The sequence below is a fragment of the Zingiber officinale genome, chromosome 4A (genome assembly GCF_018446385.1).
Source record: "Zingiber officinale cultivar Zhangliang chromosome 4A, Zo_v1.1, whole genome shotgun sequence".
NCBI classification, from domain to species: Eukaryota; Viridiplantae; Streptophyta; class Magnoliopsida; order Zingiberales; family Zingiberaceae; genus Zingiber; species Zingiber officinale.
The window spans coordinates 65,825,175-65,969,353 of NC_055992.1; the positions used below are offsets into that span (position 1 = coordinate 65,825,175).

General features: G+C 38.9%; 1 protein-coding gene and 1 long non-coding RNA gene across 2 annotated transcripts; both read right to left on the reverse strand.

Moving 5' to 3' along the window:
• Positions 1–99,339: 99,339 nt before the first annotated feature.
• On the reverse strand, positions 99,340–100,320 carry LOC121972429. Its single transcript, XM_042524098.1, has 4 exons — positions 100,222–100,320; positions 100,077–100,144; positions 99,651–99,738; positions 99,340–99,567 (listed from the first exon to the last, which is right to left on the reverse strand). The coding sequence occupies exons 1-4, from the start codon at positions 100,318–100,320 to the stop codon at positions 99,484–99,486; spliced, it is 339 nt and encodes a 112-aa protein (XP_042380032.1). The 3' UTR covers positions 99,340–99,483.
• A 76-nt stretch (positions 100,321–100,396) lies between these two features.
• Positions 100,397–100,816, reverse strand: LOC121973337. Its single transcript, XR_006109519.1, has 3 exons — positions 100,708–100,816; positions 100,555–100,610; positions 100,397–100,482 (listed from the first exon to the last, which is right to left on the reverse strand). It is a non-coding gene; the product is annotated as an uncharacterized LOC121973337 (long non-coding RNA).
• Positions 100,817–144,179: the final 43,363 nt, after the last annotated feature.

Sequence of the window (144,179 nt, forward strand, 5' to 3'; positions counted from 1 at the left end):
GAGGACTAGTTGGGCAAAAGATAAACTCTCCTAAGAGGAGTAGGTGAGGCCATGCTCCCCGTAGAGGGAACAGTAAGTGTTAGTCCAACCTAGAGTTTTAGTGAAACTCAAAGTCAGGACCAGATAGTCCGGAGACTGTCGAATATTATTTTACTTTACATATTATTACTTATTGAACTAACCTATGATGCAAAATAAAGCTTGCTTGAAAAGGGTTGTCCAGGCGCCCGGACCTCCAAGCTTCGAGAGTTGCTCCAGGCGCCTAGGACAGCAGATGAGAAGAAGTACTATGGGTGGCCATCCTTCATCATTGAGGGCACCTGGATTATCCAAGCGCCTGAACTGGTCCTAGCGCCCAAATCGAACAAACTTTATCTTCAAGTTGCGGTGTCACGCTTTGGTTGGCCAACCCACGTCAGTGGTCCAGAGCCCAATCCGGAACTCAAACCGGCACCCAGATATAGATAGAGTTTATTGGATAAAGTTTCAATGAGAGCACGTCACGCCAGCCCTGTTGGTGTAGTTTGCACTAACGGTCTAACTCAGGTTTTGATTAATGACAAATAAGTTAAGTTATGTATAATTGTGATCTAACCACTTTACCAAGTGTGCAAATATCTAGATAGGTCGACAGGCCAACTGGATATCTAGCGGGAAGTCCAGATAGGTTGACGGGCCGACCGAATATCTGGAGAGAAGTCTAGATAGGTCGACGGGCTGATTGAATATCTGACAGGAAGTCTAGATAGGTCGACGGGCTAACCGGATATCTGGAAAACTGGTAAGTAAAGGTAAATCACTGGAGGATAGTGACTAAGTGCGGGCGCGTCCTGGTTAAGGGGACAGTAGGTGTCGATCCAAGTTAGGTTCATTTTGGATCCCTAATCTGAGACCTTGACTAGTTCATAATCCTGGGAGAACAGGAACTAATTACTACTACTCATTATTATTGTACTAACACTTGTCTTGCAGGTCATTACTTGATTTATTGGACTAACGTTGTTTTGTAGGACAAAGAAGCAAATTTATCTTCGGATGAACAGTGTCCGAAGGCGTCTTTGTACTGTTCGTTGAAGGTACCTTCCATGGCTATGGAATGCGCCTTCCGCAGGATAAATTTGGACGAAGTCATGGATAGAGGCTGAACTGTTCAGGATCAACTTTCTCAAGTTGGATGCACCTTCAATGGGCATGGAAGGTTCCCTCAATGCCCTATATAAGGCAGTCTCAAGGAAGCTTCAACATAGAACACATATACGAACTGCTATCCATTTGAGGTTTTGATTACTCCAGGTTCCTGTTACCACTTTGCTACTAAGCTATTGTGCCTAATGACTGCTCCGAGGACTTCTGATCATGGCCGGCAGACCGACATCGACACGTGAACAAGCTACTTAATTCCCTAAGCGTTGGTAAAGTTTTTAATGCACTTAAATTCTACAAATGGGAAGTGCAGTCTGTTGCACTTCTCCGATCATCTTTGTACTCGATTCTCTCTTTCGGAGGTACTGGAAGATATTTTTAGTGGATTACCCATCGATAGGTCCACGAGACCTGGGTCTTAGAGTAGGAGTTGTCGAAGGCACCGAACCAAGTAAAACCAATTATGTTTTCTTGTGTTGTTCCTTTTAGTTTTTCCACTACGTATACTTTGATTTCAAAACGAGAAAACGAGTTTTTAAAAACCCCGTGATTCACTCCCCCCTCTCATGTGTATATCGATCCAAGAAGTGGTATCAGAGCAGACTCTGCTCTGAATTGGTGCAACCACCAATCAAGCCAGGGGGATTTGTTTTTTTTTTTTTTGAATTTCAGCTTTTTTTCTATTGAGATAATATTTTCTCATTCGTTTTTAACTTAAAGCTGGTGCAACACCACTCAAGTTGTTCAGAATATTTTTTTTTCTTCTCAAAATCTGCTAATCCAAGATTAAGTCTTGGTACCTCTCTTTAGTTTTGTTTTACAGCTCTAAAATGGCACAAAACGAAAGATACAGCACTGTCCGTCCCCTACTTTTCAACGGGGATGACTTCCTATACTGGAAGAAGCGTATGGAGGTGTACTTGAAGATCGATTTCGACCAATGGTTCAGCGTCACCAAAGGATACAAGGCGCCCGTCGACAACTCTGGAGTTCTAATAGATACAGGAAATTAGAATCCAGAAACGAAGAAGAAGGCCTAGATCAACTTCAAGGCCCTCAACACAATCCAGTGTGGGCTAATGAAGGAGGAGCTGAACCACGTTGACCCACACAAAAATATAAAAGAATTATAGGACAAGCCCATAGAAATGCAGGAGGGAACCAACGACTCAAAGGTAACAAAGAGAGATTTGTTTTTAAATAAATTATTTAATGTTAAAATATAGGAAGGTGAGACTGGTAGTCAGCTGCATGTAAGGATAAAGGATATCCTCAATGGACTTCACACAATCGATCATCAGATGAAAAATCAAGACTTGATCAGGTATGCCTTAAATGTCTTTTCTCGAAATGTACTGTGGGCATCCATCGTGGATACCTATAAAATCTTGAGAAATTTATCTAAATTGAAATTAGATGAACTTTTCTGTGAATTAGAACTACATGAATAGACTAATGCCAAAACCAAGAAAGGTATTGCTCTTGTTGCAAAAGCGTCAAAAGGAAAATCCAGAACTAAGCCAGAACCAGAAGTCAAGTCTGACCTAGACTGAGATGATAAAGAATACCTGGTGAACTTGGTAAGAATATTGTTCATCAGGAGAAAGAAGAACTTTACCAACAAGGACCTGCAGAATATCAACTCCACCTCCAACTCTAACAACAAGAATGTGACATGCTTTGGATACAACAAGAAGGGGCACTACAAGAACGAATATCCGAGTCTGAAGAAGAAGAAAGCCCTTAATGTGACTTGGGATGAATCGTCCGTGGAGGAATCATACGGCAAAGAACCAAAGCACACCAACTACCTTGCATTGATGGCCTACGAACCAAAATCGGAGGGTGAATCAAAAGACGGGTCCAACCCCGAGTCGAGCCACAAGTCCGCACTGGTTTCCGAAGGTTCCGATGAGGTATATTTTAATTTAAGAAGAAAATTTTTTAAGATCATTGCATGCTTAAATAGAAAATTAACTAACTCTGAAAATAAAATAAATGAACTAACAAAAGAAAATAAAATACTTAATGAATAATTAAAAACAAATTCATCAACTGAGCTGATTCAACCTGAAATCCCAATTTCATATTAAAAAGCAAAATAGTTGAACTAAAACAATTACTAGAGAAATTTATATCAAGATCCAAGTATCTCGACATGATACTTGGATCACAAAAGCTGTGTATAACAAGTCCGGACTCGGATACAAGTCTAGCTCAACCAACAAAATCTTTATACCCTTAGTAAACCAAAATAAAAATCAAATTAAAGCTTGAGTTCCAAAAGTGTATCTAACCACGCAAGTAGGACTCAATCAATTTTATGTGCCCAAAAATGAAATCCACTATCTACAACCAAATCCAACTAAACTCATTAACTCAAAACTAAAGAATCAACTAAAATCAATTAAATTAAATAATAAAATAAAGTCAAACAAGTCAAACTCAAATAAATCAAATAATAAAATCAAGTTAAACTCAAATAAATCAAATAATTACCATCAAGTTTATTATAACTATAAAAATAAACGACATAAACCTAAAATATAAAAACTCAATATTCAGGGACACTCCAAATTAGTTGGCACATCCAAAATATTAATATGCTTGTATGTATTCTCTTTGTCAATTTGTGTTAATACTCAATTTATCTCATCAATACTTAGGTTATATGTATTCTCTTTGTCAATTTGTGTTAATATGCTTGTATAAAATTAGGAAAAGATGACACGTTGCCACTAGCCCTAGTAATGCCCCATCTACTGATGCTAGGTTTCCCTCTGAGCAGCTTAGATTAGATTTTCTAAAACACACAAATGTTGCGTTGAAATCTAGATATTTAAGTAGGGCTTTCTTCATCCAATACTATGCTCCTATTATAGAGATTACATATTATTATCAATTAGATATACTTGTTTACTATAGTCATTCAGTAAACCTAGACCTGTGTGCCCAGTTTTATAATAATTTAGTCAAGATTGATGATTTGACTTATTCCACCAGAGTTGGTGGAAAGGACTTTAGCTTTTCTCCCACTCAATTATTTGACAACTTAGGACTTAGGAGATCTGCATGCCATTTTTGTGCTACCCTAATAGGGATTTGTCATTTGGCGAACCCTACTCCCACATTACATTAGATACTATATATATATATATTTTTTAGAGGAGGAGAGATTACCTATGTGACAAACTTTAGGTCACTCTCTCTTAGGGTCCAGGACTATATCCTATATAGAGTCCTGACCACGTGCATTTTGCCAATCACATCTCGTGACGTTGCGATGATGCGACCTTCCCACTCTTTCGTTTTGTATGCCCTTTTCTAGCATCTAGACATTGATATTGCATTACATATATTTCATAATGTTATCCATGCATCCAGTATCATCACTTAGTTGCGAGTTCACATGTCATATTGCCACATTTTGGCATATATATGTTAATACCCGTTGGTCGACCAGAAGGGGGGTTGAATAGCCCTGCACAAAATCAAAAGAAACAAACTCTTCTCAGACTTAAAAGAGCACTTGTATAAAATAATTGAATAAACAAAAGGGTAGAGGCTCAGAGGATTTACTTGGTTACAACCGGGAAGGTTGTTAATCCAAGGAATAGAGTAGCACTAATTTCTCCTTCAGGCGGAGAAGCCTCTTTACAGCAGTGTAAGCACAGAAAATGAGAAGCTAAATGAAAACTAAGGTGTGTACAAGTGTTGATGCAAGAATGCTTGTTCTCTCTTAGCTTCTGGACCAAGGCTATATTTATAGCCTTGGTCGGGGCGCCTGGAAGGGTTTCAGGCCCCTAGAGTGGGAGAGAATTCTATCCCCAACGCAGTGGTTAAAGTCCACGTTGATCATGATAAATTTTGGATTTCGGGCGCTCGGACTCACAAAGTCAACATGGTTGACTTTTTCGGTCCGGGCCCTCTGCTTTAGCTCTGCTCGCCTCGGTCCGGGACTTCCGCTCCGACTCCAGTCACTTGGGTGATTTTGGCCATCCGGAATAAGGCTCACCCGAACCCAACTTCCGGCCTTCTCGAGCAACATTTCGCTTCAACTTCTCATCTCTCAGTAACGTCGCGCGCCTCCTTCTTGTCCGCTCGCGTACTCTTCCACAGCACCTCATCCCTTAGACACACCAAGCCCATCGGCTCTCTCCCGTGCCGTCCTTCTCGCTAGCTACATCTTTTGCTCGACTTCCTGTGCTCCTAAGCTCCTGCACACTTAGACACAGGGTTAAACACAACATGACCTAACTTAACTTGTTTGATCACATCAAAATAATCTTGGGGTACCAACTGTTAGCTAGAGCCCTAGAGCCAATCATTTGATGATTGTATTTTGGACTTGTTGTATCATATTCTATATAAATAAAGGCATTTGGTTTTTGGTTATTATACTTACTTGTATTGGTGCCAAATAAACTAAGTATAATAACGTCCTAGAGTAGAAGGTTCTTACCTATATCAATCGATTGGTTGAATGGATAGTGAGATGATATAGGAAACACTACTCTAAATCATTCCTAGTCGAGTATTAACATTCAAGGACAATGTTAATGCAATAAGACTAGCATGTAGGTCAACTCGATGACTTGATCTCACAAGTCATGGATATAGAGATATCAAGTTGACACATGGGTATGCATTAGAGAATGTATACTGAATGACCCACCATGAGAAAGTATCATGGATCGTTATATGAGTATCATATACTTTCTCATGTGGCTATTAGTATGACTACTAGTCCTTAGACCTGAAGTCACCATGGTTCCCTACATAAGGAGTTATGTACTTTAGTTTCGTCAGATGTCACCCGTAACTGGGTGGACTATAAAGGCGATTACTAGGTATATAACAAATTATGCGGAGGGATGTGAGTGATGTAGATGGGATCTATCCCTCCTATATGACGGGAGTGACATCGGTATTCTTGATAGAGTGAGACCACGAAGTGTATGGCCATGCCCAAATGAGTCAATATAGGATATTGAGCTCATTTGATTTAGTGTGTCTACTTGGAGTTCAAGATTTAGATTGATTAGAGGATGACACGGTCTATGCCTCATATTGATCAATCTAGATGTCTAGGATAGAAGGACACTTGTCATATATTGTGAGGAGTCACAATTAGTAGTCACAAGGTGATGTTGGATCTCAACATTTCTTGTAACTTGGGTAGCAATGATGTATTGCTATATGTCACTCATTGCTTATGTTTTTAAAGGAGTTTAGAAAGATTGCCAACGTTACAAGAACCTATTGGGTCACACACAAAGAACAAGTGGATGGAGATTAGGTTCATATGATGAACCAATTGGATTCGGATTGATTTAAATTAGACTTATTGAGTTAGACTCAATTAGATTCAATTGTTGAATAAGTCTAATTTAAATTTGATTCATTAAGTCAATTTATATTAATGAATTGAGATTCATTAGATTGAAATTGGCTTGAATCAAAGAATGAATTCAACTCAACATGGAAGAGATTTGGTCAATTTTGACTTGACCAAAATGGGAAGTTGAAACATCAAGTTTGACTTGATGAATTGCCACTTCATGAAGGATGACTCATCCTACATGGCAGCCACATCATCTCCACCTCATGAGGTGTGCCACCTCATGGAGGTTACACCTCCCATTCCATTTAATGTGGCCGGCCACATTAAATGGGGAGGTTACATGTGTGTGGCCGGCCACACTAATGGTGTAGGAGGTTTCATTTTGTGTCATTCAAGTGGTGTTGAATGCTTCTCCTTCCTCCTAGCTCTCTTCCTCCTTTCTCTTGCTGTTTCCGTGAGCTTTCATGGAGGGAGAAGATGTATGAGTTGTGTTCCAAGAAAAGGGTGAAGTGAAGGTCACAAAGGAGGGTACCTAGAGGATTATGTGAGATCTCTTTTCTTTCTCTCCTTTCTCTCCTTTTTAAATCCTACCCGAGAGCCCTAGAAAGTGCTAGCACACTTGGGTGCTCTCTTCTCCATCCTTGTGTGTTAGAGAACACACCTTGTTCGTGTGGATATCACTAGAGAGTTGTCTACGTTGACAACTTCGAGATCCGGCGTACCGTTGGACGAGCGGGATTTGCGAGGGCACACTTCGAAGCTAAAATATTTTTACTTTGTAGATCTACTGTAGATCATAGTTTAAAACTCGTACTCGTGTTTTCGGAAAGTTTTCTTCGCACGAGATCCAATGGCTAGGGTGATTCGGGGTTTTCGCGGCCCGAAAAACCCAACAGTGGTATCAAAGCCACGTGCGAAGCGAGTACCAGTTTAGATTCATATTTTTATGAAAAATATAGATCTGTAAACATTCTGTGAATTTCCTAATTTTTATGATTTTATGGGTATTTTTCTCGTAGAAGCGAAGCACAAGTGTTTTTACACTTGTAGGCTTCAACTACCGAGAAGAATTTTCCGAAATGGCAATGTTTCGACCCAAATTGTTTTGGGACAGCGGACTTAGGCGCTATAGGATCGCTTAGGAGCAACTCGCGATGGTTAGATCGTGGGTAGGGGTACTACCCCTAACCCCGCAAGGGGATTTGCTCCGCGATTGCGCCCGAAATCGCTAATCGGGACCGCCGGGAAAAATTTACTCATAAAAATATGTAAAATTATGAAAAATTACAAAAAATTATGAAAAATATATAATTTTGAATTATATATTAATTTTGTGATAGTCATGGCCCAAAGACCCAATTTGATTGGATAATTTGTGTTGTAATTCATAATACGGCCTGCGCGCCGTGATGTGATGTGCGTGGTGTACTTTTATTTTTTTTTCGCGACCTGCGCGTCGTGCCTTTCTTTTATTTCTATTGTAAATTAGATTTAGACTCGAATGTAACTCGAGTTTCAAAATTGTAATGTACAAAAATTGGAGCTATGGAAGGTCCACTCGAGAAGGAGTTACGAGGAAGGCGCGAGCAACACAAGGTGGTCAAAAGGAAGGCGCTTGAGAAGTTGACCTTAGGTTCCATCCGATCTTCTCATTGGCTTGAGAAGATCGTAGTAGGGCCATGACTAATCATAAAATTTAATTAATTACTTATATGTATGTGATGCATGTTTAATTAAGTAGTTAATTAGTGCCTTACGATTAGATTAGATCTAAGTCGTGCACATGATGCACCCTTCGATTAGATTAGATCTATCGAGTATATGATACGCATCATCGTTTAGATTAGATCTAAATCACGTCAACTCGTAATGCCTACCATGCCATGATACCTACCACTACCTCGATCGCATGTTGTTGTAGAATCTGTCAAAGCAGAGCAACACATACTATCTTGGTAGGGTACGGAGGGTCAATCTTGGTCCCGCCTATCAACGCATGGGTGAGTACAACTCAATTAGATTGAGTATTCCTAGTTAACTCAGTTGGATCGAGTATAACTATAGGCATTCTTCCAACGGTTGGAAAGATAGGTCAAAATCACATATATATTAACTCTCGGGCGTATTAGCCAAAGCTAACTCGAGTTTTAATATAAATGCGGATATTGAACCTATAAACAAGAGTTGTATAGAGATGTAATTGGTAATCGTTACCTACCGATCATACTAAGTCTTGGGCGTATTAGCCAAAGCTAACTCAAGGGTTAGTATGATGTGGATATTGTCCCACATGAATTATAGAATTCAGTGGGAGCATCATTTAGTTAAAGGCCTAATTAAATGATTAAGAATATGATACTTATTTATGCATTTATTTTTGTTGTAGAATTGTCATGACGTCGAACACGAACATCTTCTCTCTGCGTTCTGTCCTTAAGAAGGACAAGCTCAACGGAGCAAATTTCCTGGACTGGTACAGGAATCTGAGAATAGTTCTCACTCAGGAACGTAAACTGTACGTTCTGGAGCAGCCCATTCCGGAGGCTCCTCCTGCCACTGCCACGCGAGCAAACCGTGATGCTTACAAGAAGCATCAAGATGATGCATTAGATGTGTCCTGTCTTATGCTCGCAACCATGAACTCTGAGCTTCAGAAGCAACATGAGTTGATGGGCGCTTACGATATGGTTGAACATCTTTGTCACCTATATCAAGGACAAGCAAGGCACTGGAAGAGGAACTCCAAAGAATACCTGGAAGACCTTAAGAAGAAGAGAAATAAGATTTCTACTTCAGGTATACATGTTATAGAAGTCAACCTCTCTATTTCTTCATCGTGGGTATTAGATACCGGATGTGCTTCACACATTTGTACTAATGTACAAGCGCTGAGAAATAGCAGGGCATTGACGAAGGGTGAGGTAGACCTACGAGTAGGCAATGGAGCACAGGTTGCTGCTATTGCTGTAGGAACTTACTATCTATCTCTACCCTCTGGGCTTGTACTAGAATTAGATGATTGTTGTTATGTGCCTGCCTTGACTAAGAACATAATTTCAGTTTCTTGTTTGGACAAGAAAGGATTTTCATTTATAATAAAGAACAAATGTTGTTCCGTCTATTTAAACGATATGTTCTATTGTAGTGCACCTCTGATAAACGGACTCTATATTCTAGATCTTGAGAGCCCTATCTATAACATAAATACCAAGAGGTTCAAGTCAAATGACATGAACCAAACCTACATCTGGCACTGTCGCTTAGGTCATATAAATAACAAGCGCTTATCCCAGCTCCATAAGGATGGTTTGCTGGACTCATTTGATTTAGAATCATATGAGATATGTGAGTCATGCCTACGAGGCAAGATGACCAAGACTCCCTTTAGTGGGCATAGCGAGAGAGCAACTGATTTGTTAGGACTCATACATAGTGATGTATGTGGCCCTTTCAATGTTGCTGCTAGAGGCGGTTATAGATACTTCATCACATTTACTGATGACTTCAGTAGATATGGTTATGTGTACTTGATGACACATAAGTCTGAATCCTTTGAAAAGTTCAAAGAATTCAAGAATGAAGTACAGAACCAACTTGGCAAGAATATTAAGATACTTCGATCCGATCGAGGTGGAGAATACCTTAGCCATGAGTTTCGTGACTACCTAGCTGAGTGTGGTATTCTATCCCAACTCACTCCTCCTGGAACACCACAGTGGAATGGTGTATCCGAAAGGAGGAATCATACCCTATTAGATATGGTACGATCTATGATGAGTCACACAGATCTTCCGACATTCCTTTGGGGCTATGCTCTAGACACGGCAGCTTTTATACTCAACCGAGTTCCATCTAAGGCTGTGATAAAGACACCATATAGGATATGAACTGGGAGAGATGCCCAGGTGTCTTTCATGAGGATTTGGGATTGTGAGGCTTCCGTTCGACGTCAAGTCTCAGACAAGTTAGGACCCAAATCCGACAAGTGCTACTTTATTGGATATCCCAAGGAAACTAAGGGATATTACTTCTATATTCCCAGTCAGCACAAGGTAGTTGTGGCAAAGACTTGGGTCTTTCTAGAAAGGGACTTTGTTTCTAGAAAGACTAGTGGGAGCGCGTTCGATCTTGAAGAAGTTCAAGATGCGAACAATAGCACTGATGCCTCGATGGAAATTTAACTGGAACCACAAAGTGTTGTGGATGATGTTGTTCCACAAGGAGTTGAGGAACAACAACCAGTTCAAGTAGACATACCTCTTCGCAGGTCTGATAGGGTACGTCGTCAGCCTGAGAGATACTCATTTCTCTTGTCTGATCATGATGACGTTATGCTCATAGAGGATGAGCCTATCACCTATCAGGAAGCTGTGATGAGACCAGATTCCGAGAAATGGCTAGAAGCCATGAGATCCGAAATGGAATCCATGTACACCAACCAAGTATGGACTTTGGTTGATCCACCTGAAGGGGTAAAACCCATTGGGTGTAAGTGGGTCTTTAAGAGAAAGACTGACATGGATGGACTTATCTATAAGGGTCGCTTGGTAGCTAAAGGTTTCAAGCAGATTCATGGTATTGACTATGATGAAACCTTTTCTCCAGTAGCGATGTTTAAGTCCATTCGAATTATGCTTGCTATTGCAGCCTACCATGACTATGAGATATTGCAGATGGATGTCAAAACCGTGTTTCTGAATGGAAACCTGCTCGAGGATGTGTACATGACACAACCACAGCATACTAGCAGAGTGTGCAAGCTGCATAGGTCCATTTATGGACTAAAGCAAGCTTCTCGGAGCTGGAATCTTCGATTCGATGATGCAATCAAACAGTTTGGTTTCATCAAGAATGAAGATGAACCTTGTGTCTACAAGTAGGTTGTAGGGGACATAGTTGTCTTCCTCATATTGTATGTGGATGATATACTGCTCATTGGGAAGGACATCCCTATGCTTCAGTCTGTCAAGACCTGGCTAGGGAGTTGCTTCTCAATGAAGGACTTAGGTGAGGCATCCCGCATTCTAGGGATACAAATCTATAGAGATAGATCTAAGAGATTGCTTGGCCTAAGTCAGAGTACATATATTGACAAGGTACTCCTTCGGTTTGCCATGCAGAACTCTAAGAAGGTATTTCTGCCGATGTCACATGGCGTGAGTCTTTAGAAGACTCAAGGTCCCTCTTCTAGAGAGGAGAGAGACCGCATGGATCAGATCCCTTATGCCTCAGCCATAGGATCTATCATGTACGTCATGCTATGTACTCGACTTGATGTCTCGTATGCTTTGAGCATGACGAGCAAATACCAGTCAGATCTAGGTGAAAGTCACTGGATAGCGGTCAAGAATATTTTTAAGTACTTGAGAAGGACTAAAGAATATTTCTTGATATATGGAGGCAGTGATGAGCTAGCTATAAAGGGTTACAGTGATGCTAGCTTCCAGACCGACCAGGATGACTATAGATCGCAGTCGAGGTTCGTGTTTTGCATTAATGGTGGTGCTGTGAGCTGGAAGAGTTCGAAGCAGGACACAGTAGCTGATTCTACAACAGAAGCTGAGTACATTGTACATCAGAGGCAGCAAAGGAGGCAGTTTGGATTCGCAAGTTCATCACTGAACTTGGGGTGGTTCCTAGCATTGCTGACCCCATTGAGCTCTATTGTGACAACAATGGAGCCATAGCACAGGCGAAGGAACCTCGCTCACACCAGCGGACCAAACACATACTATGGCGCTTCCATCTCATTCGAGAGATTATCGAGAGAGGAGATGTGAAGATTTGCAGAGTACCTACAGAGGCTAACGTCGCAGATCCCTTGACCAAGACTTTGGCACAGAGGAAGCATGATGGTCACACTAGGTCATTGGGGCTTAGAGCCTATACTGATTGGCACTAGTGCTAGTGGGAGATTGTTAGCTAGAGCCTTAGAGCCAATCATTTGATGATTGTATTTTGGACTTGTTGTATCATATTCTATATAAATAAAGGCATTTGGTTTTTGGTTATTATACTTACTTGTATTGGTGCCAAATAAACTAAGTATAATAACATCCTAGAGTAGAAGGTTCTTACTTATATCAATCGATTGGTTGAATCAATAGTGAGATGATATAGGGAACACTACTCTAAATCATTCCTAGTCGAGTATTAACATTCAGGGACAATGTTAATGCAATAAGACTAGCATGTAGGTCAACTCGATGACTTGATCTCACAAGTCATGGATATAGAGATATCAAGTTGACACATAGGTATGCATTAGAGAATGTATACTGAATGACCCACCATGAGAAAGTATCATGGATCGTTATATGAGTGTCATATACTTTCTCATGTGGCTATTAGTATGACTACTAGTCCTTAGACCTGAAGTCACCATGGTTCCCTACATAAGGAGTTATGTACTTTAGTTTCGTCAGATGTCACCCGTAACTGGGTGGACTATAAAGGCGATTACTAGGTATATAACAAATTATGCGGAGGGATGTGAGTGATGTAGATGGGATCTATCCCTCCTATATGACGGGAGTGACATCGGTATTCTTGATAGAGTGAGACCACGAAGTGTATGGCCATGCCCAAATGAGTCAATATAGGATATTGAGCTCATTTGATTTAGTGTGTCTACTTGGAGTTCAAGATTTAGATTGATTAGAGGATGACACGGTCTATGCCTCATATTGATCAATCTAGATGTCTAGGATAGAAGGACACTTGTCATATATTGTGAGGAGTCACAATTAGTAGTCACAAGGTGATGTTGGATCTCAACATTTCTTGTAACTTGGGTAGCAATGATGTATTGCTAGATGCCGCTCATTGCTTATGTTTTTAAAGGAGTTTAGAAACATTGCCAACGTTACAAGAACCTATTGGGTCACACACAAAGAACAAGTGGATGGAGATTAGGTTCATATGATGAACCAATTGGATTCGGATTGATTTAAATTAGACTTATTGAGTTAGACTCAATTAGATTCAATTGTTGAATAAGTCTAATTTAAATTTGATTCATTAAGTCAATTTATATTAATGAATTGAGATTCATTAGATTGAAATTGGCTTGAATCAAAGAATGAATTCAACTCAACATGGAAGAGATTTGGTCAATTTTGACTTGACCAAAATGGGAAGTTGAAACATCAAGTTTGACTTGATGAATTGCCACTTCATGGAGGATGACTCATCCTACATGGCAGCCACATCATCTCCACCTCATGAGGTGTGCCACCTCATGGAGGTTACACCTCCCATTCCATTTAATGTGGCCGGCCACATTAAATGGGGAGGTTACATGTGTGTGGCCGGCCACACTAATGGTGTAGGAGGTTTCATTTTGTGTCATTCAAGTGGTGTTGAATGCTTCTCCTTCCTCCTAGCTCTCTTCCTCCTTTCTCTTGCTGTTGCCGTGAGCTTTCATGGAGGGAGAAGATGTATGAGTTGTGTTCCAAGAAAAGGGTGAAGTGAAGGTCACAAAGGAGGGTACCTAGAGGATTATGTGAGATCCCTTTTCTTTCTCTCCTTTCTCTCCTTTTTAAATCCTACCCGAGAGCCCTAGAAAGTGCTAGCACACTTGGGTGCTCTCTTCTCCATCCTTGTGTGTTAGAGAACACACCTTATTCGTGTGGATATCACTAGAGAGTTGTCTACGTTGACAACTTCGAGATCCGGTGTACCGTTGGACGAGTGGGATTTGCGAGGGCACGCTTCGAAGGTAAAATGTTTTTCCTTTGTAGATCTATTGTAGATCGTAGTTTAAAACTCATACTCATGTTTTCGGAAAGTTTTCTTCGCACGAGATCCAATGGCTAGGGTGATTCGGGGTTTCCGCGACGCGAAAACGCGATTTTCGCGGCCCGAAAAACCCAACGCCAACAATCTCTCCTTTTTGATGTGAGCAACCCAGGTTAGTTAGGGTAAACAAATATAAAATAAAAGCAATAAATTTACAATTCAAGTGCAAAATTTTTTAAAAATTTAATCTACCTCCCCTAGACTTAATCTTCCCTTCTCCCCCTTTGATCACATAAAAAATGGGGCACCAAAAAAAATCTAAGGGTAATTTTTAAAAAACTTTGATTTTCAAATAATTTTAAAAAATTTATCAAGATTTTGAAAATATTGAAAATAATTTTGATAGCACTAAAAATGTAATAATTTTAGAAAAAATTTCTATGTAAAAAAAATTGAGGAACAATCAATAATTTCCTCAGTTAAACAAATTTTAAAAAAAACTAATTTTATAGAAATTTTGGTAAAGTAAATTTGATACTTACAAAAAAAAAATCTAAGTAAGAAAAAATTTTCTAAGAAGAATTTTTTTTTCTAAATTAAGGATACTGTAAAATATTTAAGTAACTATTAAAGCATTATTTTATAATTAAATGCTTTATCAATTAGTCAATTAAACATTTTATTTCAATATTTGGCTTCAAGGCTGTGGCGATGCACTAGGTCTTCTTGATTATTGGAGCAACAACCACTTTCTAGACAAAGCTTCATAAGGAAATTAAAACGTTTAATTTTCTCGCTGAAAGCGCTAAGTCTAATTAAAGTTCAAGTTAAACAGGACTTTGGAACCCAATATAAGTTCCAGCTAACTGAATTAATTAAGAATTTTTTAGGAACATATTTCTTTGAAACTTTCCTAATTTGTCCTTTGTGATATTTAAAATATCAGCTCAAATTATATCTTCTAATACTTGTACTATATGTGCATGTATGATTTTTCAAATTTTTTTATTTCTTTTTGTAAATTGTCATTTTCTAGCTTTAATTTATCAAAATCTTCTAATGGACAAGATTTTGCTAAAATTACTTTTAATTCTTTAATTTCTTTTTCTAATTTGCAACAATCTTTAGATAATAATTTAATGAATTTAAACATTTTATCGGGAGGAAGAGATCGTACCTGACTTACCTTGTCGATCTCGTTGTCCGTGGCTCCCCCTGAACTGCTGCTTTCTTCCGATGTCACTCCCCCTTCATCGATGCCCTCAATGCTCATTTCGGAGGAGCTTTCTTCATGTTCATCTTGATGACTTGCCATCAATGCAAGCCCGGAGAAAGCCTCAACTTCTGATTCAGACGACGTTTCATCCCATGTTACCTTTAAAGTCTTGTACTCGTTCATTTGGACAGACTTCTTTTCTTTGTCCTTATCCTTGTTCCTTAATTTAGGGCAGGTGTCCTTAATGTGCCCTTCTTTGTTGCAGTGGTAGCATCTAATTATCCTTTTCTTTCTATCCTGCGGATGATTAGTTTTTCTTGATTTAAATAACTTTTTAAAACTCCTTACCATCATTACCATTTCATCGTCATCAAGATAGGATTCTGACTCGTGTTCGTCTCTCGTTGCCTTGAAGGTGATGTTGTTCTTTGGCTCCTTCGTACCTGCACATCTCAATTCATGCAATTCAAAAGTTAAAAATAATTCTTCTAAGGTAATAGATTCTAAGTCCTTAGAGATAAAGAAGGCATCTACTAGTGATGCTCATTTTATATTTCTAGGGAATACATTAAGAGTATACCTTAGTGAATCTCAGTTGCTTACCTTTTCTCCAAGATTCCAAAGTCCGGTGATGAGCTCCTTAATCCTCTAGTGAAGGTGTGCAATCGTTTCATCTTCTTCAAATCATAGATTGGTGAGCTGATTGCGAAGTAAGTCCCATCTCACGAGCTTGGCTTCGGATGCCCCTTCGTGTAGCTCAAGGAACTCTCCCAAAGCTCCTTTGCTGAGTTGTAGGTGTCGATCCGATTAACTTCTTGTGGCGGAAGGACGCTCAGCAGTTGGAACTCTGTTTTTCCATTTGCAACGTAGTTAGCCTACTCCTTCTTTGTCCACTAGTATTCTTCCTTACCCTCGGGTGTTACAAAATCGAACTTCATTATTAAAAGTAATTCAAAGTCAGTTTTAAAGAATACCTGCATTTGCTTTTTCTAGCTAGCGAACTCCCCTCGAACTTCGGTGGGTATATGCTCGGTCTAACCATTAATTTGATACTTCGATCGACGGTTAGTCCTCCTGAAACATCCTGGCTCTGATACCACTTGTTAATACTCGTTGGCCGGCTAGAAGGGGGTTGAATATCCCTGTACAAAATCAAAACAAACAAACCCTTCTCGGACTTAAAAGAACACTTGCATAAAATAATTGAATAAACAAAAAGACAGAGGCTCAGAGGATTTACTTTGTTACAACCGGTGAGGTTATTAATCCAAGGAATAGAGTAGCACTAATTTCTCCTTCAGGCAGAGAAGTCTCTTTACAACAGTGTAAACACAGAAAATGAGAAGCTAAATGAAAACTACGGCGTGTACAAGTGTTGATGCAAGAATGCTTGTTCTCTCTTAGCTTCTGGACCAATGCTATATTTATAACCTTAGTTGGGGTACCTGGAAGGGTTCCAGGTGCCTGGAGTGGGATAGAATTCTATCCCCAATGCGGCGATCAAAGTCCATGTCGATCATGATAAATTTTGGGTTCCGGGTGCCCGAACTCACAAAGTCAACATGGTTGATTTTTTCGGTCCAGGCCCTCTGCTCTAGTTCTGCTTGCCTAGGCCCGGGACTTCTGCTCCAGCTCCACTTGCTTGGGTAATTTCAGGCATCCGAAATATGGCTCACCCAAACCCAACTTCCGGCTTTCTCGAGCAACCTTCCACTCCGACTTCTCATCCCTCGGAAACACCGCGCGCCTCCTTCTCATCTGCCTGCATACTCTTCTGCAGCACCTCATCCCTCAGACGCATCGAGCCCGTCGACTCTCTCCCGTGCCGTCCTTCTCGCTAACTTGTCTTTTGCTCTACTTCCTGTGCTCCTAAGCTCCTACACACTTAGACACAAGGTTAAACACAATAGGGCCTAACTTAACTTGTTTGATCACATCAAAAAAACCTTGGGGTACCAACAATATATTCTCAACCATAGGGATAGACATAACTCAGGGTACGACCACTCCGCTTAGTGCATATGACAAGATTGGTCAGCGTCAGTTTGCATTAGTATATATAGACGTCACTGCTCAGGGGGGACTAGCCTGGAATGTGGGACCATAGCCAGATATACCAGGCGAGGACAAGGACGAGTTACTCGGTGAGGAGATACCAACATTCATGGTCAAGGAGCTCTTCAGATATCCTCTGACTCTGACCCAACCCTCGATCTTGACCCAACCCTCGACCTCGCCATCTGTCGAGGATCAACTGGCTCGACTCGAGGAGTCCTCTATATAGCTACTACAGTCAGTCTCGGATGGATTTAGCACTATTCGGGGAGAGATGACTACCGACTTCTCTACTCTCCGGGAGGAGATTACCACTGGTTTTCAGCAGATCTTACAGACTGTGCGAGTACCTGAGCAGCCTCCACCTCCAGCTGATGATCAGCTTTGATCTTACAGACAGTGCATGTTTCAGATTTTATAAATATTTGAACATATGATATTTGTCACTTTTTACCTCAATTGTTTGATTAACTAGGAATATGGTTGATAGAATAGGACTATTATTTTTTTCTTTAAAAATTTTAAAAATTCTAAGGAAAAATCTTTATTTTTTTATTTTTTTTAATTCCCAATTTCATAGATCTTCAAAATAAATTTTGGCCTTAGTCTAGTTCAAATCCATAGAAAGCATGTTCCTATAGATTTAGGACTTGAGCATCTCATAAACACATTAGAACTCCCTTGATTGTATATTCCAAAACTTAGAACGGCGTGAGATGCATAAGCCTTTTATTTGGACTTAAGATGCTTATATCAGTACATCAACACAAATCTGGGTGTAAAATACCCAACAGAACAGTGATCAGGTTAAGTAATCCACTTTTAGTTAAATAATCATTTAACCTGACTAACTAAGTGAACACTGCTACCTCTGATAGTTAGTTAGTAACTAACGGTTAGACACTTAAGGACAATTTCCAGTTGATCAGATTATTTTTAAATAATATCAGGTTCAGAGGGAGAATATTTAAAAACGACTTTCAAAATATTTTTTTTCATATCCTTTGAAAAGATATTTTTTTAAAAAAACTCTTTTTCAAAATGCTTACTTTGAAAATCATTCTTAACACATTTTGAAAAATCATATGTTTTGAAAAATTCTTATACTTATCAAATCATATGTTTTAAAAATTTATTTTGAAAACTGTTTCAATTTTTATAAACTGTCTTTAAACCAACTTTAAAAGATATTTTTGAATAGTTTTTGAAAAAGTTTCTTTCTTCCAGAACTTATTTTAAAATTTCCTTAAAACCTATTCATAATTTAAAGCATCTCATAAATATTTTCTAAGATCAAAATTCTTGTCCAAAGTATTTTGAAAAATTGGTAGATCTTGAAAACGATTTTGAAAGTTTCTTAACAACTATTTAGCCTTTAAAGTTAGTTGTGTAAAGGTTAGCTTTCAAAACTTAGTATAAATCTTCAAAAGCTTTCCTTTCAAAATTTTTTTTTGGTAAAAAAAATTACAAGTGTTTTGCAAACTTTGTTTTCAATTAGTTTGAACAAGTTTTCTTTAAACTCCCCCAGTAATTCTGAAATTTTTTATGTTGTCAAAATTTCACCACATTCCCTCATTACTTTACTTGGCATTATTTTATTCATATTTTTTTTATGAATGTCAAAGGGGGGAGGGTTAGGGATTAAGTTAGCAAACAAAAAAAATCAAGAAAATCATAATAACTTAACACTAAAAAATGATCAAGAGAACAAAACCAATTGTCTCAAACTTTTTGTTTCTCTTAAAAAATCATTTTTTCTTGCTTATTTTGCATATCTTTTTTTCCCTAACTTAACCCAGGTTGTCATTGCATCAAAAAGGGGGAGATTGTTGGTGCAGTTTGTACTAACGGTCTATTTCAGGTTTTGATAAATGATAAATAAGTTAAGTTAGATATAATTGTGATCTAACCACTTTACCAAGTGTGCTCATAGGTCGACGAGCCGACCGAATATCTGGTGAGAAGTTCAGATAGGTCGATGGGCCGACTGGATATCTGGCGAAAAGTCCAAATAGGTCGATGGGCCGACCGGATATCTGGTGAGAAGTCTAGATAGGTCGACGGACTGACCGGATATTTCGCAGGAAGTCCAGATAGGTCAACAGGCTGACCGGATATGTAGCAAACTGGTAAGTAAAGGTCACTGGAAGAGAGTGACTAACTTAGGATGCATTCCGGTTAAGGGGACAGTAGATGTCGGTCTAGCTTAGGTCCATTTCGGATCCCTAATTTGATACCTTAACTAGTTTCTGGTTCTGAGAGGATAGGAACTAATTACTACTGCTCATTATTATTGAACTAACACTTATCTTGCAGGTCATTACTTGGTTTATTGGACTAACGTTATTTTGCAGGATAAAGGAGAAAATTTACCTTCAGATGAACAGTGTCCAAGGCACCTTCAAGCAGCTAAGGGCGCCTTCGTACTATATATTGAAGGAGCCTTCTGTAGGATGAAATTTGGATGAAGTCATGGATAGAGGCTGGACTATTAGGGATTAACTTTCTCAAGTTGGAGACACCTTCAATGGGTATGGAAGGCACCCTCAATGCCCTAGATCAGGCAGTCTTGAGGAAACTTCAATATAGAACACATATACGAGCTACTACGCATCCATTTGAGGTTCTAATTACTCCGAGCTCCTGCTACAACTTTGTTACTAAGCTACTATGCCTGACGATTGCTCTGAGGTCTTCTGATCATGGCCGCAGACCGACATCGACACATGAACGAGCTATTTAATTCCTTAAGTGTTGGTTGTAATGGTCACCCTTCTTACTACTACTACTCTCTAAGGATGACCGTTACTTAACTACTAACTCTACTTAACCGGTGTGATTAAAAACCACATGGAAACCCTACCGAAAATTTTTGGCAGAGTCTCCCCTGTACCGGTGACCATATTCAACAATACATGCAGTATATATACTCAGCCACAAGCGGCTGGAACACATAACAATCAACCACGCAGTATAATAATTCTAACTCAGCAACAATAAAAGAAAACTAATCCATAACCACAACTGAATAGCAAACACAGTATCAAGTGTCCTTATAAACAGTTATCAAATTTCCTTAACACATAAAGACTTAATTAACTCAAAGAACAAATCATAATTTATTTTATTCGCAAGGATCCCTAGGACTTCCATAGTGCAGACATCACACACCCCTCTTGCATCTCCTTGTCGCCTTCCTTCATATTAACTTTCCTTTTTCTTTATCTGCAGTAGGGGAAAGTGCAGTCTATAAGCATAAAGCTTAGTGAGCGCTATCTAACTCACAAAAACTCGATATGCATGTATACAAATAAAAACATGCTAAAACTGAATGCTAATATGTAAAGCTACTCATGCTCATAAATAGCAAAGAAATCAACTAACAGAAAAGATAACATGTATAACTACTCATGCTCATAAACTAATAAAGAAAGCAAACTAACTGGAATGCTAACATATAAAGCAAAACATGCTCATCAACTAGCAAATAAATAACATGTAAGAAACTAAACATGTAAAAGTTGCTAGCATAAAAGAAAGCTAAACTTGCTGATCTTTAAAACAAAGTGAAACTTACTTCTTTTACTCTAAACTTATTCTTTTATTTCACTTGTTTAAAATTCATACTCTAATACTTGAAAATAATAATCAACTTCTCTTGGGCCCAGGCATAGTACCATTTTATGCGCGTTCCCTAATAGGTTGGGGTAGCGAGCCGCCAATCCTAAAAGAGCAGAGCTTGGTCTACCAGGGACAAGACCTTGGAATTGGACACCTGGATTTGTTTAACGACAACCTTGGAAGTCGGGTACTAGCCTCCTCTTAAAAAGTAAAATACTTATTATCTTAAATTACTTCTTCTTTAAATTCCTTGGCATTTTAATAGCATCTTATGTGCCAAAATCCCTAAAGTCTTGACTTTGGGATTTACTTAAGGCCTTGGCCTTTTCTTTCTTTTCTTTTTCTTTCTTTTTACTTGTTAATGCTTCTAAAAGAATTTGATAGAACTCTTATTTTCCCACTAGAATACATGGTTGTTCATGCTTATTAAAATAGCAAATAAAAACTAAAGAAACTACTCATGTGTATCTAGTAATAAAGAAAACTGATCATGCTCAACTCATAGCAATTAAAAACTACACATGCTCAATAATAGCAAATGAAAACTAGAAAATTTGCATATAAGACTAATACAAATCTGCGCTAAAATGCTTAATAAATCTATGACAAACTAAACTGAATGCTTTAAATCTAAAACTGCAATACAATTGAAAAACTGCAATGCCAAACAAAACTAAAACTGGAATACTAAACATAACTAAAACCAAAACAGTAAACTCCAAGGCTGTTCATGTCCCCTTTTGTGGCACAAACTAAATTGAAACTTGTTGGAATTTAAGCCTTTGTGAAGCTTGCTGGAACCTTAAACAAACCTATATAAAACTGGTTCAAGCTTGTACTTTTATAAAGCAACAGAAATGAAACTGCAGGTCTAATTACTCTACTAACTAATTACTCTATTAAAGGTTCTAACCGAATGCTAACAGTGAGGAGGAAAACAACTACAAGCTCAAAATTTATCCCAAGCTATCTCATGTTCATCGTCTACTGCATATACCAATAAGACTAACACACTTCTGTTCAGTACTGTGGCAAGGAACCAAAAACCTAACTATTCTGTATACCCAGTGCCACGGCAGGGAAAACTCAGACCATATGCCTACACTATGCAATTCGTTTCCCTTCTTTGAAAGTCACAGCAGCAAACACACAAGCGATTTCACAGCATGCTTTCAAAATCAAACTCACAGCAATAGCATAAAACCAAAATCCCTAAATCACGGCAGTAAGGAAAACAAATCTCGGAGCTATCCTACTGCAGGTGAGTAGCAACTCACCGTGATTTGCTTGGACTTACAACCGACGGGAAAAGAGAACTCTAAAGCTTCTAGGGTTCGGAGAAGGTGGAGATCTCGGCGATCCCTTCCTTTCCGCGTGTTCTCCTTGACGAGGAGAGCTCGGATGCGCAAGATTCGCCGGAAGAAGCCTTCGCCGGCCGCCGGAGAGAAGCTCCAAAGTTGCTGCGGTTCCGCCCGAAAAGGAGTCGCGCCGTCGCGTGAGAAGAGGAGAGGTTTAGGGCTCGGGAAGAAAATTTAGGTCTTTTTAAAACTAGGTTTCCTATTACTAACTATAGCTTATATATTTGTCGCTACATATTTGATTAACATTGAACGCTGGCGTAGTTGGTCCGTTGGGTTTTGCTCGAAGCCACGGGTCTGTGCTTCGATTCTCAGCCGCGCCCCTTTTTCTCCAATTTATTTCAAACGTTCCAGCTACTGCATATATATATTTCGCTCCATATAAGGTTAACAAAAATTGTGTAGCTCAGCTGGTTTGGCTGGTTTCGGCTGAGGTTCAGCTCGGGTCGAGGTTGTGGGTTCAAAACCTGGCTTCAACATATTTCTTCTCTTTTTTTTTTTTAAACTTCTTCCTCTTGGTAAAAATACCAAACGAACTCCAAAAATTACATAAAAATACTCTAAAAATTTCTAAAAATCTCTAGAATATTTTAAAAGTATTTCCAAATATTTTTATGGACTTTTAGAACTTGAAATAGGGAAAATTGAGTCGTTACAATTGATCTCACTTGGTTACTAGGATTCATAAACTCTACTACTTAGCCTGGAGGTTTAGAGTTCGAATCCTGGGGAAGGCAAAAATCCACTGCCAGGGGTGGAAAGTCCTAGTGAGTAACAGCACGGCCATGGGTCGTCGGTCGACGACATGAGAGGTCGCCAAATGGGCCGACGACATAAGGGCTGACGGTCGACGACCCGAGGGTCGCCAAATGGGCCAAGAGGGCCGGGTCGTTACAATAAAAAGGCGCCTTTTATTGTAACGACCTGGCCCTTTGGCGGCCCATTTGGCGACCCTCGCTCCAGGCTTAAGTATTAGAGTTTATGAATCCTGGTAACCAAGTGAGATCATCTCACTTGGTTACCAGGATTCATAAACTCTAATACTTAAGCCTGGAGGTTTAGAGTTCGAATCCCGGGGAGGCAAAAATCCACTGCCAGGGGTGGAAAGTCCTAGTGAGTAACGACACGGCCAAAGGGTCGTCGGTCGACGACATGAGAGGTCGCCAAATGGACCGACGACATAAGGGCCTCCAGTTGGGCCGCCACAAGGGTCACCCAAGAGGCCAAAGGGCCGGGTCGTTACATTGGTAAAATTTTTATTGTACTTAAATTCTATAAACGGGAAGTGCAGTCTGTTGCACTTCTCCGATCATCTTTGTACTCAATTCTCTCTTCCGGAGGTAGCAGAAGAGGTTTTTAGTAGATTACCTATTGATAGGTCCACGGGACCTGGGTCTTGGAGTAGGAGTCACCGAAGGCTCCGAACCAAGTAAAGCCAATCGTGTTTTCTTGTGTTGTTCTTTTTAGTTTTTCCGCTACGTATACTTTGATTTCAAAATGAGAAAATGAGTTTTCAAAAACCACGTGATTCCCCCCCCCCCCCCCCCCCCCTCACGTGCATATCGATCCAACAAGCCCAGCGGGGGTGCCCGGGGAGGAGTCCAAGCGCTCGAGGAGGAGTCCAGATGCTCGGATGGAGCTATAAAAGGAGAGTTTGATCAGCACCTTTTGTACATCAATTCCAAGAAGTTTCTTTCTTACTTACTGCTTGATAGATAACACTACGACGTCCTAACACTGCTCTGATGATGACTACGCTCAAAATCTTTTTCTTCTAGGTCATTAGTATCTTTTATTACTTGTACTTAAATTCAAATTGCTTTTATAACGACTCAACTAATTAGTGATTGCCCAACGAAAGCACTCTCAAGTGTAGGCCTTGGAGTAGGAGTTGTCACAGGCTCCGAACCAAGTAAAAGAAAAGTGTTAGTGATTTCTTTTCTTTACTTTGCTTTCCGCCGTGTTTACACATGATAGTTTTATGTGAAAAAGGGAAAAAACCACGAGCACTATTCATCCCCCTTCTAGCGCTTTCGATCCAACAATTAGTATTAGAACGCGACAGCTCTAAATCGGTATAACTATCGTTCGGGTAATCTTTTTCATCTATTTTTTTCATTTTAAAATTTTCATTAGAAGTCAGATTGGTGTAGTAGCCTCTTCTGATAAATTTGTCATTTCCTTGAATTTTTTTGAAATTAGTGCAAGACCACTCAAGTCAATTTTTTACCTTATTCTCTTCCTACAGTAATAATCCAAGACCAAGTCTTTGAATAAGTTTTTCTTATTATTTTTTTTGTGTGTGAGAGATTTCAAGTGTCCCATCAAGAGGGTTACAGTATCGCACACCAGCCCCTCTTCTCCGGTGAGGATTTTGGATACTGGAAAAGTCGGATGGAATTCTATCTGAAGACCCAAGTTGAGATGTGGATCATCATCCAGACGGGCTTCTCCCTATCGGTCGACGGCTTCGGAGCACTTATGTGTGAAAACTAGGATACACACATGATGAAAAAGATTGAAGATGGACCCAACCTGGGGTCAGGTCTAGGTCACATTCAAATGATGTTAGGATCAAAATGACTCATGTTTATAGTGAATTTGATGTGCTTAATTTAATCAATGATTTTGCCCCAAAGTTACTGATACTTCAATTGTCATCAATGATTTTTTACTAAAAAGTTATTAACGGACCTAAAATGTTTCAAATTTAAAAATAAAATAAAATAAAATAAAATAGAGAATCACTAGGAGTGCAATAGTACAATGTTGGAACAAATCCGAATTTATAAAGATAATTAATGATTTTTTGATCAAATGATCTTACATGACTCAATTTTTAAAAAAAAAAAATAATATGAATAAATTAAGGGAGTATAATGATTTAAATTTTTAGTCATCAATATTTCTAATAGCCCTAAAAGGGCTTCAAATTTAGAAATAAAATATATTAATAAATTCAATGGACTAAGTATAATGATATAAATTTGAAACAAATCTAAATTTTTAATATCATTAATAAATTTTTAGTTAAAAATCATTGATGAATTTAATTTCTCATAATTTTTAAACTATGAATAAAATTAGGATACGATTTTGATATATATTTTAAAATTTTAAAATCATCAATAACTTTCGAATAAAAATACTTTGACCAATTATCAAAAGTTAGTTTTGCATATTATCTAAAAAGTATATTTATTTTGAAATTGACCAAATAATGTATTCCTTCTCATTTTCTTTCATATAATACCCTCCTCTTCCTTTTTACTGTTCATCTGGAAAAAAAAAAACTCTGATCCACTTTTTTTTTCTCTAAAAAAAACCTAATCTCCTCTTTCGTCTCCATTGAAGAGTTCGCTTACAGAGCGGGCTGATGGCTTGCTCTCCCGTGTGTTGAGCTTTGTCTAAGAGTCTACGATTATTATGCAAGGTAGGGCCACCATCGCCAAGGCTGCCACTGTGACCAAGAAGCACCTTTGTAGCACTAGAAAAGACGCATGCATTGCTGGCATCATCTTTCTCATCTTTTGTAATTCCCCTTATCATCGAGATGTACTATGAGTAGTAGCTAAACGAGTTGGAGATGCAACAATTGGCCCTCCTCATCATCCCCACCACTCTGATGCCCCTCTCCACCACCACCATGTCATCCAAGTGAGAAAAAGAATGAGATGGTTATGATTTAATCATAGTGGCAAAAGGTGATTACGCTCGTGTTGGGATATGCCTAATGCGGATGCATACTAGAACATGTTTCATAAACAATAATTTCTAATTATTACATCACGCGCACCGCACAAATACAAGGATATAACATGTCAAACATGATCGCAAAATTAAAATTTTATGAAAAGTAAATTTAAGCTAGGTATACCTTACGGATGACCTGTAATGAGAAGGGTATCAACCGTAGCGACGTTGTCAAACCTCACCTCTATTTGCATCCATGCCGAGCTCCTTAAGATAACTCCTTGAGTATAAGCCTCTCCTTCAGAAGTTACTAGTCACGAGCGAAGAAGAGGGATCAAGAGGAAGAAGATGATAGCACACAAGGGAGAGTTTCTCTCCCTTGTGGTGGTTACGGCAACAAGAGGGAGCACCCTCTTAATGGTGGCGGGAGAGAGAGGAGAGGGAGAGGAGGATTGGGTTTCCAAAAGTAAATCAACCAAATAATAAAACTTGTGTATAATTCTCTCTTAATTACATCTATATATAATCCTCTTTAATGAGTTAGATTAGAAATCTCAAATCCAACTCATTATCCCTTACCCAAAAATTAGCCCATTAGCCCCTTGGTTTGGTTCATAACTAAACTAAGTTAGTTCATAACTAATTCATCATTAAACTAAATATGGTTCAACTCTACCATAAGAGATGTACCATCCGTACTTCCATCATGACAAATATTGCCATATTTTTTTTTATGTATGATTAACCAAACATTTATCTCTTGATTTAATAATCATATTCTTTAACTTGTTTTACGTCATTTAGAGACTCGTTAGTGTATATTACCCAATAGGTTGCCAATTTTTCTTAGTCATCTATAATTAACTACTTAATTATAGAATGATCATGAGTAACACCTAGTAGTACATCATAATCCCTAATTAGTCAGAAAATCATAGTTGATCTTAGAACTTAATTCTAAACCCTTCAACAGCTACAATGAGTTATGCCTTGTTCCTTTCACTCATCTTATACCCACTTGGTTAAGGACATGGTCTATGTGTCTATCCCCACTAGACTGACTATGTCACACCTAACCCAAGTAATACTTTCTCGTTCTACGGATTCAAATTACTCGTACATGTGTACAAGAGTCTCGTACTCTTAACATGTGATGCTTTGGCCAAAGACTGAGTAATAATCCTAACGAGTGACCATAGGATATACATCTCCTCACAAAGGGTTGTGAATCCTTTGTGGGCTATCTAAATATCTTCAGACATTTTGACTTATACCTAATCATCCTGGGTCCACACCTCAATGAGGTGTTTGCTTAAAATATCAAAGTACAAGTCTCCATAACCAAGATGACTTGTATATCTCAAGTCAAAAGAAACTTACATTGGAGCTACAGTAAGAGCTTCATAGACATATTCATATATATAGATAATCATATAAAGTCTTATTAAAATTATTCCAATGAACTAGTTACCATAACTAGCATCCACGTTTAACTCTTAACATCCCAATGTCTCCAACTAATGAGAAAACAGTTGTTTGGCGAATCAAGGAGTATAACCCCTATAGTCTTACAAAATTAATGATGTCCGAATGCATCAATTCGGTGACTAGAAAAATTCTAATACATTAATAATTGCACATATAGAGATAATTACTAGTTGTGATCCAATCATAACTTCTCTCATGCGATGAATTGTATTACGGGCATTCAGTAAATGAGTTTAAGACAATCAAACATATAATATGCACTCAAATAGTGAATCTATATTAGTAAAAATCATAATATGATTACCTTAGGACATCCCTCAAAATCTAACACTCCCACTTGGCTTAATGCCAATTGCCACGGTGTCCTAAACCGTAAGCATGGATGTGACTCTCAAACTTGCTTTATGGTAGAGTCTTTGTCAAAGGATCCGCTAGGTTCCTTTTTGTGAAAATTTTTTTGAGCTATATTTCTTTCCTACTAATGATCTCCCTGATCAGATGATAGTGGCGAAGCACATATTTTTATTGCTGATAAGACTTAGGTTCCTTTGCTTTCGCAATAGCTCCGGTGTTGCCATAGTAAACAAGTAATGCTTCAACAGAGGACAGAATTACTCCAAGTTCGGTAACGAACTTCTTGACCCAAATTGCTTCCTTTACTACTTCCGAAGATGCAATGTATTTTGCCTCACAGGCAGAATCTGAAACAATGTCTTTCTTGAAACTTTTTCAACTAACTACGACTCTATTAATAGGAGTATGAATCCAGACTAGGACTTGGAGTCATCCTTGTCCGTCTGAAAACTTCCATCTGTATATCCACGCATGATCATATCACCACTCGATATACTAAGAACATATTCTTAGTTCTTCTCAAGTATTTTAAGGATCATCTTCACATCCATCCAGTGATCCATTCCTAGATCAGACTGGTATCTTCTTGTAACACTCAGAGCATACGATACATCAGGCCTTATACATAACATGACATGCATAATAGATCCTATCGCGGACGCATAAGGTATCTGATCCATGCAAATTCTCTCGTCTTCTATGCGTGGGCACATAGACTTTGAAAGGTGAATTTCATGCCTCATAGGTATGAAACTTTTCTTGAATTCATACATGCTAAACTGTTTTAGCACTCTGTCTATATATGTCGACTGTGAAAGACCAAGCAACCTTTAAGATCTATCTCTATAGATTTTCATCCCAAGGATGTAAGTTACTTCTCCCATGTCTTTCATGGAGAATGTTTTGGACAACTAAACTTTAACTGACTGTAGAACTGGCACATCATTTCCTATAAGCAATATGTCATCAACATATAATATCAGCAATATAACCATACTCCCACTAATCTTTTGATACACACAAGGATCGTCTGGATTTTGTGAGAAATTAAATTCTTTAATTGCCTCATCAAAATGGATATTCCAACTCCTGGATGCTTGCTTTAGTCCATAAATGGACCGTTGAAGCTTGTGGACCGTTGAAGCTTGCATACTTTATTTTTGTCAAAAGATGTGAAACATTCAGGCTGTATTATATACACATCCTCGAGCAGATTTCCATTAAGGAAAGCTATTTTCACATCTATTTGTCATATCTCGTAATCATGATGAGCTGATATGGCTAGAAGTATCCAAATAGATTTAAGCATGACTATAGGTAAGAAAGTTTTGTCATAGTCAATGCCTTGCCTTTGACGATAGTCTTTCACTACCAACCTTGCCTTGTAGGTAATCATATTACCATCCATGTCGGGTTTTTTCTTGAAAACCCACTTACACCCTATAGGTGTAATGCCCTCAGGTGGTTCCATCAAATTCCAAACTTGGTTTTCATACACAGAATCCATTTTCAACTTCATGTTTGTAAGCCACTTGTCCTTTTCTGAACTATTCAGAGTCTCTTTGTAATCAGTAGGTTCCTTATCCTTAATGAGTAACATGTTATTTGATTCTCTTACAAGAGATCCATATCTCTCAGGAATATTATGTGTCCTACCTGATCTACGAGAAGATTGTATCATAATTGGTTGTGGTTGTTGACTAGGCATCTCGTTAGTATTTATTGGAGTCTCTTAAACTTCATCAAGCTCAACCATACTCTCACTTGCTTCCTGTAAGAGAAATTCTTTCTCTAGGAAGGTAGCATGCCTTGAAACAAACACCTTTTATTCCAAGGGGTGATAGAATTGGTAACCTTTAGTTTCCTTAAGGTATCCAATAAATAAACATTTTTTAGACTTTGCATCCAACTTATCAGATATAGTTCTCTTCACATAAATAGGGAATCCCTATATGTTCAAATAAGATATGAGAGGTTTCTTACTAGTCCATACCTCATATAGAGTAGTTGAGATTGCCTTGGTCGGGACTCTGTTTTGCAAGTAAACAACTATCATGAGTACATAATCTCAAAAGGTTTTGGGAAGATTTGTACTATCCATCATTGACCTTACCATGTCTAACAAGGTTTGGTTATAGCTTTTCGATACACTATTATGTTGTGGCGTATATAGCGGAGTCCATTGAGACAATATACCATTGCCCCTTAGATAATCTTGAAACTCTTGGCTTCATACTCGCCACCTTGATCGGATCAAAGTATCTTGATATTTTTACCAAGTTTTTTCTCTACTTTATTTCTAAATTCTTTAAACTTTTCAAAGGCTTCAAACTTGTGTTTCATTATATACACATACCCATAATGAGAGTGATCATCAATGAATGAAGTAGCTATAATCTCCTAGTGCATGATTTGACATTGGTCCATATACATCGGTATGTATGAGCCCAAGTAACTCATCAACTCATTCACCATTTCCAGAAAAAGGTAACTTTGACATCTTACCTTTTAAACATGAATCGCATATATAAAATGTATCTAATTCTAATGATTCGAGAACTGTAATCTTTGCAATTCGGACATGCATTTCTTGCTTATATGGCCAAGGCGACTGCCATGAGTAAGAGGTTAATTGATTATCTAATCGGGAGTATTTATTGCTCGTATTGATATTAAATGCGTCACTAGATATATTTAACGCATAGATATCATTGCATAAAGTTATAGTACCATAAAGAACACCATTCAACATCATATAACAATAATTGTTACTAAAAGTCAAATGGAAACCTTTTCTATTTAAGCAAGAAATAGAAACAATGTTCTTTATTAATGCAGGAATAAAATAACAATTATCTAGTTCTAAGACAAGCCCACTAGGAAGGTGTAACAAGTATGTTCCGATAGTGACTGCAGCAACCTTTGCTCCATTCCCAACTTGCAGACTTGTTTCTCCCTTGACGAGTCTTCTGCTATTCCTTAGCCCCTGTATGTCATTACATATATGTGAGTCACACCCAGTATCCAATATCTAAATATCTGAGGAAATAGCATGACAATCAATAACAAAAATACTTGAAAATGATGGGGCATCGAATGTCTTATTCTTTTTCATGGACTCAAGATAGATCTTGTAGTTTCTTTGCTAGTGTCCCATCTTGCCACAATGATGGCATGAGCCCTTTTGTGTCTGTTCTACTGTCTTGGCTTTTTTGCTCTTCCCCTTAGCCTTATGTTTTGATTTCCTCTTAGAACCTTTCTTGGAGGAGTCTACTAACTTCACATTTTTCTGTTCAACTTTAACATAAGGCTCTACAGTCTTGACAATATTAATCATCTCAGGAATGGTCGATTTCAAATTGTTCATCCGATAGTTCATCACAAATTGTGAATGACTTTTTAGTAAACTATATAGAATTAATTTAATACTTAACTCATGATTCATTGTAAAATCGAGTGATGCTAAACGCTCTATGTAGCCGTTCATTTTTTACTACGGAAGAACCCTCCTACATTTTTTAGCAAAAGAAAAGCTTAGAGACCTCAAACCTTTTGGATCTAGTTTGCTCATCAAATAACTCATGAAGATAATAGACAATATCATAAGTATCCAAATGCTCATGTTATTTTTGTAGTTCAGGAGTCATATCAGCTAGCATGATACAACTTGAAAGTATAGAATCATCCTTATATTTCTAAAGGGTCAACAATTGGTTCGTAGTTGCATCAGCATCAAGACTTGTGGGATGAGGCTGATCAAGTTCATAAGCTAGTTTCTCAGCTTTGAGAATAATTCTCAAATTTCGAAATCAGTCCAAGAAGTTCAACCCAGTCAATTTATTCGAGTCCAAAATTAAACGCAGATTAACAGAAGTTATAATTAAATGATTAACCTAGAAATACAAAAATGAGAATATATGAGAGACATGATATTATTTATGTAAATAATTTACATAAAACCTCGCTTATTTATCAAATTCAAATACCCTTATTTTTGAATTCGAGAGATGGTAGATTTTCTCCAAGTGGGTTGATATCCACTACAGATAAGAATAACCTTGACTTTGGCCAACAAGTCATTCTTAGCTATAGCGGTAGGTAACAAATTTATTGATTGCATATCACTTATATGCAACTATCACATTATGCTAGCAACTAATTGATTTTCACATAAATATCGGGTTGTTAACACATTAACAAGTATACATCAAATGCATATCACCCAACTTCACCTCTATCCACATTGATCATGGTTTTGGCATAACAAATTAACGCTTTAAGTTTAAAACCGACCTGTTAATCATGAGATTGCATCTCTATGGTTTGAGCATATTTAATTTTAAGTTTGAGACTTTGGCCAACAACTCAAATAAGAACATAAACTCTGGTTCTTACCATATTAACTGAAGGTATAGGTTTTAATATTATGTAAGGGATTTGGTCTCATCTACAACATGCAAATATTCTATCTACATAACATTACATGCATGGCATAAATGATGATATGACATACCGCACGCATAACATAAATGATGACATGACACATCGCATGCATGACATAACATGACACATCACACATATGGTAAGATCTAATCACATCACATGCATGATAAAATCTAATCATGTCATAAATAATGCATCTACATGGCATACAATATGGTATGAATATGACATAAATTTACATATGTCATAATTATATTTTGGAAATAAAAATACGTTATAAATCTAATTTTAATAAATCAAGATTTATCTAAATAAATTAGGAAACTAATTTCAAATTTAATTAACATATTAGAATCTTTCTATCAATTAAGAATCTTTAATAATTTTATAAACTAATTTTCAAATTAATTTTCTAACAATTCAGATAATTAATTAATATTTCTTAATTTATTACAAAATAATTCAAATATGGATTTTTATGATTTTCCAAGTCTTTCCAAATATAGTATTTCCTAACAATTTAGGAAACTTTCCAAAACTATAATATTTTAATAAATCCAAAATTTTCAGAAAAGTTTAATTCTATAATTTAATTTAGATTATCTCAAATCTAGATTTTTAATGATTTCTCAAAACTTTCCAAATTTAGTCTTTCCTAACAATTTAGGAAACTTTCCAAAAATAAAATATTTTAATAAATCTAAAAAAAATTAGAAAAGATTAATTCTATAATTTAATTTAAAATATCTCAGATCTAGATTTTTTAAAATTTCAAAATCTTTTCATATTTGGTATTACCTAACAAATTAAATTTTTTTAAAAAAATAGAATATTTCTTAAAATTTTAAAAATTCTAGAAATGATAATTTCTAAATTAATATAATATTTCTAAATTTAATTTTCTAAAATTATATCAGAAACTTTCCAAAAATAGAATTTTCTAACAATTTAGGAAACTTCCAAAAATAGAAAAAGTTTTAATAATTCTAGAAAAAATTTAAAATTAATTACAACACTAATTATGAATCATAAAATAATTTTACGATCATGTTGAAGCATGATCAGGCTTTGATATCATTATTGGGATATGTCCGATGTGAGTGCATGCTAGAAGAAGTTTCGTAAAAATGCACAGTGGAAAATAAAATAATAATTTCTAATTATTATATCACACACACCACGCGCATACAAGGATACAACATGCCAAACATGATCGCATAATTAAAATTTTATGAAAAGTAAATTTAAGCTAGGGCATCAACTGTAGTGACATTGTCAAACCTTGCCTCTATTCACATCCACGCTAAGCTCCTCAAGACAACTCCTTGAGTATAAGCCTCTCCTTCAGAAGTTACTAGCCACGAGCAAAGAAGAGGGATCAAGAAGAAGAAGAAGAGAAACACATAAGGGAGAGTTTCTCTCCCTTGTGGTGATCACGGCAACAATAGGGAGCACCCTCTTGTTGGTGGCGAGAGAGAGAGGAGAGGGAGAGGAGGATTGAGTTTCCAAAAGTCAATCAACCAAATAATAAAACTTGTGTCTAATTCTCTCTTAATTTCATCTATATATAATCCTCTTTAATGAGTTAGATTAGAAAGCTCAAATCCAACCCATTATTCCTTAATCAAAAATTAGTCCATTAACCCCTTGGTTTGGTTCACAACTAAACCAAGTTGGTTCATGACTAATTTATGATTAAACCAAATATGGTTCAACTCTACCATAAGAGATGTTGCTCATCCATGCTTCCATCATGATAAATATTTTCATATCTGTGTTATGTATGGTCCAACCAAACATTTATCTCTTGATCTAAGAATCCTATTCTTTAACATATTTTACGTTTTTTAGAGACTCGTTAGTGTGTGCGATCCAATAGGTTCTCAATTTATCTTGGTCATCCATAATTAACTACTTAATTATAGAACAATCATGAGTGGCACCTAGTAGTATATCATGATCCCCAATTAGATGGAAAATCATAGTTGATCTTAGAACTTAATTCTAAACCCTTCAATATCTATAATTAGTCGTGCCTTGTTCCTTTCACTTATCTTATATCCACTTGGTTCAGGACATGGTCTATGGTTTGTCCCCACTAGACTGACTACATTACACCTAGCCCAAGTAATACTTCATCGTTCTACAGATTTAAATTACTCGTACATGTGTACAAGAGTCTCGTACTCTTAACATGTGATGTTTTGGCCAAAGACTTTGAGTAATAATTTTAACGAGTGGTCATAGGGTATTGTAACACCCCAAATTTCATTGTTTGGAGTTTAAGTGCTTATAAATATTTAGAAATGCTTTAGGAATATTTGTAAAGCCCGATAAATTCCCGAATTTATTTTAGAAATATCCTATGATTTCTCTAGATTTTTAGGATATTTTTACATAATTTTTGGAGTACCGGAAGTAGCAAAAACAAATAAGTCGCAAAATAGCTTAGGCGGGAATCGAACCCGAGACCTATGGTTTAAGGGATAATGCTAGTAACCAGTTGAACCCAGCAGGGCCGTGCTGAAAGGAAAGGGAAACAATTATATTTATAATTGGTTTGGCCGAATTAATTATTTAGTATAAATAGGAAAACATAAGTTGGTTTGGTTTATTTTGTGTTGGTTCGGCAACTCATCCTCACCTTAGCCCTCACGCCGACTCCTCCTTCTCCTCTTCCTCACGCACGGCACACCAAGCCCCAAGGGCCAAGGGAACTTCTTCCGACGATGATTCCAACACGAAAAAGGTTCTTCTCCGCGAGAGGAACGCGAAGACGCGAGCGGATCGTCGAGAAGATCATCTCCACCGGAATCCTAGCGAATAGAATCGTAAGAAATTACGAACAGGAGGTAAGAAACCCCTCACCTGCAGTATAATTGCTCTCGCTTGTTAGTTTTGGCATTAGTTTAGTAGTTTTACAGTTTTCAGTTATAGGGTGTGCTCTCAGTGCACACCAAGCATTCGGTAGAATGCCTAGTTCAGAAGGATGCACCAGTAGGCATCCTAACAGCATGTAAAACGTATTAGAAACATTTTTCTCAGTTTATTATCAGTTATTACGGCTATATGGATCAGATATCCATTGGGTGGGCTCCCACAGTAGCCTCTAGGTTCAGATAACCTAGCTCTAGGTTCAGATAACCTAGAACAGCAAAGTAAAATAAAACAGTATTCAGTATTTTACTTTTAGTCAGTTGGCACTGTATTTGGATCAGATATCCATGGGCTGGACTCCCACAGTCGTCCCTAGGTTCAGATAACCTAGTAACCCTGCTAGATTCGGAACTTGCAACCCCGGGTCTCGTAGGGATGCGCGCACAGTAAGTACAGTTGCCAGGGCCCCAGCAGCATGTTTAGTTATTTCATCTATTATATGTATAGTTTTCAAATTTGAAACCAGTGATGAGAACACTAATTTAGCTTTCAGTTCAGTTCAGGTTCCGTTTATATGATTTGAGTTCATGTACAGATTTAGATATATGCATGACTAGTTCAGTTTCATGCATAGTTTATAAGTATGCCATGTTTAGTTTAAAGCATGTTCAATCTATATGCTATGCCATGTTTCAGTTCCAGTTTATGCTTTTGTATGTCATGTCATGTTGCCATGCTCAGTTCAGTTTTCAAATAGCATGTTTTAAAAGTCATGAAATGCATCGTTGCATGTTTTTGTGAGGTAGATGGTTTCTTACTAAGCTCTTTAGCTTACAGGTACTACTTTTCTTATACTGCAGATACAGGTAAAAGAAAAGTGGACTAGCGGAGGCTGGAGAACAATGCTATGGAGGTGTGTGTGTGCAAGGGGTTTGGAATAAAGATCCTAGGGGTTTAAACAGCTTAATTCCAGCATTTACGTTGTTAGTTTACTTATGGTTTAGTCCTTAGCTTGTTAAATGTTTTAATCCAGTAGAACTATGCACTATTCAGTTTGTCCAGTTTGGGACGCATGTAGGTTAATGTTAGAATGTTTTTCATGTATCTAGAACCTATGTCTGTGAGTTGTGGCACGTTCCAGTGCCTGAAAGTTCTGAAATCAGGAACTCTGATTTCATATCAGAGTTGGATCGGTCTACCGACCGATCCGTTGGATCGGTCAGCCGACCGATCCAGAGGCATACAGTATGCTACTGTATGCTATTTGATCGGTCGTCCGACCGATCCAACATCGAACAGAGGCCATCCCAGCGTCTCCAGGTGCCTGGATCGGTCTGCAGACCGATCCAGACACACCTGGATCGGTCTTCCGACCGATCCAGCCTCTGTTGGATCGGTCCGCAGACCGATCCAGCAGGGCACAGAATCGCGGCAGACACACCTGGATCGGTCTTCCGACCGATCCAGCAGGGCACAGAATCGCGGCAAGTTTGATCGATCCGTGGATCGAACAGTAGCTAGCTGGGAAGTCAGCTTTGAGTTCTAGCCCAGATGGGAGGTCAAGTATCCTCCTTAGTACATATACCCCAACCGGAAAGGTCTTGAACCCTTCTTATAACAGCATGGGTGTACCAGTTGTCAGTTTAATAGAGTCAGTTAGTGAAATTTTATTTTACCCAGTTTCCACACAGTACAGCACAGTAGTTTCAGTAGTGGAGGTAGCGATCCGGCTCACAGCTTAGTACCCAGGAGTCGGGTCGTTACAGAGTGGTATCAGAGAAAATTCCTTACTTCCTACACACACATCAGCATTGTGCCTACAGCTTCCAAGTAAGAACATCTCTCACTCAGTTTTGTTTTCAGCTTTCATATCAGTTATATGTGCTTTCATGTTTGCTCTCATGTTGGTAGTTAATTAATTCATGTTTACAGTAATAGTATTTAACATGTTACCAGTAGTTAACTATAACATGATAGCCTAGTTATATATATATGTGTTCTCTGCTATTCAGAAAATGGCACGAGGACGTCCAGCTAAGAAAGCATCAGCGGCTGAGCCCCAGCAAGAGGCAGGCAGTTCAGTGCCTCCGCCAGACCTTACAGCACTAGTGGCTCAGCTACAGCAGGAGATAGCCTCCTTAAAGGCTAACCAGCAGACTACTCCCCCAGTCACTCCAGTACCGAACCTCACGACTCCAGTAATCACAGAGGTTGTACCAACTCAGCCTGCAGTACCAGTCCCAGTAGCCCCAGTAGCAGGGGCTAAGAGAGAAGCTTACCTTATCCAGTGGCAGAGAATTAAGCCCGAGAACTTCTCAGGCACCAGCGAACCATGGGATGCTCAGGCATGGTTTAAAACACTGGAAAGCACGATGGAGCTTCTAGACTGGCCAGAGCACGAAAAGGTGAAGTGTGCCTCCTATTTAACAGGAGACGCACGCATGTGGTGGGAGCGGATTAAAGCGAAGTGGCCAGTAAACCAGATGACATGGGCCAACTTTGAGAAAGAATTCTTCGAGGAATTCTTTCACATGCAAGTCACGAACCGACACTATGACGAGTTTACAGAATTTCGTCAGGGCAACCTATCAGTTCAGGAAGCCGTGAAGAAATTCAACAGGTTGGCCCGTCTGTGTCCAGAACTAGTCAGCACAGAGAAGGAACGAGTACGGTTGATGCTGAAGATGCTCAGACCAGAGATCGCAATGAATGTGGCTGGTGGCGTTCATAGGCCACAAACCACAGAGGAGCTAGTGAGTAGTGCTCTGATCACCGAGCACTATCAGCACAGCATCACCCAACAGAAGCAGGTTTTCACAGAGCCCAAGGGACAAGCTGGCTCAGGTACTCAGCAGAAACAACAGGGGCATAGCTCCAACTGGAAGGGGAAATGTAAGGCAAGCAGTGACCCAAAAGGAGGACCAGCTGGAAAACATTCCAGACATCCCAAGTGTGCTACTTGTGGGAAACACCATCCAGGAGTTTGCCGCAAGGGTACGCGAGGTTGTTTTGAATGTGGACAGGAAGGGCACATGGCTAAGCAGTGCCCGAACAAGAACAGTCTTCCTCAACCTCAGCCGATACAGTATGGAGCTCAGCCAGCGCAGCTACACCGGATGTATGCTGCCTTAGATGGTCCACAGATCAGTCAGGGCAGATTAGAAGCCCCCACAGCTAACATGAATGCCAGGATTTTCTCACTGACCAGAGAGGACGTAGCAAATGCCTCGACAGTTGTCACAGGTCAGATCAGTATTTTACAGCATAATGCAACTGTCTTATTCGATACTGGGGCAACCCACTCTTATGTATCCAGGGCATTTGCCGAGAAATTAGCAACACCTCCAGAGGTACTCAATAGCCAGTTTCTGACAACACTACCCTCAGGACACATTATGGCATCTACGCACTGGCTCAGAGCAGTGCCAGTCATTATAGCAGACAGAGAACTTTTTGGTGATCTGATAGTGCTAGAAATGACTGACTACGATGTCATCTTTGGAATGGATTTTCTGATCAAATACGGCGCTTCTATAGAGTGCCGTAAACAAAAGGTCATATTCCAACCTGAAGAAGGAGTACAGTTTGAGTACATAGGAAAATCAAAGAGAAAAGCCAGGAAGTTTCTCTCAGCACTGAAAGCACAGCAGCTATTGGATTCAGGATGCATGGGATTTTTAGCAAATGTAGTCAACACCAGCCAGGACAAGAACCAACAGCTATCAGAGGTTCGAGTCGTTTATGACTACCCAGCAGTCTTCCCTGAAGAGCTACCAGGCTTAGCACCAGAGAGGGAGATTGAATTTGAGATAGAGCTCATTCCCGGCACAAATCCAATTTCCAAGGCACCGTACCGCATGGCTCCAGCTGAACTAAAGGAACTTCAGGAGCAATTGCAGGAGCTTCTTGACAAGGGTTTCATACGCCCTAGTCACTCACCATGGGGAGCACCTGTGTTGTTCGTGAAGAAGAAGGATGGAAGCATGCGCCTATGCATAGACTACCGTGCCTTGAACCAGGTCACAATTAAAAACAGGTACCCTCTTCCCAGGATAGATGACATGTTTGATCAGCTAAAGGGAGCCACAGTGTTCTCTAAAATTGACCTTAGATCAGGATATCACCAGGTTAGAGTCAAGAAAGGTGATATACCTAAAACAGCTTTCAGGACCAGATACGGACATTATGAGTTCGTAGTCATGCCTTTCGGCGTGACAAATGCTCCAGCTACTTTCATGGACCTCATGAACAGAGTATTCAGAGAATACTTAGACAAGTTTGTCATCGTGTTCATCGATGACATTCTTATCTATTCAGGCACTCAGGAGGACCATGCAGAGCATCTGAAGACAGTTTTGCAGATTCTTCAGCAGAACCAGCTGTACGCCAAATTCACGAAATGTGAATTTTGGCTAGACCAGGTAGCCTTTCTCGGTCACATCATCTCCAAGGATGGTGTTATGGTAGATCCCAGCAAGATAGAAGCAGTAAGTAACTAGAAGAGACCTAGGAACGCCAGTGAAATCAGAAGCTTTCTGGGATTAGCGGGCTACTACAGGAAATTTGTAGAGGACTTCTCCAGGATAGCCTCCCCATTGATAGCTCTCACCAGAAAGAACAAGAAATTTCAGTGGACAGAGGACTGCGAGAACAGCTTCAGCGAACTAAAATGGAGATTGACCAGTGCTCCTATTTTAGCTATACCAGAAACCACAGACAGTTTCGACATCTACAGTGACGCCTCTAAATTGGGATTAGGAGCAGTACTGATGCAGCAGGGCAAGGTGATCGCCTATGCCTCCAGACAACTCAAGGATTATGAGAGGAACTATCCTACTCACGACCTTGAGCTTGCAGCGGTGGTGTTCGCTCTCAAGATTTGGAGACATTATTTGTACGGAGCTCAGTGTAGAGTGTATACAGATCATCAAAATCTGAAGTATTTCTTTACTCAGAAGGATCTGAATATGCGACAGCGCAGATGGTTAGAGCTGGTCAAGGATTATGACATAGATATCCTCTACCATCCAGGGAAAGCTAATAAGGTAGCAGACGCACTCAGCAGGAAGTCCAGTGCTACCTTATTATCTTTAGCAGCTATGTCACCACCCCTAAGGAAGGAGATTACAGCTTTTAGACTCGAGCTTATAGTCGGGCAGCTTTCCACTATGTCCTTAGCATCTACCTTGCTTGATGATATCCAGACAGCTCAGGAGCAGGATCCTGAAATCCAGAAAATCAAGCAAGGGTTAGCAGAATCAGAAAGTGGAGAGTTCAGAGTGTCCGCCAGTGGGGTAGTGTACTGTGGTGACAGACTTTGTGTTCCAGATCAAGAGGAACTACGAAAATAGATTCTAGACGAGGCTCACAGGACTCCCTATGCGATGCATCCTGGTTCCACCAAAATGTATCAGGATCTAAAGAAACGATTTTGGTGGCCTGGGATGAAGCGAGATATCGCCAGATACGTCAGCATCTGTCTAACCTGTCAGAGGGTTAAGGCAGAACATCAGCGACCAGGAGGAGTTCTGCAGCCGATTCAGATTCCAGAATGGAAGTGGGAGGATATCTCTATGGACTTCATAGTGGGATTACCCAGAACCACGAATGGTTTTGATGCCATCTGGGTAATAGTCGACAGGTTGACTAAATCAGCCCACTTCTTAGCTATCAGAATATCCTATTCCATGGAGCAACTAGCTCAGTTGTATCTCAAGGAGATTGTCAGGCTGCATGGAGTCCCACGAACCATTATATCAGACAGATACAGCAGATTTACATCACACTTCTGGAAGTGTGTCCAGTTAAAATTCAGCACAGCCTTCCATCCCCAGACAGATGGTCAGACGGAGCGAGTAAATCAGGTACTTGAAGATATGCTCCGGGCTTGTGCCCTAGATTTCAAGGGAAGTTGGTGCAAATATCTGAGTCTAGCAGAATTTGCATACAACAACAGTTATCAGGCCACTATCGGCATGGCACCTTATGAGGCACTCTATGGGCGGAGGTGCAGATCACCAATCTGCTGGTATGAGAGTGGTGAACAGAAGGAACTAGAGCTTCAGACAGATCTAGTAGCAGATACCACAGCAGCTATACAGCAGATTCGCCAGAGGATAGAGACAGCACAGAGCCGTCAGAAGAGCTATGCTGATACACGACGCAGACCCCTAGAGTTTTCAGTTGGGGATACAGTTTTCCTCAGAGTAGCTCCTATGAAGGGAGTCATGCGTTTTGGGAAGAAGGGCAAGCTAGCTCCCAGATATGTGGGACCATACCTTATCACGAAGAGAGTGGGCAAGGTAGCATATGAGCTAGAGCTACCTCAGGAGATGTCAGCTATCCACAACGTATTTCATGTCTCCATGCTGAAGAAGCATATTCCAGACGCCACCCAGGTGATTGAGCCGTGATGATCTCAGCTATGACAGTCGGCCTATTCAGATAATAGACCGAGCAGTAAAGAAATTACGGAACAAGGAAGTACCATTAGTCAAAGTCAGCTGGCAAAATCACACAGCAGCAGAGGCGACTTGGGAGACAGAGGCCAGCATGAGACAGAAGTACCCAGAATTGTTTTAAGTTCGGGGGTGAACTTTTTATAAGGTATGGGGGATTGTAAAGCCCGAAAAATTCCCGAATTTATTTTAGAAATATCCTATGATTTCTCTAGATTTTTAGGATATTTTTACATAATTTTTGGAGTACCGGAAGTAGCAAAAACAAATAAGTCGCAAAATAGCTTAGGCGGGAATCGAACCCGAGACCTATGGTTTAAGGGATAATGCTAGTAACCAGTTGAACCCAGCAGGGCCGTGCTGAAAGGAAAGGGAAATAATTATATTTATAATTGGTTTGGCCGAATTAATTATTTAGTATAAATAGGAAAACATAAGTTGGTTTGGTTTATTTTGTGTTGGTTCGGCAACTCATCCTCACCCTAGCCCTCACGCCGACTCCTCCTTCTCCTCTTCCTCACGCACGGCACACCAAGCCCCAAGGGCCAAGGGAACTTCTTCCGGCGATGATTCCAACACGAAAAAGGTTCTTCTCCGCGAGAGGAACGCGAAGACGCGAGCGGATCGTCGAGAAGATCATCTCCACCGAAATCCTAGCAAATAGAATCGTAAGAAATTACGAACAGGAGGTAAGAAACCCCTCACCTGCAGTATAATTGCTCTCGCTTGTTAGTTTTGGCGTTAGTTTAGTAGTTTTACAGTTTTCAGTTATAGGGTGTGCTCTCAGTGCACACCAAGCATTCGGTAGAATGCCTAGTTCAGAAGGATGCACCAGTAGGCGTCCTAACAGCATGTAAAACGTATTAGAAACATTTTTCTCAGTTTATTATCAGTTATTACGGCTATATGGATCAGATATCCATTGGGTGGGCTCCCACAGTAGCCTCTAGGTTCAGATAACCTAGCTCTAGGTTCAGATAACCTAGAACAACAAAGTAAAATAAAACAGTATTCAGTATTTTACTTTTAGTCAGTTGGCACTGTATTTGGATCAGATATCCATGGGCTGGACTCCCACAGTCGTCCCTAGGTTCAGATAACCTAGTAACCCTGCTAGATTCGGAACTTGCAACCCCGGGTCTCGTAGGGATGCGCGCACAGTAAGTACAGTTGCCAGGGCCCCAGCAGCATGTTTAGTATTTTCATCTATTATATGTATAGTTTTCAAATTTGAAACCAGTGATGAGAACACTAATTTAGCTTTCAGTTCAGGTTCCGTTTATATGATTTGAGTTCATGTACAGATTTAGATATATGCATGACTAGTTCAGTTTCATGCTTAGTTTATAAGTATGCCATGTTCAGTTTAAAGCATGTTCAATCTATATGCTATGCCATGTTTCAGTTCCAATTTATGCTTTTGTATGTCATGCCATGTTGCCATGCTCAGTTCAGTTTTCAAATAGCATGTTTTAAAAGTCATGAAATGCATCGTTGCATGTTTTTGTGAGGTGGATGGTTTCTTACTAAGCTCTTTAGCTTACAGGTACTACTTTTCTTATACTGCAGATACAGGTAAAAGAAAAGTGGACTAGCGGAGGCTGGAGGACAATGCTATGGAGGTGTGTGTGTGCAAGGGGTTTGGAATAAAGATCCTAGGGGTCTAAACAGCTTAATTCCAGCATTTACGTTGTTAGTTTACTTATGGTTTAGTCCTTAGCTTGTTAAATGTTTTAATCCAGTAGAACTATGCACTATTCAGTTTGTCCAGTTTGGGACGCATATAGGTTAATGTTAGAATGTTTTTCATGTATCTAGAACCTATGTCTGTGAGTTGTGGTACGTTCCAGTGCCTGAAAGTTTTGAAATCAGGAACTCGATTCAGCAGAGTTGGATCGATCTGCCGACCGATCCGTTGCAGTATCGAGGTCTGGATCGGTCGGTACCGATCCGATCTGATATGCTCTTGTATGCTATCGATCGATCGTCCGACCAATCCGACATCGAAGCGAGGCCATCCCGGCGTCTCGGTGCTCGGATCGGTCGCAGACCGATCGAACACCGATCGGTCCGCACCGATCCAGGCATGTAATCGCGGCAGACACACGGATCGGTCTTCCGATCCGACCTCTGGATCGGTCCGAACCGATCCAGGCCTGAATCACGGCAAGTTTGATCGATCCGTGGATCGAACAGTAGCTAGCTGGGAAGTCAGCTTTGAGTTCTAGCCCAGATGGGAGGTCAAGTATCCTCCTTAGTACATATACCCCAACCGGAAAGGTCTTGAACCCTTCTTATAACAGCATGGGTGTACCAGTTGTCAGCTTAATAGAGTCAGTTAGTGAAATTTTATTTTACCCAGTTTCCGCACAGTACAGCACAGTAGTTTCAGTAGTGGAGGTAGCGATCCGGCTCACAGCTTAGTACCCAGGAGTCGGGTCGTTATAATATTCTAGAGATTTTTATAAATTTTTAGAGTATTTTTATGAAATTTTCAGAGTTCGTTTGGTATTTTTACCAAAAGAAAGAAGTTGTAAAAAATAAAGAGGTTCGAACCCGCGACCTCCGACCCGATCCAAGACTTAAGCGAAGCGCGATAGCCAAGCGCTCAAGCAGGTGTTTCATGATCAAAGTGATGGCGAAATAAATTTAAGTAATAATCGAAACCGAGAATACCCATTGGTATAAAAAGGAATCGGGTTATTTCCTCATGACCAAAACCCTCTCATCCTCTCCTCTCTCGCGTGCGACGGCGCTGCTCGGGCGAAAACGAAGCCGAAGCTAGGGCTTCGTCTCCGGCGGCCGGCCAAGGGGTAATTCCGTGAGCTCTTCACAGATTCGAGACTCTCTCGTCAAGGAGAACCCGTAGGCACGAAGAAGAGGCAGAGATTTCAAGCCTCTGAAACCCTAGAAGCTTCTCTTCTCGGCTGTAAGTTCAAGAACACATAGGTAAGTGCTCTCGCCTACAGTAGGAGTAGTTTTCGAATCTTTGTTTCCTTCTTTAGTTTGAGTTTTTCAATAGACAATGAATAGAAGTCTAATTCCAGTAAGTTTAGATTTTCTTTTGCAATTTATGGGGTACGAACAACCCCTTACCCTTAGCACGTTAGTTGAGTTCCTTGCTTCTTGATTGTGCATGTTAGTATTTCAATTTTTAGTTTTGTTACTGATTTAGGGAGCATGAACGGCCTGTGTTTTAAGTATACTATGTTGGTTTGCTTTGTTACTGCAATGAATAAGAACAGCTTTATTTGAACCATGCTGTTTAGACCTTTTCTGCTTTCCAATTAGCACGGACAGCCTCACCTACGCTCCAGCATGCAGTTTTAGATGTTCCTTTAGCATCCTAGTTTTCTTGTTTTTAGTTCGTGTTGAGTGATTGAGCATGAACAGATCACATATTTGAGTAGTTATAAGTAAGAAAAGACCAAGGATTCAATTTAATCCCAAATTCCAGAATTTTAGATCAAACATACACCAAGTGTTTGAAGAAATGCCGAGGCACTTCATTTTAGGAGTATTTAAAGATAATATGTATTTTATTTGAAAAGGCTAGTACCCGACTTTTGAGGTTGTCGTTAAATAAATCCAGGTGACCAATTCCGAGGTCTTGGCCCTGGTAAGACCAAGGTCTTTACCCTCGTAGGACTGGTGGCTCGCTACCTCAGTTCCTATTAGGGAGCGCGCAATGGTACTAAGCCTTGGCCCAAGAAATTATTATTTTGAAGTATAAGAGTATAAGTTTGGGAATAAATGAAATAAGCTTCATATAGGTTTAAAAACCAGCAAGTTTAGCTCTTTTATTCTAGCATGCGGTTTAGACTTTCTTACTGCTATTTGCAAGCATGAGCAGCCTTACATGTTTAGCATTTCAGTCTGTTTTGATTCCTATGTTAGCTTGACAGGTATGACCAGCCGGTCCTTTAGCTTTGCAGTATTGATTTCTTTGATTTTGGTTCCTTTGCTATTAGATGAGCATGAGTAGCTTTTCTTTTAAAGCATTCAGTTTCTAGATTCCCTTTTGTACACATGCATATCCGAGTTTTGCGAGTTAGATAGCGCTTACTAAGCATCCGCTTATAGTTGCATTTCCTCTTACTGCAGATAAAGGAAAAGGAAAGCTACAGTGAAGGAAGGTGACAAGGAGGTGTGGGATGGATGTGTGATGTCTGGACTATGGAAGCCTTGGGACCTTGCTAAAGAATTTATTAAGATTAATTCCTTATTTAAGTTGCTAAGAAAATTTTGGAATCGGATTTTCTATTTTGTGCTGCTAGGGGATTCATTGATTGGTTAACTATTTTCCTTATTGTTAGCTAAGGTTGCCTGGAAATTTTGATATGATACAGTCATTACACTTGAATTGCATGCATTAGTTGTTGTAAGTTACATGTTCTATTCTTATTTTCCAAAGCAGTTAAAGGGGGTTAAGTATTACTATCTTTAGAGTAAGCAATATCAGTTAAGTAGAATGAGTAGTTAAGTAGTGTCCACCCTTAAAGAGTAGTAGTAAGGAGGGTGGTCGTTACAGATATACATCTCCTCACAAAAAGTGGTGAATCCTCTGTAGGCTATCCAAACATCTTCGAATATTTTGACTTATACCCAATCATCCCGGGTCCACACCTCAATGAGGTGCTTGCTTAAGATGTCAAAGTATAAGTCTCCATGACCAAGATGACTTGTATACCTCAAGTCGAAAGAAACTTGCACTCGAGCTACAGTAAGAGCTTCACATACATATCCATATATATAGATAATCATATGAAGTCTTACAATGAGCCATTCTAATGAACTAATTACCATAACTTGTATCCACGTTTAACTCTCGACATCCCAATGTCTCCAGCTAGTGAGAAAACAGCTGCTTGATAAACCAAGGAGTATAACATCTGCTAGTTTTACAGAATTGATGATGTCCAAATGTATTAATTCAACGACTACAAAATTCTAATACGTTCATAATTACACATGTAGAGATAATCACTGGTTGTGATCCAATCGCAATTTCTCTCGTGCTATGAATTATATTACGGGCATTCAGTAAATGAGTTTAAGATAATCAAACATATAATATGCACTCAAATAGTGAATCTATATTTAGTAAAAAATGTAAGGAAATTATGTTAGAACATCTCTCAAAATCTAGCGACTATGCTCACCCCCAGCGCCCCTGCCAACCCATCCTAGGGCCAACACGGAGGAGGTAAATCGTGGGTGGCTATTAGACTTTGGAATAGTGATTAGCACATGAGGGAGGCATTACCTCGGCTATGTCAAGATTTGAACCCCAAAGCTCATGGCGGCAACACCTCATGCGCTAACCACTAGACCGCCCCGAGGGGACGGTTATGATCTAATCACATACTTAGATAGATGGCAATAGTAAGTCATGTTTAAGGTAGTGCATTAAATTTGATGAGTTAAAAAAATAATTTGGTGTTCTTGTCTAATTAAATCTTGGATTTCATTGCAGATAACTTTCATTATTTATTTTATGATTTTCTTAAGGTTGACTAGAAATTATAGTTGGTCTTGTAGTCTCCAAAATCACTTGTTTAATTAAGGAGATTTATTGGATTAATTATAATTTAATTAGAATTCAGATTTGTTTAATTAAAGAGATTTATTGGATTAATTATATTTTAATTAGAATTTAGATTTATTTAATTAAGAAGATTTATTGGATTAATTACAATTTAATTAGAATTTGGATTTATTAAGTAAATTGTTGAAAATAAAAGTTATATGATTTAGTAGGTATAAAAATTTATAAGACTCATAGATATAAATTTATATGATTTAGTATGTATAAAATTTATAAAACCCATGGATATAAATTTTTATTGATAGATGAAACACGTGAAGGAGTAAATGCTAAACTAGATGATGGAGGGATTGAGAGAGATATTTTACATAGAATACAAGAAGGATGATTGAAATAGAGGAGAGCATCGAGTGTTTTGTGTGACCGTAAAGTACCTCTTAAATTTAAAGGTAAGTTCTATAGAACCACAATTAGACCTGTTATATTATATGAAGCTGAATGTTGGGCTATGACTCGAGCACATGAGCGAAAGATGAGAGTTGCAGAGATGAGAATGTTAAGGTGGATGTGTGGATATACGAGGATGGACAAAATAAGAAATGAGGGCATTAGAGAGAAAGATGGAATTGCATCTATTGAGCAAAAGCTATGAGAGACACATTTAAGATGGTATAGACATGTGCTTAGATGACCAATAAATGCTCCAGTAAGGCGATATGAAACTATGATAAACATGCATATCAAATGAGGTAGAGGAAGACCAAAAAACACTTAGTTAGCAACAATAAAATAAGATAAAATTTATTTAAATATAGTTGATAATATCGTAGGAGATAGAGCACAATGGCGTAAAAGGATTCATACAGCCGACCCCACCTAGTGGAATCAAGCTTGGCTATTGTTGTTTATAAAATTTTATATAAATTAGTATATATAAAAATTTATACGACTTAGCATGTATAAAATTTATATAATTCTTGGATATAAATTTTTATTTTGTGTATAAAAATTTATATGACTTAGTATATAAGTCTATATAAAATATTTATAAGACTAGGTATGTATAAAATTTATATAACCCATAGATATAAATTTTATTATATATAAAAAAATTATAAGACTAGGTATGTATACAATTTATAAAACCCATGGATATAAATATTATTCAATATGTATAAAAGTTATCTATAAAATTTTTTAGATAACTTTCCTTAAATTCTTTATGTAGTAATTTTGGTATAAGGACTAGATCCATTATTTATTCTTAAAAATTTTAAGATGAATTCCTTAAAAAGAAATATCCAAAAGCCTCATCAAATAGGCATAATTGGTTAAAAAATTTCTTTTTGTAATTGAATGATTCCCATAGGGATTGGATACATAACCCCTATAAAAACCCATAGGAAAGGGTTTGTTGAGGAGTTTTCCACTGACCCTAAGCTCCATCTTCCCCCATTATTTTCTTCCACAGGTTCTAGAGCTCCAAGCAAAGGCAAAGAAAAGAGAGTGGGTAGCTAAAAATTGAAGGCATGTTCTCTACTTTGCTTAATGCTTTAGTTAGTTTCTATAACTTATGGAAATTCGGATTTTATAGCTTCTCCTTATGTTCTTTTTGTATTTTAAAAAGATGGCACCATGGTTTAGGCTCATTTCTCATCTCTACTTGAAAGTTACCAAGTTTTGATTATCTAACTAGGTGGTTGTATGGTTTATGAATTTCGGATCATGTAGAGGATATGCACATCACTATTTTAGAGTTGTTCATGTTAATGTTACCTTACAAATTGCTTCATGTTTTTAGTTGTTTTCCCTTAGAAGATAGGAAACCTTTTTTATGCTAAAATTGAATTGTAGAATTTGTAAGTTTCAGATATTATATGGTTTAGTTTTAACCACTATTTTAGGGGTTTAATCATCATGGTATTTGCACTACAATTGCTTCATGTTTTCTATTTGGTTTCCATTAGAAATTAGAGAACTTTGTATCCTCAAATTATAGTGTAGAATTTCCAAGTTTCGGATTCTATAGGGTTTAGTTTTAATCACTATTTTTAAGGATTTAATCATCATGGTTTTTGCACTACAATTGCTTCATGTTTTCTATTTGGTTTCCATTAAAAATTAGAGAACTTTGTATGTCAAATTATAGTGTGAACTTCCAAGTTTTGGATTCTATAGGAGTGGTTTAAAACACTATTTTTAGGGGTCATTTATTCGGATGTTAAACTACATTTGGTTCCATGCTTCTAGTTGTTTCCCCTTAGAATATAGAAGGCCTTTTTGTGCTCAATTTGATTTGTAGAACTCGTAAGTTTCAAATTTTATAGAGGAGGATTTAATCACTGTTATTAAGGGGGCTATTCATCATGATGTTGCACTATTATTTGCTTCATGTGTTTACCATTTGTTTACCCTTAGAAGTTAGAAAACTTTTCATGCTCACATGGATTTGTAGAACTTGTAAGTTTCAGATTTTTGAGGGGATAGTTCCTCACTGATTTTAAGGGGTTTATAATCATGTTTTTCTCTACAATTATGGTTAGGTTCTTCTACTTGTTTCCAATTAAGAGTTAGCTATTTTCTTGTTGTTGCAAATGGTTGAAAAAGTTGTATAATGGGAATAGGAGGAAGTTAGTTATTCACCACATTAGGGAGTATAATTATGTTATCTCTTTTCCATCATACTAGCCTCTTAGACATGTAGACAACTAGAGGTTAGTTAATTTCATGTTGCTCTTAGTTGTGTGCATGAATTTTATATTTTAGCTATTATAGGAACATGTATGTTTGTGTTCATATGGTTATGTTTATGTTATTCATGCTCATGCTATGTTGATACACAAGACTATGTTTATGCTTATATTGTGAATTTGTCTGCTTATGTTTAGATTTACAATTATGCACATGCTTAAGTAGTGATCAAGCTATGATCCGGGCAAACCCGAGAAGCTTACTGAGTGTGACCAATGACCCTAGTTTGGGAGCTCACCAAGTCCTACGTGGTGGTGTGTGGCCGATGACCCCAGTCTGGGAGCTCACCAAATCCTATGTAATGAAGTGTGGTCGGTGACCATAGCCCAAGAGCTCACCATATCCTATATGGTTGAGTGCGACTGGTGACCCTAGCCCAGGAGCTCACTAACCCTACATGGCTTATGACATGCGGGTCTGCTTATGTGGCCCTACGTTTATGATTATGCTTATGTTCAAGTTATGTTCATGATAGGTTCATATATGATTATGTTTATGCTCGTCCCTAGTATGTATGTTTATGCCATGCAAGTATACTTATACCTATGCTTATATACATGCTTATGTTTATGTTTATTCTCATGCTTAAGCTTAATTACCTACTTATGCTTACGTTATGCTCCCATGCTTATGTTGGCACCTATGTTTATATTCATGCCTATGATATGCAATAGTCATGTCCTAAGTTACCTAACATGTGTTTTCCTTAGTACACCAAATTATAGGTGCTAACTATTGCATAACATGATTTTGAATATGCTGAGTCTCTAGACTCATATTTTAACTATTTTAGGTAATGAGATGAATGAGGCAGGAGGTAATGACCAGTGAGCCAGCTCGGGACAATAGCAGTACAACTCGAAGACCTTTCTAGTTTATATTTCTATATAATTTAGTAGTTTATTTGTTTGCAAATAAATTCAGGAACTTATGATAAGAATTCAGTATTTCCTTTCATATCGACTGTGTGGATTTAAGTTTATATGTGTGAATTATTATAAAAGGAAATGTAAATAAAAAAATTAGGGACGTTACAGGTCTCCTAACTGATATGTTCCAAGACTATAGTTTAAGTTGGCATAACATTTTTCATATAATGATTGGTTTGCTGGACTTTTTGTTGTCACTTTGATTAGATATTTTAGTGTCAGAACTCTGTCTTTCTAACTAATTACTTGGACTGAACTGATTTTCTTAACATATACAAAAGTTTCATTAATAATATGTTGATTGTTCAACTCTAATTTTTTTATCCTTATATTTTATTGTTGTTATTTAAATGTTCTACCTTTTGGAAATAATGTGGAGAAAAAATTACATAGTCATGGAATAAATTATGTTATGAAACATCATAATCTTATACTAGATTTAAACAATAACACGAAGAGATTATTTATTCTTATAATTATAATAACATTAATCCTACTCTACTCCCTTTTCTTTTGAATTAAGAAGAACCTCTTTAATTGATATTTATAGAATCTTTATCTCTTCTTGCAAAAGACTAAGGATAATAAAAGGATTTGAAGCAAGAGCCATATCAAGGAGGATCACTTGAGCTATTTTACTACAAAAAATTATCTAAGATACTTGAAAAATCTAGATAACTTGATTTTTTATGAATGATATGGAGAACTATGCTCTTTATAGCCAATAAAATAGCAAACATGATTGATTTGTTGTGGATCTTGAAGAGAAATATTCATAATATTTTTTTTTTATTATTGTCTACATAATTGTTATTAATGTATATAGTTATCATTATTTTTTTAAAATTATTGTACTCTTCTGGTGTGTTGTTATAATGTGTGCTGTTGTAAAACTCAATAAAACTGCTGTTGCTATTTTATGGTATAACAATTGTAAATTGATACTAGTATGATAATTAATTTTTATTAGATTATTGTTGTTGTTGAAATATTATAGTTACTAGTTTGTTTGTTGTAAATTATTATTTGGTATATTATAAAATGATCTTGTACTTGTATTTAAAAATATTATTATTTTAATATATATTGATAATGAAATTATTGATGAGATTTTATCAACGACTTTTTCTATAAAATGATATTGAGTATGATATATTAAGGAATGAATTTGTGTTATTAGTTTTGAAAATAGTGGCTCTCAATTTGGTGTATTGCATTTATGGTTAAGGATATGACTATAGTCAAGAGAACTAGATGAACACATAGATCCTGGTTTCATATCATTCCGAGTTCTCTAGGTCCATTAGTTAGGGCATCCACAGTGGTCAGAACCCATTGAGAGCTCCTTTGTTACCACGTCTGCGCCACATCAAAAATTAAAAACCTCATATCTCTTTCCACTATCAAAAAAATCTCTCAACAACTTCTTCATGGGTCCCACACTTTTCACTATATATAATTTTTATTTCTCTTCCATATTTTACATTATACACCATTAAATTTTTATAAAAATTTAAATTTATAAATTGTTAACATGAAACTTCATGATCCCATATTTTTTAAATCTCTAAATCATATATATTTTTTTCCTAATTTAAAACTAATTTCTAATTAAAAAAATAAAAAAATGATGAAGAAGCGGTTCCATACAGATGGAACCGCTTCTAGATGGAACCGCTTCTTGGCAATGGGAAAAAAGCTCCCTCCCACTATGGGAGGGAGCTTCTTCCATTTTGCCACGTCTGCAGTGGGAGCTCCTTCGGAGCTCCCACTGTGGATGCTCTTACTTTTGGGACAAAATCAATTGATGAACCTATGACATTTAAAATAAAAAATTTATCAAATTAAAGCTCATTCAGAGATCTTCGATTTGATATATTATGTGTCTCATAGTTTAACTCAAATCAAAAGTTATTGCCTCTCAATGTTATAACTTGTAGTTATAATAGCTACAATTTCTTAGCTACTACAATATATTGTTGATCTTCATAACACTAGCAGCAACGTGTTGCTGATCTTCAGAGGACCAGCAACAATGTATTATTATTCTTTAGAATATCAGCAACAACATGTTGTTGGCATTTAGAAGATTAGCAACAAAGACTAGCAATAACGTGTTGAACCGTAAACTTTGAGATGTCATAATTTTTTATTTAGTTTGAATCATGAAACACACAATATATCAAATTGAAATTCATTAAGAGACCTTGGATTGATATATTATGTGTCATATTTAACCTGAATCAAAAGTTATGACCTCTCAAAATTTATAATGTGTTGCTGATAAATATACAATATCTCAATTCAAAATTCGTTCAAATATCTTTGATTTGATATATTGTGCTTTTTGTAAATTAACTTGAGTCAAAAGTTATAGTCTCTCAAATTTTACCAAGCATACACGTTGTAGCAGTTATGAAATTGTAGTTGCTACAACTATAAGTTCAACTTTAAGAGATCATAACTTTTGACTCGGGTTGATCCACAAGATGCACAATATATCAAATTGAAGATATTTGAACGAGTTTCAATTTGATATATTATGCATTTCATGATTCAAACTGTATCAAAAGTTATGACCTTTTAAAATTTACAACGTGCAATGTGTTGCAGATCCTACCTAATATGATTCCATATCATGCCTATGTTGGGCTAATCTTAGAGTATCACGTTTAAACTTTGAAACGTCATAATTTTTAATTTGGGTTGAACTATAGGACATATAATATATCAAATCTAAGATCTCCTAATGAACTTTGATTTGATATATTGTATATTTTATGATTTAACCCGAATAAAAAATTATAACATTTAAAAGTTTATGGTTCAACACTTTATTATTGGTCTTTGTTGCTGATCTTCTAAAGACCAACAACACGTTGTTGCTGATCTTCTAAAGAACAACATGTTTTTGCTGGTCCTCTAAAGTTCCGCAACACATTGTAGTAGCTAATAAATTATATATGCTATAACCACAAGTTATAACTTTAAAAGGTCATAACTTTTGATTTAGGTTGAATTATAGGACACACAATATATCAAATCAAAAATCTCTTAATGAACTTTGATTTGATAAAAACTTTATTTCCTAGATTTATCAGCCGATTTCATTCCAAAAGTAATTTATAGACCTAGAAAACTCAGAATGATATAAAATCAAAATCTATATACTCATTTAGTTCTCTCAACTATATTTGTATCCTTAACCATAGATGCAATATACCATATTAAGAACAATTTTTTTTTAAACACCAACAATATAAATTCATTAGTTAATATGTTATACTCAATATCATGTTATAGAAAAAGTCATCTGATAAAATCTTATTAATCATTTCATTACCAATATATATTAAAATACTAAAGTTTTTAAATGCAAGTACAAAATCATTTTATAATATACCAAATAATAATTTACAACAAACAAACTAATAACTAAAATATTTCAACAATAATAATAATCTAATAAAAAAATAATTATCACACTTACATCAATTTACAATTGTTATACCATAAAATAACAACAATTGTTTTATTGAATTTTATAACAACAACAAGCATTACAATAACACACAAGAAGAGCACAATAATTTAGAAAAAAAATAACAATTAGCTATATACATCAATAATAATTATGTAGACAATAATAATAATAATAAAATATTATGAATATTTCTCTTCAAGCCATAACAAATCAGTTATGTTTGTGATTTTATTAGTTAAGAAGAGCCAAGTTCTCGATATCATCCAACAAAAAAAAAAATCAAATTCTCTAGTGTTAGAGTGGTGGGGACGACGAGGAGAGCTGACTGTTGCATCTCCAACTCGTTCAACTACTAATCACAGTCCATCTCAATGATAAGGGAAACTACGAGGGTGAGAAAAATGATGTCAGCAATCCACGTGCCTTTTTTGGTGTTACGAAGGTGCTTCTTGTTCACGGTGGTAGCCTTGGCGGCGGCGGCCCTACCTCGTGTGACAATTGTAGACTCCTAGACAAAGCTCAACATGCGGGAGAACAAGCCATCAGCCCACTCTATAAGCGAACTCTTCGACGGAGATAAAAGAGGAGATTAGGTTGTTTTTGGAGTGATTTGGAGTTTTCTTATAAATAATAAAAGAATGGAGATGATTATTTGGTCTGTAATTCTGGGTTCCTTTAGCAATTTATACGTCAGATTACGGCTAGAATCCAGTCAAAATTTATTATGATCTTCCTTGGATTCACCTTTCTAATTGGGTTATAATTTGGGTCAAGCCACACAACCGAAGGCCATTGGCACCACACAATCCGTCCAACCACTAAATTCCTGTCATCTGATTCGACTCAAATTATAACATAATTAGAAAAATAAACTTAAAAAAAATCGTAACTAATTAAAAATTAGATTCCAGCCGCTACCTATATGGAAAAGATTGCGAATCAGAAGATGGGTATGTTTTTTAAGGTAATATGTAAAATTAGCTATGTTATTCGGTAAATCGACAAAAATATTTAATAAAATAATTACAATTTTATTTTTAAAGTTGAATTTGACGGCCATTAAATCCGTGTGGGACGGTGAGCCAATAACTAATTTGTATTTGACCAGACGGAGGGATCGCGGTGGCCCGGTCGGTGCGGCTATCAACCACGTTTTTTTTGGTCCTTTCTTTCTCTGTTTTGACGAAACGGTGTTATTACTTTGGGAAAAGCGAGTTTGGCGTTTGACCACAAAAAAAAAAAAAAAAAATCACGGCTAGGATTGTGTTATTGCATCTGAACATAAGAAAATTTTCTCTTAGAGAAGGAATTACCAGAAAAAGATAATGCGACATTGTAATATATAAAAGTTATGTTAATATTTAAAACTAGCGTAATTTTATTTAAAATTTGTGTAATCTTCTTGATAAAAATTTAACATTTATTGGAATATTATCTATGTCCGTCATGAAGTCTGGGTTCGAATCCCGATAAAATTAAAATAAATACCTCCCTTATATACTAGTCATTATTCCAAAGGTGAATAGTCGTCCGTGATTTATTTTTTCCGTGTTGATTCTGAGACGGATTGACAGAGATACTGATGAACATATTCATCTTTTATCACCATTAGTTAAAAAATTAATACAGCATTATGTAATATTGGCCTCAGTAAAAAAACAAAGCATTTTTTTTAAATCTTTATCGTCTGATGAATATATCATTGTTCACAACAATATTTACAAACTCGAGACATTTAGACCAAAGAAAATTTAAATATATGTGTTTGCTGAGTTGATTTAATGTCACATGACTATTACATCAGGCCAACTTTTAAGCGTGAATTGTGTGCTCTGGAATTACTCGATAGGTGAAAAAAGGGAAAGATCATCTATATCTAGGATTAGTTGACCAAAGATCGGGCACCTACGTTATCAAGAAAAAATTCTGATAACTTTTATGTATGACATTGTTGGAAGGCGTTAAACTTAGTTGCTCTTATTCTAAATAGGTAATTGCATAATGTGGGAATACCTCGTATTCAACGACTAAAAAGAAAAACTTACATGGTAACTTGAGTGCATCTTAAACTCGTTCTCCAAAAGTTAGATTTCTCAGAGAATGGAAGTGCATATAAATTATATAACTATTGGTTGGTCCCTAATAAGATTGGCCAATTTTAGATATCTACTTATTTTAATGGTGATATACGTAGGATTACACCCTCCCATCCGACATAGACATTGTCTCAACCAACTCAATAGAAATGTGATCGTCATGTTAGCTCACTCTCTTTGAGAACATCCTCGCCCGAGAATATTTACTCTCTATGTACTCTCTTTAAGAACGGTTAAAAATTATAAATGAAAAAATAATTTAAAAAATTTAAATGCCTTTTGAATGATTAAAAAGGTGCATCTAATGAAGAGGTAGTATGCCTCTTAAAAAAGGATGCGATCTACATCATTCATTTTGAAATGGATGGATGAGATCTAATTGAACCAAGGTTCTTATACCCTTTCATATGTATAAATAAAGTCCCTCACATATTCATTCATTCACTCACTTCCTTCTAAGTAAAGCAAGCATTGCATTCTTGCATTGGAGAGTTCAAGAAGCTTCCTCGGTTCAGAGGTCTTACGATTTGTAGTGCTGCTATCACAAGATAAAAATCGTTGTATCTTGGGAGACGATTGTCGTATTCTGTGAGCACCGTGTGCGGGCAAATTCATTTTAAAGAGATAGAGTCTAACTCTAGCATCAACTTAATCGAAAACGGTGGTATACCATCAGTCTACCTGCACTCAGTTTGCATCAGCAATAAATGACCCAATATTTTTAAGACGAACTTTCTTCGTGCAAACTGATGGCTGGAATCAACAACGTTTCAACCGCCGTTCCAACCACAGAGAAGTCGGAAAAGTTCAACGGAGCCGCCTTCAAAAGATGGCAGTAGAAGATGTTGTTCTACCTGACAACATTAAACCTCGTATGGTTTTTGCATGAAGACCCGCCAGCCACTATGGAAGGTAATTCCGAAAGTAAGGCTGCATGCGATGTGTGATCGCATGGAGATTTCCTGTGCCATAACTACGTTCTCAATGCATTGGACAATGCATTGTATAACGTGTATTGTTCAATAGAGACGGCAAAATCTCTATGGGAGTCACTTGAAAAGAAATACAAAATCGAAAGCGCCGGGTTGAAGAAATTCATCGTCGGCAGGTTTCTGGATTTCAAAATGCTGGATTCCAAGAGCGTAACATCTCAAGCCCAAGGCATGCAACTGATAATGCATGATCTGGGTGTCGAAGGCATGAAGCTGAACGAGTCGTTCAAAGTAGCCGCGGTAATCGAGAAACTCTCTTCATCGTGGAAGGATTTCAAAATTTACCTAAAGCACAAGCAAAAGGAGATGGGCTTGAAGACCTAATCTTGAGGCTATAAATAGAGGAAGATAATCGAAAGATGTCCGACTCTAGATGAACGAAGCGGGCATTCAATGAGATGTCCAACCTGGCTAAGCCAAAAGCCAAAAGCCGAAGCAATCTAAAAAGAATGCTCAAGGCAAGAAATTCAAGGGCACATGCTACAACTACGGAAAGTCAGGACATATTCCCAAGGATTACAGACATCCGAAGAAACCAACCAAGAGTCAGAAGGATGCTGCGAACCAAGTCATAACTTCTGACGATATGGAATTGGATCTCACTGCGGTCGTGTTTGAAGCTAACATGGTGGTGGATAACCCGAAGCAGTGGTGGATCGATATTGGAGCAACCCGTCATATTTATTCTGATAAGGTGATGTTCTCCAAGTAAACTCCGATAAATGGAAGAAAGCTCTATATGGGTAATTCCATGACATCCTCGATTGTCGGACTCGAGAAAGTTTTTTGAAAATGACGTCTGGGAAAGGGCTAACGCTCATTGATGTGCTCCATGTTCCCGACATCAGGAAAAACCTAGTTTCTGGATCAGCACTTGTTAAGGCTGATTTCAGACTAGTATTTCAGTCAAACAACTTTGTACTTATGAAAAATGGTATATTCATAAGTAAAGGGTACTTAGAACAGAGTCTGCTCAAAATGGTTGTAATGAATGTACACCGTGAATTTGATGGTAATAAAATAAAAACTTCCAGCTATGTTGTTGAGTGTTTTAATTTGTGGCATGATCGACTTGGGCATGTCAATAATAATATTCTGAAACGTCTCATCAAGTTAAATTTATTACCAAACGTCAATGTTGATGAAACACACAAATGTGAAGTGTGTGTGGAAGCAAAAATGACAAAACTACCTTTTCATTCGATGGAAAGGTCAACAACTCCTCTAGAGTTAATACATAGTGATCTATGTGACTTAAAATTCGTGCATACTAGAGGAGGTAAAAAGTATTTTATTACTTTTATCGATGACTGCACGAGATTCTGTTATGTCTTTCTTTTAAGAAGTAAAGATGAAGCTTTAGAAGCTTTCAGAACCTATAAAACAAAAGTTGAAAATCAACTTGATAAACGAATTAAAATAATTCGTAGCGATAGAGAAGGAGAATATGATGCACCGTTTGATAAGTTTTGTTCAGAATTTGGCATTATCCATCAACAACGGCGCCTTACTCGCCTCAATAAAATGGTGTTGTTGAACGTAAAAATCGGACACTAAAAGAAATGATGAATGCCTTGTTGATAAATTTAGGCTTACCCTAGAACTTGTGGGGGGAAGCTATACTATCAGCAAACCACATTCTCAACAAAATTCCTCACAAGAAAAATGATAAAATACCATATGAACTATGGAAAGGCCGCGAGCCATCGTACAAATACCTAAAGGTATGGGGATGCTTAGCAAAGGTCGAAGTACCTAAGTCAAAGAAATTAAAGATCGGACCTAAAACGTTCGATGTGATATTTGTCGGATATGTCCATAACAGTAGTGCATATTGATTCATAGTTCACAAGTCAGATATTCCTGATATTCATGTGGGAATAACCATAGAATCTCGGAATGCGATATTCTTTGAAAACATATTCCCAAATAAGAAAGGAAATGTTCCAAGTGATAACAACGGAAGTTCTAACGAAAATGACGTTTCTGAACTTAGTTATCGTAAAAGGACTATTGACAATCAAAGCGAAAAGTCACGTCGGAGCAAACAAGCTAGAGTTAAGAAATCGTTCGGGCCAGACTTCATGACTTTTATGTCGGAAATGAATCCAAGAACATTAAGCAAAGCTCTCTCTAGTCCCGACACCCCAATATGGAAAGAAGCCGTCAATAGTGAAATCAAGTCCATCATGAATAACCATACTTGGGAACTAGTAGACCTTCCTTCTGATACCAAACTATTAGGTTGTAAGTGTATACTAAAACGCAAGTATAAAGTTGATGGATCAATTGACAAGTATAAGGCCAGACTTGTAGCCAAAGGGTACAAGCAAAAGGAATGTCTTGACTACTTTGATACCTACTCATCGGTGACAAGGATTACATCCATACGAGTGTTGATAGCCATCGCAGCACTGTATGACCTTGAAATACACCGAATGGATGTTAAGACTGCGTTCTTAAATGGTGAGTTAGAAGAAGAAATCTATATGGAGAAACCCGAGGGGTTCGTAGCTCCAGGAAAAAAGGAAAAGGTGTGTCAACTTCTTAAGTCGTTGTACAAACTTAAACAAGCGCCTAAACAATGACACAAAAATTTTTACAAAATAACGTTGTCAAACGAATTCAAAAATAAATGAATATGACAAATGCATTTATGTCAAAAACACACCTGAATGTCATATAATGATCTATCTATATGTAGACGACATGCTTATAATGGGCAGTAATCATGAGGTAATCATGAGTACAAAGAAAATGTTGACCAAGAATTTCGATATGAAAGACATGAGTCTAGGAGATGTTATATTGGGAATTAAAATTCTTAGGACATCTGATGGGATAGTTTTGACACAATCCCATTATGTAGAGTTAATATTGAAAAGGTTTAATGTGAACGATCTCTCTACAGTAAAAACACCTATAGATCTAAGTCAACACTTAGCAAAAAATCATGGTGAGCCCATATCGCAATTGGAATATTCTCGGATAATAGGCAGCTTGATGTATCTCACAAACTACACACATCCGGATATTGCCTGTACGGTCAACAAGCTGAGTCATTTTACGAGTAATCCAAAAGACACCCATTGGAAAGCATTGATGCGAGTTCTTAGATATTTGGAATATACTATGAACTATGAATTATATTACGGAAAGTATCCCGCTGTCTTAGAGGGATATTGTGATGCTAATTGGATATCAAATACAAAAGATTTCAAATCCACTAGTGGGTATGTATTCACAATCGGTGGAGGAGCGGTATCTTGGAAATCCACAAAGCAGACATGCATAGCTCGGTCAACTATGGAATCCGAGTTTATAGCATTAGACAAAGAAGCTGAAGAAGTTGAATGGCTGCGAAATTTCTTAGAAGATATTCCGAGCTGGACGAAACCTGTGCCTGACGTACTTATACACTGCGATAGTCAATCGGTGATTGTAAAGGCACAGAGTAGTATGTATAATGGTAAGTCTCGACATATACGTCGTAGACACAAGATCATTAGACAATTGATCTCGAACGGAGTGATTGCAATCAACTATGTCAAGTCCAAAGATAATTTGGCAGATTCTCTTACGAAGGGGCTAAGTCGAGATCAATGTTGGGTTCTTCGGGCCGCGAAAACCGCTTTTCGCGTCGCGGAAACCCCGAATCGCCCAAGCCACGGATCTCGTGCAAGGAAAACCAAACGAAAAATACGAGTACGAGTTTCATAATTTTAGATCTACTCCTAGATCTATATGTTAAGAGTTTACCCTTGAAGCGTGCCCTTCGTTTAGTCCCGCTCGTCCAAGGAAGCGTTGGATCTCGAGAGTGTCAATGTAGACACTCCTCTAGTGATATCCACACGAACAAGGAGTGGTCTTCTACCACTCAAAGATGGAGAAGAGAGCCCCAAGTGTGCTAGCACTTTTCTAGAGCTCTCGGATGGGAACAAAAAGGAGAAAAGAGAGAAATAGAAGAGAGAATCACATACACTCCTTTAGTACCCTCCTTTATGACCTTCACTTTCCCTTGTGCTCTTGGAAACAACTCAACATCTTCTCCTCACCATGATAGCCACGACCACAGCAACTCAAGAGGAGAGGAGAACCCAAGGAAGAAGAAGGAATAATGACACCACATCAATACCCAAAACAAAAACCTCCACACCATCTAATGTGTGGCCGGCCACACCATAAAGCCCCTCATTAATGTGGTCGGCCACATTAAAACCAATTGGATGTGTAACCTCCAATGAGGTGGCATACCATTATGAGGTGGTGATGTGGCTAATGATGTGGCTAGGTTGGTCATGCCAAGTAGGATGAGTCAACCTTCATGATGATGTGGCAAGACATCAAGTCAAACTTGATGTTTCAACTTCCATTTGGTCAAGTCAAACTTGACCAATTCTCTTCCTTGTTGAGTTAAATCCAACCTTTGATTCAAGTCAATTTTAATTTAATGAATCTAATTCATTAATATAAATTGACCCAATGAATCAAATTTAAATTAGACTCATTCAACATTTGAATCTAATTGAGTCTAACTCAATAAGTCTAATTTTGAATCCAATCTTTGGTGCATCATATGAACCTAATCCAATTGGTTCATCATATGAACCTAATCTCCATCCACATGTTCTTTGTGTGTGACCCAATAGGTTCTTGTAACGTTGGCAAAGTTTCTAAACTCTTTTAGAAACATAAGAAATGAGCGGCATCTAGCAATACATCATTGCTACCCAAGTTACAAGAAATGTTAAGATCCAACATCACCTTGTGACTACTAATTGTGACTCCTCACAATATGTGACATTGTCCTTTTATCCTAGACATCTAGATTGATCAATATGAGGCATAGACCGTGTCATCCTCTAATCAATCTAAATCTTGAACTCCAAGTAGACTCACTCGATCAAATGAGCTCAACATCTAATGTTGACTCATTTGGGCATGGTCATGCACTTAGTGGTCTCACTCTATCAAGAATATTGATGTCGCTCCCGTCATATGAGAGGGATAGATCCCATCTACATCACTCACATCCCTCTGCATAATTTGTTACATACCCGGTAATCGCCTTTATAGTCCACCCAGTTACGGGTGACGTTTGACGAAACCAAAGTACATAACTCCTTATGTAGGGATCCATGGTGACTTCAGGTCAAATGACTAATAGTCATACTAATAGCCACATGAGAAAGTATATGACACTCATATAACGATCCATGATACTTTCTCATGGCGGGTCATTCAGTATACATTCTCTAATGCATACCCATGTGTCAGCTTGATATCTCTATATCCATGACTTGTGAGATCAAGTCATCGAGCTGACCTACATGCTAGTCTTATTGCATTAACATTGTCCCTGAATGTTAATACTCGACTAGGAATGATTTAGAGTAGTGTTCCCTATATCATCTCACTGTCGATTCAACTAATCGATTGATATAGGTATGAACGTTCTACTCAAGGACGTTACTATACTTATTTTATCTGACACTAATACAAATAAGCATAATAACCAAAAACCAATGCCTTTATTAAGAATATGATATACATGAGTCCATACAATCATCAAATGATTGGCTCTAGGGCTCTAACTAACAATCTCCCACTAGCACTAGTGCCAATCAGTATAGGCTCTAAGGCCTAAAGACCTAGTGTGACCATCATGCTTCCTCTGTGCCAAAGCCTTGGTCAAGGGATCTGCGATGTTAGCCTCTATAGGTACTCTGCAAATCTTCACATCTCCTCTATCGATAATCTCTCGAATGAGATGGAAGCGCCGTAGTATATGCTTGGTCCGCTGGTGTTCCTTCGCCCGTGCTATAGCTCCATTGTTGTCACAATAGAGCTCAATGGGGTCAACAATGCGAGAACCACCCCAAGTTCGGTGATGAACTTGCGGATCCAAACGCCTACTTTGCTGCCTCGATGCAACAATGTACTCGTCTTCTGTTGTAGAATCGAACTCTTCCAGCTGACAACGCCACCATTAATGCAAAATACGAACCCGACTGCGATCTATAGTCATCCTGGTCGGTCTGGAAGCTAGCATCACTGTAACCCTTTATAGTTAGCTCATCATTGTCTCCATATATCAAGAAATATTCTTTAGTCCTTCTTAAGTACTTAAGAATATTCTTGACCGCTATCCAGTGACTTTCACCGACTGGTATCCGCTCGTCATGCTCAAAGCATACGAGACATCGGGTCAAGTACATAGCATGGCGTATATGATCGATCCTATGGGTGAGGCATAAGGGATCTGATCCATGCGATCTCTCTCCTCTCTAGAAGAGGGACTTTGAGTCTTCGAAGACTCACGCCATGTGACATCGGCAGAAATCCCTTCTTGTGCATGGGAAACCGAAGGAGTACCTTGTCAATATATGTACTCGACTTAGGCCAAGCAATCTCTTAGATCTATCTCTATAGATCATATCCCTAGAATGCGGGATGCCTCACCTAAATCCTTCATTGAGAAGCAACTCCCTAGCCAGGTCTTGACAGACTGAAGCATAGGGATGTCCTTCCCAATGAGTAGTATGTCATCCACATACAATATGAGGAAGACAACTATATCCCCTACAACCTTCTTGTAGACACAAGGTTCATCTTCGTTCTTGATGAAACCAAACTGTTTGATCGCATCATCAAATCGAAGATTCCAGCTCCGAGAAGCTTGCTTTAGTCCATAAATGGACATATGCAGCTTGCATACTCTACTAGTATGTTGTGGATCTACAAAACCCTCAGGTTGTGTCATGTACACATCCTCGAGTAGGTTTCCATTCAGAAACGCAGTTTTGACATCCATCTGCCATATCTCATAGTCATGGTAGGCTGCAATAGCAAGCATGATCCGAATAGACTTAAACATCGCTACTGGAGAAAAGGTTTCATCATAGTCAATACCATGAATCTGCTTAAAACCTTTAGCTACTAAGCAACCCTTATAAATAAGTCCATCCATGTCAGTCTTTCTCTTAAAGACCCACTTACACCCAATGGGTTTTACCCCTTCAGGTGGATCAACCAAAGTCCATACTTGGTTGGTGTACATGGACTCCATTTCGGATCTAATGGCCTCTAGCCATTTATCAGAATCTGGTCTCATCACAGCTTCCTGATAGGTGGTAGGCTCATCCTCTATGAGCATAACGTCATCATGGTCAGACAAGAGAAATGAATATCTCTCAGGCTGACGACGTACCCTATCAGACCTGCGAAGAGGTATGTCTACTTGAACTGGTTGTTGTTCCTCAACTCTTTGTGGAACAACATCATCCACAACACTTTGTGGTTCCAGTTCAACTTCCATCGAGGCATCAGTGCTATTGTTCGCATCTTGAACTTCTTCAAGATCGAACGCGCTCCCACTAGTCTTTCTAGAAACAAAGTCCCTTTCTAGAAAGAACCCAGTCTTTGCCACAACTACCTTGTGCTGACTAGGAATATAGAAGTAATATCCCTTAGTTTCCTTGGGATATCCGATGAAATAGCACTTGTCGGATTTGGGTCCTAATTTGTCTGAGACTTGACGTCGTACGTAAGCCTCACAACCCCAAATCCTCATGAAAGACACCTGGGCATCTCTCCCAGTCCATATCCTATATGGTGTCTTTATCACGGCCTTGGATGGAACTCGGTTGAGAATGAAAGCTGCCGTGTCTAGAGCATATCCCCATAGATATGTCGGAAGATCTGTGTGACTCATCATAGATCGTACCATATCTAATAAGGTACGATTCCTCCTTTCGGATACACCATTCCACTGTGGTGTTCCAGGAGGAGTGAGTTGAGATAAAATCTCACACTCAGCTAAGTAGTCACGAAACTCATGGCTTAAGTATTCACCACCTCGATCTGATCGAAGTATCTTAATACTCTTGCCAAGCTGGTTATGTACTTCATTCTTGAATTCTTTGAACTTTTCAAAAGATTCAGATTTATGTGTCATCAAATACACATAACCATATCTACTGAAGTCATCAGTAAATGTGATGAAGTACCTATAACCGCCTCTAGCAGCGACATTGAAAGGGCCACATACATCACTATGTATGAGTCCTAACAAATCAGTCGCTCTTTCACTGTGCCCACTAAAAGGAGTCTTGGTCATCTTGCCTCGTAGGCAAGACTCGCATATCTCATATGATTTAAAATCAAATGAGTCCAGCAAACCATCCTTATGGAGCTGGGATAAGCGCTTGTCATTTATATGACCTAAGCGACAGTGCCAGAGATAGGTGTAGTTTATATCGTTCGATTTGAACCTCTTGGTACTAACGTTATAGATAGGGCTCTCTAGATCTAGAATATAGAGTCCGTTTATCAGAGGTGCACTACAATAGAACATATCGTTTAAATAGATAGAACAATATTTGTTCTTTATTATAAACGAAAATCCTTTCTTGTCCAAACAAGAAACTGATATAATGTTCTTAGTCAATGCAGGCACATAACAAAATCGTCTAACTCTAGTATAAGCCCAGAGGGCAGAGATAGAAAATAAGTCCCTACAGCAACAGCAGCAACCCGTGCTCCATTGCCTACTCGTAGGTCTATCTCGCCCTTTGTCAATGCTCTGCTATTTCTCAGTGCTTGTACACTAGTACAAATGTGCGAAGCACATCCGGTATCGAATACCCACGACGAAGAAATAGAGAGGTTGACTTCTATAACATTTATACCTGAAGTAGAAATCTTATTTCTCTTCTTGTTAAGATCTTCCAGGTATCCTGTGAAGTTCCTCTTCCAGTGCCCTGCTTGTCCTTGATATAGTTGACAAAGATGTGCAACCATATCGTAAGCACCCATTAACTCATGTTGCTTCTGAAGCTCAGAGTTCATGGTCGCGAGTATTAGACATGACACATCTAATGCGTCATCTTGATGCTTCTTGTAAGCATCTTTGTCAGCTCGCGGGGCATTGGCAGGAGGAGCCTCCGGAATGGGCGTACAGTTTACGTTCCTGAGTGAGAACTATTCTCAGGTTCCTGTACCAGTCCAGGAAATTTGCTCCGTTGAGCTTGTCCTTCTTAAGGACAGATCGCAGGGAGAAAATGTTCGTATTCGACGTCATGACAATTCTACAACAGAAATAAATACAGAAATAAGTATCATATTCTTTAAAATCATTTAATTAGGCCTTTAATTAAATGATGCTCCCACTGAATTCTATAATTCTTGTGGGACAAGATCCACATCATACTAACCCTTGAGTTAGCTTTGGCTAATACGCCCAAGGCTTAGTATGATCGGTAGGTAACGATTACCAATTACATCTCTATGCAACTCTTGTTTATAGAATCAATATCCGCATTTATATTAGAACTCGAGTTAGCTTTGGCTAATACGCCCGAGAGTTAATATAGATGTGATATTGACCTATCTTTCCAACTATTGGAAGAATGCCTATAGTTGACTCGATCCAACCGAGTAACTATGAATACTCAATCTAATTGAGTTTGTATTCACCCATGCGTTGATAGGCGGGACCAAGATTGTCCCTCCGTACCCTACCAAGATAATATGTATTGCTCTGCTTTGGCAGATTCAACAATACATGTGATCGAGGTAGTGATAGGTATCACGACACGGTTAGGCATTAGAGTTGAGTCGATTGAGATCTAATCTAATCGAGAAGGGATGCATCTTGTGCACGACTTAGATCTAATCTAATCGCAAGGGTGCATCATGTGCACGACTTAGATCTAATCTAATCGTTAGGCACTAATTAATTAACTACTTATTAAATATGCATCACATACACAAACAATTAATTAATCTATTTGTGATTTAGTCATGGCCCTACTACGATCTTCTCAAGCCAATGAGAAGATCGATTGGTCAACCTAGGGTCAACAGCTTCTTCAAGCTACTCCCTTTGACCACCTTGTGTTGCTCGTGCCCGCCTCGGAACTCCCTCTCGTGTGGACCCTCCACCGCTCCAATTTGTACATTACAATTTGAAACTCGAGTTACATTCGAGTATAAATCTAATTTACAACAAGAAAATAAGAGAAGGCACGACGCGCAGGTCGCGAATATAATACAATACTCGCAAACACATAACGGCACACAGGCCGTATTAAGAATTACAACACAACCAATCATATTGGGCTTTGGGCCATGACTATCACAAATTAATATATAATTCAAAATTATATATTTTTCATAATTTTCTATAATTTTAAAATTAATTTTTACAATTTTTACGAATAAAATTTCCCGGCGGTCCCGTTTAGCGGTTTCGGGCGCAATCGCGGAACGGATCCCCTTGCGGGGCCCAGGGGCATCGCCCCTACCCGCGATCTAACCATCGCGAGGGTTCCTTTGCGATCCAACAGCGCCTAAACCCGCTGTCCCAAAACGATTTGGGTCAAGACATTGCCGTTTCGGAAAAATCTTCCCGGCGGGTTCGTTTTTAGCGATTTCGGGTGCGATCACGGAGCAAATCCCCTTGCGGGGTTAGGGGCAGTACCCCTACCCACGATCTAACCATCGTGAGTTGCTCCTTTGCGATCTAATGGCACCCAAGCCCGCTGTCCCAAATGGATTTGGGGCAAAACGAAGCCGGTTTTGAAAGATCTTTCCGGTAGCCGAAGCCTACAAGTGCCGAGACACTTGTGCTTCGCTTCTACGGAAAAATTACCCATAAAATCATAAAAAACTAATTTTTAAAGAAAATCACAGAAGGTTTTATTTTTTATAAAAAAATAAAAACAAACTCGTACAAGCCTTGCACGTGGCTCTGATACCACTGTTGGGTTCTTCGGGCCGCGAAAACCGCTTTTCGCGTCGCGGAAACCCCGAATCGCCCAAGCCACGGATCTCGTGCAAGGAAAACCAAACGAAAAATACGAGTACGAGTTTCATAATTTTAGATCTACTCCTAGATCTATATGTTAAGAGTTTACCCTTGAAGCGTGCCCTTCGTTTAGTCCCGCTCGTCCAAGGAAGCGTTGGATCTCGAGAGTGTCAATGTAGACACTCCTCTAGTGATATCCACACGAACAAGGAGTGGTCTTCTACCACTCAAAGATGGAGAAGAGAGCCCCAAGTGTGCTAGCACTTTTCTAGAGCTCTCGGATGGGAACAAAAAGGAGAAAAGAGAGAAATAGAAGAGAGAATCACATACACTCCTTTAGTACCCTCCTTTATGACCTTCACTTTCCCTTGTGCTCTTGGAAACAACTCAACATCTTCTCCTCACCATGATAGCCACGACCACAGCAACTCAAGAGGAGAGGAGAACCCAAGGAAGAAGAAGGAATAATGACACCACATCAATACCCAAAACAAAAACCTCCACACCATCTAATGTGTGGCCGGCCACACCATAAAGCCCCTCATTAATGTGGCCACATTAAAACCAATTGGATGTGTAACCTCCAATGAGGTGGCATACCATTATGAGGTGGTGATGTGGCTAATGATGTGGCTAGGTTGGTCATGCCAAGTAGGATGAGTCAACCTTCATGATGATGTGGCAAGACATCAAGTCAAACTTGATGTTTCAACTTCCATTTGGTCAAGTCAAACTTGACCAATTCTCTTCCTTGTTGAGTTAAATCCAACCTTTGATTCAAGTCAATTTTAATTTAATGAATCTAATTCATTAATATAAATTGACCCAATGAATCAAATTTAAATTAGACTCATTCAACATTTGAATCTAATTGAGTCTAACTCAATAAGTCTAATTTTGAATCCAATCTTTGGTGCATCATATGAACCTAATCCAATTGGTTCATCATATGAACCTAATCTCCATCCACATGTTCTTTGTGTGTGACCCAATAGGTTCTTGTAACGTTGGCAATGTTTCTAAACTCTTTTAGAAACATAAGCAATGAGCGGCATCTAGTAATACATCATTGCTACCCAAGTTACAAGAAATGTTAAGATCCAACATCATCTTGTGACTACTAATTGTGACTCCTCACAATATGTGACATTGTCCTTCTATCCTAGACATCTAGATTGATCAATATGAGGCATAGACCGTGTCATCCTCTAATCAATCTAAATCTTGAACTCCAAGTAGACTCACTCGATCAAATGAGCTCAACATCTAATGTTGACTCATTTGGGCATGGCCATGCACTTAGTGGTCTCACTCTATCAAGAATATTGATGTCGCTCCCGTCATATGGGAGGGATAGATCTCATCTACATCACTCACATCCCTCTGCATAATTTGTTACATACCCGGTAATCGCCTTTATAGTCCACCCAGTTACGGGTGACGTTTGACGAAACCAAAGTATATAACTCCTTATGTAGGGATCCATGGTGACTTCAGGTCAAAGGACTAATAGTCATACTAATAGCCACATGAGAAAGTATATGACACTCATATAACGATCCATGATACTTTCTCATGGCGGGTCATTCAGTATACATTCTCTAATGCATACCCATGTGTCAGCTTGATATCTCTATATCCATGACTTGTGAGATCAAGTCATCGAGCTGACCTACATGCTAGTCTTATTGCATTAACATTGTCCCTGAATGTTAATACTCGACTAGGAATGATTTAGAGTAGTGTTCCCTATATCATCTCACTATTGATTCAACTAATCGATTGATATAGGTATGAACGTTCTACTCAAGGACGTTACTATACTTATTTTATCTGACACTAATACAAATAAGCATAATAACCAAAAACCAATGCCTTTATTAAGAATATGATATACATGAGTCCATACAATCATCAAATGATTGGCTCTAGGGCTCTAACTAACAATCAAGTATACTGCTCATCGAGAGGAATGAGATTAAAAATCTACAACTAAAAATGACTGTAGCAGTAACCCAACCTTGTTGACGGAGATCCCAAGATCTTGGTTCAATCGGACAACGAAGTTACAGAAATTGTGTTACAGCACACAAGATATATTATCATTATCTCTATCCTAATCCTAAGATGAACTTGTGCTGTCCTACCACATTTAGTGAGGTTAAGCTTATGCTTTTAATAACTTCTATTCCTTTATAAGGTGGAGTATGGTAGGATACTCTTGATAGAAGTGTCACCTATGTGAGTGTGAAAACTGATCGTTTCAATGAAACACTCATGAATCTAAGATGGTATCCATGGTCAAAACGGAACCAACCATGAGAATCCAAAGTAAGTGAGATAAATCTTTGTGTGGGTGATATTGTCTTAGTATACACAAACAACTGAGAAGTTTAAGACATCACGTTCACTGCGTAACCTAGTATGCTTGATAGCATTCCACTACGGAAGGTTCAAAGCCGCAAGCTACCTCTCCCGATGCATTGACTTATCGATTAAACTCTCCTTAGGTGATAACATGCATGCATTATTTTTCATTTATGTGGGAGATTGTTAGAAATTGTAAATGGAAAAATAATCAAAAATGTTTAAATGCATTTTGGATGATTAAAGGGTGCATTTAATGAAGAGGTAGTATGCCTCTTAGGAAAGGATGCGATTTACATCACCCATTTTGAAATGGATGGATAAGATCTAATTGAACCAAGAGGTTCTTATACCCTTTCATATGTATAAATAAAGTCTCTCACATACTCATTCATTCATTCACTTACTTCCTTCCAAACAAAGCAAGCATTGCATTCTTGCATTGGAGAGCTCAAGAAGCTTCCTCGGTTCGGAGGTCTTGTGTTTGCAGTGTTGCTATCGCAAGATAAAAGTCGTTATATCTTGGGAGATGATTGTCGTATTCTGTGAGCACCGTGTGAGGGGCAAATTCGTCTTAAAGAGATAGAGTCTAACTCTAGCCTCAACTTAGCCGAAAATGATGGTATATCATCATTCTACCTGCACTCAGTTTACATCAGCAATAAAGGATCCAACAAGAACATCATTGTCTTAGAAAATCTCTAACGAACACTCTTTTTGGGAATATCTCTATCGAGGAAAATCACTGTTGCACACATTTTATTTGGAAACATACCGTTTGGGAACAACAGCATTACGTACACATCTTTTGGGAACATCTTCATCACACGCATTCACTTTAACATTTGCTCCGTACACTCTCTTTGGGGCTCTCTTTGGGAATATTCCCACTCCGTGTACTCCCTTTGGGAACATCCCATCAGAAAACATTCCCATTGTGCTCACTCTATTTGAGAACATCCTAATCCGAGAACAACCTACCTCAAGTACTCTCTTTAGGAATATTCTTGTCCGGGAACATCTTGTAGCACACACTCTCTTTAAAAATATTTTCATCTAGGAACATCCCGCTACAAGCACTCACTCTGGGAATATCCCTAATATGCACACCCTCTTTGGAAAGATCCCACTGTGCACATACTCTTTGGGAACATCCCTATTTAGAAACATCCCCATTTCACACACTTTCTTTGGGAACATCCCCCTCCCCGTGTGCGCATTAGAAAACATCATCTCTACTCACATTCTTTTTGGAACAACCCGCTACACGCCCACCTTTTGGGAAATTTCTCATCCGGGAGCATCCCCGCTATATGCACTCATTTGGGAACATCCCTAATAAGCTCACTCTTTAAAATCATCTATAGAATCATGTCTATATTAAAGGGAGATGAATAACACATATAAATTAATTGAATTGATAATTTAACAATCTAAACTAACAAACAATCAAAGTATGTAGTGAAAATGAAATTACCAAATATAACATAACCAAGCAGAATAAGCATGCAAGGCCAGATTAAAATAATGTAACACTTAAGATCTAATACGATGATACTTAGATTAAATAAATAGATCCTTACTAAATATCTCTTTTCTAGAAAGTTTATGGAGGTGGAGAAATCTTTTAATAAGAATTTTAAAATTATGCACAATAATTAAAAATAAATAGATTCTTACTAAATATCTCTATCCTGGAAAGTTTATGGAGATGGAGAATCTTTCAATAAGAATCTTAAAGTTATGCACAATAATTAAAAACTCTACAACAACTTAAAAAGAATAAGAAATTATGAGCCCTAGGTCATCGTTGATCTTTGTAGAGCATGAACACAGTGCATCAAGGAGAACATGAGCACTTAGAAGAGCATTTGAAGAATGAATTGATGAAAAACTAATTCCTCAAGCCATCTTTTATAGAGCCCAGTCGAACATTGACATTGTTGGTGCAGTCAGCATCGATAATCGAACGTATATTTTGATGTATGACAAATGATTTAAAGTTAGACATTATATGTTTAATGAGTAAACTAAGTGTGTAGGTCTTTAAACATAGAAAACCCTAATGAGTCAGAAAGACCATACATTAGGCATCAGGATTACCTAGTGGGTTAGGACGACCAAACACTAAGCAAATAGTCTTAGTGGATTAGAAGGACTAGACACCAGACAGAAGACTAGATGAGTTGATCTGGCAGTACACTTGATGGGTCAAATGGACCAGATATCAAGTAAGGAAAGTCTTGGTGAGTTGATCAAACATTGAGCAAAAGATGAAGTTCAAACAAGTATGGAGGACTATATGTTTGGCGAGTAAGTTAAGGTAAGCTCCTAAAGTAGAGTGCAGTGAGGTCATGTCCCGAGTGAGACAAACCTTAGGCGTTGATTCAACTGAAGAAACTAATAGAGGTTTCTAAATCAAGATCAAACAGTCCTAACTATCATATTAATACATGCATATTTATCTGATTCTAACTCCTTATTGCAAGATCATTATTATCATACTATGCTAACTTTGTTTTGTAGAAAAATGAAGCTCGACATAATTAAAAGGTTTCAAATTGATCCGAAGAAGGAAATGTTGTCTCGATCAACCGTTAGATGATAAGCACACGTATATCGTATTACGAGTGTATCAAAATCAATTAAGTACATAACTCTCTCTAACATAGCATAAGGAGCAGTCCGGGGCATCTTCCAACGAATGTAGTCAATACGTGATAAAGCATAGGATTGAGTTATTATTGGTGTGAGGGTTAGATGCTAAACCTGAGAAATGAAAGACAATGCGAATAATAAAACATAATATTGCAAGGAAATTGAAAATAACATGCAATTAATGAAACTAAAGCAATTGATGAAATCTAACACTTACTTGCATTGGATAGAAAATCAAGGAAACTAAACTATGAATGCAATCAACTTACGAAATTATATCAATATCATCAAACCTAATCTATTGCAACAAAGAATTCAAATGTGATTAGTAACATTAAGATCAAACATAGATATAAATCAACAAACTACCACTCAAACTACAATGATCAAATGGGAGGGATTAACCCAAACACTCATCACATGGAAGGAGATCTACAGCTATTTGGGGATGCTTACAACCCGAGTTAGGGCATCCCAAGCTCGTATCGGATAGTATCTGGAATGGAGAAATGCTACCCGGAAGAGATGAAGAGCTACGAATGATGATCGGAGATGGATGGAGCTGTCCTGATTGGATGAGTTGCGGTAGAATCTGGATTAGATGAGATCTGGAGAGGCCGCAGATGGAATATGGTGTCGGGTTGCTCTCTGCTCTCGTGATCGTGAGAAGAAGATCAGCCTGCACTGATGATGAAGAAGGATCGGACACCGGATACAAATATGCCCGATGATTTAGAGGGGGTGGAGAGCGACCAGCGGTGATAAAGATGACGGCGGCGTCCGGCTTCAAGCTTTCTTGGTTGCCTTCTTCCATGAGATGGGGGTGACGGCGTCCAAATCTGATCGGGAATGAAGTTCGAAAAAGATGAGGTGAGATGGAGATGGTGTCGCCGGTCGTTGGTGGTGAGGGAAAGGAGTTGCTACGTTCGATGAGAAGTTCTGTTCGCCATCCCGAAGTTGCGATTCTTCTATTCCAAATTGACGATCCCTTGATACTGTAGTCTCGATTTCAAACTCATCTCATATTTAAACGGACGGCTGACAGTATTCCAGATATGATCCAACGGTGAGATTTGATCTAAATCTAATCAAAAGGCTCAGATCTAGATCAACGGTGATGATCTATTTTCTCTTTAACTTAGATGGACCAGATCAGGATGAATGTCTCAGATCTCTTCAAATTTTGAATGGACAGCCTAGATTGTTTCAAAGCATAATCTCGTCCATTAATCTCAAAATTATACTAAGTCCAAGAATTAGTATTAAATATCAGAGAATTTGTAATTAAGTCCAAAAATACATATAACTCATGAAATATAATATAATCATGAATTTAACACACGAAAAGTTCAAAAAATATATATATAAGAGTTGAACAATGTAACAAAATGATGGTTATCAATTCTTCCACACTTATTCTTACACGTCCTAAACAAACAAACAAAAAAACAAGAACAAATTAAAAATTATATCTCTAACAACTTCCCTAGCAATACCTCAAAGATAGTAAAAGTAGATTACCTAGGATCATCAAATTTAAAAAGATCAAAACATTTATGAATCCAAACTTACACTAGTCAAACAAGCATGGTGATATCAAACTACTTGAGTAGACTAAGCATGAAAGGAGCCTCATAAAGTAATATTTCATCTCTAGCTCTCAAAAACATGTGTAAAGATGGAATTCCACTCAAAGGCTACTCATATTACTTCACTATCATAAGTTTACTATTTTCTATTCTCTACCACTGTAAGTACATAGCATACTTGAATCAAAAGGACTTATTGAAAATTGAAATGGTGTCAAAAGAAACTAAGGGAAGCGACAAAATGAGTGAAGGAAAAGATATCAATGAGTAAATGAGAGAGTATTAGAAGAATAAACTTGATGAATTACTAAATTTAAAATGTACCAAAGAATTTATTAGGGAGAATGAAGAACACCATTTATCGGTGCCAAAACAAGAGATTAAGCCAAACTCTCCTTCAATTTGATAACCTCCCAAGAATCTTAGCATGCTATCCTCTCTACTTGATACCTTTATTATGCCACTGTTTTAACCACACAACTTGCAAAAGGGCTATTGTGTTGTCCTGGTTCTAAATTTTTAGGAGATCTTCAAGCTGGAATCAATCTTTGTCTTTAGACAATAAATGCCAAAAAGAATTTAGGGGGTGTTTGGTTTAGGGTAATAGGAGTGGGGAATGGGAATGGGAATGGAAATCATTGATTGTCATTGTTAATGTTTGGATTATAGGAATAGGAATACAAATAAGGGAATGAATCCTTGAAATTGGGTAATAACTCATTCCCATGTACCTCCCCTTCAATGAGCCATTACCCTATTTTCATCAATCAAAATATTCCCTTATTCCAAAAATACCCTTGACTTAAAACTAAAATTTTCTCCATTAATATCAAATATTAAAATATATTTATTTATTTTTTCTTTCATATTACTTATCTCTCCTTGTTCTCTCTCATTATAGTTTCTCTCTCATCATTTTATCACACACTTTCTCTCTCCTTAATCTCCCCTATCACACTCTCTTTCCTCTTTTTTCTCATTACACTTTCTCTCTCATCATATTTTCTCTCTCCTCAATCTCTTCCATCGCACTCTCTTCCTTCTTTTTTTCCCTCATCATACTTTCTCTCTCCTCAATTTCTCCCATCACACTCTCTTTTCTCTTTTTTCTCATCACACTTTCTCTCTGTTGGTGCAATATCCCTCAGGTCAAGGTTGACCTGGGTAACCAAGCTGAGTCTTGGTTTGGGTTTAGATGTTTGACAATAAGATATTGATTGAAGAAGAGTCAAGTAGGTCAAGGTTGACTGGATACTTGACTGGGAAGTCCTAACTGGAATGTTAGGCAAAATGAAAGTCCTGGTGAGTGAAGCCAGGCAGAAGAAAAGTCCTGGTGAGTGAAGCCAGGCAGAAGGAAGTCCTAGTGAGTGAAGCTAGGCAGATGGAAGTCCTAGTGAGTGAAGCTAGGCAGATGGAAATCCTGGTGAGTGAAGCCAGGTGAAAGTCCTAGTGAGTGAAGCTAGGCAGATGGAAATCCTGGTGAGTGAAGCCAGGTGAAAGTCCTAGTGAGTGAAGCTAGGCAGATGGAAAACCCGGGGGGGGAAGGCAGGGGAAAGTCCTAGGGAGGGAAGCCAGGCAGAGGGAAAACCCTGGTGAGTGAAGCCAGGTGAGAGTCCCGTGAGTGAAGCCGTGCAAGGGAAAATCCAGATGGATCAAGGATGATCGGACATCCGGTGTGGGAAGTCAAGTAGGTCAAAGGATTGATGGATACTTGGCATGAAAGAAAAGTCCAAGTAGGTCAAGATTGACCGGATACTTGGCAGAGAAAAGTCCAAGTGGGTCAAAGGTTGACCGGACACTTGGTAAGGGAGTCTAGCAGGTCAAGGGAGTGACTAGATGCTAGGCATGACATACCAACAGTCAAGGTTGACCGAATGTTGGTTAGATGTTTGGGACTTGGTTTTGGACAAAACAACCTCTTGGATCGATCCGTGGATCGATCAGCAGCTAGCTGGGAAGATCGATCCGAGTTCCCAGCTCAGATGGGAGGTCAAGGATCATCCTTATCAGATGTCCCAATCGGAATGGGGCTTGAATCCTTCCTGATAACAGCATGGATCGATGCTGCTTCGAGCGATAAGCTCTGGATCGATCCGTGGATCGATCCAAAGCCTCCCCGATCGATTGGGAACATTCGAATCGATCGGGATCCGACCGTTGGCGTCGTTTATAGCTGCAGGCGTTCGATGGCTGCGGAAGAACTTCACCGATTCACTCCAGAGCTCTCGCCTACTCCTCCACAGCGCTCTCAATGTGAGATCTCGGAAAATTTAAATAAATAAGGTTATTTGGGAAATAGCCTTATAGAATTTTTCCGGAATTTTTAGAAATTTTCTGGGGATTTTTCGGAGCTCGTACGACGAGTTTTGAGGAGATCAATTCCGGGTACGGATAAGGCCTATTTGGGATACCCATTTAAGTGAGGAAATGTTTTTAATTATAAATCATTTTCTTTTCTTTAAATTCCCTTCCCAAGTGCCGTTTCCCCCAAACCCGACGCCGATCACCCGAGTCTTCCTCCTCTCCTTACTTCCCCGATCTTCCTTCCGTCTCTGTGCTCTCCCTCTCTCGCGGATCACTCGGCGCCGAGGCCGAAGGAGACTCATCATCGGAGCTCGACGGTGCCGAGGAGCTGGATCCGATCGGGGGTCCTGATCCGGTGAGTTCTGCGGCTGAGCGTCAACGGCGAGGTGGCTAGGGCACGGTGAGGAGCAAGATTCGCCGACACCCAACCGATCGACCTCCGTTCTTCTCTCCTCGCGCTGCTCATAGTGCGATCCACCTCTTCAATGGCCGGATCTGGATCGAGCCGTGCCACCCGACCGCCGGCGTGAAAGGGGCGATTAGGGCTTCAAAGGTAAGCAATCGAACCTTCTGTTGCGTTCTTGTTTCAATCCATGCCTTAGATCCATCGCCGGAGCTTTGCCCTTTGGATCTTTTGGTGCTAGATGATTTTGATCCTCTTCTTTGTGGCTGATTTAGATCACGGGATTGATTTCCAGGTGAGGTTTGGTGATCAGTGAAGTGAGGGTCTGTTGCTGTGAGGCTGGAATTGTGATCATTGCGGTGAAATTGAGGGCTGTGGATCAATAGGTGTGGCTAGGTTTCTTGTTCTTGATTCCAGAAATTGCTTGGTCTCGGCAGCAACAATCCTCTTATCCCAATAGCCACAGTAGCTGTGGAATTGAGGTATGGTTTTTGATCTTGCTGTAGGTTAGTTAATTTAGGTTTATGATATGAATTAGGAGTATTTGGATTACTAGTTGTTGATTATGATTAGATTTATTTACGTAGATTTAATCTAATGGAATAATTAGGGTTAAGCAATTAACCCTAATTAACTATTGGATCTAATCTAAGTTTGGATTTCTAATCAAATTGGTGGTTAGGGAATAGGTAACTAACCCTAATCGACCATTAGGTTTAGTTAGGTAAGTTGTGGTTATGTGATTAGGGTTTTGCCCTAATTTGATTTTAGGGATTTTATTTGGCTATTCTTTGGATCTAGTTAAATAATATATATATATGTTGTTTGACGTAGGACTCTGATTCGAGACGGGCGTCTTGACTTCGGATTTGGATTGACTGTACCTTCTATTTGAGGCGGGTACCCTTTGACTTATCTTTTGATAATGTCTTATGATATGTGTAGCTTATATATATTTACTAGTGGTAGATAGTAGATCATTTCTTCCCTGGTTTTAGCTAGTTGATACCTATCACATGCTTCATCTGCTAGTTGCTTTACTTCAGGATTGGATATTATATCTCTTGCCATGTGTATATATGATCATAGAGATGCATATCTATAGTGCTCTACTCTACTGGATTAGTTGCTTTACATGTGTGATACATGCTCTTGGATTCATGATACTTACATCATTGTTATATGTGATGTCTTTGGATTTATGCTGTTTATTATCATCGTTATATATGTGTTTGTCTGTTTGGCATCTACACATATGGAGGATATGTTCAGGTATGATATATTGTAGCCGCATGCACCATATCGCATGATTGCATGCTGGGCGATTGACGACTCCATTATTGTTGAGCTCGTCGGCCGGCTACATTGACCTGCGCACCACGTGACCACTGCATGGGTAGTGGCACAGCACACAGGGTGTGTAGGTTGCTCGGTGGTGCTCCGCTGGAGGCTCCACTCATGGGTAGTGTGATAGGCAGCGTGGTAGCACACTGGGGTCCCTCCCCGTCATTGTGTACCGGGAGATGAGAGCATGGCGCTCCCTCCTATAGTGAGGTTGGAGGATAGGTGTACTCCGGTGCATCCCGTCCACTCGGTCACTCTTCAGGGGTAGTGACGACAGAGTGCACAGTGTCACAGCCCTACCCACGCGGTCTCACCATTGTGTGTGAGATTCTGACTGGCGTCAGGGGTGACCATGTCATTTGCATCATATGCACAGATTGCATTAATTATGATTGATGCATTTTGGTGATTGCATATGATTGACATGCATACAGGTTATATGCTTTTGCTCTGACTATCTTTATCTGTGTATGTTTACAGTCAGTTGCACAAGCCTCGCAGGTGAGTACAGTTTATTTCAGTTATGCATTTTCTTATTATTCTTGCTATAGACTGTACCTTATGCCTATTGCTGGTTACTACAGTTTATTTCGGCTATGCATATCTGTTATTCTGTTAGGAGACTATACCGTAGGTTGTATGGTTAGAGAACTGTACTCTTGATCCCATGGTTTAGGAGACTGTACCTTAGGCTATTACTAGTGGATATATATTGTTGTACATGTCTATTGGTTTACCTGCTGAGTTCTTTGAACTCACCCCGTTGTTACTATTTTTCAGGTTGAGGCCGTCGGGAGATATTCCAGTCGCTAGCCCCATTAGCGCGAGGATTTTCTTTGTCGGATTTATTCTGCTTTTGCGTCTTATATACTGGTATTGTGGGTTTGTATTGTGGACTTTATGTCGAACCTTTGGGTTTGCTGCTTTTGTTTTCCGCTGCAGATTTTCACACTACTTCGTGGATTTGTTTTCTTCGTTGTAGTGGAGTATGATGTGTACGTATATCTTTGTTGGTTTTATATCGTTCTTCCTTATTAAACTGCGTGGATTGAGTATATGTTGAGCTGTGTGGAATATTGATATAAACTGCGTGGTTTGTTTCTTATTTGTACTGTATTGTTCCGGCCGAGTGTGGCCGAGGTATAGATATATGTATACTGAGATTCATATTGTCCGCCGTACAGGGGAGATGCTGCCGAAATTTCTTCGGACAGGGACTACCTGGGGCGTGACAATTTATTTGGTATCAGAGCAAAGTTTTGCGATACCTACTTGTCGGGTTTCGGATTTACGATGCTTACTTTCGTGAGCCTTCTTGGATTTTCGTCGATTTTATCGTTTCGGAATTCCGAGGTATTTTGACGAAGTTTTATTGGATCTATTTGGGGCTAAGCAGCGACAGGATATCTCCAGACGGCAATTTGGTAAATTAGGTAAAAATTTTCAGTTCTTATACCTGTAGTGATATTTGGGTAACATTTCTTTACAGATATGCCACCTACACGTGTACCGGCACCGAGACGTGGGCGGCCACGTAAGAGGCCGTTAGATTCTCCTGAGACAGAGTCTTCAGAGAGGTCTGTCAGGGTTGAGCCTGTCCGTCAGGGGCAGACTCCTCAGGTCATTGTGGGTACGGGTGCTTATCAGACCCCGATAGCTCCGACTTCCGAGGTACCTACCTCGACTGTACCACCAGTGGTACCACCGTCGGCATATTCAGCACCTCCCCCAGCAGTAGTACCCGCAGTATACCCAGCAGCCCCTCTAGCCGCGCCTGCTACTACGTACTTGGCACCCCAGATACCTGCGCCGGTTACTGCACACCCGGCACCCGCACCAGCAGTACCGGTTACTCCTTATCCGGTACCGCCCACCGTACCTCCAGTCGCCCCTACTTATGCCTACTCAGCAGTTCCACCAGCAGTACCCATCCCAGGTTATATGACAGCACCAGTGGTACCTCTTCCGGCCTATCCCTCAGCACCACCCATAGGATCAGCTCCAGTGATTTTGCCCAGTACCGCAGCGATATCTACGGATATGGTTGTGGCACGAGCATGGATCACAGCCTTGGCGGAGTTGGTGAAAAGCCAATTCACGCTATTTCGCGGGGAGACTGAACCGAGCGTGGCTCAATCTTGAATAGAGTCTATGGAGCGGACATTCTGTTACATGGCCTACTCCGAGTGGGAGAAGACTGAGCTGGCTGCTTACCACTTACGAGACGGGGCAGAGATCTGATGGGACACACAGCGCTCGATTATAGGTGAGTAGCATATTACTTGGACGAGATTTAGGGAGGCATTCAAGAGTCAGTGTTTTCCCCGGGCGTATCAGATGACACGTCGGCGGGATTTCCTGAGTCTTCGACAGAATAACCGCTCAGTGATGGAGTATAATGCCGAATTTAACCGGTTGGCCGGATTCTGTCCTGAGTTGGTTGGCGATGACAGATCTCGTATGCTTTAGTTTGTCCAGGGACTGGACGAGCATCTTCAGGTGTATATTGCCGATTTTGGTCAGTCATCATATACAGAGGCTCTGGATAGAGCTCTTATGATTTAGGCAGCTCAGTAGAGAGCAAATACAGATAAGAAAAGAAAGTAGACTGATCGGACTTCCGGACGGATCCAGCAGCCACAGACTACTGGGCAGCAGCAGAGAAATCACCCTCAGATGGGTCAGAGTACTTCTAGGTCATCTGGTCGACCCCAGAGTCAGGATGCTGTTCATCAGGATGTTCCCGGTCTTCTCAGCAGAACCGGAAACAGTCTACTGGTGACTCTTAATGCACTTGATATGGATCCCTAGATCACATCACCTCTGCATGCACCCTGGGACAGTCAATGTGCTATTATTGCAAACTGCCTGGATACTTGAGCCGAAACGATTCGTTGAGGGTTTCTCAGCATTGCTATGCCGTTGACACGTCGACTAGGAAAGGCGTGAAGTTCACGTGGTCAGAGGCTTGCGAGACCAGCTTCCAGGAGCTGAAGCGGAGATTAGTATCAGCACCAGTTTTGGTTGTACCTTCTGGTGATGACAGATTCATACTTTACACAGACGCATCTCTTCAGGGCTTGGGCGCTGTTTTGATGCAACACGGTAGGGTAGTCTCCTATGCTTCTCGTCAGTTGATGGAGCATGAGAAGAACTACCCAGTACATGATTTAGAGCTAGCCGCTATTATCTTTGCTTTGAAGATTTGGCGACATCATCTTTATGGTATTACTTTTGAGATTCTTACTGATCATAAGAGTCTCAAATATATTTTCACACAGAAGGAACTCAATCTCCGACAGAGGAGATGGATGGAGTCCCTGAAGGATTATGAATGTACTATTAGCTACCATCCGGGTAAAGCTAATGTGGTTGCTGATGCACTTAGCAGGAAGTCCAGAGGGACTTTAGCTTGTCACCGAGTTTTAGTCACGGACTTGATTCAGGGATTCTCTGAGTTGGGCCTTGAGGAGCAGGGACGGACAGAGCAGGGTATTCTTGTTACCATGGTGGCTCAGTCGTCGATTAGGATGAGGATTCGAGGGGCCCAGGCCGGAGATCAGCATTTACAGTTCATTAGCAGCCAGATAGCTTTCGGACAGCAGACTGAGTTTACACGAGACGATGAGGGGATTGTTTATTTCCGAGGCAGATTATGTGTACCTCAGTCTCACCCGGTCATGGAGGAGTTACTTCAGGAGGCTCATCGATCTAGATTTGCTATCCACCCAGGTGGGACCCGTATGTATCGTGATTTGAGGCGTTCCTATTGGTGGAACGGTATGAAGAAAGACATCGCAGATTTTGTAGCTAGATGTCTTGTCTGTCAGCAGGTGAAGGCCGAGCACCAGAGACCTGCTGGATTACTTCAGAGGATCCCTATTCCCGAGTGGAAGTGGGAGCACATTACTATGGACTTCGTGGTTGGTTTTCCTAGGACTCGTCGAGGCCATGATGCGATTTGGGTAATCGTTGATCGATTAACCAAATCTGCGCGCTTCTTAGCGATTCGGAAGACCGATTCTCTGGATCGATTGGCAGAGTTCTATTGTCGAGAGATTATTAGATTACATGGTGTCCCTTTGAACATTATATCGGATAGAGACCCACAGTTCACGTCTCAGTTCTGGCAGAGTCTGCAGCAGGCCTTAGGCACACAGTTCCGTTTCAGCACAGCATTCCATCCGCAGACAGATGGACAGTGAGAGTGGGCCATCCAGACATTAGAGGACTTGCTGAGATCTTGTGTTATAGATTTTGGAGGCAGTTGGGAGGACCACCTGCCATTAGTGGAGTTCGCCTACAACAACAGCTATCATTCGGCTATCCAGATGGCACCGTTTGAGGCGTTGTATGGTAGGCCTTGTCGGACACCCATCCTCTGGGAAGAGGTTGGGGAGGCCCAGCTGATAGGACCTCAGAGAGCTCAGCAGGATGCAGAGTTAGTTCGCACTATCAGACGGAGGATGTCAGAGGCCCAGGACCGTCAGAAGAGTTATGCTGATCAGAGACGGAGACCCCTGGAGTTCTCCATTGGTGATCACGTATTTCTTAGAGTTTCACCCACGAAAGGGGTGAAGAGATTTGGTCTCCGAGGTAAGCTAGCTCCCCGATATATTGGACCATTCCCGATCTTGGAGAGGATCGGAGCAGTAGCTTACCGTCTGGCGCTACCACCATCTCTAGCTGGCATTCATGATGTATTCCATGTATCTATGCTGAGGAGATACGTATCCGATCCGGCACATGTTCTGTCAGATATATCTGTTCCTATTCAGCCTGATGTTACTTACGAGGAGGTTCCGGTACGGATTCTGGACCGTAGAGAGCGTCAGCTGCGGAACAAGACTGTCCGACTGGTTAAAGTCAGATGGCAGCATCATTCTGACGAGGAGGCTACGTGGGAGCTGGAGGATACGATCCGAGCTCGATACCCCCATCTTTTTACTTGAGGTATGTGGGTTAGAGTTTCTTCAGCATTTATACTACATGGTTATATTTCAGTGTTTGCTGTTGGTTATAGCGAAATTTGGGGACCAAATTTTTATTAGTAGGGGAGAATGTGAGATCTCGGAAAATTTAAATAAATAAGGTTATTTGGGAAATAGCCTTATAGAATTTTTCCGGAATTTTTAGAAATTTTCTGGGGATTTTTCGGAGCTCGTACGACGAGTTTTGAGGAGATCAATTCCGGGTACGGATAAGGCCTATTTGGGATACCCATTTAAGTGAGGAAATGTTTTTAATTATAAATCATTTTCTTTTCTTTAAATTCCCTTCCCAAGTGCCGTTTCCCCCAAACCCGACGCCGATCACCCGAGTCTTCCTCCTCTCCTTACTTCCCCGATCTTCCTTCCGTCTCTGTGCTCTCCCTCTCTCGCGGATCACTCGGCGCCGAGGCCGAAGGAGACTCATCATCGGAGCTCGACGGTGCCGAGGAGCTGGATCCGATCGGGGGTCCTGATCCGGTGAGTTCTGCGGCTGAGCGTCAACGGCGAGGTGGCTAGGGCACGGTGAGGAGCAAGATTCGCCGACACCCAACCGATCGACCTCCGTTCTTCTCTCCTCGCGCTGCTCATAGTGCGATCCACCTCTTCAATGGCCGGATCTGGATCGAGCCGTGCCACCCGACCGCCGGCGTGAAAGGGGCGATTAGGGCTTCAAAGGTAAGCAATCGAACCTTCTGTTGCGTTCTTGTTTCAATCCATGCCTTAGATCCATCGCCGGAGCTTTGCCCTTTGGATCTTTTGGTGCTAGATGATTTTGATCCTCTTCTTTGTGGCTGATTTAGATCACGGGATTGATTTCCAGGTGAGGTTTGGTGATCAGTGAAGTGAGGGTCTGTTGCTGTGAGGCTGGAATTGTGATCATTGCGGTGAAATTGAGGGCTGTGGATCAATAGGTGTGGCTAGGTTTCTTGTTCTTGATTCCAGAAATTGCTTGGTCTCGGCAGCAACAATCCTCTTATCCCAATAGCCACAGTAGCTGTGGAATTGAGGTATGGTTTTTGATCTTGCTGTAGGTTAGTTAATTTAGGTTTATGATATGAATTAGGAGTATTTGGATTACTAGTTGTTGATTATGATTAGATTTATTTACGTAGATTTAATCTAATGGAATAATTAGGGTTAAGCAATTAACCCTAATTAACTATTGGATCTAATCTAAGTTTGGATTTCTAATCAAATTGGTGGTTAGGGAATAGGTAACTAACCCTAATCGACCATTAGGTTTAGTTAGGTAAGTTGTGGTTATGTGATTAGGGTTTTGCCCTAATTTGATTTTAGGGATTTTATTTGGCTATTCTTTGGATCTAGTTAAATAATATATATATATGTTGTTTGACGTAGGACTCTGATTCGAGACGGGCGTCTTGACTTCGGATTTGGATTGACTGTACCTTCTATTTGAGGCGGGTACCCTTTGACTTATCTTTTGATAATGTCTTATGATATGTGTAGCTTATATATATTTACTAGTGGTAGATAGTAGATCATTTCTTCCCTGGTTTTAGCTAGTTGATACCTATCACATGCTTCATCTACTAGTTGCTTTACTTCAGGATTGGATATTATATCTCTTGCCATGTGTATATATGATCATAGAGATGCATATCTGTAGTGCTCTACTCTACTGGATTAGTTGCTTTACATGTGTGATACATGCTCTTGGATTCATGATACTTACATCATTGTTATATGTGATGTCTTTGGATTTATGCTGTTTATTATCATCGTTATATATGTGTTTGTCTGGTTGGCATCTACACATATGGAGGATATGTTCAGGTATGATATATTGTAGCCGCATGCACCATATCGCATGATTGCATGCTGGGCGATTGACGACTCCATTATTGTTGAGTTCGTCGGCCGGCTACATTGACCTGCGCACCACGTGACCACTGCATGGGTAGTGGCACAACACACAGGGTGTGTAGGTTGCTCGGTGGTGCTCCGTTGGAGGCTCCACTCATGGGTAGTGTGATAGGCAGCGTGGTAGCACACTGGGGTCCCTCCCCGTCATTGTGTACCGGGAGATGAGAGCATGGCGCTCCCTCCTATAGTGAGGTTGGAGGATAGGTGTACTCCGGTGCATCCCATCCACTCGGTCACTCTTCAGGGGTAGTGACGGCAGAGTGCACGGTGTCACAGCCCTACCCACGCGGTCTCACCATCGTGTGAGATTCGACTGGCGTCGGGGTGACCATGTCATTTGCATCATATGCACAGATTGCATTAATTATGATTGATGCATTTTGGTGATTGCATATGATTGACATGCATACAGGTTATATGCTTTTGCTCTGACTATCTTTATCTGTGTATGTTTACAGTCAGTTGCACAAGCCTCGCAGGTGAGTACAGTTTATTTCAGTTATGCATTTTCTTATTATTCTTGCTATAGACTGTACCTTATGCCTATTGCTGGTTACTACAGTTTATTTCGGCTATGCATATCTGTTATTCCGTTAGGAGACTATACCGTAGGTTGTATGGTTAGAGAACTGTACTCTTGATCCCATGGTTTAGGAGACTGTACCTTAGGCTATTACTAGTGGATATATATTGTTGTACATGTCTATTGGTTTACCTGCTGAGTTCTTTGAACTCACCCCGTTGTTACTATTTTTTCAGGTTGAGGCCGTCGGGAGATATTCCAGTCGCTAGCCCCATTAGCGCGAGGATTTTCTTTGTCGGATTTATTCTGCTTTTGCGTCTTATATACTGGTATTGTGGGTTTGTATTGTGGACTTTATGTCGAACCTTTGGGTTTGCTGCTTTTGTTTTCCGCTGCAGATTTTCACACTACTTCGTGGATTTGTTTTCTTCGTTGTAGTGGAGTATGATGTGTACGTATATCTTTGTTGGTTTTATATCGTTCTTCCTTATTAAACTGCGTGGATTGAGTATATGTTGAGCTGTGTGGAATATTGATATAAACTGCGTGGTTTGTTTCTTATTTGTACTGTATTGTTCCGGCCGAGTGTGGCCGAGGTATAGATATATGTATACTGAGATTCATATTGTCCGCCGTACAGGGGAGATGCTGCCGAAATTTCTTCGGACAGGGACTACCTGGGGCGTGACACTCAAAGATCAGGTCGCCAGTTCTTGAAGGATCTTGGAAGCTTTCCAAGTCAAGAGGCGGATCAAAGGCAAGAAGAGAAGCTAGGGTTAGGGTTTTCTGTACTCATTGTAAGCTTTGCGCTTGTATTTTGTTTCCCTTTCCTTTCTTCTTGTACTGAGAGTCTTGTAGGGCTTCTCCGCCCTCGGTAGTTACCGAAAAGGAGTGTTTTCATAGTGGAGGGTGCGTGCGTGGTGTGGATCCTTGGACTAGTCACCTCTTGTGAGGTGGATACCAAGTAAACCAACCGTGTTAGCGTTGTTGCATTTGTTTCTGTATTTTCCGCTGCATATTCTTGAAGAAACAAGTAACGCCAAGCAACGCCGAGCACCGAGAGAACGCGACGAGCTATGCACCCCCCCTCTAGCTACTTTTGGTCCTAACAAGTGGTATCAGAGCGAGGCCGCTCTTCACCGGAATCATCGCCGGAAGGGTCAAGCATATCAAGAAAAGCTAGAGGATGAAGAAGTTGGAGCAAATTCTTCAAGTTCAAGACTGTATCAAGCTCAACTTCAAGATGCAATTCCAAGATGGACTTGGATTTGACACAAGGGTGGCTCCACCATACACATCGGCAAGCTTCGATTCTTGGAGATCAAGAATTGAAAATTTTCTTATGATGGAGATAGAGCAATGGTTTGCTCTCATGGAAGGTTTTGAAGCTCCCACAAATTCCAAGGGCAAAGTACTCAAAAGGAGCAAGTGGAGCAAAGATCAAATTCAAAGATGTGAGGCCAATGACAAAGTGACCAAGCTTTTGGTCAATTTATTGCCAAGCAACATCTTGGAACAAATTGGAGAGTTTGAAGATGCCAAGGAGCTTTGGAGCAAATTGGCAAGAATTCATGAGATCCCCTCCACTGTATCAAATCAAGAAGAATCCAAAGAGGGCGACTCATTGGATCAAGACCAAGAGGAGGACTCCGAGGTTGAGAGATACTCAACCTCCGAAGAAGAGGAAATCCAAGAAGCTTCATCCTCAAGGGAATGCACCGAAGGGAACAAGGAGGGAGCATACTCCTTGTTTCACATTCAAGATGATGAAGCCTCCACCTCTAGGATTGAGGGGGAGCAATCCTTGGTGACACCGGATCAAGAAGAAGAAGAAGCTTCTACATCCGGGTCAAGAGAAGAAGAGGAGGAAGAAGCGTCTACCTCCACAAGTCAAGAAAAACCAAATGGAGGAGCAAGTGCCATCCCTATACAAGAAGGTATAAATGTTTCAATTAAAAATAAAAATCATATAATATGTTTTGAGTGTAGGGAACATGGGCACTATAAGAGCAAGTGTCCCAACTTGGCCAAGAAGAAGGGCCAAGTGGCACAAAAGGGCAAGGAGAAGCCCAAGGAGACCACCCCCGGGACAAAGAAGAGCAAGGAGCACATTGTGTGCTTCTTGTGTCAACAAAAAGGGCATTACCGAAGTCAATGCCCCAAGGGGAAGAAGATGGTCAAGGCTCATGGAGGAAGCTCTAGTCAAGGGGGAGCCTCTAAGGTAAAGAAGAAGGTAACATTTATTGAGCCTACTCCTCTACATTATGGTAAAAAGCATGATAGTTCAAATTTATATCATTTTAATGCTATTTACCATGAAAATAGAAAGCATGATAGTGTTAAAGAAAAACATATAGCTTTTCATGCTAAAACTACTACACCTAAGGCTAGGATTGTAGGTAAAAATCTAGGCGTAAACTCTAAGGATTTTAGATACAAGCCTAGAAACAAAAATGCTCATGGGTCAAATACTAAGGACTTAGTGAGAGAAAATCAAGTCTTGAGGTCAAGACTTGATAAAATGGAAAAGACCCTAAAAGGATGGAAAATATCCTATTAGGGCAAAATGAGCATAACCTAGGTCTAGGAGCACAAAGGTCATCTAATGGCCATAGAGGTTTGGGATACAAACCAAAGGCTAAGAAGGATGTGCCCTCTTACCATAGAGTTCCATATAGTTATGGAACAAACCCTAGGTCTAGTGGTCAAGCCAAAAATACTAGGGAAGTCATCCCTAAGAGTATTTTTGCAATAAATGTGACTAAGACTTCTAAGAAGTCTAAGAAAGTCACAGACAAGGTCACAAGGGAGGTTATCCCTAGAGTTGACCTAGAAAATGTGACCAAGGCTTCTAAGAAGCCCAACAAGGTCACTAGGAAGGTATCTAGGGAAGTTATCCCTAGTGAGTACCTAGAGCATCCAAGGAGCACCAATAGGTGTTGGGTTCCTAGGAGCATCTTCTCTACCCCATAGATGGGTTAGAGAGTGTCAACTCCGATTAGAAGGGTAGTTAACCCAACTTTGAGGAAATTGACACTCAAGGAGCATTTTCAAGGTTTTTGTTAACCTTTGAAAATGAAATGGAATTATTGATTACTCCTTGAAAGAGTAAAATGTGCCAAATTGGAGAAGTATTGATTTTATTTTAAAGTGGCACAAATTTGAGAAAACACAAGAACTACCAAGTTGGGATTTTGGTATGTTCTTAGGAAATTTAAGGCAATCCGGGCCTTAATTCAAAAGTGCTACTCTTGAAGAAAAATGGAATATGCCAACATTTGAGGACATGTTTATTTTCAATTGGCATACATTAAATCAAGAATAAGAAATGCAAACTTAGGCTTTGGCATTTTCTTGAAGCACTTTAGGGCAATCTAGGTTTAAGGTGTAAGATTAGCTAAGATTAATGATACTTAGATAGGTAATCTAGGTATATTTTATTTATCCTAAACCATGCCATGATTGTTTGCTCATAATATGCCATGACATCATATTTTATCTTATTTGGATTTTGCATTCATGACTTATCATGAAAAATACAAAAATACCATGTCATGCCATACATACATCATGTAGTTATAGAAATCTTTCTTTTGAAAGCTATTTTATTTTGATGTATGCCATAACATAATCATGCATTAAGTTTAATTCCTTGTAATTAAGGACGAATGGCATTTAACGACACTTATTGACAAGTGACATCCTAGGTGGATGTCTAACATTTCTAAAATGCCTAGATAGATATGCATGATCCCTAGAATAGGGCAAAATCAAATTTTACATCTCACAAAGACCTCTAAGGTGACTTGTATGTGTTTTAGTGCATATTATATACAAGTGAGATGTTAGGATGATGAACAAAGCTCAAGATGTTGATTTAGTGCATTCCTTTGAGTTTTAAATTCATCAAAACACATAGTTATGTGTTTTCCCATCATTGGGAAAGCTAATGTACAAGTCATGTGCATTATGCCCAAGGAACATGATGGGATATTGGTTTTGAAAATTTTTTTAAAATGTTTTTGGAAAACCTTGGTGAAGGCTATCTTTTGATAGTAATCACCATTGAATAGTTAGACACAAACTTGAAGAAAAACACTAAAGTTTTAGCAAATTTTCAAGTTTGTGTCAATCTTTGAAAATATGATGTATTTTCATAGAAAACTATTTTTCCATGATTAAGTATGCCCTAAATAATGTCTACACGAAATTTCATAATTTTTGGATTTTTGTAGAATTTCCTAGGGGTTTCTGAAGTTGACTGAAATGGAATTTCAGCAACTATCAGAGCTCAGATCGATCCATGGATCGATTGGAGTTCCTGAATCGATCCATGGATCGATTCAAACGGCAATTCCCGCGAGCAAAAGCTCGCTGGATCGATCAGCCGATCGATCCAGGGAGTCTGAATCGATCCGTGGATCGATTCAGAAAGGTTCAATCGATTGGAACCCAACTCCAATCGATCCAAGTTGCTGATTTTGGCTGGGAAGGCCTGATTTCAGCATCTTTGAACCTCTTTGAGTCTAGGTAACCATTTCAAACCCCTTAAATACATTTGTATACATACAAAGGGTGTTTTCATGTTGAAAACAAGGATGGATTGGTTAACGAAGACTAAGTAGAAGTTTAGGTTGAGGTTGTTTCAAATTTTGAATATTTGAACCTCAAAACTTCCAAATTTGGGTTTCCTAATGTTTTAGGGATTCCAAGTCATTGTTGGTGCAATGACAGAAGTTACCACCATGTCTTTAGGGGGAGGGACTCTTTAAAGACATGAAAGTTATTTTTCATGAACCTTGGAAGGTGGTTAACCTTCTGTTGTGAACTTGCTCAAGGTTGAGCATTTAAACTTGAAATGGGGAGAAATGGGGAGTGGATATCCTCATTATTTCAAGTGGACACTCATGTGGTAGATAATGCTCAAGGCTGGGTAGTTGTCTACATTGAGGGAGAAGTTAAGGATAAATGAAGGGTATGGGACCTTCATTATCGTGTTGATCACAACGAGTGATGTTGTGAACAACGATGAGCAACTCTTCAGGGGGAGAGTCTTCAACAAATGGATTTGTTGAAGTGTGCCCAGAATTGGAGCATGGGTTGATGTGTGTCCAACGATGGGTTGATGTGTGCCAATAGGGGGAGAATGTATGGTTAAGCTTAGTCCTTCATTACCTATGGGAAGGTCATAGGGGGAGAATGAAAGGACTCATGAAAGGGAGTAAGTTAGGCTTTCATTACCTAGAGGGAGTTTGCCCTCTTAGGGGGAGAATGAAGAGCTTAATTTATGCTTTCATTACCTAGTGGCATGAAGAAGGAGGCTATGGGATTAGCCTAACTTACATATGGGATTGTAAGTGTTATTGTGGTATTGTCAAACATCAAAAAGGGGGAGATTATTGGTGCAATATCCCTCAGGTCAAGGTTGACCTGGGTAACCAAGCTGAGTCTTGGTTTGGGTTTAGATGTTTGACAATAAGATATTGATTGAAGAAGAGTCAAGTAGGTCAAGGTTGACTGGATACTTGACTGGGAAGTCCTAACTGGAATGTTAGGCAAAATGAAAGTCCTGGTGAGTGAAGCCAGGCAGAAGAAAAGTCCTGGTGAGTGAAGCCAGGCAGAAGGAAGTCCTAGTGAGTGAAGCTAGGCAGATGGAAGTCCTAGTGAGTGAAGCTAGGCAGATGGAAATCCTGGTGAGTGAAGCCAGGTGAAAGTCCTAGTGAGTGAAGCTAGGCAGATGGAAATCCTGGTGAGTGAAGCCAGGTGAAAGTCCTAGTGAGTGAAGCTAGGCAGATGGAAAACCCTGGTGAGTGAAGCCAGGTGAAAGTCCTAGTGAGTGAAGCTAGGCAGATGAAAGTCCTAGTGAGTGAAGCTAGGTGAAAGTCCTGGTGAGTGAAGCCAGGCAAGGGAAAATCCAGATGGATCAAGGATGATCGGACATCTGGTGCTGGGAAGTCCAAGTAGGTCAAAGGATTGACTGGATACTTGGCATGAAAGAAAAGTCCAAGTAGGTCAAAGGGATTGACCGGATACTTGGCACAGAGAAAAGTCCAAGTGGGTCAAAGGGATTGACCGGACACTTGGTAAGGGAGTCCTAGCAGGTCAAGGGAGTGACTAGATGCTAGGCATGACATACCAACAGGTCAAGGTTGACCGAATGTTGGTTAGGGATGTTTGGGACTTGGTTTTGGACAAAAACCAAGTGCTGGATCGATCCGTGGATCGATCCAGGCTCTGGATCGATCAGTGGATCGATCCAGACCTGTCCCAGCGAACAGAGAGCTTCTGGATCGATCCGTGGATCGATCCAGAGGTCCCAATCGATCAGTGGATCGATTGGGACGCGGCTGCTTCGCGCGATAAGCGCTGGATCGATCCAGGCGCGTTTCCAGAGCACAGAGGCGCTCTGGATCGATCCGTGGATCGATCCAAAGCCTCCCCGATCGATTGGGAACATTCGAATCGATCGGGATCCGACCGTTGGCGTCGTTTATAGCTGCAGGCGTTCGATGGCTGCGGAACAACTTCACCGATTCACTCCAGAGCTCTCGCCAACTCCTCCACAGCGCTCACAAAGCTCAGATCGCCAGTTCTTGAAGGATCTTGGAAGCTCTCCAAGTCAAGAGGCGGATCAAAGGCAAGAAGAGAAGCTAGGGTTAGGGTTTTCTGTACTCATTGTAAGCTTTGCGCTTGTATTTTGTTTCCCTTTCCTTTCTTCTTGTACTGAGAGTCTTGTAGGGCTTCTCCGCCCTCGGTAGTTACCGAAAAGGAGTGTTTTCATAGTGGAGGGTGCGTGCGTGGTGTGGATCCTTGGACTAGTCACCTCTTGTGAGGTGGATACCAAGTAAACCAACCGTGTTAGCGTTGTTGCATTTGTTTCTGTATTTTCTGCTGCATATTCTTGAAGAAACAAGCAACGCCAAGCAACGCCGAGCACCGAGAGAACGCGACGAGCTATTCACCCCCCCCTCTAGCTACTTTTGGTCCTAACACTCTCTCCTCAATCTCTCTTATAACACTTCCTCCTTTTTTCCTCAACATACTTTCTCTCTCATCATACTTTCTCTCTCCTTAATCTTTTCCATCATATTCACTGTTCTCTTTTTCTCTCATCATACTTTCTCTCTCCTCAATCTCTCTCATCACACTCTCTCTGCTCATTTTTTCTCATTATATTTTCTCTCTCTTCATCCTCTCCCATCATACTTTCTCTCACATCATATTTTCTCTCATCATGCTCTCTCCAATCACACTCTCTTTTTTTATTTTCTCTCATCGCACTTTCTCTCTCTTCATTCTTTCTTATCACACTTTCTCTCTCATAATACTTTCTCTCTCATCATTCTCTTTCATCATATTTTTCTGTCACATTCATCTTTCTCTCACATCTAATTTTTTCTCTTATTTTCCTTTAAGGGTAAAAAAGGAAACTTTGATTTATTCCGATAGAAGATATATAACTAACCAAACATTACTTTTAAGAGTGATATCCATGCTCATACCTATTCCCATTCCACAATACAATGATTCTCATTCCGATTCCTATTCCTAGGAAAGAACCAAACGCCCCCTTACACTACAAAAAAACATAACTTTGGGGACAAAAGTTTGGAACGAAAATAATTCGTCCCAAAATTGGGACAAATTTAGGGTCGAAAATAAATTTCGACCCAAATAACCAACAAAATTTGCAACAAATAAATTTCGTTTCAAGTTTGCAACATAAAAAAAATTCGTTGCTAAATTCGTCCCCAAATCTGGAACGAATTAAAAATTTGTCGCAAATTTAGGGACAAATCCTGGATTTGTCCCAGATTTGGGAACGAATCGAGAATTCGTCCCAGATTTGGGAACGAATCGAGAATTCGTCCCAGATTTGGGAAGGAATCGAGAATTCGTCCCAAATTTTGGGACGAATTCAGGATTTGTCCCAAATTCTGGGACGAATCCAGGTTTCGTCCCAAAACTGAAAATATTTTTAAATAAATAAAATCAAACACCTAAGGCTTAAATATGGACCTAGAGACATCGGATTTTGATGAAACAAGTTTCTATGCGTCTATATCGTTGAGCTGATCGTAAATACGTCATCATCCATAATTTTTAATTAATATTTTCAGTGATTTGAATTTTTAACACCAAATTAGGTCAAATTAGGATTAAAAAATTCCAAAAATATATATATTTGGTAAAAAATATTTTTATTGATAGATTTACGATCAGGATAAAGATACGAGCACATAGAAACTTGTTTCATCAAATTCCGATGTCTCTAGGTCCGTATTTAAGGCGTCCAATTTTGTTTATTTTTTTTTTAATAAATAAATTTTTGGGACGAATCTCTGGATTCGTCCCAAAATTTGGGATGAATCCAGAGATTCATCCCAAACTTTGGAACGAATTCCTGGATTCGTCCCAAAATTTGGGACAAATCCAGGATTCGTCCCAAAACTGAAAATATTTTTAAAAAATAACATCAAACACCTAAGGCCTAAATATGGACCTAGAGATATCGGAATTTGATGAAACAAGTTTCTATGTATCCGTATCATTGAGCTGATCATAAATACATTTTCATCCGTAATTTTTAATTAATATTTTCAGTGATTTGAATTTTTAACACCAAATTAGGTTAAATTGGGGTTTAAAAATTCCAAAAATATATATATTTGGTAAAAAATATTTTTATTGATAGATTTACAATCAGAATAAAGATACGAGCACATAGAAACTTGTTTCATCAAATTCCGATGTCTCTAGGTATATATTTTTTAAAACATATATAGGTTGATAATAACTAAAAATGTGTTGTGTAGTGAACGGTTGTAAATTAGTGTCCAAAAGCTTAAATATGGACCTAGAGACATCAGAATTTGATGAAATAAGTTTCTATACGTCCGTATCATTGAGCTGATCGTAAATACGTCATCATCCATAATTTTTAATTAATATTTTCAGTGATTTGAATTTTTAACACCAAATTAGGTCAAATTGGGATTAAAAAATTCAAAAAATATATATATTTGGTAAAAAATATTTTTATTGATATATTTACGATCAGGATAAAGATACGAGCATATAGAAACTTGTTTCATCAAATTCGGATATCTCTAGGTCCGTATTTAAGGCGTCCAATTTTGTTTTTTTTTTTTTAATAAATAAATTTTTGGGACGAATCTCTGGATTCGTACCAAAATTTGGGATGAATCCAGCGATTCGTCCCAAACTTTGGGACGAAATCCTGGATTCATCCTAAAATTTGGGACGAATCCAGGATTCGTCCCAAAACTGAAAATATTTTTAAAAAATAAAATCAAACCCCTAAGGCCTAAATATGGACCTAGAGACATCGGAATTTGATGAAACAAGTTTCTATGCATCCGTATCATTGAGCTAATCGTAAATACATCATCTTCCATAATTTTTAATTAATATTTTCAATGATTTGAATTTTTAACACCAAATTAGGTCAAATTGGGGTTTAAAATTCCAAAAATATATATATTTGGTAAAAAATATTTTTATTGATAGATTTACGATCAGGATAAAGATACAAGCACATAGAAACTTGTTTCATCAAATTCCGATGTCTCTAGGTCCGTATTTAAGGCGTCCAATTTTGTTTGTTTTTTTTTTTAATAAATAAATTTTTGGGACGAATCTCTGGATTCGTCCCAAAATTTGGGACGAATCCAGAGATTCGTCCCAAACTTTGGGACAAATTCCTGGATTCATCCCAAAATTTGGGACGAATCCAGGATTCGTCCCAAAACTGAAAATATTTTTAAAAAATAAAATCAAACACCTAAGGCCTAAATATGGACCTAGAGACATCGGAATTTGATGAAACAAGTTTTTATGCGTCCGTATCATTGAGCTGATTGTAAATACGTTTTCATCCATAATTTTTAATTAATATTTTCAGTGATTTGAATTTTTAACACCAAATTAGGTCAAATTGGGGTTTAAAAATTCCAAAAATATATATATATGGTAAAAAATATTTTTATTGATAGATTTACGAATAGGATAAAGATACGAGCACATAGAAACTTGTTTCATCAAATTCCGATATCTCTAGGTCCGTATTTAAGGCGTCCAATTTTGTTTGTTTTTTTTTTAATAAATAAATTTTTGGGACGAATCCAGGATTCGTCCCAAAACTGAAAATATTTTTAAAAAATAAAATCAAACACCTAAGGCCTAAATATGGACCTAGAGACATCGGAATTTGATGAAACAAATTTCTATGCGTCCGTATCGTTGAGCTGATCCTAAATACGTTTTCATCCATAATTTTTAATTAATATTTTCAGTGATGTGAATTTTTAACACCAAATTAGGTCAAATTGGGGTTTAAAAATTCCAAAAATATATATATTTGGTAAAAAATATTTTTCTTGATAGATTTACGATCAGGATAAAGATACGAGCACATAGAAACTTATTTCATCAAATTTCGTTGTCTCTAGGTATATATTTTTTAAAACATATATAGGTTGATAATAACTAAAAATGTGTTGTGTAGTGAACGGTTGTAAATTAGTGTCCGAAAGCTTAAATATGGACCTAGAGACATCAGAATTTGATGAAACAAGTTTCTATGTGTCCGTATCATTAAGATGATCTTAAATACATCATCATCCATAATTTTTAATTAATATTTTCAGTGATTTGAATTTTTAACACCAAATTAGGTCAAATTGGGGTTTAAAAATCCCAAAAATATATATATTTGGTAAAAAATATTTTTATTGATAGATTTATGATCAAGATAAAGATACGAGCACATAGAAACTTGTTTCATCAAATTCCGATGTCTCTAGGTCAATATTTAAGTCGTCCAATTTTATTTAATTTTTAATAAATAAATTTTTAAAACTGAAAATATTTTTAAAAAATAAAATCAAACACCTAAGGCCTAAATATGGACCTAGAGACATCGGAATTTGATGAAACAAGTTTCTATACGTCCGTATCATTGAGCTGATCGTAAATACGTCATCATCCATAATTTTTAATTAATATTTTCAGTGATTTGAATTTTTAACACCAAATTAGGTCAAATTGGGATTAAAAAATTCCAAAAATATATATATTTGGTAAAAAATATTTTTATTGATAGATTTACGATCAGGATAAAGATACGAGCACATAGAAACTTGTTTCATCAAATTCTGATGTCTCTAGGTCCGTATTTATTCCTTTTGATTTTGTTCCTCTTTTATTTAAAAAAAAAATAAATTCTGGGACAAATTTCTGAATTCGTCCCAGATTTTGGGACGAATCCAGGATTTGTCCCAAAATTTGGGACGAATCCATGGATTCGTCCCAAATTTAGGGACGAAATTGGGAACAAAATATATTTGTTCCTAAAAACCCTAGATCTAAAAATCAACCCGATTCTTTTTCCCTTCCCTCATTTCTTTCCTCTCTCCCCCGTTCCCCTTCCCAGCTGCGATTTCCAGGATTTCGGCCGCATCTCCAACCGACGACGGCGTGATCTGCGACGATCGGCGGTGGAAGGTTTCCGTTTGGTAAGCCCTCTGCTCTCGGATCTCTCTCAGTCGGCGTTGCGGGGGCTGCTTGCTGGTTTGGGTTGGTCGCGTGCAGGCGTTGTCTGGCAGCCGCCAGGCGCTGCCTGGCCGCCGCCAGGCGCTGCCTGGCCGCCGCCAGGCGCTGCCTGGCCGCCGCCAGGCGCGCGCATGGCCGCCGCCAGGCGCGCGCATGGCCGCCGGCGCCAGGCGCGTGCTGGCCGCCGCCGCCAGCCGCGTGCATGGCCGGCGGCGGCAGGCGCTGCCTGGCCGCCGCCCGGCAGTCCTTGTCTGGCCGCCGGCAGGCCGCTGCTTGGCCGGCGTGTGGCTGCCCGCTGCCTTGCGATGGCTGGACAACGTATGGCCGCCGCCGTGCACGCACCTTCTGAAATTTAAGTTAATTTTCGAAATTTACTGTCTTAATTGATCATAATGTTGTTTGTGCAGGTCTTATTTTGGCGTGATCTCAGTGTAGTTGAAGGCAGCTGTATTTGTTGACCTATTTTCGGTATTCTTAAGTTCATTATTATGCATTTACTAATTTGTATATAAAGTTAGCTTTAAATAATTAATTATATTCACTACAAGAAAAAAGCCTTACAACAACGGTTTTTCACCGTTGTCGTAGCCCCTTTCTGACTGTTGTTAAAGGCTGTGTTGTTAAAGGGGGTACTCAAAGACAACGGTTTTTAACCGTTGTCTTTGAAGACAAAGACAACATTTTTTACAACGGTGAAAAACTGTTGTCTTTTCCTTCAAAGACAACAGTTTTTCACCGTTGTCTTTGAGCGTCTACCTTTAATAACAGGGTCTTCAACAACAGTTTTAACCTATTTACGACAACAGTGAAAAACCGTTGTCTTTTTTTGATAAAAAATAAAAAAATATTAAAATTTATTATACAATTTTCTAGTATTATAAATCATTCAAAATACTAAATTTGTAAATAAAATTTAACATATAATTTTCTAACATTCGAAAATAATATTTACAACATTCCGAAGAAATTTCAAAAGCAGCCAACAAAATGACAACGACACTATTAAAACAAAGGTAGAACAACACAACATCCTAATCCTAGAAGAGTAACACAACATCCTAATCTTGATATCCAGTTTTGAAGAGTTGGATCATTTGAACTACTTTTACCATGTACAACACTAGAAGAGTAACAAAACACTGCTTCTTAATTCTCCTAATCCTTCATCTTCTTCATCCTTGCCATGTTTGCATCGTACTTGGATCGAAGTGGACCAAATAGATAAAGAAAGAAGATAAACTAGATGCCTTCATCTTCTTCATCCTTGCTTCTTAATTCTCCTAATCCTTCATCTTCTTCATCCTTGCTTCTTAATTCTCCTAATCCTTCAAACTCCACCTGTAAGAAGAAGATAAAGAAATGTCACTTGATCTAAACTAAATGCCTATGAATAATAAAAAAATCTGAAATCTCATAAAGTAGACTTAATTCATTAATAATGCATCATATTGAATGCCTCTCCATGACTAGCTTAATAGCCTGTGCTATAGACATGTCTTCATTTGTTTCATACCTGAGTTTGTTAGCCTGTAAACGTTGAACAGTCATTTCACAAGAGAAATATTTCCAAGTTATCAGCACTGCAGATATAAGGTTAATAAAGAACTTACCTCTTCCAGAATGGTTTCAAACACCTTACCAACTTTTTCCACTAGATCTTGAGGCACTTGATGTCCATCACCATCAAAGAGTGCGTAGCTGAAAAATAGAAGTAAATTTGTCTCCATAAGATTATAGTCTCCATGATCAGTGATATCTGTTAGTTATTCAGTTAACCATTACCTCTGCAAGTCATGATCATACAAGACAGAATTGTCACCAGAAGTCAGATTGATGTTAGGTTTTCTATCCCAACTGTGTAAGAAGTTACTTCCTTAGAATTGCAATCCCCTATCATTTTCATTTCATAGCTTAAGTGCAACGGTAAAATTATTGTCGCATGACCTGGTAATCACTGGTTCAAATTTAAGGAAACAAGAGGAATTTTGTGCACTGGGTTGTTTCTCTAATGAACACAGAGTGCAAATTCTACTTACACATCAGGACAAGCGACCTTGTTATTGCTGCATTTCTCCCATTTCACAACTTGATCAGACCACTCTCCCTGTTGTTCAACTAAAAGCTTTAATCAAAACTAACACAAAGACGTCAAAAAAAAAAACTCACGGAAAATTATCTCACAGTGATGTTTTGTTTGAGTGCGTCGAGAAATTCCTCCACAACATTGTCGTAAAATCGATCTCCTGCTGTCTCAATAATATCTTTATCCCAGACCTGCATTGCAGCATATATCCGCACATGAAAATTAGTGTGAAAAATGGTGAAAGAGATTTTCAAAAAAATAAACCAAATTCCTACTTTATGGAGCTCTGATTTCCTTCTAAACCAACGCACTGGGATCGTATTTCCTCCTCTATCAGAAGTAAATCCTACATGAAGAGGCTAAACAATTCCGAATCGACATCAGTTGGTGCAAATAACTGAAGAAAGCAATTAAGAAATAGTCTCTTCTACCTGATGGATGTCACCCATTAAGTGAGAAAGGAATAGAAGTGCTTCAGTGAGATTATCTAGATTACAGGTAAAAAAAAACAGAGGAAATGAATTAAGTAGAAATGATATCAATATAACATAGGACATAGAAACTATCTTTGATATATTAATTACATTGTGATTCATCGGCAGAGCTTCCATAGGTGAGAAGCTGATTAGTATAATTAGTGATGGCACCTGAGACACACCTCCCTTTCACACCATCTTCATCTTTGCAATCCCCTGATCATAACCAACAACATATCATTGCTAATACTAGAACGATATTGTATGGACTAGAATAAACACAATCAAAGCATGCATGAACACTAACTGTTGTAATTATAAGTGCAAAGATCATCAGGGGTATCAATGTAGTGAAGTTCCGACGACCAATGGTATCGAAACTTGATTGTATCTGCCCAAGAGCAAAGGGTGCTTAGGTCGTTCTCTGCGTAGGCAGGGAGTAGTTCTTTAACCGCTGCAGCTGCTGACTCACTTAAACGATCCTGGGTAATCTGGCAAATAATCTGGTGGCCGACAATTCCCCATCCATAAGTGAAGGCTGGGAATGCTAAGAGCAGGAAGAAAGAGGCCAGCGTGTGAGAATTGAAGTAGAAGCCCATTTCTGTGATCTGGTGGTTGTGGCCTCAAATGAGATGAATCCGAGAGATTATATTGCAACACTTTTGAGTTCAGTCTTTGTCATATACACTGAAAGGGAAGGTGGAAGTAGACGAGCAAGAAAGTTAATGCAAAGCTGTAATTGTATTTTGAGGAAAGTTAATGCAAAGCTGTAATTGTATTTTGAGTCAAGAAACGCTTTGGCATGTAATGGAAACAAAAACACAAAAAACACAAAAAAAAAAAAAAAAAAAGCATACCAGGCTGCTCCCAGGTTTTGGAGTAGGAGGGTCTCCTCCAACGGAAGTGAACGCTCCGCTAACGAGCTCGGAACCCCCTCAGACCAGATACACCCACCGCCATCCCCATGGAGGACCGACGTCGGCAACTCATCGGCGATGCGGAAGCCGACACCGTCGGGTCTATCGAGGACACCACGATGACGAAGATGGGGAATCTCATCCAATAGATTATCGATATCGAGCTCCTCCGCTCTCTTTCCCATTATCACGTCTCGCTCCTCCAAGAGTCTGGCAGAATCAGGAAAGAAACGGGATAAGAGGAGGATTAGGGTTCGACGACCAGGATTTGTGGCACGGGGAGCCTTCGCGGAGGCGAAGAAGAAGAGTGTGGAGCAAGAAGACGATAGAAGGGGCTTTATACAGAGGAATGCGAAGAGGGCGAGCCCAGAGTACCGCAGACGGCGAGAAGATGCAGGAGTATCTAGGGTTTTCGATGAGAAGATGCAGGAGGAAGAAGTAGAGGACACTTACTGTTAGTGGATTTCATGTAGGAGGTCTTGCCGGTGAGGGCGTCCTTAATGGACTCGTGGACTGTTGCTGCTCCTACGCGGCTCCGGTGAGCGAGAGATTGTGAGAAAAGAGAAAAGAGGGACGGATTGAGAAGATAAAAGGGTGGAATGCGGCGGCAAAAAACTTTCGGGGAGAGGGAAAGAAAAAAAGCGGGGCAAAAATTGGCGAAGGGGAAAAAACGGCGAAGGAAAAAAAACACCAGTATTCAACATCACTTAAGACAACGGCTTTTAAAAATTGTTGTCGTAATCCCAAAAAAAAGCGCACATAGACAACAGTTTTCAAAAACTGTTGTTGTAGCATTTAAAAACCATTGTCGTAGTCTTAAAAAAACATAAATAGACAACGGTTTTTAAAAACCGTTGTCGTAGGCCAAAAAAATTGCTAAAAGACAACGGTTTTGGTTAAAACCGTTGTTAAAAGGCAAAAAGACAACGGTTTGGTATAAAACCGTTGTCGTTTGAGTGTTGTTGAATGACATTTTTCTTGTAGTGATTATAGTTGATTAATTGCGTTCCTTCTTTTTGATTAGCTGTTGTTTTTGTTTTGTCTTCAATGATAAGATTTATCTATATTAACTTTTAATAATGTTTAACTTAATAGTTGAATTCAGGTAAAATGCAGAATGAGCGAAGTTGGATGTATAACAAAAATTTGCCTAATCATCAGGGGTTAACTCCTGAGTTTATCACTGGACTGAGGCAATTTTTAAATTTTGCATCTACTCAAATTATGTATATGGATGGCAAGAAGATAAGGTGCGCGTGTAGAAAATGTCACAATGGAAAATTTTTACCCACCGATAAGGTTGAAGAACATCTTTGTAGATTTGGTTTTACTCCGAATTATTATAATTGGACAAGTCATGGCGAACCGTTCATATCTGATGAGGATTATGGACGGAATTTTCAAGCCTCTACTAGTGGGGATCAGAGTTATTATGAACAATTCAATCCATATCAGAGGATGGTAATTGATGCAAGTTGTCAGAATTATATCCCCGAGACGCTTGGTGCAAGTTCTAGTTTTCCTCCAACAAGTGAACAAATGTTTGCCACTAATACATTGCCGTTGGAGGAGCCTGATGTACCAGGTTTGGATGAAATATATTACAAATTTCAAGAAGTATTGAGTGCTGCAAATGAACCATTATATTCCGGTTGTGACAGTCAGACTAAATTATCTCTCACATCCAGATTATTAAATATAAAGGCAGATCATAATATGTCGCAAGATTGTTTTAATGATATTGTTCAAGCGTTTGACGATACATTGCCACGTGATCACATTTTGCCTCCTGATTTTTACAGTATGAAAAAAATGGTGAAAGATTTAGGTCTTCCGGTTGAAAGAATTGATGTTTGCAGAGATGGTTGTATGTTATATTGGGGAGATGATGCATATGCAGATGTTTGTAAATTCTGTAATCAAGATAGGTATAAGACAACCAGAAGGAGTCAACAACGACGTAAATCATACAGCCAGTTGTTTTATTTACCTTTAACTCCTAGATTACAAAGACTGTATGCATCAAAGGCAACAGCAGAACACATGACTTGGCATGCAACTCATAAAACAGAAGAGGGGCTAATGTGTCATCCATCAGATGCAGATGCGTGGAAAAATTTTGATAGAACATATCCAGATTTTGCAAAGGAGACTCGAAACATTAGATTATGTCTATGTGCTGATGGATTTGCTCCATTTAGTAAATCAGGAAGAAATTATTCTTGTTGGCCAGTTATCTTAACGCCATATAATCTTTTACCTGGGATGTGCATGAAAACACCTTATATGTTTTTAACATTAGTTGTACCTGGGCCGCAAAATCCAAAGAAGTTAATAGATATTTATATGCAACCTCTGATAGCAGAACTTAAACAACTATGGGATGAAGGTGTTCCTACATACGATGTTCATTCTAACCAGATGTTTATACTGAAGGCTGCTCTTCTTTGGACCATAAATGACTTTCCAGCTTATGGTATGCTATCAGGTTGGAGTACTGCTGGGATCTTGGGATGCCCAATATGTATGGAGAGATCAAAGTCATTCAGATTGAAACACGGAAAGAAACCAAATTATTTTGATTGTCACAGGCAATTCTTACCCACAAATCATAAGTTCAGAAAGAATAAAGATGAATTCACTAAAAATAGGATCGAAAGAACACTTCCGCCATTGAGATTGACAGGTCAAGATATTTGGTACAGAGTGCATCACTTTCCCTCTGTTATTAATTAAAAATGGTAAGTTTTTAATTATCCTTTGTTATGTATCAGATCTGTAATTAACTTTATTAAATTATTGAAATTTCCATCATATATTTCGACATGGTGGACGTAGACGGCGACCACAGGACCAGACACATCCATCACCTGCCAGTGAACCTATGCCACCCCCAACTCAGGTAGGCTCATCCCATGTGTCTTCTCCACCGGCATCATATTCCCCTGCCAGTGTACCTATGCCACCCCTTCATCAGTCGGGCCCATCTCATGTACCTTCTGCACCGGTTTCATATTCGCCGCCACAAGAACCTTACCCAGAGCAGTTACCTGTCCACTCAGATCCTCCTGACTCAGCAAGAAACTCATTTGCTGAGTTTAGGAATGATAGAGCTCCTTTAGTCCCCATCGGTGATTCGTAAGTCTATAAAATATTTTATTTTTAGACCTATCTTAATTATTTAACATCATTATTTTGTAATTTAATGCAGCTTTGAAAATCCGGTACAAGTTGTTCGAGAAATAAATAGAATCGTGAACAACCATTGGGGAGGGGATTCTTTGACATATTCAAGCACTCCACCAGCCACAAAACAACTTTGGTGGAGCGAGTTCAAAGTATATTTTCTTGAGTTTACTTCAATTTTACAGTGATTATATAATAAAATAAATTTCTATTTTAGCGCTTAAATAATTGGGACCCGAATGACGAAATGGAGATACGAAGAATATTTAAAAAGAAATGTGGCGATCACATTAGACATGTATTAAGTCACGCAAAGAGTCGGGGGAAAAAGCCAAATTTCATCACTGAAGAAAATTGGGAGAGGATCACTATATTTTGGGCAACGGAGGAAAGTAAACAAAGGAGTGACCTGAATAGAATGAATCAATCTCACAATTCTGGTGACTCAAGTGCTATATATGCGGGAGACTCCATTAACATAGATGAGCATAGACGGAGAATGGTAATTGTTTCACTCTTTCACAACTTTTTAATATATATCAAATTATTTCATTATTTGAAATAATATTTTTTTAGACCAAGGAGACTGGGAAGGAGCCTTCTTTCATTGATACTTTCACTCGCACTTTTAAAAAAAAAGATAACACATGGAGTGGGGCGAGAGCAAAAGCAGTCAAGGTAATATTTATTTTACCTTAATATATGGTTTAAATTTAATTAGTTAGCTACCATTATTGTCTTAATATTATATGTGTTTCTATTATATCTAATCAATATCGTATGTGTTTTACAAAACAGGAAAAATATAATCAACTCGAGCTAGCTCAAACATGCTCACAAGCTGGTGTCGATGGTCAGGGGTCTGAGGAGTCTGTTGGCAATAATTTGAGTTTATGGTTAAAGGCCAGTGGAGGACCAAAAGGGGGAAGAATATTGGGGATGGGTTCCTTGAGTAGAACCCAAAGATTAGTTGGAACTTCTTCCTCCACATCAGCACTTACGACCCAAATAAATACCTTGACTGATGAGGTTAGCCATCTGAAGGAAATAATATCGCAAAGAGACCAAGAAAGGGTGCAAAGAGACCTAGAACGGGCTAATTTGGAGAAAGATATTAGAGATATGCGCCGACAACAAGAATTAATCATGAAACACCTTCAGTTGAGCTCCGCTCAAAGTCAAAATCCTCCCAATGACGACGATGATGATGCCTACGATGATAACGATGATGGCGGTGATGATTTTTTGATGATTTTAATAATGTATGATGAATTTTTTTTCTCATGTTTACTGCTTTACACATTAATCAATGGTTTTTTAACTTTTCAACTCTGCCATTTGTAGGTTAAGTCTGTTGTCTTCTTGCACTATTTCATTGTCAATGTATGAGATGACTTATCTTTGACGTAGACTAATCTATATGATTCTTAGTTGTGTACCAGTAACAAAATTAAAGCATAACTAGGCAATATGAATGGAGTCTCTAATACTCTAACTTTATTTTTGTCCTGATTTGATAATGTTGTTTGTGCAGGTCTCAATTTGGTGTGATCTCACTGTAGTTGAAGACAACTGTATTTGTTCACCTCTTTTCGGTATTCCTAAGTTCATTAATATGCATTTACTGATCTATATATACAGTTAGCTTTAAATAATTATGTTATAGTTGTTTAATTATATAAAGTTAACTTTAAATAATTATGTTAAAGTTAGCTTTAAATAGTTGTTTAATTGTGTTCCTTCTTTTTGATAAGCAGCTCTTTCTTGTTTTGTCTTCAATGATAATGATGCATAAAAGTTCTGAATTTGATCTATGTACAGTCTCAAAACTATGTGGATACATAAAAGTTCTATATTTCATCTAGAATTACATCACACTATTCTAAAATTCTTTACTAGATAACGATGCATCCTCCTACCTTAATATTTTGCAAAGAGTTGTTAAAAATGTGCTAAAGTTATTCATATGAAATTGTCAACTAGTTAACACAATGAAAGGAACAATTATTTTAAACATCCTTTAGTTTACATTAAATACCAACCAAAGACAAAACTATAAATTCAGCAAATTAAAATGAAAAATAAAGTTAACTAAGTGAGAAAATTTGAACCCTAATACCATACTTCACAAGATCTCTCTCTCTTTCTCTCTATATGATGTGCCAATTATATTAGGTTGTATCATAGTTACGATACATGTACTTAGCTTCAAAATAATGCTTATAATTTTATTTACCGTTGCTATGACATGGATGATTCATATCGTTGGTAAATATGACTTTTATTAGAATTAGGGCTTTTATTAGAATGTTTAAGGAATTTCATATTTATGTTTTGTTTCCAATTATTCTTTTTACATGGCCATATCGTATAATATTTACAATCTTTCTTGTTACACATAATCTAGTTTATTTGTTTGTTGTTATGTAGGCAAAGGAGATTTGATGGGGATCAAAGATTTTGTGGCACACGAAGATGACTATATGTATTCTTAGTGTTGTTGGATGGATGATGGACTTATAAAACATTGGGTTGTTGAACTTGTAAACTTTGTTGAACAAGATGGATCTTGTAAACTTTGTTGAAATCTTTATATTTCTTGAATTATGAGTTGATGTGTTGAATGTTAAATTAGGATGTGTTGAATGCATATTATTTGTTATTTGCGGTTTTTATGTATTTGGATTGTATTGCAGAAATAAATTGAAGCTGGGAAAAAATATTTGATATAGGGACGAATTTGGCAATGAAAATGATTTGTCCCAATTCTATCGTAATTTGGGACAAAATTATTTTCGTCCCAGAATTCGTCCCAGAATCTGGGACGAATCTACAAAATTCGTCCCAAAATTCGTCCCAGAATCTGCGACAAATTCTGGGACGAATTTTGTGGATTCGTCCCAAAATTCGTCCCAGATTCTGGGACGAATTCTGGGACGAATCAACAAAATTCGTCCCAAAATTCGTCCCAGAATTTGGGGCGAATTCTGGGACGAAAATTTATCTTATGGTTATCAAAGAATTTGGCAAGTTTTTGTTGCCAAATTCGTTGCCAGTTTTGCAACAAATTTATTATTCGTTGCAAACTTAGGAACAAAAATGGCAACAAAAAAAATTTTGTCACCGAATTTGTCCCCAAATTCGTTGCAATATTAGGGACAAACTTGGCAACAAAATATAATTTGTCACCGAATTCGTCCCCAAATTTGTTGCAAAAATAGAGACAAATGTGGCGGAAAATTTATGTGAATTCGTCCCCAAATTCGTTCCTAAGTTTGCAACAAAAATAATTTTCGTTGCAAATTTGTATACTTTTTTGCAACGAATTTGGGGACGAAAATTTTATTCGTCACCAAATTCGTCCCCAAATTCGTTTCCAAATTTGCAACAATGAATAATTCGTTCCAAAAGTTGGCATCAACCATTTTGGGACGAAAAAATTTTCGTCCCAAATTTTGTCCCTAAATTTTTTGTAACGAATTTTTTATTAAAATTCGTCCCCAATTTTGTCCCAAAATACCTTATTTTTTGTAGTGTTAGAAATTTAACTGATTTCTGATTCTGTTTTTTTTCCATTTCTTTCATACTTCAATTTCAAAATTCATGTGCAGCTAATGTTTTTCTGATTTGCAATTCAGCCTCGAAACCTCACTGCTATACTTCCATTTCCATGTCATTCTGCTGATTATATTCTCTAAGAACAAGCATTGCACTAACCATGAACTGAGTTTCACGGATTTAAATTGAAACATTGAAAGGTGCAACAATGATTTCTGCATTTCAACAATTGAGAATCAATTCAGCAAGGATTCAATGGATTGCAGCTGCCAAAAGTTTCATAGTTTCAGATTTCGGAAAATTCCTGCACTCCAGACTTCAGGAAATCAGATTCTGCTTCACTGGCAATCCAGCAGCTGATTATAATTCAGCAACTCCACCAATAGCAACTACGAAGACTCCAAGATGACATCAATCCCTGCACTTTGTAAATTCAAAATCAGCTTCAAAAAGTATAGAGTTCAATTTCAAACTCTAGTTGTGTCATTCAAATTCTCGCTATGCTCCTCATTCAAATTCTGTCACTTCCGTTCACAGCCCTTTTGCTTTCTTCTCTTCTTGAATTTAAGCAGTAAAGTAATTTGATTTGTGATTCAGCATCAGAGCATTACTGCTGTTGATAGCATAGTGCTGACTGAACAAGTATCCAAGCATCAGAGATAGTCCCTTGCATTTTTTCCAGATTCAGAAATCAGGTTCCAGGGGTTAGTTTCATAATCCTGATTTCTCAAAGTTCCAGATTTGTTAATCACTAGAACTCAATAAGAACAAAACACCAAATAACATTGAGGCATCAAGAACTCTGATTGAGTTTCTTCACCGATCAAAGAGCTCTGTTTCTTCTCAGTTATAGCAGGAATTTTCCTCTTTTGACTTGATTTCAGAAGTCGGCTGCTGCAAATTTTTCAGGCTGTGAATCACAAGGGTTTTGATTAAAGAACATAATAAAAGACACTGGAAGACTGAATGTTTCTTTTAGAATCTTTACTGACCAGATGTAACGCTCCAAGTTTTTTTTTTTTTGGAGAACAAATCATATATATATATCCATAAACTTAAATCAACACCATCATCAAGAAAATACTGAATTCTTAACATGAGTTCCTGAATTTATTTGCAACAAATGACTACTAGACTATGCGGTAAGGTAAACTAAAGTAGGTCTTCAGGTTGTACTGCTATGGTCCCGAGCTGGCTCACTGGTCATTGCCTCCTGTCTCATTCATCTCATTTCCTGGAAACAATTATAATCTGTGAGTAAAGAGACTCAGCATATTCCAAACCGTGTTATGCAATAGGTAGCATCCATAATCTAGTGTACTACGGGGTACCTAAGCTAGGCAACTTGGAACTTACTTACTGACATGTTATAGAAATAAACACAAGCATTGACATAGACGTACAGACATGCGCATAAGCAAGTAAATAACTAAGTATGAAATAGACAATATCATGAGCATGAATAAAAACATAGACATGAACATACTTACATGGTATAAACGTTCATACTATAGAGGAACAAAAACATATAAGCATGTAAATAAATTAAGCATGGATTATAGTCAGGAGCATGTATATAAACATAGGAATAAACATACTAGCTGGCATAAATGTACATACTAGGGATGAACAGAAGCATAAGTATAAGTATGTAATTAAACTAAACATGGAAAAGGTCATAATCTCATAGAGTTAGTGAGCTCCCGGGCTAAGGTCACCAGTCACACTCAACTACATAGTTTGGTGAGCTCCCGGGCTAAGGACACCGATCACACTCGACCACGTAGATTTGGTGAGCTCCCGGGTTAAAGACACCGGTCACACTCGACTACATAAAATTGGTGAGCTCCCGGGTTGTGGGCATCGGTCACACTTGATTACATAGATTTGGTGAGCTTCCGGGCTATAGACACCGGTCACACTCAACAACGTAGATTTGGTGAGTTCCCGGGCTAAGGACACCGGTCACACTCAATCACGTAAAATTGGTGAGTTCCCGGGCTAAGGACACCGGTCACACTCAACCACGTAAAATTGGCGAGCTCCCGGGCTAAGGACACGGTCACACTCGACCATGTAGATTTGGTGAGCTCCCGGGCTAAGGACACCGGTCACACTCAACCGCATAATTACATAAATATGGATATAAGTTTAATCATGCATTTAACATAAACTTGAACACTACTTAAATATGAGCATGATCATAAATCTTAACATGAGCATGGAAATTTATAACATCAGCTTAAGCGTAGATTTGTTCATAAACATAACATGAGCATGCATAAATATAAACAGGAAATTGATTAGAGCATCAATAATCGGTCACATTTCATATACTTTAAATTTGTCCACAGTTTACTAAACATGAAGAAATGGATAACTTTTGTGGCTAGCAAGAAAAACTAACCAAGACTTTTAATTCCTTAACGAATTAATTATTTATTAGTTGCTTGATTTATGACAAGTGACTTTGCAACCCATTTATATGCAGGCATTTTAAAAGGTCTCTTGTAAACGATTATGGAAAAGGACCCATTCTAAGTATAATATTTAATTAGACAAGACTAACTCCATACCCTAAAACTAATTCTGGATAAAGAAATTTATTTAGTAAAATATCTCATTCTAAAGACAATTAATCACAGTGGAGGATTTTTATGTTAACTTATCACTTTAGAATTAATCACTAACAGACCTATTCCATCCTAGTCCCAGATCAATTTGTCGATCAAAACGGAAAATATTTTGATAGTAATGTGGTCGCTCAGCCCTATACTTTACCTCAACCTTGCCGAAGCTAAGGTTATCTTCCAACATCACAAAAATTGAAACCAGATATGTACAACGCAAATTGAAAATAAAACCTAGTAGCTTGCCCCACGTTCGATCGTTGTTGTTAATACCTTTGACATGTTTACTAATGCAAATGGAAGATCCACTACCATTGTATTGGTAACTCTATTCTATGGCATGCAATGGGTCAAGAAACAATTTGAACTAAGCACCCCATTTAAAAGAATCCACCATATAAAGTTCAATGCCTAATTGGAAACCCACAGTACTACTCTATATCTGACACGATGATGCATTTAAAACATAACGCCGAGGGATAATAACAAGAAATCTCATATAATCCTCCAATCTAATTAAAACATAACATAGTATAAAACATGCACGGAATTACAGAGCAAGAACATGATGGACCACTCTTAAATTTTTCTTAGACAAACTGTTGGATCATGCTCCCAAAGACAACCAAGAACATCCAACTATATTACCCGAAATTCATAAACTATGGGAACTAACTAGAGCATTAACAAGTAGGGAACATGCCTTTGATTTCTCTTTTCTTTTTCTTCCCGTAGAGTTCTAGGGCCGGTGGAGAATGATGAGGGTGGAGCTTCTTAGGGCCGGCTACCAAAAATAATTCCCTAGAGCTTTTGGAGGTAGGGTTTTAAAGAGGTGGAAGCTTAAAACTTTGTCTAAATTCTATCAATTTTATTATATAAATTTTATTTTACTAGATGTTTATAAAAATTCATATCCATATATATCTTACTATCTTACTATTTTATTAAAAATCTCCCCCCTTTACTAACTAACTTTGGTGAAACCTAAAATGAATTTACGTTACTGTCCTTTTTTCTATTCGCACTAAAAATAATTCTAAGGTTTATTAGTAATTCCATAAGCGAAACAATCAGTGATCTAGAGTTCGAGACTCAGCTACGACGTATTATTATGAATTTTTCTCATTATTAATTTTCTCTGGTTGTTTTATATAAAAAAAATATAGTTCTCTTTAATCCCACATCTTAGAATTGACAACACTATGATCAAAGAAGCTTCTATAAATATTTTAGCCCGACCATATTAAAAAATATACTTTTCTTAGTTTCTTTTACTAAGATAAGATAAGTATAATATTAAATTAAAATAATTTTTTGCATAGGAAAGCCCACTACAGTAATTTATTACTGGGATTCTCTAACGTCCTTGCATTATTGTACTGTTGCATGGGTCTGACGAATCTTACCCAAATGATTAATTCTTGGTTCTGAAGGTGACACTAGAAAATCCAAATAATTCGGATTTTTAAAGATCCAAATAATTTATATATTATTATATTACACACGCAGCGCGTGTGCACGATCACACTAGTATTTATAGAGATTAAATTTATATTATATTTTATATTATATAATATATCAATTATCTATACGTTAGTGATCATATTTGCTTTTATGTTATATATAATATATTATTTATAAAGATTAAATCTATATAATAATATCTAATTTATTTATACGTTTCTTATCTAATCTATATTTTATATTTTATATCACAATATATAATATGTAAATTATCTTTTTGATGAATAATCTATATAAAAATTTCATATATTTATATCTTATTATTTGATTAATCTAAATTCCTTAATTGTAGGCTAACTTAATTAAATAAATTTTTAATTAAATTAAGTGAATCATTTTAATTAAACCATTGGGTTTCCGGGCACTACACCAGAACTTGCATCAAGGCTTGGCATGGTCTTGTTATGGTTGATACATCAATCACTTAGTCCATTCCTGTTGGTTTCTGATTTCCTTTGCTGTAAACGATTCATATCTCTTAATAGCACAAGGCAGTACCTATTGTTGAACCAGAATTCATCCTCTTGTGTAAACTGATACCCTGATTCAAAGATGACTTCAGGACTAGAACTGATTTCTGACTTCCTGACTTCAGAAATTCCAATCTCAATTCTGTTGGTGACACTTGAGGAATGATCAACTATAGTTTCAAGATTTGGAGTTAAAGGCTAATCTAGTTTAAATCATCCAGGATCCAGCTTAAAAGAAGGTACCATATGGCACTACATTACCAGAAGTTAAAATTCAGATTGCATGAACCCTTGGCTCTAACTTCTCATTTCCTAGCACTAAATGTTACACATCTCGATGTCCTAACTTATCTTGATGCCACCAGAAATGGTAGGAACCTTTAAGATTGAATTCACCCTATCAAGTTATGAATTTAAGAACCAAATCAAAAATCATATCAGAGATCTACAGAATTTAAACTCCTTTCTGAAATGCTCAAGTTACAGATTCAGTTTCAAAATTCTAATTCCCAAAGTGAATTTAGCTTATGCTCTAAAGAAATCAACTTATCAATGGGTAGTCGTTGTCACTAAGTTAACTGAGCTCCAATTGAGGTTGTAGCAACTTTAACTCTGGATTCTGGAAATCAGTAATTCAGAATTCAATACTAGCAATCAGCTCCCTGGGTTCTAATCCTACAAATTGGATTTATGGATTTTCACAAGTTCTAAATCAATCAATGAGACTTTCCCAAATCTTTTATGGTTTCAGAACAGGTTTTGGTTCAATATCAATCAGCTATTACACTTCAAAAATTCATCATCCAATTTCAGCATTTTCAGAATTAATCTGGATTCTCAAATCTGTAAATTGAATTCTCAGTTTCAGATATTGGTTCCCAGGGCAACTTCCTGAGGAATTCAGCTCGTAAGAGAATATTAATTGACACTCTAATGATGAGAGCTTGGATTCCAATTACATCCTGCCGAATTAACTTGAACGTTTAGCACAAAGTTGTTTGACAATTCTGTAAATGCACAGTTCTTATCTGATCTACGATCAAATTGTTTCAGTTCACATCAGCTTTACAGTTCTACTTGAACTACTTGAAAATTATGCATTGCTATGATTCAAATGCAGTATTCCTGACTCTAAAAACAGCATTACTATGATTGCTGGTATGAAATGGAAAGGGTTTCCGAAATTGAAAATGTAGGTTCTGTTGTCTTGAATCATGGAGATTTCACTTAACAAAGGATCCCAATTATTACTGAAATGTTTGGAGCTTGAATTCTTACTGATCCAGTTCAGAAACGGCATGTAGAGTTAGCATTCCATTCTCTTCTCAGCCTCATTCACTTTTATCTGGAAACATTGTTCTGAACAGATCTTAATGATCAGAAATTTGTAATGGAAGCATAGCACGCAACTCATGATAACTGATACATCAATTTCAGATTTTTTTCAAACATCTTCCACTGATCTCTGGAAACAATTTAAAGACTCCATAACATACCACTTCCTCAACCACTAGAAACCATCTCATTGAAACAATCCGACAGATATTCATTCCAACTTCTCAACAATCTCTGAAAATTCCAGTTTTGTTCTCCTTTCATCCATAATCTTTCATCTTTATTTTTTTTTCAAATAACAATCACTTATTGAATAACCTGACAAATGTAAACACATTACCCAGCATAAAACAAACACAGAGTCTCTGAAACCTCCACAGCCTTGCACATATTAGAAAAACTTAGTTTCAGAATTTAGCTTTTGAAAATTCCTGAACCTTGAGTTGCTGAAGCTCCTCCATTTACACTAAACTGATATAGCCCTCAACAAACCAACCTCAAATTCTGCTCCACACCCTCCAAACTTTTGAATTTCTTACACTTTCAACTTCTGAATACAGATGTTAATCACAACTAATAGAGAATGCAATGAATGACCAAAAGCACAGCAATTCCATAGACTTGTCAAATAAACATTCCTCCCCCCACACTTAAACTTTTGCCCAACCTAACTCACCAAGCAATCAATCCAAAACTCTCAAGGAGGAAGAGCAAACATAGATAATCAAAAATTAAAATACTAGATGACAATGTTTTAAGAAAATTGTGGGGAAAGAAATTGAAAATTATGAGGAAACAAGAATGAAAAATATCCTTCATCATTTTCATGCACGCATATGTTGCTATGGTTTCAAAAACAAGCAAAGCAAGTTGAAATGTCCCTAAATCTACTATTGAATAGGTAATTTTTTTTACACCTTAAAATATTCAAACGTCTCGAAAGGAAAGCTCTCAAAACTCATGCATCATTTCCAAAATTTATTAAAGTGATCCATTAAGTTCTCAAAACAATGTGCCACTAGCAAATGCCAAATACTTATCATAGAGGTTTAGAATTTATTCTCCTAAAAGAGAACAAACCAACTAACTAATGCGGAAGCATGAACTAGAAGGTCTTTGAGTTGTACTGCCATCGTCCGGAGCCTGCTCACTAGTCAAGGTCGCCTATCCCCTTTTTGTCCTGACACCCGCAACAATCAATACTATGAGTTTAAAGACTCGTCATGTTCAAACCATGATATGCAATAATTAATCCATGTAACCATGTATTCTAAAGGTAAACATATGTTAAACAGTTCTAAACTTAACCTCTCACATAGCATAGACATAAACATGGTTTTATCATTGTGTCTAGTTTAGTAACAACTTGTATGACATAAACATAAACACTTTGTTAAACTGCATATATCCTATCATATATACTAAAATAAATCATGCTAACCCCAAACCTGAACTCAAACATTCGTATAACATAAACATGAACATAGATTTTCATATTAGAACATATGTTAAATAGTTTTGACCTTAACTACTTGCATAAACATAAACATGATTTTTTTCCATAAAAGAAACATATCTTAAATTATTTAAACATAAACATGGTTTTATCATGTTAAATATCAACAAAGAATATAACCTCTAACTTCAGTTTCATGAACCTCTAAACTACCTTAAATTAACATTCAATTTTTAACCTTCATTATCTTTTATTTTTACTTGTAAGTTTCATAAATTACATGAATTTAGATCATCAAGTGTAGCTACTTTATACCTTAACCTCATATCGTTTGGCCAAACATTTATCCTAGTACTAGGTTGGTAAGGTTCACCGGACCCTTCGTAAGAAAGATTCCCAAACCCCTCTGCTTTGGTAAGATTCACCGAACCCTTCTTAAGCTGGATTTCCAAACCTTTTTTGTTTTGGTAAGGTTCACCGGACCCTTCTTGATCTGGATTTCCAGACCTCTTTTGTTTTGGTAAGGTTCATTGGACTCTTCTTAAGCCGAATTCCTTACTTGTTCCCTTTCTTTTGGTAAGAATTCCGGTAACTTCTAAGCTAGACTCCTTACCCGTTTCCTAATCTTACTTTTATTCTTAACGACTTATTTAGTCAATCTAATCCATTAGTTCATCACCTTATTAATCCATTAATTAAATCAATCCATTAAGTGGTAACTCATATTACTAAATAATAAATCTTAATATTAATTAATTATATACCATTAATTGTTTTATTGTCTATCTTATCGACAAGGTTTAAAATTTCGACCAGTGCCGAGGTTTCGATCCTGCACCGGAATGATACGGTTTCAGTACCGTATTATGCCGTGCCGATATAGTTTCGGTATTTTTTAAATATAAAATATATTAATTTAAAATTAAAATATTTCACATAAATATTTAAAAAATAAACATTATAAAAAATAATCTTTTAAAAAAGGAAAAGTTATGAAAATAGATAAATAAATAAATTAAAATTTTATTATAATTTTTAAATTAAAATAAATGAAATATAAAATTAATTAGATAATTTTATTAGGGTTTAATAAAGCCTCTTTAGACTATCTCCATCATAGCTAGGAGTTGATTAAAATAATTAACCTAAGTTTAATTAAAAAAATTCTGAAATCCGACACCACTCGCGAGATCGCACGACTCGGCGCTGCCGCGGGGTTGCGCGACCCCTCAGACATGGCCACGGGAATTGCGTGACTCCTTCGACCCAACCACGTTAGTCGTGCAATCCCTCTGCAGCGACCTTAGAGTCGCACGATGCCTCCGCGGCGATAGTGGAAGGGTTATGCGACCCCTCCACTGCTGTTGCGAGGTCGAGTGACCCCTCCGCTGCGATCACGGGGCCGCGGAACACGTCGCAGCTGTTGCAGGTCTGGTGCCGGGGTCGTGTCGGTGCCGGTCGCCGAGCGGAACAAGATGTTTCGCCTGTTTCGACCGTCTCGGCACGACACTTTAAACTATGCTTATTGGTAGTAATTAACCATCCAGATCAAACAATTAATCCGTAAACTTATCTTATTACTTAATCAATTACGAATTCAATAAACTAATTAACAATAATCAGGTGGTTAACAATTAACGAAATCAATAAACTAATTATAAATAATCAGGTGGTTAGTATAGTAGTTAAATCGATGATAATTAAAAGGCGAGAACCTAACCCTTTTCCCATTCCATTAATTGCTCTTAGTCCATAATTAAATTGATTACTAACCTAGTTAGCTCAACAATTATTCAATTAGGTGATTATCTAATTACATCAAATAAATCAGTCAGCTAGTTATTCAAACGTATCAAGTAACAATTAATTAATTTCATTTCTCCTAATTACTTCCACTGTTCATGGATTTAAATCACACTTTAATGAATCCTAATCACTTATTTATCAATCTATGTTTAAATCGAATGCAACTTGCCTTATAGTTAATCTTAATATCTTAATTACCTATAATCAATCAAGCATCATTAAATTAATCCACCATACTTGGATTAATTAACTAAAATCAACAGATTAAATCCTATTTAACTTATAGATTGCAGAACACTAGACAATTAATAAATCCTTGAATTAATTAATCTACCGATTGATTAATTCATTTATACTTTAATCAATCTACTTAAATCAATTAATCAGTCAAATTATTAATGGATTAATTAGCATATTAATTAATCTATCAATTAACTCGTTATTCAATCTATTGATTAATTAGTTTAATCTGTTAACAAACTAATCAGATAATTAATCAACCAATAACATTCTTAATTAGCTCTTAATTAATTTCATCGAATATTCTACCAATCATTCAATTTTTTCATGAATTAATCTCATGAATTAATCGTTAATTAAATCAATTTCCCTAACTTAATGAACAATTGCTTGATTATTCAAATATCAATTAAAAATCCTAATTAAACCAATTACCAATAAAACACGCGTCGACCATCAAACATAAGTAATATGATCCATATAGTGCAGTATACAAATGTTAGAAAACATGCGACATATACCAAAATATTATACTATGATCTCTATGATGCAATAAATATCAAAAATCATAAAAACCCTGCGTACATATTAATTATTTACTTAACCAGATCCATACACATGGCATTTTATCATAAGACCCATAACATGCACAAACATAAATTTCGAACCCTATAGTAATTGTTTACAAGTTTATAAACACACATGGTATATTATCATAAAATCCATCACATGCATATTCATAAATTCCAAACTAATCTAACATACTAAGTTACCAAGAACATGATTGAATTCATAGCATACTAACCCATACAAACTGAAATTTACTAACATGCTAAGTTATCAAAGAAAACATGGTTGATTTCATAGCATACTAAAACATATAACTAAAACTAACATACACACTAAATTACCATAACATAGTTGAGTTTATAGCATCCAAAAACATAGAATCAAAACTAACATAACATACTAAATTATCTTAAACATGGTTGAGTTTATAGCATACAAAAAAATATAGAACTGAACTAACATAACATACTAAATTATCTTAAACATGGTTGAGTTTAACCTAAACATCATTATATGAACTGAATATTGCATAAAATAGTTTAAAACATGTTTTTGATTCATTGCTACCGAATTTCCTCCTCTTCTCCTCCCCTTAGGGCTTGGACCGGCGGGACTCAAGGCTAGGGTGGTAGAAATTCTAGCTTTCTCCTCCCAAATCCTCCCTCTCTTCTAATATATATATATATATATATATATATTGTACCAAGTCTAGACCCAATAATTGAATGGTTCAACGACAAATATTAAATCATATAAATTTACCTATTCGGATTTTATGTAATATTTGAATGGTTCAACAACAAACATTAGAACATATAAATTTATATAGCTATTTGGATTTTATGTAATATTTGAATGGTTCTACAACAAATATTAGATCATATAAATTTTTATATACATATTCAGATTTCATGTACCTTAAACAAATTTTATTCATAATTCGGATATGTATAAAATTTATACATATTTAGAATTAAATGCTTAATCACCAAATCTTTATATAAATTTTATACACCTTCAAATTTAGGGAGTTATATAAATTTTATACACCTATCACCAATTATTAAATTATATAAATTTTATACACATTCGGAATTTATTCTAAAATTTCCTAAACGTAGGTGTCTTGAGATTTAAATTACATAATCCATAATTATCGTTAATAAACCTACATTATTTAAATTAGACGTTGTAACTTCCTCTAATCATGCATGGAGTTAGCGGGGATTGGTTTCGGACACTACACAAGTTCTATAGTATCAATTGTCATGAGTGTCATCACACAAAAGAAAAGATCAATAAGAGGCATGAAGGTGGTCCTCACTAGGCAATTTTGTCTATCAGACTCAAACAATAAAGATAGGATCCATCACCACACACATAACCAAACACAAGTAAGAAACTCACTCATGCAAAAATATCCAAAAATTTGATTGTCAAATATAATTAGTTTTTATGATTCTCAAGGCATTATGAAGAAGTGCATAGGGAATTATTTTAAAACAAAACCAAACAAAGTGCCTAACAAGACCAACGCAAAGAGTATAAATGGAAAACAAAGAAAAGTACAAAGCAAGCAAATAAGGTATGAAGGCAAACAACTACACAAGTATAAAAAAAAATAAAGAAAAGCAAGGAAAAGAAAAGAAAAGATGCAAAATCCACTATGGGAATGGTATGTTATGCATTGAGGTAATGACCGCTCCCCCTGTTGGGTTCTTCGGGCTGCGAAAACCGCTTTTCGCGTCGCGGAAACCCCGAATCGCCCAAGCCACGGATCTCGTGCAAGGAAAACCAAATGAAAAATACGAGTACGAGTTTCATAATTTTAGATCTACTCCTAGATCTATATGTTAAGAGTTTACCCTTGAAGTGTGCCCTTCGTTTAGTCCCGCTCGTCCAAGGAAGCGTTGGATCTCGAGAGTGTCAATGTAGACACTCCTCTAGTGATATCCACACGAACAAGGAGTGGTCTTCTACCACTCAAAGATGGAGAAGAGAGCCCCAAGTGTGCTAGCACTTTTCTAGAGCTCTCGGATGGGAACAAAAAGGAGAAAAGAGAGAAATAGAAGAGAGAATCACATACACTCCTTTAGTACCCTCCTTTATGACCTTCACTTTCCCTTGTGCTCTTGGAAACAACTCAACATCTTCTCCTCACTATGATAGCCACGACCACAGCAAATCAAGAGGAGAGGAGAACCCAAGGAAGAAGAAGGAATAATGACACCACATCAATACCCAAAACAAAAACCTCCACACCATCTAATGTGTGGCCGGCCACACCATAAAGCCCCTCATTAATGTGGCCGGCCACATTAAAACCAATTGGATGTGTAACCTCCAATGAGGTGGCATACCATTATGAGGTGGTGATGTGGCTAATGATGTGGCTAGGTTGGTCATGCCAAGTAGGATGAGTCAACCTTCATGATGATGTGGCAAGACATCAAGTCAAACTTGATGTTTCAACTTCCATTTGGTCAAGTCAAACTTGACCAATTCTCTTCCTTGTTGAGTTAAATCCAACCTTTGATTCAAGTCAATTTTAATTTAATGAATCTAATTCATTAATATAAATTGACCCAATGAATCAAATTTAAATTAGACTCATTCAACATTTGAATCTAATTGAGTCTAACTCAATAAGTCTAATTTTGAATCCAATCTTTGGTGCATCATATGAACCTAATCCAATTGGTTCATCATATGAACCTAATCTCCATCCACATGTTCTTTGTGTGTGACCCAATAGGTTCTTGTAACGTTGGCAATGTTTCTAAACTCTTTTAGAAACATAAGCAATGAGCAGCATCTAGCAATACATCATTGCTACCCAAGTTACAAGAAATGTTAAGATCCAACATCACCTTGTGACTACTAATTGTGACTCCTCACAATATGTGACATTGTCCTTCTATCCTAGACATCTAGATTGATCAATATGAGGCATAGACCGTGTCATCCTCTAATCAATCTAAATCTTGAACTCCAAGTAGACTCACTCGATCAAATGAGCTCAACATCTAATGTTGACTCATTTGGGCATGGCCATGCACTTAGTGGTCTCACTCTATCAAGAATATTGATGTCGCTCCCGTCATATGGGAGGGATAGATCTCATCTACATCACTCACATCCCTCTGCATAATTTGTTACATACCCGGTAATCGCCTTTATAGTCCACCCAGTTACGGGTGACGTTTGACGAAACCAAAGTACATAACTCCTTATGTAGGGATCCATGGTGACTTCAGGTCAAAGGACTAATAGTCATACTAATAGCCACATGAGAAAGTATATGACACTCATATAACGATCCATGATATTTTCTCATGGCGGGTCATTCAGTATACATTCTCTAATGCATACCCATGTGTCAGCTTGATATCTCTATATCTATGACTTGTGAGATCAAGTCATCGAGCTGACCTACATGCTAGTATTATTGCATTAACATTGTCCCTGAATGTTAATACTCGACTAGGAATGATTTAGAGTAGTGTTCCCTATATCATCTCACTATCGATTCAACTAATCGATTGATATAGGTATGAACGTTCTACTCAAGGACGTTACTATACTTATTTTATCTGACACTAATACAAATAAGCATAATAACCAAAAACCAATGCCTTTATTAAGAATATGATATACATGAGTCCATACAATCATCAAATGATTGACTCTAGGGCTCTAACTAACAATCTCCCACTAGCACTAGTGCCAATCAGTATAGGCTCTAAGGCCTAAAGACCTAGTGTGACCATCATGCTTCCTCTGTGTCAAAGCCTTGGTCAAGGGATCTGCGATGTTAGCCTCTGTAAGTACTCTGCAAATCTTCACATCTCCTCTATCGATAATCTCTCGAATGAGATGGAAGCGCCGTAGTATATGCTTGGTCCGCTGGTGTGAGCGAGGTTCCTTCGCCTGTGCTATAGCTCCATTGTTGTCACAATAGAGCTCAATGGGGTCAACAATGCTGAGAACCACCCCAAGTTCAGTGATGAACTTGCGGATCCAAACTGCCTACTTTGCTGCCTCCGATGCAGCGAGCTTTTGTTGTAGAATCAGCTACTGTATCCTGCTTCGAACTCTTCCAGCTGACAGCACCACCATTTATGCAAAATACGAACCCCGACTGCGATCTATAGTCATCCTGGTCGGTCTGGAAGCTAGCATCACTGTAACCCTTTACAGCTAGCTCATCATTGCCTCCATATATCAAGAAATATTCTTTAGTCCTTCTTAAGTACTTAAGAATATTCTTGACCGCTATCCAGTGACTTTCACCTGGATCTGACTGGTATCTGCTCGTCATGCTCAAAGCATACGAGACATCAGGTCGAGTGCATAGCATGGCGTATATGATCGATCCTATGGCTGAGGCATAAGGGATCTGATCCATGCGGTCTCTCTCCTCTCTAGAAGAGGGACGTTGAGTCTTCGAAAGACTCACGCCATGTGACATCGGTAGAAATCCCTTCTTGGAGTTCTGCATGGCAAACCGAATGAGTACCTTGTCAATATATGTACTCTGACTTAGGCCAAGCAATCTCTTAGATCTATCTCTATAGATCTGTATCCCTAGAATGCGGGATGCCTCACCTAAGTCCTTCATTGAGAAGCAACTCCCTAGCCAGGTCTTGACAGACTGAAGCATAGGGATGTCCTTCCCAATGAGTAGTATGTCATCCACATACAATATGAGGAAGACAACTATATCCCCTACAACCTTCTTGTAGACACAAGGTTCATCTTCGTTCTTGATGAAACCAAACTGTTTGATCGCATCATCAAATCGAAGATTCCAGCTCCGAGAAGCTTGCTTTAGTCCATAAATGGACCTATGCAGCTTGTATACTCTACTAGTATGCTGTGGATCTACAAAACCCTCAGGTTGTATCATGTACACATCCTCGAGTAGGTTTCCATTCAGAAACGCAGTTTTGACATCCATCTGCCATATCTCATAGTCATGGTAGGCTGCAATAGCAAGCATGATCCGAATAGACTTAAACATCGCTACTGAAGAAAAGGTTTCATCATAGTCAATACCATGAATCTGCTTAAAACCTTTAGCTACTAAGCGACCCTTATAAATAAGTCCATCCATGTCAGTCTTTCTCTTAAAGACCCACTTACACCCAATGGGTTTTACCCCTTCAGGTGGATCAACCAAAGTCCATACTTGGTTGTGTTGGAACCCCGAGGTGTTTTGATGTGATCAAACAAGTTAAGTTAGGTCCTGCGTTGTTTAACCCTTGTGTCTAAGTGTGCAGGAACTTAGGAACACAGGAAGTCGAGCGGAAGACGCGGCGTTCGAGGGACGAGAAACCGGGAAGGAAGGCTGCTCGAGGAGAAGGTTAGAACATGGGTTCGGGTGAGCCCTATTCCGGATGGCCGAGATCACCCAAGCTAGTGGAGCCGGAACAGAAGACCCGGACCGAGACGAGCTGAACCGAAGCGGAGCGACCAGACGAAAAAAGTCAACCAGAGTTGACTTTTGGGGTCCGGGGCGCCCGGACCCCTCCGGGGCGCCCGGAACCATCCGGGGCGCCCGGAATGATGTTTTTGACCAGATCGAGTCAAACTCGATCTAAACGTTGGGGGATAAAGTTTTATCCCCCCAGGGCGCCCGGAACCCTTCCAGGCGCCCCGACCAAGGCTATAAATATAGCCTTGGTCCAGAAGCAAATTTTTTCAATGAGAACGACAAACTTGTAATCAACTTCTGTGTGCTTTTCTTCTTGTACGTTCAACGCTGTAAGAGGCTACTCCGCCCAGAGGAGAATCAGATAGTGCGCTTACATTCCTTGGATTAGCAATCCCCTGATTGCAAACCAAGTAAAACTCTGGTGTCTGTTTTTCTTTACTTAGTCTCTTTTATTTATTTATTACAAGTGTTCATTATATAGTTGAAATCCGAGAAAGGTTCGTGTTTTAATTTGTAGGGCAATTCACCCCTCCCCTCTTGCCGGCCTCCAAAGGGACCTACAAGTGGTATCAGAGCAAGGACGCTTCAGGAGGACTAACCGCCGATCGAAGCAAGAAAGATGGCCGGACCAAGCATCGTTCCACCAAAATTCGAGGGGAACTTCACAGACTGGAAGCGTCGTATGGAGGTATTTCTAAAAACCGAGATTGAAATTTATTTTATTATGAAATACGGTTTTGTAGCTCCAACAAATCAGAACGGTGAAGAAAAAGAAGAAAGCAATTGGACAAAAAAAGAGCAGAATGAGTTCGTAGCAAACAGCCGTGCGGAACATCACCTGCTAAGCGTATTACCGCCTCAGGAAGTAAACCGCATCGGAAGCTACTCATCAGCTAAAGAACTTTGGAATAAGTTTCTAGAACTCCACGAAGGCACATCCGAAGCGAAGCTCGCTAGAAGGGACATCCTCCGAAACAAACTAATGAACATCCGCTTGGAGAAAGGTGAGAAAGTAGCCGGTCTACATGCAAAGGTAAAAGAACTAGTTACTGGTCTCGAGAACCTCGGTGAAAAGGTAACAAATCGGGACGCCTTACGCTACGCACTCAACGCCTTTCCCAGAACTCCAGAGTGGACGTCAATCATCGACGCCTACTACATCTCAAAGGACCTGGAGGTAAGTACATTAGAGGAATGTTTTTCTACTCTTGAATTACACGAAACTAGATGTGCAGGAACGACAAAGGATACTGTTGGTGCAACCTTAGGTCAAGGTTGACCTGGTTGACCTGACTCGAGTTGACCTGACTCGAGTTGACCTGACTCGAGTTGTATTTTGATGTTTGACTTAGGAAGATTGTCGGTGCAACCTTAGGTCAAGGTTGACCTAGTTGAGTTGCATGTTGATGTTTGATACTCGTGGAAGAGTTGTATTCTTGATATGGGACAAGAATAGATGTTTGGGAGATTGTTGGTGCAACCTTAGGTCAAGGTTGACCTGGTTGACCTGATTCGGGAAAAAGTCTAAGTATGGAGACTTGGCACTGGAAAAGTTCAAACAGGAGCTTGGCACGCGAAAAGTCCAAGTATGGAGACTTGGCACGGGAAAAGTCCAAGTATGGAGACTTGGCACTGGAAAAGTCCAAGTATGGAGACTTGGCACGGAAAAGTCCTAACTGGGATGTTAGGCAGTGTGGAAAGTCCTGGTGAGTGAAGCCAGGCAGTGGGAAAGTCCTAACTGGGATGTTAGGCAGTTGAAAAGTCCTGGTGAGTGAAGCCAGGCAGTCGGGAAATCCTGGTGAGTGAATCCAGGAGAAAATCCTAGTGAGTGAAGCTAGGTGAAGGTGAAAGTCCTGGTGAGTGAAGCCAGGCATTCGGGAAAATCCTGGTGAGTGAAGCCAGGTGAAAATCCTAGTGAGTGAAGCTAGGTGAATGAGAAAGTCCTAACTGGGATGTTAGGCAGTTGGAAAGTCCTGGTGAGTGAAGCCAGGCAGTTGTGGAAATCCTGGTGAGTGAAGCTAGGTGAAAACCCTAGTGAGTGAAGCCGGGCAAGGGAAAATCCAGATGGATCAAGGGTGATCGGACATCTGGTGATAGGAAGTCCAAGTAGGTCATAGGAGTGATCGGATACTTGGTACGGAGAGAAAAGTCTAAGTGGGTAAAAGGGATTGACCGGACACTTAGCGGGGAGTCCTAGCAGGTCAAGGGAGTGACCGGATGCTAGGCGCAATGTACCAACAGGTCAAGATTGACCAGATGTTGGTTTGGACTTGGTTTGGGCGAAAACCATGAGCTGGATCGATCTGGTGATCGATCCAGTGATACCGAGAATATTCTGATCGGTCTGGTGACCGATCAGTAACACATCAGTAGCATACTGTGTGTTAACTGATCGGTCTGGTGACCGATCAGGAGTCGATCAGAAGCCGAACAGGAGCGAGGCGCAAGAGGGGCTGATCGGTCTGGGGACCGATCAGCACAAAGCCTGATCGGTCCCCGGACCGATCAGGAGGTTCCCTGATCGGTCCATGGACCGATCAGGGACGGAACAGAAGCGAAGGAGGAGGGAATGGATCGGTCTGTGGACCGATCCACATGGAGCCTGATCGGTCCACAGACCGATCCAGGCACTAGCCGTTGCGACGCAACGGCTAGATTTCTTCTGTGTTTCTTCGTTTTCTTCGCAGGTTATAAAAGGAGGGCTGCTGCTGCGAGCCTCTCTCTCCCTTCTTCTTCCTTCTTCCTGTTCTTGGTGCTGCTAAGCTTGCTGTTGAGCTTTGTTGAGCTGCTTTGAAGCTTCGCGTGAGCTTCCGGCTGGGTCACCTGCTGTTGTAGGCGCTTGGGAGCGGCTGCTTCTTCCAGTCGAAGAGAAGGCAAGAAAGTTTACATTTGTATTGTACTTTATTTCTTGTTTTCCTTGTACTCTTTTCTTGCTGTTGCAAGAAGTTTCTGTGGCGAGGTTTCTCCACCCAGAAGGAGAGTTTTTATTAGCCGGTTTTCCGGGGACTCATCCACCGACGGATTGATTGGGTTCGTCCACCTTACGGACACGCCGAGGAGTAGGAGCATCATCTCCGAACCTCGTACATCGCTGTGTTAAGGTTTGATATTCTTCCTTTCATTTCTAGTTTATTTTTCCGCTGCGCTAACGAATTGTAGGAAGAAACGAGTGATTTGGGGCGGCTATTCACACCCCCCTCTCTAGCCGAGTACGTAAGATCCCAACAAGTGGTATCAGAGCGAGGTCGCTCTTCGCCGGATTAACACCCGAGGGAGCACAAGCTAGAGATGGATCAACTCGGAGAGGACATCATGATTCCACCCTTCTACGATTGCGACGACTTCGCGTTTTGGAAGGTAAGAATGAAATATTTTCTTATGACTAATCTTGAGAATTGGAGGTGTGTGCAAGTAGGTTTCACTCCTCCGGAGGATGAAGAAGGAAAACCTCTCAAGAAGAAGAGGTGGACGAAGGAGCAAATCCACAAATCAACCATCAACGATGAGGTAACAAAAATCATTGAATTTTCTTTACCTAATGATGTTTTGTGTAGGATAGGTGGGTATAACGATGCCAAGGAGTTGTGGAATAACTTGGCAAAGCTCCATGAGGAGAACTCCACTTCAAGTCATGAAGAGGAGTCAAGTGAGCCAAGGAGCTCACTTCATGAAGGAATGAATTTAGAAGTTGAGGGCCACTCAACATCTAAAGAAGAAGAGGAGGAGAGTTCTTCTTCAAGTTCGGAGCAAGAAGAAGAAGAAGCGTCTACCTCCGGAAGGGATGAAGAAGAGAGCTTTCATCCACCCTCAAACCTAGGTAACTCAAGCATTTTAATTTCTAGCAAATTACACATAATGTGCTTTGAGTGTAGGGAGTATGGACATTACAAGAGTAAATGTCCAAAGAGAGTTAGAAAGACTCCACCGGCGCCAAAGGTCAAGGAAGCCGGAGTCCCAACACGCAAGGGCAAGGAGCACGTGGTGTGCTTCCAATGCAAGCGAAGGGGACATTATCGGAGCCAATGTCCGAGAGGGAGGCAATCTCACAAGGACAAGAGATCGAGCACATGTATAGGGGGAGCTAGGGCAAACCCTAAGGTAATCTCTAAGGCACATTCTTGCAATTCTAGTAGGATGCATGCTAGTAGCCTTATTGCTATTGTCAAGAATGATAAGCATGTTAATTATAGAAATCGATACACATGCTTAGGTGCCAAACATGTGAGCCTAGATAAGGATAACACTAGGAAAGCCAACCCTAGAATTAGCCCATCTAAGGCTAAGGAAAACCTAGGTAGGAATCCAAAATCATCTAGACATATGCCTAGGAATACCTCAAAGAAAAATGATAAATTAAAGCTTGAGGTATTAGAGAAAGAAAATCAAGTCTTGAGGTCAAGACTTGACTCTCTAGAAAAGGCTCTTGAGGATTTGACTCTAGGGTCTAGGGGTCAAAAACCCAAGTCCAAGGACAAGAAAGGTTTGGGTCACAAACCTAAGTCCCAAATGGTCAAGCCCACTTACCACAATGTTCCATTCGATTATGGAACAAAACCTAGGGCTAGGAAGACCATTACCAAGGTTACAAGGGGAGTCACCCCTATAGTTGACCTTGACGAGACCCAAACGACCAAGGCTACAAAGCCTAAGAGGGTCATTAGGAGGGTTGCTAGGGAAGTCATCCCTAGTGAATATTTAGTGAACCCAATGAGCTCAAATAGGTATTGGGTTCCTAGGAGCATCTTCTCTACCCCATAAATGGGTTAGAGAGTGTCAACTCCAATAAGAAGGGTAGTTAACCCAACTTTGAGGAAATTGACACTCAAGGAGCATTTTCAAGGTTTTGTGAACCTTTGAAAATGAAAAGGAATTATCGTTTACTCCTTGAAGAGTAAATTGTGCCATATTTGAAAAATATCGATTTTAATCTTATTTGGCACAATTTAAGAAAACCTAGAGAAATACCATAATTGGGATTTTGGTTTTCTCTTAGGGATATATGGGCAATCTAGGGTTAGATTTTAAGTTAGCCAAGGCTAAGGATACTTAGATAGGGAATTTAGGTATTTTATTTGTGCTAACTTGCCATGATTGGTTGCCATATGCCATGCCATGACATCATATTTATTTTATTATCATTTGAAATGTCATGATAATGCTTAGGTTATCTATATGTCATGTTTATTTAAGTTTTCAAACTTTATGCCATGACATCATGACATTGGCACATGTTTTTACTTATGATATCATTTTATGTCATGTCATCATCTCTTGCATTAATAATCAATGAAATTGATTTAAGGATGAAAAACACATTTTGATATTGAGATCAAATTTGTGTTTAGAAAATGCATGAGACCTTAGTCTAAGATACCTAAACCCATATCTCACATCAACATTGACTTGGATGTATTTGATACACTTTAGATGTATGTGAGATATTAGGATCATGAGTTAGGATCAAGGTGCATAGTTTTTGTACCTAGATGAGCCTAATTCAAGAAATGGAGGATCATAGGGAAAGCTTGTGTACAAGTCATGTACATTTAGCCCTAAGATTATGGTCCTAAATTAAAAGGTTTAAAATCATTTTAAAATTGATTTGAAAAACCTTGATGAAGCTTTCCTAGTGATAGCATTCATCATTGAACATTGTGATACAAAGTTGAGTTAAACTTGAACTATTTCAAAGTTTTAGAACTTTGTATCAAGATTGAAAAATGGAAGTTATTTTCATAGAAAACTATTTTTCCATGATAGTATATGTTATGAGGAATGTATCCTCAAAATTTCACAATTTTTCGAATTTTCTGGAATTTTCTAGGAGTTTCTGAATTTCGGGAAGGAAATTTCAGAAATCTGCCTATCAGAGTCTGGATCGGTCTGGGGACCGATCCAGGTAAGTCCTGATCGGTCTGTGGACCGATCCAGTGAAGCATGGATCGGTCTGCAGATCGATCCAGTAGTGCGATCTGGTGAAGGCCTGATCGGTCTGGGGACCGATCCATGGGGTTTCTGATCGGTCTGGGGACCGATCAGGGCGTGCCGAATTTCTGATTTTTCAGCTGTTGTCTGAAATTTCAGTTATGGAAATGGTGTTTTTGGATTTCTAAAGGTTTGGAACTCACAAAGACATTGTTGGTGCAATGGTCAAGGGGAGTTGACCTTTAGGGGGAGTTTTACCTAATTGTCAAGGGGGAGTTGACTTTTAGGGGGAGTTTTTACTCCTTAAGACTTTTGAGGATTAGTGATATGGGATTATCACTAAGTTGATTGTTGAGTTTAGTATCAAGGGGGAAATTAAGAGTTTCAATGAAAGGTATGGGACTTTCATTAGGAAGAAACTCTTGACCTTGATACCCTCCTTTTTCGTTTTGATGTATGTCAAAAAGGGGAGAGTGTTCATTGGAGAATTATTGGAGAACCCAAGTTAGGTTATCGGGTTAACCCAAGCTAGGGGAAGAATGTCAAGGAATGTTCGAGGAAGAACATTGGAATTCTTTTTGATGTATGTCAAAAAGGGGGAGAATTATTGGAGAACCCAAGTTAGGTTATCGGGTTAACCTAAGGGGAGAATGTCCAGAGAATGTTCAAGGAAAGAACATTGGACATTGGAAGATGATTGGAAAACCTAAGTTAGGTTATCGGGTTAACCTAACTTGATTATGGGTTTTGTCAAACATCAAAAAGGGGGAGATTGTTGGTGCAACCTTAGGTCAAGGTTGACCTGGTTGACCTGACTCGAGTTGACCTGACTCGAGTTGTATTTTGATGTTTGACTTAGGAAGATTGTCGGTGCAACCTTAGGTCAAGGTTGACCTAGTTGAGTTGCATGTTGATGTTTGATACTCGTGGAAGAGTTGTATTCTTGATATGGGACAAGAATAGATGTTTGGGAGATTGTTGGTGCAACCTTAGGTCAAGGTTGACCTGGTTGACCTGATTCGGGAAAAAGTCCAAGTATGGAGACTTGGCACGGGAAAAGTCCAAGTATGGAGACTTGGCACTGGAAAAGTCCAAGTATGGAGACTTGGCACGGAAAAGTCCTAACTGGGATGTTAGGCAGTGTGGAAAGTCCTGGTGAGTGAAGCCAGGCAGTGGGAAAGTCCTAACTGGGATGTTAGGCAGTTGAAAAGTCCTGGTGAGTGAAGCCAGGCAGTCGGGAAATCCTGGTGAGTGAATCCAGGAGAAAATCCTAGTGAGTGAAGCTAGGTGAAGGTGAAAGTCCTGGTGAGTGAAGCCAGGCATTATGGAAAATCCTGGTGAGTGAAGCCAGGTGAAAATCCTAGTGAGTGAAGCTAGGTGAATGAGAAAGTCCTAACTGGGATGTTAGGCAGTTGGAAAGTCCTGGTGAGTGAAGCCAAGCAGTTGTGGAAATCCTGGTGAGTGAAGCCAGGTGAAAACCCTAGTGAGTGAAGCTAGGTGAAAGTCCTGGTGAGTGAAGCCGGGCAAGGGAAAATCCAGATGGATCAAGGGTGATCGGACATCTGGTGATGGGAAGTCCAAGTAGGTCATAGGAGTGATCGGATACTTGGTACGGAGAGAAAAGTCTAAGTGGGTAAAAGGGATTGACCGGACACTTAGCGGAGAGTCCTAGCAGGTCAAGGGAGTGACCGGATGCTAGGCGCAATGTACCAACAGGTCAAGATTGACCAGATGTTGGTTTGGACTTGGTTTGGGCGAAAACCATGAGCTGGATCGATCTGGTGATCGATCCAGTGATACCGAGAATATTCTGATCGGTCTGGTGACCGATCGTAACACACGAGCATATCTGTGTGTTAACTGATCGTCCGGTGACCGATCGTGAGTCGATCGGCCGAACAAGAGCGGGCGCAGAGGGGCGATCGGTCCGGGACCGATCAAGATAAAGCCCGATCGGTCCCGGACCGATCGGAGGTTCTGATCGGTCCATGGACCGATCAGAACCAAGGAAGGAGGAATGGATCGGTCGTGGACCGATCCATAGCTGATCGGTCCACGCATCGATCAGTACTAGCCGCGACGCAACCGCCAGATTTCTTCTGTTTCTTCGTTTTCGCAGTTATAAAGGAGGGTGCAGCCTCTCCCTTCTTCTTCCTTCTTCCTGTTCTTGGTGCTGCTAAGCTTGCTGTTGAGCTTTGTTGAGCTGCTTTGAAGCTTCGCGTGAGCTTCCGGCTGGGTCACCTGCTGTTGTAGGCGCTTGGGAGCGGCTGCTTCTTCCAGTCGAAGAGAAGGCAAGAAAGTTTACATTTGTATTGTACTTTATTTCTTGTTTTCCTTGTACTCTTTTCTTGCTGTTGCAAGAAGTTTCTGTGCCGAGGTTTCTCCACCCAGAAGGAGAGTTTTTATTAGCCGGTTTTCCGGGGACTCATCCACCGACGGATTGATTGGGTTCGTCCACCTTACGAACACACCGAGTAGTAGGAGCATCATCTCCGAACCTCGTACATCGCTGTGTTAAGGTTTGATATTCTTCCTTTCGTTTCTAGTTTATTTTTCCGCTGCGCTAACGAATTGTAGGAAGAAACGAGTGATTTGGGGCGGCTATTCACACCCCCCTCTCTAGCCGAGTACGTAAGATCCCAACAGATACAACCCAGACTATAGCGCTGAACACAACTCAGAAGGATGAACTCGAGTCAGACTCCGAAGACGATCAAGAAGCGCACATGGTAAGAAATTTTAAAAAATTCTTTAGGTCTAATAAATTTAAAATGCAGAATAAAAAGAATCAAAAAGGAGGAAGAAAGGTGCGATGCTACCAGTGTCAGAAGGAGGGACACATAAGAGAAGACTGCCCAGAACTCAAAAAGGACAAAAGGAAGTCTCCCAAGAAACACAACCTAAAAGCAACTTGGGATGACACTTCTTCATCTGAATCAGAAGCTCAAGAATACGCCGGGATAGCACTGATGGCAAGCTACGATGGACAAAGTATATCAGAATCGAGCAACGATGAAGAGGGAGCGACCTCGGATGAAGGCAGCGAAGCAGGGGGAGATTCAGGCTTTAAGTCTGACATGGTAAGTGAGGTATGCCTCTTACCCCCTGATCAACTTTACTCTGGCATTAAGGCAATGACTAAATCCATGTATAAATTAGAAAAAGAAAATGCCAAATTAAAAAATGAAATTTTGGAAATAAAAGGAATTTTAGCAAAATCATGTCTAATAGAGGATTTTGATAAATTGAAAATTCACAATGAAAAACTAAAAGAAGAAATAGAAAGATTGAAAAAATATAAAAGTTCAAATATTTCTACTTTTAGAAATTATAGAGGTTTAAATTGGTATTATAGATTTCATCAAAGTCAAATTAGAAATATATCAAAAATCTATGTACCTAGGAAATACTTGGTTAACCCTGTAGGTAGGAACCTCTACTGGGTTCCAAAAACCTGTTTAATTTAACTTAGCATTTTCAGCAAGGAAATTAAACGACTAATTTCATTATGAGGCTTTGTCTAAGGAAGTGGTTGTTGCTCCAATAACCAAGAAGGCCTAGTGCCTTGCCACGACCTGGAAGCCAAGTATCGAAATGAAAAGTGTAATTGACTAACTGAAAAAGCATTAATTTAATTTACCTAATGCTTTAAAAGAGTTATTCAATTTATATAATTTATAATAATTTTTTTTTTTTGAAATTAATTTTTTTTTAATTGACTTAGAAAATTTCTGAAAATTATTGACTTAGAAATTCTTTTTGGAAATTGACTTAAATCTTTTTAAATTAACTTAGATATTTTTTTTAACTTAGGAATTTTTCTATGAATACTGTCTTAGACATTTTTCTTTGAAAATTGCCTTAGAAATCTTTTATAAAAATTCACGTTAAAATTTTCTGAATATTGACTTAGAATTTTTTTTACTAAATATTCTCTTTTGAAACATTGCCTTAGAAATTAATATTAATTGCCTTAAAAAGTTTTATGAAAATTCACTTAAATTTTTATTACCTTAGACTTGTTTAAAGAACCCCTATTTTTAATGTGATCAAAGGGGGAGAAGAATGTTAAGTCTAGGGGGAGGTATATAAACTTTTTTATGAAATATCTTTGGACTTAATTACAAATAAATTGTTTTTATTGCATCTGTTTTTCCCTAGCTTAACTTGGGTTGCTCACATCAAAAAGGGGGAGATTGTTGGAACCCCGAGGTGTTTTGATGTGATCAAACAAGTTAAGTTAGGTCCTGCGTTGTTTAACCCTTGTGTCTAAGTGTGCAGGAACTTAGGAACACAGGAAGTCGAGCGGAAGACGCGGCGTTCGAGGGACGAGAAACCGGGAAGGAAGGCTGCTCGAGGAGAAGGTCGGAACATGGGTTCGGGTGAGCCCTATTCCGGATGGCCGAGATCACCCAAGCTAGTGGAGCCGGAACAGAAGACCCGGACCGAGACGAGCTGAACCGAAGCGGAGCGACCAGACGGAAAAAGTCAACCAGAGTTGACTTTTGGGGTCCGGGGCGCCCGGACCCCTCCGGGGCGCCCGGAATGAGGTTTTTGACCAGATCGAGTCAAACTCGATCTGAACGTTGGGGGATAAAGTTTTATCCCCCCAGGGCGCCCGGAACCCTTCCAGGCGCCCCGACCAAGGCTATAAATATAGCCTTGGTCCAGAAGCAAATCAATTCAATCAGAACGACGAACTTGTAATCAACTTCTGTGTGCTTTACTTTTCTTCTTGTACGTTCAACGCTGTAAGAGGCTACTCCGCCCAGAGGAGAATCAGATAGTGCGCTTACATTCCTTGGATTAGCAATCCCCTGATTGCAAACCAAGTAAAACTCTGGTGTCTGTTTTTCTTTACTTAGTCTCTTTTATTTATTTATTACAAGTGTTCATTATATAGTTGAAATCCGAGAAAGGTTCGTGTTTTAATTTGTAGGGCAATTCACCCCTCCCCTCTTGCCGGCCTCCAAAGGGACCTACAGGTTGGTGTACATGGACTCCATTTCGGATCTCATGGCCTCTAGCCATTTATCGGAATCTGGTCTCATCACAGCTTCCTGATAGGTGGTAGGCTCATCCTCTATGAGCATAACGTCATCATGGTCAGACAAGAGAAATGAATATCTCTCAGGCTGACGACGTACCCTATCAGACCTGCGAAGAGGTATGTCTACTTGAACTGGTTGTTGTTCCTCAACTCTTTGTGGAACAACATCATCCACAACACTTTGTGGTTCCAGTTCAACTTCCATCGAGGCATCAGTGCTATTGTTCGCATCTTGAACTTCTTCAAGATCGAACGCGCTCCCACTAGTCTTTCTAGAAACAAAGTCCCTTTCTAGAAAGACCACAGTCTTTGCCACAACTACCTTGTGCTGACTGGGAATGTAGAAGTAATATCCCTTAGTTTCCTTGGGATATCCGATGAAATAGCACTTGTCGGATTTGGGTCCTAATTTGTCTGAGACTTGACGTCGTACGTAAGCCTCACAACCCCAAATCCTCATGAAAGACACCTGGGCATCTCTCCCAGTCCATATCCTATATGGTGTCTTTATCACGGCCTTGGATGGAACTCGGTTGAGAATGAAAGCTGCCGTGTCTAGAGCATATCCCCATAGATATGTCGGAAGATCTGTGTGACTCATCATAGATCGTACCATATCTAATAAGGTACGATTCCTCCTTTCGGATACACCATTCCACTGTGGTGTTCCAGGAGGAGTGAGTTGAGATAAAATCCCACACTCAGCTAAGTAGTCACGAAACTCATGGCTTAAGTATTCACCACCTTGATCTGATCGAAGTATCTTAATACTCTTGCCAAGCTGGTTCTGTACTTCATTCTTGAATTCTTTGAACTTTTCAAAGGATTCAGATTTATGTGTCATCAAATACACATAACCATATCTACTGAAGTCATCAGTAAATGTGATGAAGTACCTATAACCGCCTCTAGCAGCGACATTGAAAGGGCCACATACATCACTATGTATGAGTCCTAACAAATCAGTCGCTCTTTCACTGTGCCCACTAAAAGGAGTCTTGGTCATCTTGCCTCGTAGGCATGACTCGCATATCTCATATGATTCAAAATCAAATGAGTCCAGCAAACCATCCTTATGGAGCTGGGATAAGCGCTTGTCATTTATATGACCTAAGCGACAGTGCTAGAGATAGGTGTAGTTCATATCGTTCGATTTGAACCTCTTGGTACTAACGTTATAGATAGGGCTCTCTAGATCTAGAATATAGAGTCCGTTTATCAGAGGTGCACTACAATAGAACATATCGTTTAAATAGATAGAACAACATTTGTTCTTTATTATAAACGAAAATCCTTTCTTGTCCAAACAAGAAACTGATATAATGTTCTTAGTCAATGCAGGCACATAACAACAATCGTCTAACTCTAGTATAAGCCCAGAGGGCAGAGATAGAAAATAAGTCCCTACAGCAACAGCAGCAACCCGTGCTCCATTGCCTACTCGTAGGTCTATCTCGCCCTTTGTCAATGCTCTGCTATTTCTCAGTGCTTGTACACTAGTACAAACGTGCGAAGCACATCCGGTATCTAATACCCATGACGAAGAAATAGAGAGGTTGACTTCTATAACATTTATACCTGAAGTAGAAATCTTATTTCTCTTCTTGTTAAGATCTTCCAGGTATCTTGTGAAGTTCCTCTTCCAGTGCCCTGCTTGTCCTTGATATAGTTGACAAAAATGTGCAACCATATCGTAAGCACCCATTAACTCATGTTGCTTCTGAAGCTCAGAGTTCATGGTCGCGAGCATTAGACATGACACATCTAATGCGTCATCTTGATGCTTCTTGTAAGCATCTTTGTCAGCTCGCGGGGCATTGGCAGGAGGAGCCTCCGGAATGGGCTGCTTCACGTTCCTGAGTGAGAACTATTCTCAGGTTCCTGTACCAGTCCAGGAAATTTGCTCCGTTGAGCTTGTCCTTCTTAAGGACAGATCGTAGGGAGAAAATGTTCGTATTCGACGTCATGGCAATTCTACAACAGAAATAAATGCAGAAATAAGTATCATATTCTTTAAAATCATTTAATTAGGCCTTTAATTAAATGATGCTCCCACTGAATTCTATAATTCTTGTGGGACAAGATCTACATCATACTAACCCTTGAGTTAGCTTTGGCTAATACGCCCAAGGCTTAGTATGATCGGTAGGTAACGATTACCAATTACATCTCTATGCAACTCTTGTTTATAGAATCAATATCCGCATTTATATTAGAACTCGAGTTAGCTTTGGCTAATACACCCGAGAGTTAATATAGATGTGATATTGACCTATCTTTCCAACTATTGGAAGAATGCCTATAGTTGACTCGATCCAACCGAGTAACTATGAATACTCAATCTAATTGAGTTTGTATTCACCCATGCGTTGATAGACGGGACCAAGATTGTCCCTCCATACCCTACCAAGATAATATGTATTGCTCTGCTTTGGCAGATTCAACAATACATGTGATCGAGGTAGTGATAGGTATCACGGCACGGTTAGGCATTAGAGTTGAGTCGATTGAGATCTAATCTAATCGAGAAGGGATGCATCTTGTGCACGATTTAGATCTAATCTAATCGCAAGGGTGCATCATGTGCACGACTTAGATCTAATCTAATCGTTAGGCACTAATTAATTAACTACTTATTAAATATGCATCACATACACAAGCAATTAATTAATCTATTTGTGATTTAGTCATGGCCCTACTACGATCTTCTCAAGCCAATGAGAAGATCGATTGGTCAACCTAGGGTCAACAGCTTCTTCAAGCTACTCCCTTTGACCACCTTGTGTTGCTCGTGCCCGCCTCGGAACTCCGTCTCGTGTGGACCCTCCACCGCTCCAATTTGTACATTACAATTTGAAACTCGAGTTACATTCGAGTCTAAATCTAATTTACAACAAGAAAATAAGAGAAGTCACGACGCGCAGGTCGCGAATATAATACAACACTCGCAAACACATAACGGCACGCAGGCCGTATTAAGAATTACAACACAACCAATCATATTGGGCTTTGGGCCATGACTATCACAAATTAATATATAATTCAAAATTATATATTTTTCATAATTTTCTATAATTTTCAAATTAATTTTTATAATTTTACGAATAAAATTTCCCGGCGGTCCCGTTTAGTGGTTTCGGGCGCAATTGCAGAACGGATCCCCTTGCGGGGCCCAGGGGCATCGCCCCTACCCGCGATCTAACCATCGTGAGGGTTCCTTTTCGATCCAACAGCGCCTAAACCCGCTGTCCCAAAACGATTTGGGTCGAGACATTGCCGTTTCGGAAAAATCTTCCCGGCGGGTTCGTTTTTAGCGATTTCGGGTGCGATCGCAAAGCGGGGTTAGGGGCAGTACCCCTACCCACGATCTAACCATCGTGAGTTTCTCCTTTGCGATCTAATGGCACCCAAGCCCGCTGTCCCAAATGGATTTGGGGCAAAACGAAGCCGGTTTTGAAAGATCTTTCCGGTAGCCGAAGCCTACAAGTGCCGAGACACTTGTGCTTCGCTTCTACGGAAAAATTACCCATAAAATCATAAAAAACTAATTTTTACAGAAAATCACAGAAGGTTTTATTTTTCATAAAAATAAAAACAAACTCGTACAAGCCTTGCACGTCGCTCTGATACCACTGTTGGGTTCTTCGGGCCGCGAAAACCGCTTTTCGCGTCACGGAAACCCCGAATCGCCCAAGCCACGGATCTCGTGCAAGGAAAACCAAACGAAAAATACGAGTACGAGTTTCATAATTTTAGATCTACTCCTAGATCTATATGTTAAGAGTTTACCCTTGAAGCGTGCCCTTCGTTTAGTCCCGCTCGTCCAAGGAAGCGTTGGATCTCGAGAGTGTCAATGTAGACACTCCTCTAGTGATATCCACACGAACAAGGAGTGGTCTTCTACCACTCAAAGATGGAGAAGAGAGCCCCAAGTGTGCTAGCACTTTTCTAGAGCTCTCGGATGGGAACAAAAAGGAGAAAAGAGAGAAATAGAAGAGAGAATCACATACACTCCTTTAGTACCCTCCTTTATGACCTTCACTTTCCCTTGTGCTCTTGGAAACAACTCAACATCTTCTCCTCACCATGATAGCCACGACCACAGCAACTCAAGAGGAGAGGAGAACCCAAGGAAGAAGAAGGAATAATGACACCACATCAATACCCAAAACAAAAACCTCCACACCATCTAATGTGTGGCCGGCCACACCATAAAGCCCCTCATTAATGTGGCCGGCCACATTAAAACCAATTGGATGTGTAACCTCCAATGAGGTGGCATACCATTATGAGGTGGTGATGTGGCTAATGATGTGGCTAGGTTGGTCATGCCAAGTAGGATGAGTCAACCTTCATGATGATGTGGCAAGACATCAAGTCAAACTTGATGTTTCAACTTCCATTGGTCAAGTCAAACTTGACCAATTCTCTTCCTTGTTGAGTTAAATCCAACCTTTGATTCAAGTCAATTTTAATTTAATGAATCTAATTCATTAATATAAATTGACCCAATGAATCAAATTTAAATTAGACTCATTCAACATTTGAATCTAATTGAGTCTAACTCAATAAGTCTAATTTTGAATCCAATCTTTGGTGCATCATATGAACCTAATCCAATTGGTTCATCATATGAACCTAATCTCCATCCACATGTTCTTTGTGTGTGACCCAATAGGTTCTTGTAACGTTGGCAATGTTTCTAAACTCTTTTAGAAACATAAGCAATGAGCGGCATCTAGCAATACATCATTGCTACCCAAGTTACAAGAAATGTTAAGATCCAACATCACCTTGTGACTACTAATTGTGACTCCTCACAATATGTGACATTGTCCTTCTATCCTAGACATCTAGATTGATCAATATGAGGCATAGACCGTGTAATCCTCTAATCAATCTAAATCTTGAACTCCAAGTAGACTCACTCGATCAAATAAGTTCAACATCTAATGTTGACTCATTTGGGCATGGCCATGCACTTAGTAGTCTCACTCTATCAAGAATATTGATGTCGCTCCCGTCATATGGGAGGGATAGATCCCATCTACATCACTCACATCCCTCTGCATAATTTGTTACATACCCGGTAATCGCCTTTATAGTCCACCCAATTACGGGTGACGTTTGACGAAACCAAAGTACATAACTCCTTATGTAGGGATCCATGGTGACTTCAGGTCAAAGGACTAATAGTCATACTAATAGCCACATGAGAAAGTATATGACACTCATATAACGATCCATGATACTTTCTCATGGCGGGTCATTCAGTATACATTCTCTAATGCATACCCATGTGTCAGCTTGATATCTCTATATCTATGACTTGTGAGATCAAGTCATAGAGCTGACCTACATGCTAGTCTTATTGCATTAACATTGTCCCTGAATGTTAATACTCGACTAGGAATGATTTAGAGTAGTGTTCCCTATATCATCTCACTATCGATTCAACTAATCGATTGATATAGGTATGAACGTTCTACTCAAGGACGTTACTATACTTATTTTATCTGACACTAATACAAATAAGCATAATAACCAAAAACCAATGCCTTTATTAAGAATATGATATACATGAGTCCATACAATCATCAAATGATTGGCTCTAGGGCTCTAACTAACACCCCCTACTACATGCTCCTTAAAAATTCATCCCAAAGGTTGAAGGTGGTTCAAATGAAAGATTCCACTTTGTAATCCTATGAAGACTTGCACGGTTACTAAGAGAAAATACCTCCCGCACTTATGCGGGATAAAAAAGAGATGAAATAATGTCAGTCCTTGCATAGAATGTATCAAGAAATGCATCACATCCAATAAAATCAACCTTAGGTACCTCTATGAGATTTTTCAAAAAATCAAGATAAATACTGACCTTGTTGTATCCGATTGGGTTTGTGAGACCTGACAGCTGGTAGAAGTCTAGTTGGGTCTGCGGGCCTAACAACTAGCATGAAAACCTGGTGGGTCAAGAGGCTAGTCAACCAACTGTAAGTTGGTAAGTAAAGGTAAGTCACTGGAGGAGAGTGACTCAGTGAAGACGCATCCCAATTGAGGGACAGTATGTGTCGATCCAATTTAGGTCTATTTTGGACCCCTAAACTGAGACCTTGACTAGATCATGGTCTTGGGGAGACAGGGTATAATTACTACTCAGTATTATTATGCTAACACTTGTCTTGCAGGTTGTTATTTGATTTATTGAACTAACATGCTTTGCAAGGCAAGAAGAGCTCAAAAAGCCTGAGGTGAACAGTACCCGAGGCACCTTCCAGGGGATGGAAAGCGCCTTCAAGCATTGAAGGCGCCTTGTCACTGTTTATAGAAGGCGCCTTCAGTGCATGGAAGGTGCCTTCTGCAGGATAAAGTTCAGGATTAGTCAAAGATAAGAACCGAGCTGTTCAGGATCAGACTTACCACATTAGAGGCACCTTTAAGGCCTTTGAAGGTGTCTTTCATGCTCAATAAAGTGAGTGCTTGCCTAAGCCATGACACAATTCACTCTAACGATCATCTGCACTTCTGATTGGACTTCTGAACGCTCTGACTTCCTACTACAACTCTGCTGTGACACTGCCACGCTCGTCTACCACTAAGAAGCCGCCCAAAGACCGAGCTCAAGCCGACCTTCTTCAAAAGAGTGTTTGGTAATCTTTTATTTTATACACTTAATTATTGCAAAAGGATAAGTGCAGTGTGTTGCACCTGTTCCAAATTTCTTTATACTCGATTCCCTCTTCCGGAGGTACCGGAAGAGGAATTTTAGTGGATTATCCAACGACGGGTCCATGGGACCTAGGTGAGTAGGAGTCATTGAAGACTTCGAACCAAGTAAAATAGATCGTGTCTGTCTCTGTTCTTTTTAATTTCTATATTTTCCCCTGTATACTTTATTTCAAAATCAAAAAGATTTCTTTTTTAAAATCACATGATTCACCCCCTCTCACATATGACTTGATCCAACATATATGATATACTTATTCAACTGAATACATGCATGATTAGTTATTATTATTATTATTAGCTAAGTTGTGGTAAACAGTGAAAAGCTTGATGATTGAAAAACTAGCTCACTAATTATGCAGGTCCAACCCAACATGATACCTTGAACTTCAAATAGTTATAACTTTTAACTCGAAACTAGGAATCATGCTCTATCGATCACCACACTTGCATAATTTGAAAATCTATAGGACCCTTAGCTAGGGGAATTGAATGCTCTCAAAGCCGACGATTAGTTCATACACCACTCAATTTTCTACAAAGTTACTAAACAGAAACTCCTTGTCACCTCGTCTACATTCTTCACAGCATGGAGGTGGTGACCACTATAGGCTCCCCTCCTCTCACTTGGGGAGCAAATCAATGATCTATGGATGGTTATTGGGAACTTTAATTCCTTATTATCAGCCAGAGACAAAGTTGGAGGCTTGGCAGGCATTCACTATGAATTGTAGGATTTTGAGAGGACGATTTAGTTATGTCACTTGGTGGATTCACATAGAAGAATGACATGGTCTCTTGAAAATTGGATCGAGCTTTGATCAATTATCATTGGTTAATGGAGGACTTCCACTACTTTGAGGAATTCATCCCACTAGACTACCTATCCAATCACTCCTGCTGCATTGTGCTATTATTTAGGAGCAAGTAACAAGAGAGTCGACCCTTTAAATTAGGGATGACAATTTCACCCAAACCCGATGGAGGATCCGATATCCGACTTGAATGAAGGAGGGTATGGAGGGACTATCGATACTCGGTACACGACCTAAATACTCGATTAAATAATATATATACATATATTAAAGAAAATTTTCTTTTTCCAAAATCTACTAACTCTTTTTGTTGCTATTAGGAGGAGACTATATAAACATTTAATCTATTTTTTTTAATTATATATATATATATATTAATGGGATGTTAATTTTAATATATTTTTATTAAATGATAATAGTTGGATAGAAAGAAGAAAAATTAAAAATATAGAAGATATCCAATCCTTTAATGGGTATGTGTATACCCATCGGATATCCTATACCCGATGGGTATGGGGGCAAAGGATATAGAATCCGATCTGAACCCGACCCATTGCTATCCCTACTTTAAATTCTACAATATATAGACACTTCATAATAGTTTCCCTGAGGTAGTTATAAAGGCATGGGCTGACTATTTTTATAGGAATACATAGTTAATTCTTAAGAAGAAACTCACATATCTAAAGTCCTGGTTGTGAGACCTCAACAAGGACCATTTTCAACATGTTTCTCAGCAAGATTTGTAGACAAATAAAAAGCTCGAGAAGGTACAACACAATATCTTAAATGGTCAACCCCCTCTAGACACCTATCACCAACTACAAGTCAAAGCCACAAGACTTGGAGAAGCGGAATGATTCTATCAACAATGAGACAAGTGCATGTACCTAAAGCAAAGTGATTGATGCATCAAGATTTTCCATGACCTTGTCAAGCAGAATAACAAGCACAACACTATCATGGCTATCACAAACGCATCAGGTGAGGAAATGACCGACGCCTAAGAACTTGCAGAGGTATTTGTGGCTTACAACGAGAACTTCCTCGACACACAAGAAAGTTGTTCACCACTAGATAGTAGCACCCTGCATTCTGGACCAGTTCTTTCACCTACTGATCAATAATGTTTGATCAGTCTTGTCACACTCAAAGAAATTTGAAAGGATGATGGAGATTGGTAACGATCGGGTGCTAGGGTCAGATGATTACGGAGCCAAGTTCTTCAAATCTGCTTGAGATATAGTGAAGTTTATGATCTATTTGAAGCTATGTAGGAAATTTTCATAGTAGGGAATCTTCTCAAGCAATGGAATCATACCTTATTAGTGCTCATCCCTAAGTTGGAGCATGCTCCAAATGTCACGGATTACTGGCCAATCTCATGTTGCATGGTCATATACCAGCTCATCTCCAAGATCATGGCCAAAATAACTCAAGAGGTCATTAGGAGTCTCTTGGATCCAGCACAAGCAACATACGTTGAAGACTGATCCTTAGTAGAGAACGTTCACCTTGCTCAAGAACTACTAAGGAGGTATGCGTAGAAAAGAATCTCCCCTAGCTGTGTCCTCAAAGTCGACCTTCAAAAGCCCTTCGACATGGTGGATTGAGACTTTTGTATTGGTTGACCTACATGGCTTCGGTTTCCCATAGTAGTATGCCAATTGGATGTTCTAATGCAAGACAACAATATCATATTTTTGTTGGAATCATTGAGGGAATGAATGGATACTTCAAACGGCAGCAGGGCCTCAGTAAAGATATTTCTCTCTCATCATTCTTCTTTGGTTTATATCTAGAAGTTCTCTCTAGATCTCTCCAAGTCATAGCAAGAAAGCTCGGCTTCCACTATCATTTGATGTGTGTATGCACCAACATCACTCACCTAGTATATGCGGATAGCTTACTTCTTTCGCTTGGGCCAATGAA

Coding starts and splice junctions, on each gene's coding strand:
- LOC121972429 (XM_042524098.1), bottom strand. CDS start 100,320: ATGCAGGTCTGGGATAAAGATATTATTGAGACAGCAGGAGATCGATTT. Junction 100,145..100,221: donor CACTCAAACAAAACATCACT/GTGAGATAATTT, acceptor GTTGAACAACAG/GGAGAGTGGTCTGATCAAGT. Junction 99,739..100,076: donor AAGGTCGCTTGTCCTGATGT/GTAAGTAGAATT, acceptor TCTATTTTTCAG/CTACGCACTCTTTGATGGTG.